Below are 144,179 nucleotides of genomic sequence, written 5' to 3'. Positions count from 1 at the left end.
CTCACGGGTTGGGGAGCGATCCTGAGGGTCGCTCATCTCAAGGTCTGTGGGAAGACCATCATCGTTCCTGGCATATCAATCGCCTAGAGATGTTAGCTGTCTTCCGGGCTCTGAGGAGCTTTATCACAGGTCTCAGGGGACACCATGTGTAGTACATACGGACAACACGTCGGTAGTCGCCTATATCAAGGGGGTTTGCGCTGGCACGCCATATCCTCTTGTGGTCCCAGGGGAAGTTGCTGTCACTCAAGGCAGCCTACATCCCCGGGGTCCAAAATATAGGAGCAGACACTCTGTCGAGACAGGGGCTGAGGCCCGGGGAATGGTGGCTCCACCCCCGAGGTGGTGGAGCTGATATGGAATTTATAAGTGGGTCTGTTTGCGTCTCGAGAGACGTCTCACTGTCCACTTTGGTTCTCCCTCACGCATCCAGCTCCTTTGGACTGGATGCTATGGTGCAGACGTGGCCGAGGCTACGTCTGTACGCTTTTCCCCCAGTTGCTCTGCTCCCGGGAGTTCTGGAGAGAGTTCGCAGGGACCGGGTTTGCCTGCTTCTTATAGCCCCGCGCTGGCCGGGCAGAGTATGGTTTCCCGATCTTGTGTCGCTCCTCGACGGGCCTCCTCTGGAGCTACCCGTCAGGAGGGACCTTCTGTCCCAGGCGGAGGGCTCGATATTTCACCCCCGCCCAGAACTGTGGAACCTGTGGGCTTGGCCTCTGAGGGGGCCCAGCTCATAGAGTCAGGTCTCTCAACTGAGGTTGTTGAGACCATTCTACAGTCCAGAGCTCCCTCCACGAGGAAACTTTATGCCCTGAACTGGAGAGTATTCACCTCTTTGTGTAGTGACCGTCGGTTGGATCCAGTCAACTGCCCAATTGGTACAGTTCTGGAGTTCCTGCAGGACCGGTTCACTGCAGGTCTGACCCCGTCCACCTTAAAGGTTTATGTGGCGGCCTTAGGTGCTTACCACATTCTTTTGGGTGGAATGTCTGTGGGGAAAGACCCCTTTGGTATCTCGTTTCCCTCGTGGCACTTGGAGGTCCTCCTCCCTTTCGAAATCGGACCAGGAGGCTAATAATTTGCTTGCCCTGTTCGGGCGTTAGACGCGTATGTCCACAGAGCTGCCCTGTGGCGTAAAAGTGACATTTGCTCCCCTAACAAGGGAGGTCCAGTGTCTAAGCAAAGAATGAGCAGTGGGTGGTTGAGACTATCTCACTTGCTTATGAGGTGGCTGGACAGCCTTCTCCTTTGGCTGTCCGGTCGCACTCTACGAGGAGTATGGCGGCCTCTAAGGCCCTTATATCAGGAGTTTCGTTACAGGACGTTTGTGATGCGGCAGGCTGGTCCTCACCGCACACTTTCGTCAGGTTCTACTCTCTGGATCTAGACTCTGCTCCAGGGTCTCATGTTTTGTCATCCTAGTGCTGCTCTATTAGATTACACACAGGACAGACATTCGTAGCTATGGAGGCGTTGGTATAGACGTTCCCCATAGCGTCATTCTCGACGCAACGGGAGTTCCCTTGAAAGGGAACGCCTCGGTTACGACTGTAACCTCGGTTCCCTGAAGAGGGAACGAGCGTTGCGTCGCCTTGCCATATCTCCTTCATGCCTGTCAGCTCGACTTCAGACTTTTACGAAGCTTTCGTTTTCTGTTTCGGGCCGGCTTTTATAGCTTCCTGGTACGTGACGTCACCCGCCTCTGACGTTCCGCCACACCATTGGACTGATTTTACATGTGCTTCAAGACGTCATCACGCAAAGCGTTCCCCATAGCGTCATTCTCGACGCAACGCTCGTTCCCTCTTCAGGGAACCGAGGTTACAGTCGTAACCGAGGCGTTTTCTTTGTACATATGACAATGTTATCAAAACCATCTCTATTTACACATATCCAGGAAAATGACTAAACACGCTGTATTATGCATACAAGGCCAGTAGTTGGCGTTGTAACTTTGTAAAGAAAGACTACATGCCTGCGCACATACACAGGGCACTTGCACCGAACGCACATGCCTATAGACTGAACATGTAATACGCATGTGCATGCCATTGTCAATGTTTTCACAGATTCACGTAACACGTTTTTATACTTTACACGAGACGATAGCGGTATCGTTTTTCAAAAAATTAATAGTTAATTAATAATAAAGTTTTTTTTTTTTTTTTTTTTTTTTTTTACTTAAGGTTGAGCCACTGTAGTCACTTGGACTATTTTAACGATGTCTTTACTAAATCTTCTGGGATGGCAGATATCGATTACATAGAAGCCTATGAAGAAGTGAGCCAGCTCTCATATTTTATCAAAAATATCTTAATTTGTGTACCGAAGATGAACGGAAGTCTCACGGGGTTGGAACAACATGAGGGTGAGTAATTACTGACAGAATTTTTATTTTTGGGTGAACTAACCCTTTAACCTTTTAGCTCCACTCATTGGGCATTTCATTAACAAACTGCTGTGATACACCAAAGGTCATAAAACATTGCTAGATTCATAATCATCTGTTTTGTATAAAACTGAACACGCTTTAAGCACCACTGACCGGACGTTTCACTTTGAAAGTGTAGCAAAACATGCAATAAGCAACATGATTTAATTTTGCAGATATGCTGCTAGAGGATTTTTTCTAAAAGGGTTAATTAAATGTTGTTAGTGGTCATGGATAACTACTTGATTGCTCTACACATCATAACCACGTACACTATCTGACAAATTTACATTAAATGACAAAGGTTTATCATATGACTTCACCTCACAGAAAAAGTAAAAATCCATCAATCTTATAAAAACATCTCTATTATAGCATAAAAGTGTGTTTGTTCCTTGAGGGATGATTACTTCCTTAGCATCTATAAATTAAACTTATTACACAACTCAGATCATAACATTCATGTTTCATTAATTATATCACTAATCATTTATTTCATTGTATGTGCAGTTAGCAGCAGCAAAATATTCTGTGATCGAATTTAAAATGCCTTGCAAGCTGATTTACTTGATTTATAACTACCAGGGAAAGCTAAAGAAACCTGTTGCTTGAGCACTCAAAGGTAGAAGAAAACACTTATATTATTTCAGCCTGTAAAATGACTCAATGTCACACTGACCTTTAATAAATACACAGCATCTGCAGGAAGTTGAATATTTCTGTTTGTTACTGTACCACTCGAGGGCCGGGTTCCAGGGCAGGACCGCTGTTTGTTTAACTTTAAACAAGAATTATGTGTCAAAGATGTTTTCTGGCAAAAACCCCTCTGAGCGTCAGTCAGTCTCACATAGAGCTGAGGAATTGGTAAAATACTAGGGTTGGCATAATATCATTCATTTAAAAGGTGAAGTGCACTAGTTCTGCACTACAAGCAGCAATCACTATGTAAAGATTCTTCAAAATTATCTTTTTATGCTCGGAATGTAATGAAGTTGAGTAAATTATAATTGGTTTGTTCATTTAAATGAAGAACCCATTAGAGAAATAGCAAACCAAGTCTTATCTGGTGTTTTGTAGCATATGTTTTGATGTATTTACCTATAACAGGGGTGCCCAATCCTGCTCCTGCCGATTGACTGTCCTACACAGTTCATCTCATCTCATATCAAACACACCTGCCTTTAATTTTCAAGTGATCCTGAAGACGTTAATTGGTTGCTTCAGGTGTGTTTGATTAGGGTTGGAGATGAACTGTGCAGGACAGTCGTTCGGCAGGAGCAGGATTGGGCACCCCTGACCTATAACAACACTTTTAAAGGTGCAGTGTGTAATTTTTAGCGGCTTCTAGTGGTGAGATTTGCGAATTGCAAACAGCCAGTCACTCACTGCCTCTCCTTCCCTTTGCAAACTCGAAGGAGAAGCTACGGTGGCCGACGTAGGATCGGAAGATGTCGTCGTCTGAGTCTGAGTCAGCAGAGAGTAGCAAGTAGCCTACCCTCCCTTCCGGCATAAAGGAAAGTCAAAGTAGTCACAAACAAAGTTAAGTTTTACTGATACTTCATTCAATGTGTAATGTCGCCAAGTTAGATAAATGCTTTTATATATTGCAGAACAGAATGCAGAAAAAGAGAAACATTATCTTAAAATAATTTCGCCACCTGAGGTTATAACTATAGCTCCCATACAAGGGCGCAATAATAGCAAGATAGCGTTAGCTTCGCATTTCCCAGTGAGCATAAACAACGGCGGCGTCGCAAACAAATTTAGTCAAAGTTGTTAATAGCCTATAAATAAACATTCAAATTCATAACAAACAGTGAGTGAAAACAATCATTCACACACATTGTCGCCCTACTGTGAATTTGCTTGATCATTTACAATAGAGATTGATCGCTAGCTGCTAGAAACATATATGTTGTATTCACCAAAGTTAACGCTGACTGCATAGTTCTAGCTAATTAAATCCTTGTGTTGGTTTGCCGAACATGAACGTCAGTTTAGAAAGAAAAATGGATTTACCTGTTCTGCAAAAACAGAGCAACCTGAATGTTGGATCGGAAGCCCTTCTGCCGGCGGAGTTCTCGCCACCTTTAAAAGGTTTGTCCGATGTAAATTTGGTACTTCGTGCGTTCCTTATCCTTGTCCCTCTTCTTTGCAATTTGTTCATCGGAACGTCGTCTCTTTGGTCGTGCTTCGGCCATAATTCAAACTTCCCTCTTCATGTTTCTCTCTCCTCCACACACCCCCTTCATGTGTACGCGCACTAACCCCCCAAACCCCACCCTCAAATACTTCTTGTCGGTGATTGGCTGGAACACTGTTTGTTGTGTTTCATGGTGCGGGTGAGCCCAGTTTGTTTTTGTTGCCGTTTGTGCAGCCTGTGGTGTCTACAGAGACCGCATTTTTTTACAATGTGTTCAGGGGACAGGTAGCTAGCGGATAGTGAGGAGATGTTTGCTATATGTGACAAAAAATGTTTTGGCCTAAAAAACGTGTGGCATCGCTTAGAGCACCTTTAAGTAAGGTCTTTACACCACTGAAAACATAGTTATGGATCTTATATTGCATTTCTGTCAATAGATCCTCAGAAATATTACACATTGCACCTTTAAATGGAGATTTCAGTTGCCATCATCCTATTGTGCAGTGACTGGAAAGAGCTTTGCTACTGCATGAGCCGTCTAAAGACATGATGACTGTCCAGGAACACTGCTGGTTTAAGGGCAAATCCTTACAGTTACGCTCCACTGGCTTGACTGTGACTCACAGCAGAAGGACTCAGCACCATTGAAAAAGACCCAGATGTTTTTGCACAGTGTTGGGGGTGATGTGTTTTATACTGTAAGCAACATGCTTGACAATCATATGGACTAGAACTAAAAATAAAAAATCAGAATTGAGTTACTCTTGTGACTAGCTCTAAATAATGCTGTCTGTGGTCATGTACGTTTATGTAATACCCTCTTTCTCTTTAGGTTAGTTGCTAATGACATTATACATTGCATACACTCTGCATCAAATGCTTCAGTCAAATTGATTTTTTTTTTTTTTTTTTTTGGACTGAATGCTAATTCTAGCAAACTCGATTTCATGCTTTGCTGGACAACAGAAGCATATATCTTAAATATACACTGAACAAAATTATAAATGCAACACTTGTTTTTGCCCCCATTTCTGACTGTAAAGCTGTATACAGTAAATGTCCTCCATCACTGATTCCTCACAAATATTATGCTACACACTTAAAATAGAGGTAACAATTAAACCAATGGTGTCATATGAGAAATTTCTTAGGGATAATTTCCAGAGATAGTAAATTAATTGTCATCATTCACTCATTCTCAGGTTGTTCCAAACCTTATTTCTAATGTGAAACACAAAAGAAGATATTTTGAGAAATGTCTTTTGTGTGTGTGTGTGTGTGTGTGTGTGTGTCAGGGCCGTGCACAGACATTTTAAGGGGCAGTGTCCCATACCAAAAAAGGGGCACTATTTAGTTTTTTTTGGGGGGTTAGCACACTACAAAGTGTGCCAACAACATAAAATTTAGTTATTTGTATTAGATCTGATCAAGAGTACAATAATTTGATTAGACAAGCAGCTAATTCTAGAACATGGATATGTTGTACACAGGGCTGGACTGGGGCAAAAAAAAAAAAAAAAAAAACGGCCCTGGCATTTTGGCCCAGACTGGCCCACTATATGATCATAAACAGCACCCATCTTTGCACGCCCTTAAATATATGCATTCCAACTCCTATTCCTTAAAACCACTAATCCCATGTAATGAGTGAGTATATGAACGAGTGAGAGTTAACAGATGAAATAGTAAAAATTTGACATTTATTAATACAGTGATGAATCCTAAAACAAGCTGTAAGCTGCACTGGCATAGCAATACCAGTGTTTCTCACAGGATTTTTGGTAAAACTGTGGTGGGTGAACCTCGGTCCTTCTAGGGGGGTTTGGGGGCATGCCCCCCATGTAAGACAATTTTGTGCATTTTAATGTTAAATTCATCAATCTAGTGCACTTTGAGAGTTCAAAATTAAAAGCTCCAACCCATATTCAGTGTGCAAATTAAACAAAGAAAAATTCAAACCTCTTTTAGTTACAGTGTCTATTTACATTACACCTACTACATAATAATAGTTATAATATTAATCAAATGACAGTAATAGCCATATTTTGTAAAACAATAAAGGAAACTTTCATAATTAGTTTTGTACCAATTTCTATACTTGAAAGAGATAAGCATATGCTCTTTTATTTTGACGGAAACTGCATCAAGCTTTTATTTTGACGAAAAACATGGTTTACATAAAATTTCTAAGTGAATTGCGGTAATCGTCAAATATGCAGATGTGGAAATGATCTGTAACTGGGTTATGGATTCCTACACTCATGACATAGCCGAAGTGTTTTGAAAGTAGTTCTGCTTACCGCAGGCTCTACACTTTCTCATCTCTCTCCTGATCCTCCTCACTATCATCATCATCATCACAGGAGCTGATGAAGGGCAGAAAACATACACTACCATTCAAAAGTTTGGGGTCAGAAAGATTTTTAATGTTTTTAAAAGAAGTATCTTCTGCTCACCAAGGCTGCATTTATTTGATTAAAAATGCAAACAAAAACAGTAATATTCTGAAATATTATTCCAATTTAAAACAGCTGTTTTCTATGTGAATATACAGTAATGCTGTTCTTCTGAACTTTCTATTCATCAAATAATTTTGAAAAAAAATTGTACACAACTGTTGTGTAACGAAACGAAATGTCAACATTGATAATAATAATGAATGTTTCTTGAGCATCAAATCATCATATTAGAATGATTTCTGAAGGATCATGTGACACTGAAGACTGGAGTAATGATGCTGAACATTCAGCTTGTATCACAGGAATAAATTACAATTTAAAATTAAAATAGAAAACAGTCATTTTAAATTGTCATAATATTCCACAATATTACTGTTTGTTTTTTATCAAATAATTTAGCCTTGGTGAGCAGAGGATAGGCTACTTTTAAAAACATTAAAAAATCTTACTGACCCCAAACTTTTGAACGGTAGTGTATATTTTGACACATTTTACAGTATCTGCTTCAAGGGCCTGTTTTTATTTTTTCAAGCTGTTTTTCTGCACATTCCTTGTGTTTCCATCTCGCTGACTATTTTGACAGATACACACTGACACTGCTGCACGCTCGCTCACTCGTTTAAAGTTGTGATTGGGCTAGCCCAGTGTCATTCAAGAAAAGAACCAATGGGCCGATGATCTACGTGTTTCATGGACTGGTCTGTCAGAAGAAGAAAAAAAAAACCTAACGCTGACTTTTTCTGACCGATGCATTACACCGGCACAAACCCAGCACCGCCAATTAAGCAAAACAAAACAAAACGAATGGGCCGCCGATGTACAAATTTTATGGGCTGTTAAAAAGAAAAAGAAAAAATAATAGGCCTAATAATAAAACTAATGTATGAGTATGAGATGTATTGGCCCAAAAAGCACGTCGGCCCACCGGGAAAGTGCGCGGTATGCCCGATGGCCAGTCCAGCCCTGCTTGATAAATCAAAGAAAGAGCCAGAAGCCAGACGACCAAGAGCAAAACATTACCAACATAAATACAACAAAAACAAATGACTAATTTCGCAGATTCAACCACTGTCTTGCATAGCCTACCTGTTAATGCGACAGCTTTCGTGAACTGTGAGTGATGCTGCGGAGTGAGCGGGAAAACCTGGAGCGGATTAGCGGAATCAGCGGAATGCTTTGAGCGGAGCGGTGGGGGTGGGGAAGAGGGGCACCTCAGTCGATGAGGGCAGAGGGGCAGTGGCTCTAGCCACCGGGCCACCCCCCTGTGCACGGCCCTGGTGTGTGTGTGTGTGTGTGTGTGTGTGTGTGTGTGTGTGTGCGTACGTGTGTGTGTCCATTCAACGGAAGTCAATGTAGTATAAAATCTCAAAAGGACCAGACAAACAGACAGATAATCCGAGCTATTTTCTGTGTACGAGACTCATTTAATTAATAGCTGCTATGGGTAAATAACTAGAAGAATAACAAAGTGCAGAAAAATGGTAAAACTATATCCACTACAAACCAGTGTTTATAATTACGACAACAGGCTATATTAAAATAATATGGAAATAAATGCCAGTTTGCAATATAAAGCAGAATAACAAGCTGTTTTGAACCTGTAACGGATGACAGACAGGATGTATATGCAACAACGCTCTTTATTGAAAACACACAGATGGTCAGAAACACAGCACACAGATGATCGCTAACTCAGCGGGACAGGTGGGCGGACACAAACGCTGATGGTGTGGTGACGCAGGGACCTCGGTGGGCAACAGGTGCTGGTGCAGTGATCCAGTGGTAATCCCTCGTGAAGTGCTAGATGAATCCGTGAAGAGTGCAGAAATCCAGGAAGACACGACGACGACAGGAAGATCCAAACGGCACGGGGAACACAGGAACAAGCACGGGAAACACACCAGGAAAACCACAACGATCTGACAACATGAGACACCAGTTACTGAGCTTATATAGGGACATACAATTGAAACCAGCTGGCGCTACTGATCACTGATAATCAGTGACCACGCCCACAGACACACACACACACACAACAGCACGTTAGACGAGAGAGAGACAGTGAATTCATGAACCGTGACAGTACCCCCTCCCCTAGGAACGCCTCCTGGCGTTCCCCGACGGACTTACCTGTCGATTGTAATCATCGATAAGGGAGTGATCCAGAATGTCTCTAGCAGGAACCCAACTTCTCTCCTCCGGACCGTAACCTTCCCAGTCCACCAGGTACTGAAATCCGCGTCCCCTCCTTCTCGAGTCCAGAATACGGTTAACCGAATAAGTTGGTTCCCCATCTACGAGACGCGGCGGGGGGGGAACCGGGACTGGCGGATTAATGCGTGCCCAAAACACAGGTTTAATCTTTGACACATGAAAGGCGGGATGAATTCTCCTGTACGCAGGAGGAAGTTTGAGTCGGACTGTCACCGGACTAATGATCTTGGTGACAGGAAACGGGCCGATGAATTTGGGAGCAAGTTTATTAGAAACGGAACGGAGAGGAATGTTCTTGGTTGAAAGCCACACTTTTTGACCAACGACGTATACGGGAGGCTTCGACCGGTGGCGATCGGCCTTAGCCTTGGTGCGCGCCCCCACTTGGAGAAGAGTCTCACGGGCTCTAGTCCAAGTGTGGCGACACCTCTGGACGAAGGCGTGAGCGGAGGGGACCGCGACTTCGGATTCCGTACTAGCAAAAACTGGTGGCTGGTAACCTAAACTACATTCAAACGGAGTAAGGCCCGTGGATGACACTGGTAATGAATTGTGGGCGTACTCCACCATAGAGAGTTGTTGGCTCCAGGAGGAAGGATTCTTGGAAACCAAACATCGCAACACTCTCTCCAGATCTTGGTTGGCTCTCTCCGTTTGACCATTGCTCTGAGGATGAAACCCCGAAGAGAGACTGACAGTCGCCCCCAGTAACTTACAAAATTCTTGCCAAAATTTGGACACAAATTGGGGACCCCTGTCGGAAACCACGTCCATCGGGAGGCCATGTAAGCGAAAGACGTGATCTATGACAGTTACCGCTGTTTCCTTGGCTGAGGGTAATTTGGGCAAGGGAATAAAATGAGCCGCCTTCGAGAACCGGTCCACGACAGTCAAAACGACCGTCTTGCCCTGGGAGGGCGGGAGGGCGGTAATAAAATCTAGCGCAATGTGGGACCAGGGTCTCGAAGGGACAGACAGCGGTTGGAGTAACCCATCCGGGGGTCGATTGGAAGTCTTACCAGTGGCACAAACTGAGCAAGCCAAAACAAAACTGCGGATGTCGCGAGCCATTAATGGCCACCAGAATCGTTGCCTAACCAAAAAACTGGTGCGATTTACCCCTGGATGACATGCTATGCTGGAACAATGCCCCCACTGAATGACGTCGGACCGACACCCCTCTGGCACAAACAAACAATTCGGTGGGCAATCGGGCGGAGGCGTTACCCCTTCTAAGGCCTTCATGACCTTCGATTCGACCTCCCATCTGAGAGTGGAGACCACTAATGTCTCGGGTAAAATACACTCGGGAGTAGACGGGCGTTCGGATTGGTCAAAAATACGAGATAAGGAATCGGGTTTGATGTTTTTGGAACCCGGGCGGTACAAAAGAGAAAAATCAAAACGTCCGAAAAAAAGTGCCCACCGAGCCTGCCTAGAGTTGAGTCTTTTGGCGGTTCTGATATATTCTAGGTTCTTATGATCGGTCCATACGATAAAAGGTACCCCTGACCCTTCTAACCAGTGACGCCACTCTTCCAGCGCTAACTTGACTGCCAACAATTCTCTATTACCAATGTCATAGTTACGTTCGGCAGGTGATAAACGATGAGACAAAAACGCGCAAGGATGCATCTTGTCGTCTGTGGAAGAACGTTGGGAAAGAACTGCTCCTACCCCCACCTCTGACGCGTCGACCTCCACCACGAACTGACGTGATGGATCAGGGGCAACGAGGATGGGAGCCGAAACGAAGCGGCTTTTCAGTTTGGCGAATACAGCTTCCGCTGTATCGGACCACCTGAACGTCGTTCTGGGGGAGGTCAAGGCAGTCAGAGGCGCGGCTAGTTGGCTGAAATTGCGAATAAAACGCCGATAAAAATTGGCAAACCCCAGAAACCTCTGCAGGGCCTTACGGGAATCTGGACTTGGCCAATCTATCACAGCCTTAACCTTGTCAGGATCCATACGCATTCCCTCAGACGAGACGATGTGCCCTAGAAAAGGAACAGACTGTGCATGAAAAACGCATTTCTCCGCCTTGACAAAAAGCCCATTCTCTAGCAACCTCTGAAGCACTCGTCTGACGTGCTGAACGTGTTCCTGGAGAGAAGATGAAAAAATCAATATGTCATCCAGGTAGACATATATGAACTGGTCAACCATATCTCTCAGCACGTCATTGACGAGTGCCTGGAAGACCGCTGGGGAGTTGGACAGCCCGAAGGGCATGACCAAGTATTCAAAGTGCCCCCTGGGGGTATTGAACGCGGTCTTCCATTCATCACCCTTCCTTATGCGAACCAAATGATAAGCGTTACGTAAATCCAATTTTGTGAAGATGGATGCTCCCTGTAACCGCTCGAAGGCTGAAGACATCAGCGGCAAAGGATAAGTATTCTTTACCGTGATGTTGTTCAACCCTCGGTAATCAATGCACGGTCGCAGAGATCCATCCTTCTTCCCCACAAAAAAGAACCCCGCCCCCGCTGGAGATGAGGAAGGTCTAATGAATTTGGATGCTAGAGAATCAGAAATATATTTCTCCATAGCCTCCCTTTCTGGAACAGAAAGTGAATATAACTTGCCCTTAGGCGGAGACTCACCTGGCACTAAGTCTATGGCACAGTCATAGGGACGATGTGGAGGGAGAGAAGCAGCACGAGACTTACTGAACACTTCTCTCAGGTCCTGGTACTCCCCGGGCACGTTAGACAAATTCACCGCCTCCTCCTGGAAAACAGACACAGGTACAGACGAACACGCAGACACAAGACATGACTCATGACATGTATTACTCCACATAGAAACAGAATTGTGACCCCAATCGACTCTGGGATTATGTAATGTGAGCCAAGGATGTCCGAGTACGATGGGTGCGAGAGGTGAGTTCATGAGGTGGAATGATATTGTCTCTGTGTGGTTGCCAGAAGAGATGAGAGTGATGGGTTCAGTAATGTGTGAAATGTCAGGAAGTGGTTGTCCATTAAGAGCCTTGACAGAGATCTTGTACGGAAGAGGGGAAATCGGAATGCGAAGATGATGAGCCAGTTCTGAGTCCATAAAATTACCTTCTGCCCCCGAATCCAGTAAAGCCTTGGTGTCGTGAGTGTGGGTTGCCCACCTTAGTCTTACCGGAAGGAGAGTAGCTGATGATGGTGATGATGAGGTCTTCTTGGCGGAGATCCCACCCGATAGTAGCCTCGTTGTTACTACCGGGCTTGATCTTTTAACGGGCACGAGTGGATGAAGTGACCCGCCTTCCCGCAGTACAGGCACAGTCCTTGGGACCTCCGCCGTTCTCTCTCCTCCCGGGAAAGCCGAGCTCTACCTACCTGCATGGGCTCGGGATCACACACGGGACTGACCGTGTCCAGGTTCTCCAAACGCGGGTTCTCCATACCGCGAAACGGAGGGTTCTGTTGGAAGCGACCCATTCTGCTCAATCGAGCATCCACTCGCAACGCCAGCTCAATGAGTCCATTTAGACTGCGTGGAAGGTCCAGCATGTAGATTTCCCTCTGGACACGGTCAGCCAACCCATGCAGGAAATGATCCCACTGCGCCTCCTCGTTCCATCGGCACTCTGCAGCCAGGGTGCGGAACCGGATGGAATATTCCGACACCGAGCCGTTACCTTGGCGGAGATCGGCGAGTAGTCTGGCCGCCTCCCTACCCGCCACCGCACGATCGAAGACCCTCTTCATCTCCTCGGAGAGTGCCTGGAACGAGGCGCAGCATGGATCTTGATTCTCCCACACTGCCGTTCCCCAGAGAGCCGCCTTGCCGGACAACAGTGTCAGCACGAATGCCACCTTCGACTGTTCTTGACTGAACGTCAGTGGCTGTAATGAAAAGTGCATAGAACATCGGGTCAAAAATGCTCTGCAAAACTCCGGGTCACCTGAATATCCCTCTGGTGTCGGTAGTCTCGGTTCGCGCTGCTGGGACGGCTCTGGTGGATTGGGCTGAACGGGCAGTGTGGGCGGCGCAGTGGGAACTCTTAGCTGTTGGAGTTGTTGGGTGAGCTCGGACACCTGCGTCACAAGCGCTTGGACCGCCCGACCTGTGTTGGAGATGCTCTCTTCCTGGGTGTCCATTCTCGCGATGCTTCGAGTCGCAAACTCGTCCCAATTCGTGGCGCCTGCTACATCCATGGTAGGTTCAGATCGTTCTGTAACGGATGACAGACAGGATGTATATGCAACAACGCTCTTTATTGAAAACACACAGATGGTCAGAAACACAGCACACAGATGATCGCTAACTCAGCGGGACAGGTGGGCGGACACAAACGCTGATGGTGTGGTGACGCAGGGACCTCGGTGGGCAACAGGTGCTGGTGCAGTGATCCAGTGGTAATCCCTCGTGAAGTGCTAGATGAATCCGTGAAGAGTGCAGAAATCCAGGAAGACACGACGACGACAGGAAGATCCAAACGGCACGGGGAACACAGGAACAAGCACGGGAAACACACCAGGAAAACCACAACGATCTGACAACATGAGACACCAGTTACTGAGCTTATATAGGGACATACAATTGAAACCAGCTGGCGCTACTGATCACTGATAATCAGTGACCACGCCCACAGACACACACACACACACAACAGCACGTTAGACGAGAGAGAGACAGTGAATTCATGAACCGTGACAGAACCTAAAATAACTTGGAAGTGGCTGACGCCATGCACATTCAGTGCACAATTTACTGCACTTACATAGGTGGATATATAAGGTGGATTTAATAGGTGAAAAACAGAATGTGAAAAGAGCAGAATGTCCAAATTCATTTGTGAAAAGAAGGACTTACTACTTCCGTCGAGTTTCTGAAGTGTGTGTCTGATGGACACTTTAATATCCCATGATGCCACTGGAGTGGTTTTGTGAATAATGGTGAATCATTGCCAGATATGGTCTAATTATTTAGAGATAGCAGGGTCTGTTGCTCTGTTGGAGAAAGAATAACGGACAACTTTTGATCACATTAAAGCCTTGACGTAACTGCATTTGTTTCAGAGTTGTGCAACAGTTAAATTACTGGTTGCGGATTCCTTAGAAATGAATGAGAAGTGCCATAAACAGAATCCTTCCTGTCTAAGGTTACGTTTACACGACAACGATGTACTAAAAACTGTTGTTTTTTTGTTTTGTTTTTATACAGAACTCCGGATCAAAACACAGGCAAAAAAGGAATAGAAACAAGTGATAAAATCATTGTTTATGCACGTTGTAGTCTTTGGGAAAAAAAAGACAATTAGAAAAAAAAAAGTGTTCAAAATGTTGCATGACACTTATTCCCACTTGAATGTGGGATTCAAGTGTTGATTAAAAAAAATAAGGTCTCATTTACTAATAGAATTGTAATCAAAAGTATTCAACCCCCATTGCAAATCAGGTTTATTGGCAAAATGTACAGACTTTCAGTTTGCAATGACCAAATCAAACAAAAGTAATTGAAATAACTTAACATAACAAATGTTTCAAGTGGTTTCCCTAAATTCAACTGAAAATGAATATTCAGTCTCAAAAGTATTCAACCCCCTGAATAGAATCTCTCACAACAGCACAAATCTGTAAACCAGATGTTGTCTCAAGCACACATATCAAGGGGCTTTATTAGTTGCACCAGGTGTGCTTGAGCTAGAACACATGAAATATATGAACTGGCTAGGTTTGTTGAGTGTTTTTTGACTACAAGTTAAAAATATGGCTAAGTCAAAAGAATAGTCCAAAAAGTTAAGAGAAGATATCATCACCCTTCAGAAACAAGCAACGGGATACAAAAAGATAGCAAAGGCACTAAATGTTTCTAGAGACACAGTTGGAAGCATAGTTCATAAGTTTAAAGTTAAAAGAACAGTGGGTTAAAGTACCTGGACGAGGCAGAAAACGAAGCTATCAACGGCTGCAACCAGATTTCTGAGCAGGCAGGTTCAGAAAAACCCTTGAGTGACTTAAAAAGACATTTGCATCCTCTGGCACTGGAAACATGCAGCGTGTGGAAGGCAAAATTGATTCATTGAAGTATCAGGAAATCCTAGGAGAAAACGTCATACTGTCAGTGAGGAAGCTGAAGCTTGGGCGTCATTGGTCCTCCTAACAGGACAATGATCTGAAGTATACCTCAAATTCCACCAAGGCTTGATTGCAAAAGAAGTCCTGGAAGATTCTACAGTGGCCATAAGTCACTTGACTTAAACCCTATAGAAAATCTCTGGTGGGATTTGAAGAAGGCGGTTGCGGCACGCAAACCCAAGAATATTACTGAACTGGAGGCCATTGCTCATGAGGAATGGGATAAGATTCCTCATAAACACTGCCAGAAGCTGGTGTCTGGTTATATGTCTCGTTTGCAGCAGGTCATAACAACAAAAGGGTGTTCTACTAAGTGCTAAAGATGCTTGCCATGAAGGGATAATTTTGAGATTGCAGAAGTCAATAAAAGTTGCATTTTCAGTTGAATTTGGGGAAACATTTGTTGTGTTGAGCTATTACAATTACTTTTGTTTGATTTGCTCATTGCCAATAAACTTGATTTGCAGTTGGGGTTGATCTATTTAGATTACAACTGTAGTGCATACACTATTCATATTTATACACACATTTGAACTTCTCATGAAAACGTTCTGCCTAATTTACACATGTACTGTAAGAACACGTGTGCACTGCACGCACATGAATTTGTTCTTAAATGGGTCATGAACTGAGAAATAAGATTTTCCTTGAGCTTTTTACATATAAGGGGTGATCATTGTAGCAAATTTTCTCTAAAGAAATGTTCTAAACGTAATAAGGTAGTGAAAGACCGCCTCTGCAGAAGAAAATCAACGCCTACTTCATCGCCGCAAATTTGGCCCTACCCACTGGCGTGTTGAGATGATGAGAGGACAGCTATACAGGATGGACCACAAAAAACAAAACTTCCAAAAGATCCTAATACTAGGAATGTGGTTATTTTTATTTATTTTCTCAACAATGTGAATGTCTCAGTTGAGCATTATTTATTTGTATGTGGTACATTTCACTGTGGATTATTTGGCAAAACAGTTGCAATTTTGGCACAGGCTTTGCAAACAGACTTTTACGATATGGACTCGACAGTAATGCCACGACATGTAATTAACTGTTAATTCTAATGCCAGTGATTTCTGATATGTAATGAATCATGTACAGTCAGATGATCTTTGTCTATGTGCCAGTAAATCAAACCAGTGAGTGATTTAACAGTCTAAAGTGAACGGTCTTCACATTGTTTCTCCTAAAGTAGGATGATCTGTTATTAAAACTGTGATTAAATTAGATATAGAACGTGATCAAATTGCTCCCTTTTCAATTGCTGGAGCTGTCAATCAAACAGTGCGTGTTTATCAGTGACTGGGTTCTGGACTCGTGCCAAAACTCCCAGAATAATCAACTAATCTCTTATTTACATTGTGTTTGCACTGTTAGTTATGATGGAAGCATCCGTTAGTGTGCAGAAATCAAGTTGCAATGACAAGATCACATTCATACGCTCAACATGTCTGTGATCGGGTACAATGCTCATCACTGCAACCTTTCATCCTGCCGTAGATCAACACTTTCAAAACTTAAATCACATGCATCAACACTTTACTCGATTAGTTAACCTTGAGAGCGGTAATAAAAGTTTAAGCGTGCTAAAAGTTTTTGAGATAATTCCACTTTATTATCCACATTATTTCATATGCAAAGATTTCAGCCAATCACAGCAGTGGGCGTTTACACTGAAGTCTCACAGCAGACGTGTCTCTTCAAACAGAGCAGTGAAATCATTGAATTTTGATGTAAAAATCATCCTAACATTATAAATGCACCACAGGAAACATTATAAAACAATACAGTTCATAACCCCTTTAACCTCTTTCTAATGTTGATGAATTCAGAGGATTCTAAATGAGCGACCACATGCCCGAGGTAAGTAATTTGCATAAAACACGCCCCAAACCATGTCCATATAAGGTCATTCCACACACCCTTTTCTTTCATAATTCTCTGCAAAAATCTGTCTCTACAGACGGGCAGCAAGATCCTCGAACAATGCCAAGAGTGCCATCCTCAAAACAAGTTCAAACGCATTAAACACATTTTATACAGACATTACAGACTTACAGACCTCCGATTAGCCAGCTGTACATACGTGTGGTGTACGCAGTATGGCAGATAGCTATAATGAAACTTAATAAACTGAATTATTAGCACTAAACAATCACTATCCAATTTCAAATGAAACCCTGTATGAAGGCTATATCATTCATTTCAAAGGTCTTGTAAGAACATATGTTTAGGTTGTTCTGGATCCGAGGTGCGCTGGTACTGGGAAGAGAAATATGCCCTTCCTGGTTATATTCAGCAATTCAAGGTCAGAGCCCAGGCAGTGAGTCTGAACGGTTCATTTAGAGATGGGAATTGAATTGTGAAGGCGTAGCTGCTGGCAGCATGCAGGAGACTGAGGAGGAGGACAGCTAAGGGTCGTCTGCGCGGGAAGTGAAAACACATTGTCCCAACAGAGACCTTATGGGACATAGAAAGCCAGATTTCTCATTTCAAATGATGCACTGCTTTGAACTTAGGGCTGCCTATCTATTCGAAAGTTGAATCGAATGAAATGCCTATTAATTACTCAAAATAATCACAAATAGTACATAAAAACACCTTAGCATGCCATGTTTTCCTTTGCATTTGCAAATTGTTTCTTTATGCTAATTCCAATTTCAAATGAATTTCAATGTGATAATGTACACAGGTCAGCCAATTAGCCAAGTGATCTTGTGAAATCCATTTAGCACTTGATAAACAAGTGTGTGGGTGTATGTATGTACTTGGCTGTAAGAACCATAGACACCTTTCTTCCTTCTGACATCAACCGCGCTGTTCATCTTCAGACAGAGAAATACTGGATGACAGCTCTCTCAGACTCGGAAGCATGTGCATTATTGAACACTTTCCAATTAGAATTCTCAAAGCACTTCTTAAAGGTCTTAGCAGCATGTATGAACTGAGAATTTACTCCATTCGGGGAAAATAAATGACTTGTGTGAGATTTTGTAGGCTGCTAGCACAAATGGCAGGTTTGCTGCCGTGATTAGGGATCTCGAAAAAAAAATATTTAGGAAGCCAGCTAAATATACCGCCCCTGAGACACTTCTCATGGTCTAGCTAACCAAGTGTGAAATAGCTTTGGCTAAGTAAGGAGAGGGAACCATTAATATTGATAAAAACGGGTGAGGTGCTCTCAAGGTGGAATGGAAGTTCTAACTAAAGAAAATGATTAATGTCACCTTCAGTTGAGGTTAGAGAAATACATTTATTAAGGTTTTGTAAAGTTTGGGTTCACATACACACACAATTTCTCACTCACTCTCTCTCTCGCTCTCTCCCTGTATATTTATGTGGCCCTAAAAGGTATTTAGACATAAAAAGCCATTCAAAATCCATTTTACTTCTGTAATAAACATTTCCAGGGGCTGAAAAGGTAAACAGATTTGTGATGTGTGGCAGATTATTATAGTTAGATGAAATATAACACAGACAAAATAAAATAAAATAAATGTGTATGTATGTTTTTTTTTTATGTATAACATGTATGTTTTGGGGATTTCAGTAGATGTTAGAGTTTCAATTTTATTTAAAGTAATGACTATTATTCAGCAACGACTCATTAAAAAGTGATAGAAAATGCTTTTATAATGTTACAAAATATTTATTTTGCAATTAAATTATGTTCTTTTGAACATTCATCCATTAAAGAATCCTAAAACTGTATCACAGTTTTAACAAAAATATTAAGCAGCACAATTGTTTTCAAAATGTATAATAATAATTTGTTTCTTGATCACCAAATCAGCATATTAGAAGGATTTCTGAAGGATCATGTGACACTAAAGACTGGATTAACAATGCTGAAAATTCAGCTTTGACATCACGTGAATAAATTACATTTTAATACTCAAATAGAAGAGAGTTATTTTAAATTGTAATAACATTTCACAATATTACTGTATTTTTGATCAAATAAATTCAGTCTTTGTGTTGAATCCCCAAATCGACACCAAACATTTGAACGGTAGCATAAAAATTGAATGACTGATTGATGTTTGACCAATGCATGTAAATGTATATCAATGGCTGTAAGACCATGGATTGCATTTGGATTCACATGGATTGTATATACAGTACAGGTACTGTATATGTGCATGCATGAAACCAGCTTTAGTCCACTCATCAGCATGTTTGAGATGACTGGCTTCTGGGATATTGTATTATGACTGGAAATGTACCATAGGGCATTGGTGAATATGTTGTGACAGTCTAACAAAGTCCAGTCCTTTGAATGTGATGCATGTCCACATCCAGGAGGAGGTTTCATCTGTACTTCAGCCTGGGGTTAAAAGCTCAAATAAACACAAAGTCCTGTGTGGTCTGCAGAAAACATGGCCATGGCAGGGCCAGCAGCTTTGGTTGTTGCTTCAGTGGCAAAGATGTGTTACTTTTAAGGAGTAATTTCCCTGGTTTCACAGACCCTTAAGATACTCCCAGATCAAAATGCATGTTTGACTGAAAGCAACTTGCACTGACAAATCTTGAAATATGTCAGTGCCATTGTTTTGTCTCAAGATGCACAGCAGTAATGCTTTTATCTAAGGAATGTTTATAAAAGCTATATAAATGTCCTAATTGAACTAAGGACTAATCCTGGCTTAATCTAAGCACTGTTTGTGAAACCAGGCCATTAAGTATTGGCATGTTTGACATGTTTCAATATCCTATATCATTATCAGTAATCATGAGCTGTACTTGGAAACCTTGTTTGTCTAAATTCTTAAAACCGTGGAATCAGCACAACCAGGGATATTGTCATGTTGCCAAGAACTGTATGTATATATATATATATATATATATATATATATATATATATATATATATATATATATATATATATATATATATATATTAGGGTGCATCAAAAAACACAATTCTTGAATTTTGATATGGCTGGGTGCTAAAAGTGTTCCAATATAGTTAGAAACAACACATGCAAAATATTTTTCCTGTACATGATGATTTAGGGGTGCCACCGCACATCTGTTTTTGTTGGATAAAGTGGTTAACAGTGCTCAATGGAGATCATGGAGATCTGAGGTAAACAATACTACAGCTCAAGAAAACTGAGGTGATCTTTCTGTTTGAGGTGATCTTTCTGTGTTGGGTATGTATTATTACATATTACTATCATATCTGTAGTTGTGTCTTTGTATACTTTGTATACTCATAAGTCATTTAAGTCATATTTATAGGTATTACATCTAGCTAACGTTAGCTAGCAACCGTTTGCTATCTATGTTAGCTAAGCTATTAAGCTTAACATCAACAGTATTCTAGAGTGGACAATGTCATATTCAGAGTATACAGTGGGGAGAACAAGTATTTGATACACTGCCGATGTTGCAGGTTTTCCTACTTAAGAGGTCTGTAATTTTTTATCATAGGTACTCTTCAACTGTGAGAGATGGAATCTAAAACAAAAATCCAGAAAATCACGTATGATTTTTAAAAAATTAATTAGCATTTTATTACATGACATAAGTATTTGATCACCTACCAACCAGTAAGAATTCCGGCTCTCACAGACCTGTTAGTTTTTCTTTAAGAAGCCCTCCTGTTCTCCACTCATTACCTGTATTAACTGCACCTGTTTGAACTCGTTACCTGTATAAAAGACACCTGTCCACACACTCAATCAAACAGACTCCAACCTCTCCAGAATGGCTAAGACCAGAGAGCTGTGTAAGGACATCGGGGATAAAACTATAGACCTGCACAAGGCTGAGACGGGCTACAGGACAATAGGCAAGCAGCTTGGTGAGAAGGCAACAACTGTAGGCGCAATTATTAGAAAATGGAAGAAGTTCAAGATGACGGTCAATCTCCCTCGGTCTGGGGCACCATGCAAGATCTCACCTCGTGGGGCATCAATGATCATGAGGAAGGTAAGGGATCAGCCCAGAACTACACGACAGGACCTGGTCAATGACCAGAAGAGAGCTGGAACCACAGTCTCAAATAAAACCATTAGTAAAACACTACGCCTTCGTGGATTAAAATCCTGTAGGGCACGCAAGGTCCCGCTGCTCAAGCCAGCGCATGTCCAGGCCCGTCTGAAGTTTGCCAATGACCATCTGGATGATCCAGAGGAGGAATGGGAGAAGGTCATGTGGTCTGATGAGACAAAAATAGAGCTTTTTGGTCTAAACTCCACTCGCCGTGTTTGGAGGAAGAAGAAGGATGAGTACAACCCCAAGAACACCATCACAACCGTGAAGCATGGGGGTGGTAGCATCATGCTTTGGGGATGCTTTTCTGCAAAGGGGACAGGACGACTGCACCGTACTGAGGGGAGGATGGATGGGGCCATGTATCGCGAGATCTTGGCCAACAACCTCCTTCCCTCAGTAAGAGCATTGAAGATGGGTCGTGGCTGGGTCTTCCAGCATGACAACGACCCGAAAGACACAGCCAGGGCAACTAAGGAGTGGCTCCATAAGAAGCATCTCAAGGTCCTGGAGTGGCCTAGCCAGTCTCCAGACCTGAACCCAATACAAAATCTTTGGAGGGAGCTGAAAGTCCGTATTGCCCAGCGACAACCCCGAAACCTGAAGGATCTGGAGAAGGTCCGTATGGAGGAGTGGGCCAAAACCCCTGCTGCAGTGTGTGCAAACCTGGTCAAGAACTGCAGGAAACGTATGATCTCTGTAACTGCAAACAAAGGTTTCTGGACCAAAAATTAAGTTCTGCTTTTCTGATGTATCAAATACTTATGTCATGCAATAAAATGCAAATTAATTACTTAAAAATCATACAATGTGATTTTCTGGATTTTTGCTTTTTGCCTCTACATGCTTTGTAAGAGGGAAAACCTTAAAAATCTGCAGTGTATCAAATACTTGTTCTCCCCACTGTAGATGTCTCATGTGTATTGAGAGTAGCATTGTAGTTGTTACAGTAAATTAACAGGGTAAGGCCACGTGAACATGTCCCATTGACCTCCATTCATTTTGTCTATATAGGACAAATGAATGGACAATCTTGAAAGTTGAATTCTGAGAAATGCCCAAGTTGCCCAAAGCGCAAACAAACAACTTTTACTTTGATAACCCTATAGAACATGTTACTGTATAAAAGGTCACTGTACTCAACATTTCCAGGTCAACCTTTTGGGAATTAGACAAAAAATTGCACATTTTTCGTAATTTCGCCAAAGTTCATGTGTTAGGTGGCACCCCTAAATCTCAATGAAATTCCTCAAAACTTTGCAAAAGTCATTTTTATGTTAATTGGAACAAAATGCAATGCCAGCCAAATTGATATTTTGAAATTAAAATTTCCCATTCAAATTTGATGCACCCTAATATATATATATATATATATATATATATATATATATATATATATATATATAAATAATTATAAAACTAATAATAGATGTTTTGAAGCCCAACTTTGAAGACAAATTCCCATGGAAAAATCAGTGTTATTGTTGTTAACAACTAAGCTCCTTTCACACAGAGATTCCGGAAAATATACGGATAAAGTGATCCGGGATTTGACCCAGGTTCGTTTGATTTTGGTTCATTCACACTGCCAGTGATTTTCCGGAATCAGAGAGTGCGTTCACACGCAACCTGTAAAAATCCCGTAAAGACACGTGACATCGATGTGACTTGTAATGTCTCAGCAACATCTTAAGTTTGCTTATGAGCTGCGATTTTTTTTACCACGCTTGTGCATTTTTTTTTCTCTGATTCGATCATAAACTAGCGCATTACGTACCATTTCAATAGCTGGCGAACGATCCAGCTTCAGCGTCATCACTATGACACGCCACTATTACGGCTTTTGTTCACACAGTGCACGTTCCGCGACTGAACACGGCAATGTTACTAGGTCCCCAACCCGGCATCGATGCCGGCATCAATCCCGGGTCGTGTTTGCGTTCACACTCTGAAGGTGTTCTGGCAATTTCAATTTAGGGGCTCTACTAACATAACTAAACGGAAAGATTTTTGTTAATTGAAATACAAATTAAACCGCTAATTTTCATGACTCCATGACCTTTGTGAAAAAAAAAAGACTTTAATACTTTTAAAAATAGCTAACGATATACTTAAGTGCACACTTAATGTGATTTTTTGGGCCTGAAAATGTAACTGAAAATGTATTATTACATTTACATTTAAAGCAAGTAGTACATTTAAGTAGTACATTGTTATGTGTAATTGAATAGTTATTATGTTGTATTTTGAGTTTAAAGTGTACTGCAGAACGTACATTACTGACTCGCATTTCTGGTAAACTAAAATATACTTGACATTTATATTGAAACTTGTATGTTGTATTTCATGTATTTACTGTACCTGTCAAGAGTTTGGAAACATTACTATTTTTGTGTCTCTTTTGCGTATTTCTGTGGAAGCAATAATACCATTCAAACATTTGTGGTAAGGTTAAAAACAAGTGAGAAATTAATACAAAAAGGATGCATTAAATCGATCTGAAGAGACAGTGAAGACGTATAATGTTACAAAAAATATATTTGATTTTATCCTGCTCATTGAACTTTCTATTCATCAAAGAATCCTAAAAAAAAGAACACAATTTCCACAAAAATATGAAGCAGCACAATTTTTTTCAACACTGGTAATAATAATATGTCACAGGTCGGGGTGGGCCGAGCCAGACTGCGCCCACCCCTGGAGACCGGGCACCGCCTCGAGGAGCGTGTCAAGGGACCAGACAAAGACAGAGGATAAAGGAATAACAATTTCTTTATTGAGTAAAAACAGGTAAATTTGAAAAGTCCTAATTAAAATCTCTTCTTTCTCCAGAAGCAATTCGATGGGCCCCCTGGACCGGGGCGGGATGGACGTTCGTGGACACCCTGCGGCTCGTCGGGGAGGAATCAGAGGAGGACGCACACCACTCAGGTAAGCCGCTGGGTAAGTACCCTTTACAAGGCTCTCAAGGAAGTCTTGGCTACACGGACCCCATTCGGACTGGAACCAGGTAGGTATTCGCAGTGAGGATGGAACGAACGCCGGAGGCTGCCCAGAGGTAGGTATCCAGAGGACGGGGATCCTCGACTCAGACGGGTCACAAGGACGCAGGTGGCGAGCGGGCCGGGCCAGGAGGGGACCATGAACAGCAGACAACACTTTAATCGAGACACATGCCGTAGTTACTCTCCTTCCTTCTGAACAGTAGCAATGCTTTGCAACACGGGCACGGAGGGCCACCCGGCAAGAGAACACTTCACTTTGGCTGTGCCCTGCAACGATACGACAGGGTTCAATGGTTCAACAAGATGCGACGTTCAACAGTGATACCTTCTCTCCTTCTGAACAGATGGAGGCTTCCAGTGGGGACAGGTGGGGACCACCAGGCGGAGAAGATGCTTTGAGGGAGGCACTCCACTTGACTGCACACTGTAACCAGGTAACAGGATTTAACTTCCCAACAGCATATGGAACGTTCAATTGAAATACCTTCTCTCTTCTAAACAGGGCGGAGGCTTTCACTAGGGCATGCGGGGACCACCAGGCGGAGGGGACACTTGAGCGGGACACTCCACTTCGGCTGTGCACTGTAACCAGGTAACAGGGTTTAACCATTCAACAGCGTATCAAACGTTCATTTCAAATACCTCTTCCTTTTCCGAACAGGACAGCGACTTTCGATAAGGTCGTGTGGAGACCACCAGACAGGAAGGATGCTTTAAGCAAGATGCTCCAATTCAGCGATGCGCTGTAACAATGCAACGTGGGTTTGACCATTCAGCAGTAATGAAACATTCAGCTGTAATACCTTCTCTCGTTCCCACCAGACAGCGGCTTTCAATAAGGACGTGTGGAGACCACCAGACAGGAAGGATGCTTTAAGCAAGATGCTCCAATTCAGCGATGCGCTGTAACAATGCAACGTGGGTTTGACCATTCAGCAGTAATGAAACATTCAGCTGTAATACCTTCTCTCGTTCCAACCGGACAGCGGCTTTTGATAAGGACGTGTGGAGACCACCAGACAGGAAGGATACTCAAGCAAGACGCTCCAGTTCAGCTGTCCGCTGCAACAATGTAACAGGAATCAATGGATCAACAGCATTAATAGAGCGAGGCTGCCTCGAATGGTAAGTTGGGCGCTTACTGTGACAAACCCTGTTCAGGAACAGCGGGTGAAAGACTATAGAGGAGTGCACAGCAGACTATTAATACTTCTCCACACGATAAACTTCACTCCATAACACAAACCGTGTGAATCGTCACTTCAGGCACTGCATTCCACTCGCACACCGTGCATTCGGGCCAGCACTCACCCACCGGTCTTTCTCCCACCGGATCGACTCTCGTCTCTCACACGGCTCAACTTCTCCAGAGACAGCCAGAACGGATGTAGCAATCGTCACATTCAGTGAAGGGAGAACAAAGGTTGAAGACAGATCATTAATTCACTCGGTGTAATAATCCACTCGTGCCACACGCTTTCCAAACGCTCCACACCACTTCAATGTCAGTGCATATAAACCACGGATCAAATACTCATCACTTTGCGTCTCTTCCACAGCTGACGATATCCCCTTGAATTTTCGTTGACAAAACTTCCCTCTCTCCTTTCCATTCCTCGGCTTCAACCTTCGCCCCGCTGCACAGTCCAGCTTCAAATATAAGCAACCCGCCGTCAAACACAGTATCTCACGGGAGGACAAACCACACTCACGGGAGGACAAACCACACTCACGGGAGGACAAACCACACTCACGGGAGGAGAACCACCCTGACCGTCTGTTTCCTCTCTTTTTTTAAAGCCCCATCTTAATGCGCGTTCCTCTCACAACACTCTCTGTAATTCTCCTCACCTGCTGTCAATCAGGCAATTGGCCTCGCTGCCATGGCAACAGATTTCGCAATAAATATTTCACAATATTACTGTTTTTACTGTATTTTAAATTATATAAATACATTCTTGGTGAGCAGAAGAGACTTCTTTCAAAAATATATATAAAAAATGTAATGTTGACAGGTACTGTAAATATATTTGTAATTACACATTTTGTAATGATGAAGTCGCAATTTAAGTACATTTAAAATATATTAAGTTGAAATGTAATATCAAATAACACAGTACAGTAACAATTATAACATGTCCTTCAGTATGTTAGATAATACGTCAGAATGGTACAGTTAAAGCATGACAAAATATTATTGAAACTTTATATGCTTTATAAAACTTTTAATTTGACCTTTACAAAGTGCACTTTTTAAAAGTGTACTTAAGTGTGTTAAGACACATAGAACTCTTTTAGTACACTTAAGAGGCCTTGTATTTCTTTACTTGCAGATAATAATAAATATGTACTTTTAATAAAATTTGAACTGCACTAGTGCAAATTCAATACAATTAACCACACATCTTTTTCACAAAGGAACCTACATTAAAGAACAGTGGATTTGTTCATTATAATAAAAATTAATTATTGTTTGTTTTTTTATACATGTTTGCAATTGTAAATTTATACATTTACAACCTGCAATAAACACCTTAAAGTCCACAGTACTTAATAGAAATAACAATAGAAATAGAAAAAAAAACTAAATTACAAATTGAAAATATAGAAGAAATACAAACTAAATAAAAAAAATCAAAATGAAATTATGATGCCATCTGATGTTCATTATTGGTGTCTTGTCTTCTATTAGACTCTATTAGACAGTCAGCTGTGATTTGTGTGCTTCTATTCACAGGCTCTTTTATTGTGAGCACATGTTGTGTACAGCCAGTTCAAGGTTGTTGTGTATAGCTGTTTGTAGCATAGGCAGTAAAAATGTGTTCATGCAGTGCAAGCGAAACAGCCTTACTGTTTCCAGCATGTCCTTCCTTCTGTCAAGGCTGAAACACATTAATGAGGCACAGAACACATACAGACTTCATCATTATGAGCTTCAGGAAGAAGAGGAGGAGGGGTTTCACACACTCCCTCCCTTCATTTTCTCTCCATTATGGGAGATATTTGAGAGATTACATCTGTCACTTATTTGGGAGCTAATTGGGCAAATAAACATGTTTCCCATACAGTACATCTGCATCATCCTAATCAGGCCTCAAGTGAATACCTTGTGCATGCTCTCTGCAATGCATTATGGGAGGAAAGAGATTGTGCCTTGTGTCAGTGTTTCATTTGTTTGCTGCGTTATATTGCACATGCAGTGCTGTGGGGGAGGATGATGAATTTGCACGGGTTTTCACACTGTTAAATACTGTATCGTGTTAGTCTATTGGCCAAGGCTGCAGAGAGTCGCTGGATGACAATAAACACAGAACAGAGACCCTGACGAAAACATTTTCAACCTTGTCTCGTAATATGATTTTAGCTGGAACAAAATTGTTTTCTTTCTGTCTTTTTCTTTAATAGTCTTTTGTTCACTTTCCAACATATTTCCATTGCTATGGTTTCCCTCAGAATTAAAAATAAAAAAGGTCATTTCAACTTTTTATCTCACAATTATGAGTATTTTTACCCAAGTTTTAAACTCGCAATTGCGAGAAATAAAGTGTGAGATATAAACTGACAATTAAAAAGGGTATTTTTTTATTATTTATTATTATTATTTTTTTATACTTTTTTTTCCACACAATTTTGGGTTTATACCTCACAATTCTGAGGGGAAAAAAAGTCAGAATTTGCGAGATATAAACTAAAAAAAAAAAAAAAAAAAATTATATATATATATATATATATATATATATATATATATATATATATATATATATATATATATATATATATATTTATACTTTTTGTTATTCCGTGACAGAAACAAGTGTAATAACTGATTTTCCTGCTAAGACAAAAGCTGAGATAAAATGCACCCTGAACAGAAGATCGCAAAGAAAGAGCACAGGACATTGTCTTATCTTATCTTATTGTCTTATCATTGTCTTAACTTATCTCCTTGTTTATATATGCATCCCCCTCTCCCTCCTGCCTCCTCCCTTCCTTTCCCCCTGATTCAAGTCACTAAAAGTTCACTGAAAATGTCTAAAATGTCTATATATCACATATGATGTATCTTGTGAATCTATTGTTTTTCCTTTTCATGTTTGGTATCATTTTAAATGTCTCAGTGCGATTGGTAAAATTGTCTTAATTTTTTATGTAATACCAATTGTCATTGGTATTATGAGAAAGATTGAAAACTTAGGAGAATCCTGTTCTCCTCTTTGGGTGGTGTCTCTTCGAGATATCTGATAATTCTCTCCTCTTCCCCGAAACCAGGTTTTACCCCCTGAGGTACATGAATTGACCCAAAACAACTCTTTTGTTGTTCTGGTCTGGGTATTTAAGGGTAAGTGGCAGAGCAGTCTTTGGGAACCTGTAACCAGGAAAACCCCCATGCGGTGCTGTGCCAGTGTCTTCCCGAGACTTACACTCGGAACACACTGACACCGCTGCGTGTCTCAGTCAGGAATGCATTTCTTACACTTGGAGTAATATCAGATCTGTGTCCAGGATAGGTCAAACTAAAGGCGCATATGAACGGAGCAGTCGGCACGTCATTTGAAGACCTTTTGATTTCTGTCTATCACTGACTTGGCAAGTTGAAATGAAGTGTCTAAATAAACTACACTTTTTTGTATAAGTGAGCAGTAGGCAACCAACAAAAGAGGTATTAGCAAACTCTACACCCTCTGACCAAGATCAGACTGGCAAGACTGTGTCCGTGAGATCCACGTAAACCCGGGGCGTGTGACTGTGCGGCATCGGGGCCCTTAATGAATGAATAATTGAAAGTATGGATACATGATCTAAATTTGATTATCATTTGAAATTGGAGTCAGATTAAGCGTAGAGCTAAAGTAATACTAAAACTAAATTCTAATAAATAAAGTGAACTTCACTGGAGCGCTGAAAAGACACACACGCATTATACCTTCACCCACAACGTTGGATTCCTTCGTTGGGACAATGGGTGGTCTTTACACAAGCTTCCATACTTGTCACAGTTAAAACTACACTGGAAAAAAAAATCCTGTTGTTTTTACAGTAGAAAAAAAAAACTTTTAAACTGTGGTTTCCAGAATAATTCTGTAAAAATACAGTAAAAATACTACCTGAACATTTTACAATTTAAAACTTTAATTTAACATCATTTTAAACTGGTAAATCCAACAGCTGAATCTGCTGAATGTCTGCTTACTATTAACCAATTAATGTTTTTTTTGTTTTGTTTTTTTTACTGTAGGAGTATTTACAGCGTATGGTAGTTTACCTCAGTTGATAGGCAGAATATACAGTAGAAGGGAGATACATTTCACACTTGTTTCACATCAGGCCAACCTGTCTTCAGGTCTGTGACAAATAAGACAGCAGAACTATAGACCACAATGCAACATGATTGTGATGTCACAGCAGATCACGCTTAATTTACCCCCTATCCCACACAACTTCAGTGTATGATAGTGGAGTTATTTTGACATTTAATTGCATAATACTTGTAGTTATACCTTAAGCTTTCTTTTACACATTTATAGTTTATTGTTTTTTAGTTTGTGTCATTTTTATTCATATCAAAGTGAAACTCCCTTGTTCAATAAACTCCTAAAATACAGTATGTCACAGAAAATGACAACAATGTATTTCACCAAATAAAAACTGTCATTATTTGTACACTGACATTGCAGTAATCAGATAATAATGCTCAATGAAGATACACAAACAAAAATTGTAAATACAATCCAAGCATTCTGTCTCGTCACAATCCCTCGCACAGCATCCACTGCCGAGTTGGCCGCATTCCAGCCACGTGTGAGCCGATGCAGTTATTTTAATCGATTTAAAGTACATCAAACAAACACGTAGAATTCACATGTCTTTTGACATTGTAGTAAAGTACGTGGCATATGCAAAACCTACAGAGCAAACAGAAAGGCTGCCCATCTTGCTCATTGACAGCAAACTGATTCTTCCATTCTTCCAGGGTACTCGCCTACCCTCGCGGCTGATTTTATGACTCTTCTCTTTTGCATGTGTTCCTTTATTGGTATGTTCCTCTTTTTTTTTTTTTTTTTTTCTCCTCTAATATCAAATTTGTCCATTTTAATCCCTAAATTTACAAAAATAATGTTTTACTACTGATACTATTGGAAATTCTGCCAAAGCGTGTGCTTGTAAGTGTTTGTTAACTGCGCAATTGCATGGTAGCATATATGAAAATAATATATGATCAACCAAAATTATTTTATAGGACAAAAAAACATTATGTGTATATTTGTTTAATCGATTGTATTTAAAAATAAATTGTAAAACTGGAATTTTGTTTTTTAAATGTGGTCGGCATATCGTGGGTCGCATTTGCATTCGTGACGGGGCGCATGTGGTTAAAGAACGTGACATACACGTCTCCCGGAAATCCTGTAGAATTTAGCCAAATGACAACTTCTAAACTCCTGAAGTGGTTCCCATTTTGTGTGCCATATGCATCAGATGTCCAGCCAACTGTCTGTGGGTGAAACATCTGAGGCTGAGACTAGGGCTTAGGGGGTGTTCCATTTAAACACACTGCAAGGTTTCACCAGTAGTGGGCACTCGTGCAACGGATGTAATGATGTACTTTCAGATGAACAAGATGAAGGGAAGTTAGCCAGGGAAGGGCATAAAAAATTGGGCTGTGTCCAAATTTGCATACCCTCTTGAGTAGGTACTTATTCGAAATAAGAAATGACTTCACGACCACTAAAAAAGTACATTCTACATAGTATGAATGTGTGTAGTCAGTATGAATGTAATCCGGATGTACTACATTCACCATGTTGTCATTATCATGTGACCTACCAGCGTCAGTTGTGTCGCTTCACTGTCGTTCACAAATCCTCTCCCGTGGCCTCATGAGATAGTCAAGTGTCCAAAGTTTTCAAATATGAAAAAGCAGTTTTATTTAGTTTTTTCCCTAAAAATAATCATAAAAAGATTACGTTTTTCATTTTTAGTATTTCAAACTGTTAGCGTTTTTCTTTTGAATAATTTGCAAGGATGCATCATGCAAGTCCAGGACCATACAGTATATACAGTAAATGTCCATTTTTCTTTTTCTTTTTATTGTTTTAAATACAATGGGCTTCATTCACCAACCGTTCTTACAAAGAAATGTGTTCTTAAACCCCACTTACGCGCTTTTTATGACGATTCTGACATTCACTAATGTTTTCTTATCTTGGATTTGTTCTTAGCTATATAAGAACTAAATCTACGCACACTCAAGAGCACACTTACGCACATTTGAGTGATGACAGTTTGCTCCAAATAATTGGTTACTGCATTGTATTTAATTCTACAGTCGTTTACAATGATAGTATTTTATTAATGTATTTCTGATCATTTGTTGAAAAAAAAAAAAAATCATAGTATGCAAAGAAACACTAACACTGCAATTTACATCAGCAATTAAGATGATTAAATCAAATATTGTTTGGCATTTACCTGTTGCAGTAGAATTTCTGTTTCAGAATTTCTCAAGTTCTTTTTTCGCTTGGTGATCGGTGGACCACCACCGTCTGTGCATCTTTTGGACATTCTCCAACTTTTCTTGCACACAGCCCTGAAGTGTCATGTCCTTATATGGGAATTTGCAGGGCTTTTTCTTATGCTAATTAGAAACGACAACACATCAATCCTAAGAACACAGGTGCGAACAATTCTGTTGTTTAAGAACATGTCATAAATCTGACGTAGACTTTTCTTAGGAAGTTTAATAAGTATAAAGTTAAGACAATTCTTAGGAAGATTGGTAAATGAGGCCCATTATTATTACTTCAATGTGTACAAGGCAACATGCCTGTGTAGGCTTAAGATTTATAATCAAAGCCAATGGAAGGCAAGCCAGGAACATTTAGTAAAAAAAAAAGCATAACGGCAAATGCTAACTGTCACGTGTGGGTTCAGGAAGACAGAAGAATCAAGTTCAAACACAACGTTTAATGATAAATATCCACAAGGCAAGCAAACAAGCAGGGTAACACATAGGGTAACGGTGATCGGACAGAGAATGAATGTGAGGGACCAACTTATAGCAAACAAATTAGGATGATTAACAGAACACAGCTGACACATATGAACTAATGAGGAGCAGGAAAACGGAACAAAGGAACACATGATGAAAACAAACTAAAAGTCCATGATAATGAAACTAACTGAACATAATGTGACATATCGCACTGTGGCAGAACAACAGAGGGAGGGCCGGAGGGGGCTTTAAAGGACGTGGTGAAGGTGAAGGGATGGTGAGAGGCAGACAACAATAAAGGATGGTGATGGCTGGACGATGATCCCCTGACGGCAATGACGGTGGTTGGCCGATGGCACAGAAGAGGTCGAAGGCGAGAGGCGGAACCGTAGGATCCTCTGGGACAGGCGCTGCTAGCGATTGCATGATCTGCGGTTTGACGTCCTGGCAGGGCATCCCCAGAGATGGCGCAGGGCTGCAGACATCTAGTAGCGATGGGGCTGGAGGACTGGCTGAGCATTGTGGTGACGGAGAGAGGAGACTTGCTAAACCCATAGTCACAATGACACGGTCTATGCAGGTTAATGAAAATAAAAGCCAGTCCAGTCCAAAAAACAGTGGTTCTTCCGAAAAAAACTAGCAGAATATTGTCCAGACAATTCTCTTGGTCCACAAAGGATTCAGGTACCAGGTGGGAACCGACAAGTCTCCATAAAAATCCATCAGCCAGTCCTCCCGTTCTGTTCCCTCGATCCCTGGTGTCATGGACACACCCCTGGTCAGATTAACACTAAGACTCCACCGCCTGGCTAGCTCTGGCCTCTTATCCTCATGCTCATTCGTTGCAGCGGGTGGTTTTGCTCGGTCTGTGGGGGGCTCTCGTGACTTCTCCATGGTCGTTTGGGTCGCAGTTTGCTCTGGGTCTGGCTGGGTTCCGAATCGGGACATGACACTCTCCAGACACCGAATGACGCTTTCCCTCCAGTCCAGCCCTGTGGGGTCTGGGAGGTCGATATGCTGGTGAAACGTTGCCCCGATCCGGAATAGGGTCTTTAGGGTCTCGTCATCCAGGCAGCTGGTGATGGCCAAACAAAGAAAATCCTTGACAAAAGAAAAAAAGGTATTGCTCTCCTGTACCACGACGACAAACTTAGCCCGTTCATCCATTTTGGGCGATCCAATCATCTGTCACGTGTGGGTTCAGGAAGACAGAATAATCAAGTTCCAACACAACATTTAATGATAAATATCCACGAGGAAGGCAAACGAGCAGGGTAACACACACATAGGGTAACAGTGATCAGACAGAGAATGAATGTGAGTGACCAACAAATTAGGATGATTAATAGAACACAGCTGACACATATTAACTAATAATGAGGAGCAGGAAAACTGAACAAAGGAACACGTGATGCACATGAAAACAAACTAAAAGTCCATGATAATGAAACTAACTGAACATAATGTGACACTAACGCTGTGGCTTTTGCGGCACGCAGGGAAGGAGACCAGAGGTCAATGGAGAAGTGGCTTCACTACTGCTTTTGTGAGGAAATGGCTTATCATTTAGAGGGGGGGTGAAATGCTATTTCATGCATACTGAGTTTTTTACACTGTTAAAGAGTTGGATTCCCATGCTAAACATGGACAAAGTTTCCAAAATTAAATTGTACGTTTGAAGGAGTATTTCTGTTCCAAAAATGCTCCTTCCGGTTTGTCACAAGTTTCGGAAAGTTTTTTTTCGAGTATGGGTATGTGTGACGTCAGATGTAGCGGAATTTCCTAAGGGCACTTCTCCGCGGGCCCGCGCGTACTCGTAGACCAGAGCAAGAGAGCGAAAGCAGTTCGCCATCAAAGCGCCCTGCTCGGCTTTAGGGAAGTCAATGTCACCAAAGAAGTGTGTTTTTGGTTGGCAGGACAAGACAACCCTGCACAGATTCCCAAAGAACCCAGCGTTAAGGGAACAGTGGATAGAGTTTGTTTTTTCGAAGCATCAACGGAGGTTGTGCAAGACTGTTTGTTCCCTGCATTTCGACGATGATTGTTTTATAAACAAAGCCCAGATCGACGGATTTGCAGATCGTCTAATGCTTAAGGATCGAGCAGTCACAATGATAAAGGTTCGCGGTCATGCGTTGGAACGGTGAGTAAAACTGTTGAACAAATGTCTCTGTGTGTTGTTAGCTCGGCGCGTTAGCACAGCTAAGCTTCGCCCACACGGCCCGCCCCCAGCCGCTCGTTTTTTTCCGGAAAGACTCAGTACAGCCTATCTTTCTTTTATAAATATAATAAAACTAAAGACTTTTTGGAGATATGAAGGATGCAATACTACTCTATAGGTACTCAAGATTAACAGGAGATTGAGTGAAAATGAGCATTTCACCCCCCCCCCTTTAATGAATCTACTACTGCCTCTCTGCTAATCTTCAACATGTTTTACTCTAAACAATGCTTTTGTTGAGAACGATATGTAGATTTTACTATGATAAAAAGGTTATTTTGTAAGGCAAGGCAGAGAAGAGAATGTCACGACAGTTAGGACTCATTTACGGCATTACAATAGCATTTAATAGTAATATTGAGTGATATTGTATATTGTCTAAAAAAGTAAAAAATACAGATGTTTCTTTCTTTGGCTTTCGGGTTTTACCAGTTATGATAAGACTTGAATTGTAATGGCTATTATAACTGCATGTTTGCACATGATGCTGAGATGCATTTTAATGAATAAAGAGAAAATGAATAAATTATAAATATTGTGTTATATTGTATGTTGTTTAATGAAAATCGCTGCCAGGTTAGTATGTATTGTAATGATTTATGACTGCTGTGTACCTAATTATGATGATATAAAGCTTTTTAATGAATGAAGGTAAAAACAAAATAGGATTGTTTACACAAGAAACTGATTAACGAAAACTGTAACTGACTGCCATTACACGATTACACTCGTTTAAAGTCTGTGTAGAGAGAATGGTGTCGTCTTAGCGGCCTCTAATTTAATAACAAATGATCGTTGCTACGGAAGCGAATCAATCAAAACTAACTTTAGCTGGAAAATAACTTTATTTAAGAACCGCTATAAAGCCAAAACAATCTCTGTTACCATAAATTATACGTTTATCTCTGTAAAGCTGCTTTGAAACAATCTACATTGTTAAAAGCGCTATATAAATGAAGATGACTTGACTTGACTTGATTGGCTGAGGTCCCTTATGTGATCCAAGTTAGCCGTTACGCTTTCTCCAATGTTAAAACCCCAGACCCCCTCATCTCCCCAATAAGACAATCTCTGTTAAAATCATCTACTCTCCCCTATCCAATCCGACTCCTCGTGCCTCCCACCCTTTTCCTAAACAGTTTTAATCAGCTGCCCCATTGATTAATGTTTTGCCAACCCCCCAAAAATGTAAACAGTTATTACTAATCAAGCAGACCCCCGGTAAACAGCAATATCACAGCCATGGCCTGGAGGAAACACTGTACTGAGATTAATGCAGAAAGAAGAAAGTGAGGGGGAAAATATTACCAAAAAAGCAATGATGGAGCTCATCTGTTGCTGCAAAGGGAACAAGACACAATAAATGTTTTTTTATTTTTTTTTTATTTTTTTTATTTGCCTGGATTTTATTTGTTTGCCTCTGGCTGTAATAAGGATACTGTCAGGTGCATGAAAAGCAGGCTTAATTGACAGGCTGTGGTGAGCTTTGAAACAATTGCTTCTGACATGTTTGAAGATTTATTGTGTGTGCTTTTTCATTTCTACTGATGCTTACAATAAAGATAGACGAGTATCACTGCACCAACATAACAAACAGCAAGAGCATCTTTAGGTACACCTAATGTGCTTATAGACTGCATATCCTTATAATGAGCCACATTGTGTGTAATCAAATTTACAAAAATTATCCTTGTTTGGCAGTCTCTTCACGCCATTTTTGTGTTGGAATGGCACATTTGTGAAGATACAGGAGAGAGTTTTGACCTAAGATCAGCACCATTGTCCTGGCAGGTCACACAACGAAATGTACATTCTGCTTAGTAAAATGAACAAGGTAGATGCTGATAAACAGCTCCTACTCCATCATTGACAATTTCTATTTTGGTTGATGATAAATGGTTAGGTTAGGGTATGGGTTAAATAGGGTAAAATATGAATAATAAAGTATGTAAAATAATAATAATAGTTATAATAATAATACAATTGAAAATCATACCCCAACATGCCGCAATGACAAAGTTATACTTCTACATTTAATTTCATAATAATGCCATTTGTGTATTGGGTAGAGTCAACTATTGTTTGTTCTACATATTTTTTATTAGGTGAACTCTGCTAAGAGTTAGATAGAGTGGTAGATACTGTAAGACAACCAACTTAACCTCAATTCAATTAAAATGTATTCTAGTTTAAATTTATATTAAATACAATTAGGTGCTTTATGCCTTTGAAATATTGTTACATATTGTTACATGTACTGACTAGCATAAATATACTTTCATTTCATTACTGTTTCATTATTTAGGGGTCCAAGCACTGAAAGTTAGATCTCTTCAGATTTTCATATCTCTTTTAGCCATAATGGCTAAAATATTAATTCAGATTTTATTTCCATCTATAAAATCTTTCTGCTGTTTCTGATTTTCAGAACAAAATGCTGTCAAACTCCTTCTAGGCCATTCATCCGATCTTCGCCAAACTTTTCACCAAGCAGCTTTGGACTATGCTGGCAAAAATGATAAAAAAAAAATAAAAATTGAAAGCATTTCAAAGATATAAGTGAATGACTTTGTATGGCGTTGTGCATTTTCCAGAATTGAACCTTATCTGCCAAACGCAATGTCCCAACTTGGCGAAAGTTGATACACACAGATAACATGGCATTCTGAAGACACACACCAAATATTGCCAAATTTTGTTCAAAGGTGAGGTACAACTGAAAATGTTTGTAACTCCATAGCTGTACGAACAGTCAAGTCAAGTCACCTTTATTTATATAGCGCTTTTTACAATACAGATTGCATCAAAGCAGCTTCACAGTGATAACATGAAAATAATACAAAAAAGTTTGTTTCTAGAAGAAAATTACATCATTGTCCACCTTAAGTAAGGCAGATCAATAATATTGTTGAATATTAAATGTCCCCATCTAAGCAAGCCAAAAGCCTAGGCAACAGGAACCAAAACTCCATCAGGTGACAGAATGGAGAAAAAAAAACCTTGGGATAACCCAGGCTCAAAACCCAGATGGGTTTGTTGAGGATCAGTGCTGATGGATGTCGCGTCGATGAGGCCTTCACAGGGCTGATGGGGCTGGCACTTCAGGGATGCTTTAAAAGGTCAAGTTTAAAAGGGCTATAATTGCATATCTGAATGGCTGACCATTACAAAATGAAACTTAGAAGGTCTCAAGATTAGATTGTGTACTAAATTTGGTAAGAATCAATAACAAGGTGGCACTTTTATCCTATAACTATAATTTTTCTGTGTCCCTAAATCATTTGATCATATACAGTACGTGTCCATTATCACATGAACATTTTGTGTTTAAAATAATGCATAGAAAAATACTTTCATAAAGAGACACTTTAAAGACTTATTATATTTGAAAAGAGACATGAAAATTGTATCACTGTATTGTCTACATACAGTCCCAGTAATCACCTTGCATCTCTGTGTAAATATAGTTGTTGCAATTTAGTATTTTTCAAATATATTAACTTTAAATGCTACATCAAATAACACATAATTTTTAATTATTTTACATGTACTTCAGTATGTTAGTCAACATCAAAATACATGTACTTCTTAAAAGCATGACACGAGATTAATTAAACAATTATCTAAAATGTGCTTTCTTTGTGAAAAAGAGTGTGCATGAATGTGTACTTTCCTTAAGTACACTTAAGTGGCCTTTTTATTTAGTTAATATTATATTGTCTGCAAGTGCAGTTTTATTTTTTTTTTAAATAAGACTAAAAGTTTGAGTGCAAATTCAATAAAAAGCACACTTCTTTTTTCAAGGGAACCTGGTCATCAACATACGTTATTATTTAATGCTTTATATACCTTAAATAACCTTTATATAACCTTATCTCAAACCTTTATTGAGATATAAGGACCACGCTACTTGACCAGTCAAGTTTTGTTAGTGTCCAGCACCAAACCAGTCTAAACCAGAATGATTTTTTTTTAATGTATGCTGGTTTAAGCTTGTCTTTCGCTGTCACAAAGAACCTCTGAATCTCTTTGTCTTCCACCCAGAAGAGAAAAACTTGGCCTTGGCCCTGTTGGATTCGATTCAGCTGCTGTTTTCTATGGCAAGCACATCTTTATAATTTAAGATCCTGCAAGGTTAACAGATCCACACACATGAGCCACAGTCTAGTCTCTTTCAATTGGATGTATTGATTTATTTGAAGCACCACTAGCGTCTTGGCTTCAACAAATACTCAACTGGCATTTTCTGAGAGCGCACTCATGAAATATTAACTTGTTCAGGAGCTTGTTCAGAAATGTCACATATAGTCTATTGTTATCATCAACATTGTGCGATCACATTCAAACATTATTGATTCCACTCTGATTTATCAAAATGTATTAATGAACAAATAATGCTAATGCTAAATCTGTCATCATACATTGTTTTCAACAGGGTTGTTTATGATAAGGTACGCTGAATAATCACTTAGCCATTTTTATCTGCTGTGCTACTGTTAAGGTTTTCCTAGAACTGGCATTTTATTCTTAGTAATCATTATGAATTGCTACCCTTATGTTTTTTTTTTTCTTTTCTTTTTTTTTCGCATCATAGATTGAATGATGGTAATCTTCATGGCCACTTTGTTGTGAAGTAATGTTGCAATGGGATCTTTTGAAATTGTGGCATGTGTCTCCACCTAGCAGGTCACCCTTTACCACACGGGCAATCAAAGACCCTATCGGAATCAGGCCTGACATCCAAACCGTGTCCTTGCACTGCAATCAGAGTCTCAGATAAACACTTATGTGCCACATGACAGACTTTGTGTGAGGCATTTTCATAATCACCCACTGCAGAGTACACACAAGAAGCAATCAGCCTGGCCGAGCACCTGACACAGCATGGAGCTCTCATCAGCTGAGCCCGCTTCGGCCGTGGAGAACCAGATGGACTGGTACTCCTGTTGCACTGGGAAAACAGATTTATCCAACCTCTGGAGAAGGTCTCCTCTGCTTTATTACATGGATATTTTAGAATTCTCAAATTAGCTTGTACCTCAAGCATAACTCTGCATAAATTATTTTGTCAGAGTCAGAGTACACCGGGTAGTTCTAGGAACTTAGTTCTAGGAACTAGCCACTAGGGTGGTTCCCTGAGAACTAATGGTTCCCTTAGGAACATATTAGTGGTCGAATTCGCACTGCCAGTGGGAACTCTGAAGTAAATTAAGCCGTGCTTTTTGTTGTGACTTTTATTTTGACAGTGTGGCGGACCTTTATTTTGATGGCACTGAGAATGCTTGGTCCCCTCAAAGTTGCATTTGATTTTCTCCTAAGCGTAAAGATTCAGAGGCCCATCTTTCACTGTTTTCCAAGTTTGTAGAGATAGTTTCTGGAGTAAATATATAGGCTATATAATCGGTGTGTTTACACAGTCTTTTAAAAAATCGTGGGTGCTGGTGTTTCGCGTGCATCTGGCCAATCAACGTACACTAACGTCACAGATAGTTCCTATTGTTCTGGTTAGACCGTACTCTCAAGTAGGAGCGAAATTAGTTCCTCCAAAAGGAGTTCCTAGAACTAAAAACGTTCTTTCCAGCGGTGCGAACACACCAAAATCCGTGTAGTTCCGCCAATAGTTCTAGGAACTATGAAAAGGTTCCTCAGGTGCAAAAGCCCCTGAACTCTGAGTTGTTCACAGTCTTTGAAAGGACACACACTTTTTGATTCATTCTGATGCACCTGAGAGTGTGACCTCTGTAGCAACCAAACATTTACACAAAACATGTAGAGTGTCAGTTTGATTCACTTCTCGCGAGAGAGTTAACAAAAATCCACTTCTCTGCTAAAGACTCAGATTGTAAAAACATGCCTTTGTTTTATCCAAAACAGATGAATGTGAATTTGGAAGCAGTTTGTTACGTTGGTAGTTGTACATATCGCAGCAGTTCTGAATCGAAATGTCCGGAGAGTATAAGACTAAAAAGTAAATGTTCTGTTGGGTTTGAAAATAATGTAGCACCTACACTAAACCCTAAACATACCCAGGAACTAGTAAAGCAATCCATTACTTTAAACTTACAAAAGAATATCTGAGTTACTTTTTCAAATAAATGACAGAAGTTACTTTGTTTATCCATTTATTGACGGACAGCTCTCCTGTCCCAGTGTTGAGATGAATAAATGCGCAGGCATTGTGTGTGCTGTGTGAAAATGATGGTTATTGTAGATTTAGAATAAATGTGAGCAGTCATTTATTTACTCATCTCACAGATTCAATGTTACTCAAAAACTAAAAACAGTGAAATGCAATCTCAGAATATATATATATATATATATATATATATATATATATATATATTGTAATTAAAAAACAAACAAACAAGCCCATAAAAGTAACACAAAAGTAATGTAACACATTACTTTCCATAAAGAGTGACTAAGTAATGTAATTAGTTACTCTTTTAGGGTGTAACACAATATTGAAATGTTTGAAAATGTATTAATCAATAATCTACCCATGTAATCATATTTTTGTGTGAAAATGAATAAAAGATGCTGCTGTTTGCTGCCTCTAGTGTTCATTTTAGCTGGAAACCTGCATTGAACTTATTGAAGAAAATAAGGGTCTTAAAATAAGGGAAAATAAGAGACAAAATTCTAGGGCACAATTGTATATATCCATTCACAACGTATTCTGGGATTGCCTAGTCATTCATGAAATGTATTGTTAAATCAAGTGAACAATGCTTATTAGAGTGTTGTGTTGTTAACTTTGCAACATTGTTGAGTGTTATTGCATAGGTAGAGTGTTCCAAATCACTCACCTATCAGGTTTCATTTTGGTTAGGATTCTGCCTTAGAAGTCAGCCGCCTATCTAGACAGCAAAGCATGAAACTAGATTTGGAACACAGTTGTTGTTCTTGTAGCCTAACAAGTAAAGTATGGCACTAGCAACTCCAAGGTTATTTGATTAAATAAATAAATAAACTGATACTATTTATTCTCCTGCCTTAAATAAATGTGTCTGGAATGAGGGTTGTGAAGAAGGATGAAGAAATGCTTAATAAAATGATGGACAGTCAAAAATCGATTATAAATAAAATAGCAAGACCTTGAAAGCACTGATTCAGTAAAATGTCTGTTTAAAATAATCTGACAGATTCTCTACAAGAGCCAACACTTGATTGCTGGAATGCTACCACGAGAGCACCACGTTTTTCAGCGTGCAGTCGAATTAGCCTTTAATAAATCTGCAGACATTTCTGTGTGCCTGGAGCTGTTCTGTTGATGAGGCTCAAATGGGACTCAGTTGGCAGATACAGCAAGATTCTGAAGAGACAGATGACATTTTTTTCCCAACCCACAATAATGAGATTCCTGCTGTGCTCTGACCCTTCAAGACTGAATCAGAGACATCAGCTTCCTGTTGTTACGGAACAGGGACCCGGAGACAGAAGAGCAGGTAAAATTTATTTAGCAGCAGTGGGCAGACAAACAGGTAAATGGCAAACACAAGGTAGAGGAGAGCACATGACACAGATGCTGGAGAGGATCGCTTGGAGAGGAATGCTGGGGATGAAGACTGGAGAGAACACCGGTAAAGACACGGGAGGTATGGGTTCAAATGTTCCACACACTCAGGAGAAACAAGACTGGACAATGAGGGAACACAAGGTGAGTGGTTTTATGGTGAAGTTAATGAGGGAGATTGCTGACAGGTGCAGGTGATTGTGAAGGAGGTGCAGGTGTGGGCCAAGGAGGATGCTGGGAAATGTAGTGAAGGAGGTGGTGACTGTGACACGTTCAATCAGAAACAATTTAACTGGATTTAACTGGGAACTCCAAATGATCGTAAAATGCTCCAACTATATATATATATATATATATATATATATATATATATATATATATATATATATATATATATATATATATATATATATATATATATATATATATATATATATATATATATATATATATATATATATATATATATATATATATATATATATATATATATATATATATATATATATATATAGTTGGAGCATTTTACGATCATTTGGAGTTCCCAGTTAAATCCAGTATACAGTATATAGTTGATTCTATAGTTGATTATATATAGTGATTCTATAGTAGGAGATACATTTTAAGTTAAAGGGTAACTCTCGCCAAAATTGAACCTAGGCTCTTTTTGTTAATCTACCCAAGTCAAACTTTCGTTTAAAAGCATAATTAGAAAGGAAACGCCACTTTTAAAATTGACCGTATTTTCGTTTTAGGTCAAAATGCCTTTTGAATGGGAGTGCATGGGGCACTTCTATGATGGCATCAAAATCGCTATTTTTAAAACACTAAGAAGGCTCGACACAACATAAAAGCTTGAAGTGTCACCAGGGGCTCTACACATGACCTTGAGCATTGACTACATTGTTTGTGTACACAAAGTTTGCTAAAAAGAAAGGTTTTGTAGGACTCACTATATCAGTTAGTGTTTCCGGTGGCTGAAATTTTGTCAGTCAAAAGTAGTCGATCTCCGAATGCAACGTAACATGAGGAGAGTAAAGATGGAAAGCTCCTAAAGTTTGTTTCCATGTAAATTCACGGATAATTTTATTTTTATCTGAGTTATCATGCTTTTCATTGAAATTACAAGTTCATGACATTTCCTCATATTGAGTCGGTTCATTATGTTGCATTCGTAGATCGACTACTTTTGACTGACAAAATTCCAGCCACCGGAAACACTAACTGATAAAGTGAGTCGGACAAAACCATTCTTTTTTAGTAAACTTTGTGTTCAACTTCTCAATGCTCGAGCCCCTGGTGATACTTTTATATTGTGTCGAGCCTTCTTAGTGTTTTAAAAATAGCGATTATGATGCCATCATAGAAGTGCCCCATGCACTCCCATTCAAAAGGCATTTTGACCTAAAACGAAAATACGGTCAATCTTAAAAGTGGCGTTTCCATTTTAATTATGCTTTTACACGAAAGTTTGACTCGGGTAGATTAACAAAAAAGAGCCCATAGGTTCAATTTTGGCGAGAGTTACCCTTTAAGAAAAAAACTATTCACTAAATAGAAATTATTTTTAGTATCTTACTAAAAACATAGGTGATATCAGCTAAATTTGGCCACTTTTTGGTAAATCGTTTGGGACAATAATACAATACCATATATGCCTTTTCCATGTTTTTTTTATGATTAATAATGACTGTTTTTGATACTTTTGTGTTGAAATTATGTAATAAAATATAATTATTTATGCCCTACAGTTCTTGAAACATCAGCTGTGCCAACTTTTTTAGCATGAGCAGTTTCAGGTAAATGGGCCAGCTGTTTCAGGTACAATGGGCCAGTCAAACTGCAAAGGGAAATAGTAATTTATCATCAAATTTATTTTTAAAACACAATTGCTTATACAGCCACATAACATTTAAACTACATTAAACAAACATTCATATGTGCCATTATAAAAAAACAAAAAAACAAACATTTTGGGTGCAAACCCACATATCCAAATGTGCAATTAAAAAAGTCCATTTTGGAACAGCATAGATCAGTGAACTGATGTCAGTGGTGTGTGTGTGTGTGTGTGTGTGTGTGTGTGTGTGTGTGTGCGTGTGTGTGTACACCACATTTATAACGAAATGTGCAAATTACAAAAATTCCCATTCAAAATTGATAACTGATATGTGTGTGATGAAAACATTTTTCAAACACAGTCTTTGCAAATGAAACCATCATCATCACAGATACCATTCTCTTCACGGGACCATGTCTATGTTCCCACAGCCCAATGTTCCCACAGCCTTATGTATCCCCATTTCTCCCAGTTTGGTAGTCACTTACACTAACTCTAACCCTAACCCTTACACAAGCCTAACATACCTAAACCTACCCCTTACAGGAGGGAGACTTGTCTGGGATGTTATTGGGCTATCCCTGTACCAGTGCATGCACTTTTTCTCAAATTATACTAATGGTTTAGTTCAAACCTTACATTTTGAATGCTCGCTAACAAAGATGCCGAAGACCACAGCCACTAGCGTACCTCTTGAGGTCAGGGGAGTGAGGTTTACACACACAGATCTTAACTGACTTACGCCTTACACTCACCCCCTAAACCTCACTCCCATCTGGGTCACCAAATGTAACCAGTCCTATTTGATCCGAGTGGGATTCGAACTGGGGTCTCCAGCGCGGGAGGCGGGCATGCTAGCAAGGACACGAAAGACCATAGCCTCTTTGAGATTGAATCAAAAAGTGTAAAATGATGAAAATAATTACACAGGTAAGTAAAATAACATGATACATATGAGTTGGAGTGAAAATATAGATATAAAAGCAATAATTACAATAAAGATTAAATAAGATTTTCAGAAAGTCAGAAGAAACCTACCTCTCACATGCAGTTGCAATGCAAAAGGGAAGAGGAGGAGACAGAACAGGAAGTTATGTAGATTTGTGACACCACAACTATTAAAGGGAAAAGCACTTATTTCGATCAGGCAGCCACATATGTAAATGCATAATTTTGTGTGAATTCTACTTAATGTACATATATTTAACTGTAGAATTTGTAGTATAATGTCACTTTCACAGTAGCTAAATTTCCTACATCCTAAATGACTTATAAAATAAAGGAATAACCCGTCATGTTATCTTGTATTCGGATGCCTGGGGCCTCATTGTATATCCATTGCGTACGCACAAAACAGGCCCTGAAAGTTGTGATTTATAAAAACAAAACCTGCACTCAAACTCTGACCCATGCGTACAAACGTTTTGGAGACGGAGCAGTTTGGCGACACCAATGGAGTTAAATGAATGCTTTAGCGTAAGTTCTGTTAGGAAGACTCGATCGTTGCGTCACTTATTACCTTCACATCTAACCAATCATGTGCTAATACTTGCAGTATAAAAGATTGGTACATGTCTGAGTTTGCAGATGCTGATGCTGCCAATTACCTCCTTCCTCCCCACCTCCACCAAGATGTTCCCTTCCCCTCCATCCTCCCCACCACCACCAGGATGGTGCCTTAATACCTCCCGGGGGTTGGCCAGTGGAAAAGACTGAGAAAAACTTTCTCTGAAATGTACTTTATGCTATTTGATTTATTTATTCAAAAACAAGGCAAGAATAGGCTACTAAATGATTTTTATCAATGTAATGTGACGCACATCCGTATCTCATATTTTCCTAATGTCTTGTACTTGTACATCTGCATACAAATGATATGCAGATGAGGATATGCATAGTAAAACTAGGCGTTGTAACTTAAAACTTGTAAGCTCCATATATGGTTATTTCTGAGAGGAGATGCATGTGTGCACAATCTTCTGACTGGAATTTATAAAGGGAATTTTGTGCAGGTGTCTGAATATTTTTTTTGGCATAGGCCTTCTGGCTTTCGGCGCACATACACTTTAAGTAAGGATCCTACGCAAAGTTTTGTGAATGAGACCCCTGGTGTTCGTGAGAGACGGTTCTGGCAGGGAATTAAACTAAATCATTTTGATGACAGACTTTGGCCCAGGCATTTCAAAATGCTGCTGTGTAAAGAAATTGGTCCAATGGTTTGTCCAGTAATCCAATCACATCCACCGTTTAGGCAAAGTCACATGAGTTTGAGCATTGAGGGATTCATTCGGAAAAAGTGTTACCATCGTATAGTTTATGCACGTCTCCTTATCGGATAAAAAATGTATCTGCCTCAATTGGGCGCATACGTTTTTATGTGCGTTTTTAGAATTTATGCATAACTTACCATTTCCATCCAGTGTTTTTTTATGCAATATCCCTAAATGTGCATGCATAAAAAGAGGTGGATGGAAATAATAGCTTTTTATCCACCTTTACAAAAAATGACAGTTCTAACCAATGTGGTTCAGATAACGGATATGCAACAAAGATCTTACTCTTTCAGGAAACAGTTGTGACTTCAAGCTTAAGTCAAGTTCAAGTCAAGCTTAGTTTACAACAATACATCATAATACTGAAGTTAAGTAGCGAGTTACATCTTTGTTCATCGCACACCAGAGCAATGATTTGAATGATTCACACATCCTACTAATAATGGCTTTATCATAGTTGTCCCTGCATGTTAAAGTAGCATAAACTTAACTTTATGACTTAGACACCAACAAATCACTACAGGTAGTTTGCATGAACAAAATCCTATTGCAGTTTTGTAAGCATGAATGATACATAATTCATGTCAAATTTTACTTAAAAACCCCTGTTGACTTCGATGCAGAGCATCAAACAGAGCAGAATTATTTTTCTCAGTGGAGTTTGTTTATCTCAGAGCTCCACTGATCAAATCTGATCAAATCAAACTGATGGAATGATTAGTTAGCCAGAATTTTTCCTTTGATATTTCAAACAGCCAGCCAGCCCCTTTCATTTCTCTGCGATGAATGACGACATTAAAGAGAAACCGACAGAGTTAGTTATCAAGCACCTACCTTGAAGGGAGACATCTGTTGAGTTTATTTAGTAGGCATAAAATATGAGCAAAGCCCTCTGTGTCACATACTCAGAGGGAGATCAAGGTTTTGAGCTCAGCTGCTCAGAGCTCAGAGCACAGGCACTGAAATCTGGTTTATTGTTGCAATGCCTCAAAAGACAACAGATGTCAATGGTGGGATAAATTTAAACAAGAGCTAGAATAGTTCAGTTTGCATACACAACACTCTCGAAAGTAACACTGCCTTTACTCTCCTTCTACTCTCTGTTTATAATGCCAAATTGGATCCATGGGATGGGGTGGGGGGTTTCCACGTGAATCAGTTAAATTATTCTTTTTTGGTCATGAAACATCATAAATTCAAGAAAAGTCATTTTCAAATGGGTTAAAAATGCAGTTCAACTAATGGCATTTAATATAAATGTGATCAGCCTGAAATGTACTGTATACTATACTACATTTTCATTTACGCAATTGCAAATAACATACATTAAAGTATAACCCATAACAATCAGTTTGCAGGATAAATTACGATGTTTCACGTAAATGAATGAATGAACCATTTCTTTTCATTCTTAAATATTGTTCAGTATTATCTACCCCCTTTATTTTATAGCATGTGTACCCCCAACAAGAAGGGAAAACAAATTAATAAATAAATAATCCATACAATAATCCAACCAACATAGGGGGTCAAGACAAACATATTGTTATAAATACTAATTAATTAAATTTAATTTAATTTAATTTAATTCAATACTAAATACCAGTCACATGACCTAAATACAAACTTTTCAAATGTTAGCAAAAAAAAAAAAGTTGGTTATTGTGTTCAGGTATTGTTGTTCCATTAGCTTAGAAATATGCTAACATTAAACTCTTTTGGAATCAGCAGTGAGCATCAAGTGAGATTCAGGTGAGGACCGTACTTGTGTGATGCACATGACCATTTCAACCATCTCAGTTATGGTGTTTCACACTTGTTAGAATGAAGGTTTCTGCCTAGGCGTCTGACAGTGAGGCAGCACACTATGTTTTGGAACAGAGCTTATGTCTCCCCCTAATGTCATTTCTTTATAAAACCCTCATGCCATGTCTTTATCTTTGGGTTGTTTGTTACATTTTAGTGGTCTGGCACCAGAGTGTAGATAAACGTCGTAAACAGATCTTTACGAATGAATAAATTCACCTCCACTGGCATTGTGCCACTGGCAGACGTTAATAAACTGATTCATGGTGTAATGCACTCTCTCTCGGGTGAGGCCGTAGCCCTTTTATGCTGGCTGTTTATGTGCGCTGTTATTTCATAGAGTCAGCTGAAAAGGGCTATCCGCAGGCAGATGATAAATTATGTTTTTCACACTCTAATTTATAGAGGTGGGCCTGTGTTGCTTGAGCAATTTTTATTTTCCATTTCCAGTAGCGCAGAGGGTTAGCAAAGAGAGTCCTGAGAAGACTTCAGCCTTCACGGCCATCACTCCTGTTAGTGCCGCGAGGAAGAGTAAGATTCTAATTTCTGATCCTGAGGAGAGTTTTGCCGTAGCAAAGAGAGAGTTACAGAAATTGCCAGAGTTTAAGGGAAAATAATGCACCCTTTGCCACAGTCAAGAATGTATTCCATCATAGTGAAGGCTGGTAATGATAAATTATTGCCTTCAAGCTTCAGGCTTTGTGTATGTGTTTTTGTGTTTAGGGGTGTAAATGATATATGGTTTCGAAAATCCTGAGTAAAATGAAACAGACTTTATTAACAAAAGTCAAAATTGAATATATACTGTATTTTTCTTTACTTTCTCTTTGAAGCTCCCACAAATATTTTACAAGTAGGCTATTTCAGAATTCAGAATATGTGTTTATTAATATTACATATCTACAAAAAAAACGATTAGGAAATTCCCATTAGCTTTTGTTTTTACCTTGCTGTAGCTCAAACAATATAGCATGGAACTAGGAATGCCAAGGTCATGGGTTCGATTTTCAGGGAATGCAAAAACTGATCAAATGTAAATGTGTATACTGAATGTAAGTCACTTTGAATAAAAGTGCCGAATGCATAAACGTGTATCTGTTTGTCATGATGTCGTTTATTGCCCCAACCATCTCTCTGTAGTCACATTTAGCAACTGCCTTTTTCAAGACATTTAAAACCTTAAAAAAGTCACATCTTTATGTAATTTATGTAATAGAATTAAACATGAGAATATATATTGAACTTAGGGTTAGGTAAAACTTGATAAAAGTGTGTGGAGAGGACCAACCTGCCGCCACACAAATATCTTCCAAAAGTACTTAAGATGACGCCCAGAGGTCAAGGGAGCTTCCGCACCTCATAAGCCAAAGAAATAGCATCTCTCACCCAATGAGAGATCCTGTGCTTAGAGGCGGCGAGGGATCGCTGATCCTGCAGGGATTAACTTGACCGGTCTCAAATCGAGCTGGACACCCAAGAAAATGGTCTGCTGAGAAGGTGTTAAGACGCTCTTCTGCATTCAGCCTGAGACCAAGAGACCGGAGGTGGTGGAGAAGGACATCCCTGTGACAACACACTAACTTTTTGGATTGAGCTAGAATGAGGCAGTTGTCTAGGTCATTTAGTACACGGATGCCTCAAAAGGGTCAGAGCTGCATCCATGCACTTGGAGAACGTCTGCGGAGCCGAAGCCAGACCAAATGGAAGGACCCGATATTGTTATGCCTTTCCCCCAAAGGCAATCCTGAGGAACCTCCTGTGCCATGGAATTACCTGGGTAATGAAGGGCCTCAGATGCTTCATTGGTCACAGAGCGACAGGGAGAGCGGACAAATCTTTTTCAAAGCAAGCAAGCCTCGCGCTGAGAGTTTCAAGCTTGAAATTCTCCAAAAACTTGCAGCTAGAAGCGCCATGAATAGCATTGCATGCATGTGACAGGCCAAGGCATTTCACACACTTACCGTGCGGATCGTTGCTTGCAATGTAGCGAGAGCACTGCGGCTGGGAACGATGCTGATCCACTGTGCTCCACCGAGAGGAGAACGAAGCAAGTTCAATCTCCTATGCAGTCGCTGAAGCACAAAAAGAGAATATCCAACAGAAAAACGCTTACCTAGCATGGGCCGGATAAAGAAAATGAAGAAAATCTGATGAGCAGATGGTGCGTTCACTGTATTAATAGTGAATGGCGTTGCACCACTAAGGAGGCGCCTGCGTCATCAGCCAATGAACTGGTGTTATTCTATACTGGTTCAAACAATCAGCACCACCCAAGGTTGTTTTCCATTGCGTCATCGCTGTTGAGTGAACCTGTGAAAGAGAACAGTTACTCATGTGCAAAAGTGAGTGGGCGCTAACAATAATGTTAGCGAATCGTAACAGTGGCCATTTCAGAAAAACGGATCATTTCAGACAGAAGGTCAGAATGAAGGTTTCCATATATACAACACGCACACGCTCACACACACACACACACACACACACACACACACACACACACACACACACACACACACACACACACACACACACACACACACATATATTATGTATATATCACATATACATAATACATAATATGACGCTATACTACAGGGCCGTTGAATGCTTGAATCTGATTGGTTGACGAACGTTCTAAGGTGTGCATTATTTTCAGGGAAACGCACAGCTAAAGTAGTTCCTGGCAGGTCTTGACCGCATTACAGTTCCATATCACTTCGCGTAGTCAACTGTAATAACGGAAAATAGGATACAATTCATAACAAGAAAAAAACATTTAGCCCCATGCGCTTGATCTGCAATTTTCACAATCAATGGAAACACGCAGTTTAATTTGAATAAATAAAGTATATTCCTATATAATCAATAGAAAATTAAACTGAATATAGGCTAAATAAATGGATAGTCCTGCAGCACGGTGTCAGGGTTTTACAGAGGATGCAGACAAGATGGTAAGGTTAATAGTTTATTTTCAGGGAGTGTGGAGATGCAGACAGATGGTGAGTAACAGAAACACAGAATAACAGTGGATGCTTAGCTGGTTGGTAATGTCCTTGTCTTTCTTTCTCTTTGCAGATGATGTCGGGCTGAAGGCAGAACAGGATGGCAGGCAGGACGGATTGGAGAGGATGAAATGACAGGTAGGAATCCAGGTAAGTGTTCGGAAGTCTGTGGGTCATGTGAACATCGACGAGACCAGACAAGGAGTGAAGGGAGAGTGCTGAATATAAAGGGTGGTTAATGAGGGAGTGCAGGTGATGATGATTGGTGATTGGGTGAGTGAGTGCAGGTGTGCGCCATGGAGGATTCTGGGGAATGAAGTGCACACACAGATGAAGGCTGAAGAACGTGACCGTGACATTACTCCCCCCTCCCGTAAGGCGCGTCCCGCGCCGAAGAAGGCAGCATACGGGAGGGGGGGTGGGCACCCTGGAGTCCGTGACGGGAAGGTGGAGCAGGTTCAGGAGTACGGACTCCAGGATGGTGGCAGGACAGACAGAGGAGGTGATCAGGACGGTGCAGGCTGAGCAGGGAACCAAGGTGAAGCAGACTGATCAGGGGACCATGGTGATACAGGCTGAGCAGGGGACCATGGCGGTAAGGACCTTTCTGGTGGCCATGGCGGTGCGGACCCTTCGGGTGGCCATGGCGGAGAGGACTCTTCGGGTGGCCATGGCGGTGAGGACCCTTCGGGTGGCCATGGCGGAGAAGAACCTTCGGGTGGCCATGGCGGAGAAGACCCTTCGGGTGGCCACGGCGGTGAGGACCCTTCAGGTGGCCATGGCGGAGACGACTGATAGCCCCCCCCCCAAAATTCCTTTGGGGAAATATCAGGCTTTAACACTGGACTGGAAGAGGCAGGGGGCGAAAGCGGCTCTGGGCTGGACAGGACCAGTGATGAAGGCGGCTCTGGACTGGACAGGACCAGCGGCGAAGAGGACTCTGAGCTGGACAAGACCAGCGGCGAAGAGGGCTTGGAGCTGGACTGGTCCAGCGGCGAGGAGGGCTCTGAGCTGGACAGGACCAGCGGCGAGGAGGGCTCTGAGCTGGGCGGAACCAGCGGCGAAGAGGGCTGTGAGCTGGGCGGAACCAGCGGCGAAGAGGGCTCTGAGCTGGGCAGCGATGAGGGCTCTGAGCTGGGCAGCGATGAGGGCTCGGTGCTGGGCAGCGATGAGGGCTCGGTGCTGGGCAGCGATGAGGGCTCGGTGCTGGGCAGCGATGAGGGCTCGGTGCTGGGCAGCGATGAGGGCTCGGTGCTGGGCAGCGATGAGGGCTCGGTGCTGGGCAGCGATGAGGGCTCGGTGCTGGGCAGCGATGAGGGCTCTGTGCTGGGCAGCGATGAGGGCTCTGTGCTGGGCAGCGATGAGGGCTCTGTGCTGGGCAGCGATGAGGGCTCTGTGCTGGGCAGCGATGAGGGCTCTGTGCTGGGCAGCGATGAGGGCTCTGTGCTGGGCAGCGATGAGGGCTCTGTGCTGGGCAGGACCAGCTGTGAGGAGGGCGTTGAGCTGGACTGGACCAGCTGTGAGGAGGGCGTTGAGCTGGACAGGACCAGCTGTGAGGAGGGCGTTGAGCTGGACAGGACCCGCTGTGAGGAGGGCGTTGAGCTGGACAGGACCCGCGGTGAAGAGGGCGTTGAGCTGGACAGGACCCGCGGTGAAGAGGGCGTTGAGCTGGACAGGACCAGCTGTGAAGAGGGTGTTGAGCTGAATGGGACCAACAGTGAAGGCCCTGTGCAGGGCAGGACCAGCGGTGAAGGCTCGGTGCTGGGCAGGACCAGCGGTGAAGAGGGCTCTGTACTGGACGGAACCAGCGGTGAAGGGGGCTCAGTGCTGGACGGGACCAGCGGTGAAGAGGGCTCTGTGCTGGACGGGACCAGCGGTGAAGAGGGCTCTGTGCTGGACGGGACCAGCGGTGAAGAGGGCTCTGTGCTGGACGGGACCAGCGGTGAAGGCTCTGTGCTAGGCTCTGTGCTGGACGGGACCAGCGGTGAAAAGGGCTCTGTGCTGGACGGGACCAGCGGTGAAGAGGGCTCTGTGCTGGACGGGACCAGCGGTGAAAAGGGCTCTGTGCTGGACGGGACCAGCGGTGAAGAGGGCTCTGTGCTGGACGGGACCAGCGGCGAAGAAGGCTCTGTGCTGGACGGGACCAGCGATGAGGGCTTTGAGCTGGACGGGACCAGCGATGAGGGCTTTGAGCTGGACGGGACCAGCGATGAGGGCTTTGAGCTGGACGGGACCAGCGATGAGGGCTTTGAGCTGGACGGGACCAGCGATGAGGGCTTTGAGCTGGACGGGACCAGCGATGAGGGCTTTGAGCTGGACGGGACCAGCGATGAGGGCTTTGAGCTGGACGGGACCAGCGATGAGGGCTTTGAGCTGGACGGGACCAGCGATGAAGAGGGATTTGAGCTGGACGGGACCAGCGATGAAGAGGGATTTGAGCTGGACGGAACCAGCGATGAGGGCTTTGTGCTGGACGGGACCAGCGATGAGGGCTTTGAAAACTCTGGCTCTGGCTCGGGGAGAACGACGCTCACTGGCTCTGGCGGGCAGGCGACTGGCTCTGGCTCTGGCGGGCAGGCGACTGGCTCTGGCGGGCAGGCGACTGGCTCTGGCTCTGGCGGGCAGGCGACTGGCTCTGGCTCTGGCGGGCAGGCGACTGGCTCTGGCTCTGGCTCTGGCGGGCAGGCGACTGGCTCTGGCTCTGGCGGGCAGGCGACTGGCTCTGGCGGGCAGGCGACTGGCTCTGGCTCTGGCGGGCAGGCGACGCTGACAGTCACAGGCGCGGCGGGCATGACGCTCATAGACTCAGGGGCGGCGGGCACGACGCCTACTGCCTTGGTCTCGGCAGCTCTGGCGTGAAGTGCGGGCTCGGCTGGACTGGCGTGAAGTGCAGGCTCGGCTGGACTGGCGTCAAATGCAGGCTCGCTAGTGCTGGTGACTGAATTCCGGATGATGATGGGTGGCGTGGTGAAGATGGCTGGAGATGGTGGTTGAGTGGCGATGTCCTCAACCTCACCTACGGTGAACCTTGAGCCACTCAACCACAACACATGATCTAGATACTGGGCAAATGAGCCTGGGATTGCCTCCGCTGGAGCTTGCTGGTACAGATGGTTATCCAGTCCGCCCCAAAATACTGTTTTTAGGACATCATCTGTCCAGCTTACCCCAACAGAAAGCTCCAGAAAGCCGGCGACATATTCCTCGATTGAGCAGCCATCTTGAAAACAATGAATCAGACGATCAGCTGGGGTTAGGGTGAAGTGAGCAACTTCCATGCTTCGTGTGGTCTGGTCTTCTGTCAGGGTTTTACAGAGGATGCAGACAAGATGGTAAGGTTAATAGTTTATTTTCAGGGAGTGTGGAGATGCAGACAGATGGTGAGTAACAGAAACACAGAATAACAGTGGATGCTTAGCTGGTTGGTAATGTCCTTGTCTTTCTTTCTCTTTGCAGATGATGTCGGGCTGAAGGCAGAACAGGATGGCAGGCAGGACGGATTGGAGAGGATGAAATGACAGGTAGGAATCCAGGTAAGTGTTCGGAAGTCTGTGGGTCATGTGAACATCGACGAGACCAGACAAGGAGTGAAGGGAGAGTGCTGAATATAAAGGGTGGTTAATGAGGGAGTGCAGGTGATGATGATTGGTGATTGGGTGAGTGAGTGCAGGTGTGCGCCATGGAGGATTCTGGGGAATGAAGTGCACACACAGATGAAGGCTGAAGAACGTGACCGTGACACACGGATTTTTATTGCAGATAATATAACAAATAAATAATTATTGATAGGCCTTACTTGTTAAAAGGCTTTTTTTTTCATTTATTTGGCTAGTCTACTGTCATCTGTCAATAATAGAAAAAAAAGAATGAACGAATTAATTAAAACAAATTGAATTAATAAATAAATAATAATATTGACGCACATGCTTTTCTGTCTCATTATTGCAACATCTCTCTCTAATAACTGCATAAAGCCGAGCCGAGGACACACTTTAAATGAGAACTCCAGTCAATTTTAACATTGAGCGCATAAATTTGGAGTGGTGTCAATACAGAGAGCAACGACAAAAATCGGTGTTGCCTACACCATGTTATCCTCTTTTTAAAATTTGCACCCTGTTGACTTCAATGGGGCAAGTTTTAAACCTGCTTTTAGCCTCTTAACATCCTTGTCAATACAAGTGCACAGCCATGTGAGTGATTCCTTCAGAGTGATCACGGGTGAATCTGACTGCAGTAGATGTGAAAGATATTAATAAAAATTATGTTATTTCAGCCAGCGCACATACCTGTATTTTCTTCCTGTTTTCGGTCGAAGTCCATAGTAATCGATTGGCGAGTTCACGTGAGTGATCATAGGTAACTAAACCTATGCGTGTGAACACGACAAAAAAAACGCACAAATGGTTTTAATGGGGGGGGGGGTATTAACATGCCTAAGACTTTTGCACAGTACTGTACAGTATGTATATGTGTGTGTGTGTGGAATTTTTGTAGGACTCATTCCTGGAGTAGGCTACTGTATAAACAGAAATGCATAGTACAGGTAATGCAGTTAATTTTTTATTTAACAACTTTTATAGTTCCCAGTATTGTGTAAATACCGATATAGATGTATATTTGTAATTAACATTTCTTGTCTTTCAGTGTTATTTTGTTTACTTATGTATAGTTCTCCTATTCCATGTGGGACTGGGATGCACATCAAGTTTACCTTGCTTAACGTTTCAGTCAATCAAATGTTTTGAACAGAAAACATTAGGGAAAATGTAAATCCCTGAAAAGCTGAAAATCCCTGAAATCAATTGCTAGCACATTAATTAACCTTGCCCTGATACGCAGATGCTGGGTTCACCTGAATAGCATGCTTGGCTGTGGACCCATCTGTCACAGACTGTTTCTGGAAGGGCTGGACAACAACTTGGTGACTTCCAACATTTGCCTCCATCTTAGTCAAACATGCTGCTTCTTCTCAAGTGTGCACGTACTCTATGAGATGAGTCAACATGACGTTACTAAACGCACTGCAGAGTTGTTTGGTTTTGGTGTTTACATCACAGATGAGCACACACTTTTAGCCAATCAAGAGCTATAGCAGACAGACGTGATGATTCATGAGTGATAAGAAATCAGATTTTGAATTTGTAGCTGTATATTCAAGTGATCGTTGTGCCAAAGTGGCATAAAGATACAGTAAGTTGAATCTTCAGTAAAGAGTGGGAGAGTGACCCAAGTCTCAACATGGATTACACCTGTGGTGGGAGATGACTCGAAGGCTCTTTGTAAATAGCTGTAATTACAAGAGCACAGTTGAATAACTTAATTGCAATCGAATATGTGAGAACTTCTGTCCATCGTCATGTGCACACTGGCCTGACCAGGACCTCTGCAACTTTTAAACCGTCCAGACTGCACTCTGGTATACTCGTCCCCGACAGCTGAAAGAGGTTTGAATCAACGATTAATCATTTTGACTGTGAAAAGTTAGGCATTATGTTCTACAATATGTACTTCAAGAAAGGCATACTAGTTCTGTTTGAAGTTAAAGTGCAACAATGCTATTATTGTCATTCTTTTTTTGAACGCGCATGACACATTTTCGTCTTTTATGGTGTGTGTGAGGCTTAAATGCTTCCAATTCTTGACTGCAGCCATGCTGTTTGCAAATATTTGACACTTTAATAATTTCTACCTGTTTGGGTATTTTATTTGTTTATTTCATTTTTGTGCATGCTAACTTTGAGTTTACCTTGACTTTACCATTCATAATGTGATACAAGAGTTGTTTCTTTGTTATAGTCTATCTCCTGTTTGGAATGTGCTGGTTTATAAGGACAGCTTGAACAGACATTTCTTTCTTTTTCTCCATTTGTCTCTGTCACACCTAGGCACAAATGACAGCAGTAAAATTCTATCTACTTTCCACCAGCTAACCTGTTGCCCTTTGTTTTGCACTTCTGAAGGGCAAAAATAATGATTTCTGATTTGGTATGCATTTTCCCCTCTCTCCCCCATGCGCCGTCTCTACTTGTGGAGTGAGACAAGAGGATTTCAGGCTTATTAGAAGTCTTCGCTGTGCTCTGCCGGTACTGTAGATTTTATGAAAAGAACTGAGAGAAGGTGAAATAGATGTGGCACTGGAAAAACAAGTCGGTACGTTCAAACAAACACCACAGTAATAAATATCTGTTGAATAATTACATCTGCACTGCTAGTGTGCTGGGGTTTTCAGGAAGCAAACGCTATCGAATTTCATTTGAGCTGAAGTTTGTATGCCTTCCTTGACCACAATTCCTTCCTATTATATGAGATATTTTAAGTTTATATTACAGTTTTTCTCGATTGCTTAAACACATTTCTTGAAACTATGCCTTGTATTCTCAAATCTGTAAACACAAATCCATAACATCTGACCCAATTCCCCAAACATCCTATTTTCAGGTCAAAATGAAGCTCTACACTCTTGCTGAAAAAACAAACTTTGCCCTTAGACAGGACACACAAGCCCTCAAAATCACACACACTGCAACATAGTCTAACATACTGGTGCAACAAATTCAAAACAACATTTCCAAAACTGGTAAGTTATGTTGCTTGTGGTCCCCCCCTCACAAACCTTTTCACATGATGGACACAAAAGACACATGGATACATTGGCACATTTTTATTCATTCATGTACTACACAGTAGTACATAACAAAACATAACATTCCCCCCCCCCCCCCCTGTTTAACTTTTTTTTTTTACTGTATTCTCTCCTCTAATTTTTTTTTTTTAATATTTACTTACAGTAAGATGTGTTTGACCATCATATGACAGTAAAAGAGCACACACAAATCTTATTCTAATATGGAATTGTATGTATCTTAGACATGATGAACACATCTAAGAATGTTCCACATGTGGTTGAAATATCATCATTTGCCCAGAAAGATAACATTCTGGGAGTCAAGGCTATAAAGGAGAAAGGATGCCCTCCCTTCACTGTCACACTCTGTAGACACTCTGTGTGACTGTACGACTGCTGGCCTTTTCTTGCTAGACAATACACCTCATCAAAGACTATTGGAAATGTTTGTCTTTTATTCAGTGATAGAATTTTGTTTGCCACCACACCTCCCTGAAGGTTCTCGAGGCGATGGTAAAGCGACTCAAATTTGGCCTTACTCGTAGCCCAGCCTCCCTCATAGTCATACCATTGATAAAGACATGGGCAACTAGAGTGGCTTGAATTTCATCTGAGACTGCTTGTCTCCTTCCCTTGCCCTTCGTCATCCTCCTCCTCCTCCTTATCCCTCCTCGATCTCTTCCTTCATGTCTTTCTGGATCCATTGTTCCAAATCTCAATAAACTGATTTGGGCCCTTTTATCTATCTATTGAAAGATCTGATTGGTGTGTGTTCAATTTTGACTCTTAGTGTTTCCACCTGGGTAATTGTGTGCTAACTGAGCTGAAGCTGTGCTGACTTGAGTGAATGATATTGAATGTTAGTGCTTTATACATGACAACATGGTTTAGGCAATGAGAAATGAAGGGATTTGTGTGTAGAGTTTTGCAGTGACAGTTCAACAAATCTGACTCATGTGTCAAAACAGGGAATAGTGTTTATAGTTTAGTGAAATGGGTGTGCTTTTTGATAAATGACATTATGGTTTTGAAATTTTAGTTCAAAAGCCTGGTTATAGTGTTTAAGCAATCAAGAAAAACTGTAAAAAGGAAAATGTAATGTGACTTACAATTGATCAGTTAACGTTTCCTGGGAATCAAACCCAGGACTCGTGGCCAATGACCCAATTCTCATTATAAATGAAGCCACAGGAACATGAAGGTGAATTCAGGTTATTTGGGACACCTTTCCTTTGTCATCTCAATGGAATAGTATTTCTATTTTTATTTGTATTTTTTATTTTTATTTTTTGGTTACACTTTCTATACTCCACTTTAGGCTTGTAACTCTCATTAGAGTATTAGAAGACTGTTAGGTTAGGGTTAGTTTAATAAGTTGACATGTACTTGCAAAGTAAGGCTGCACAATAATGGTTAAACTGATAACCACAATTATGTTGCTCAAATTATAATCATGTTTATTAATCACGATTAACATTCAGATATTCCAGAGAAAGAGAAGTTAACACACACCATATTTGCTTTTGTTATATAATTATCAAAAGTGGTAAAGTTATAAAGGCCGTTTTACATTTCACTTTACCTAATAGCCCTGTAGGTGGCACATGGACTTAATTTAACCAGCTATGATAATTTCATCAAATAATAATACAAATAAATAATAATAAAAATAAAAAAAAAACAGTGGCTCCTAATCTTAATTCTAATAATTCCAAACTTTACATTTTTACTCTCTATTGTAGCAATGGTTGCATAAGTGCATTTATTAATCAACTATCTCAAACAATATGGTTGAGATTCATGTTTGGATTTATTACAGTTTGTCAGCTCACTCGCAGATTTAGTAGCAGCAATTAGCAGATGCAGCCTTGTGAAGAACACTTTCATTCGAGATGAATTTCACAATGGACATCGCTAAACTTAAACATATCCATTGGTGTAAAACATTGGATAGAAAATGTATCATTTTAAGAAAAGCTCAGTTTAAGGGATTTACACCCTTGAGATCTGGCAACCCCATTCAGGAAAGATAGTGGAGGCTCGTTACCAGTGCAACATAATGGAAATGTAAAATTGTCAAAACGTTTACAGGACAGGCCAATATCACAACTATTATTTTTAATTAATCGAGAAAAGTATATATCGTTATCACGATTAAAGGCACAATATGTAACTTTTTTGCTTTAAAAGAGCAAAAATCACTATATATATGTTATATATTTGTTTTTTGTTGTGTACTTACATTATCCCGACTGTTTCCAACAACTTTCAAACCAGGAGAAATTTTTATTTAATTCAAAGACACGGCACGTTTCTTTATTTCCGTTTTGTCGCAGTCAATGGCGTCATATCCGCGTTGTCCCTGGTTTCCGCTCGTACTGCCATGGTAACCAGAGCCCTCTGATAGTAACCAAGGCGACAGACGTGGACAATGTAGTTCGCAATGTCTATTTGCACGCTGTTGTTGTTTCGTTCAAACATTATGGACCATGGCAAGAAGACTTTGGATAAAAAAGGAGAACTAAAACGAGAATCAATTCAGCGTGGTGTTTTTGAGATGCCGAGAGCTCCCATAGACAGTATATAAACGAGAGCTCCACGTCCGAGACTTCGACCGCTCCTACATGTTACTTTATTAAACAGGTGAGCACATTTACATAAAACTAATCAATGTTATATAGTTCAACAACGATAAAATGTTTGAATGTGATCTGTATGTTATTCTAATATTGATCTAGCTTACTGCTAGTCTCATACAGACAAACTAACACATACATTTCAACAAATTCAAATGCAGTTTAGTGTGATAGTGTAATGTTAGACCAAGTGAAACAGCGCTGCGTTACCTCACAAGTTTAATTTGTCTAATAAACTGACCTGTGAGTTGTAATTCTGCACTCGCGTGTAGTTCGGTAGAATGAAATGTCAATATTCCTTTTATATCTGCGGGACTCGCATCGCGTGTGGAGCTGATAGCTGTCTCTTAGCAATCCCGACCTGCTTCATATCACAGTCATGATAAAAACATTGATGTATTTACTCATCCATAAACATTATTAGATTGGTCGGCTTGACGTTGACGACAAGATCCATAATTCTTAGCAAGTTTTGCGTCATCAAACTACGCCTTTGTTATTGTAAGAGGTTAGCGACCCCTAGCGGCGAAAAAAAATGACATACTGTTATTCAGCCTTGCAATGTTACTCATAGTCAGTAGAATGTCTAAATTGGACTATTGAAATAGTGTGCTTTTTTTTTACTTATTTTTTTTTTAACCTGTTTTGAAAGCCTCATACCAATTTTACTTGTCTACTTTTTAATGTAATGTCTCTGGGCACTAGTTCTCCATTCTGAAAACAAACACATTTGTGTTACAGCTCATCTTACCAAATTGAAAATCTCAATTACGGACATATGAACAAAATCCCACAGTGGCAATCTGTTACTGTTCAGCCTGAACAAGTTTATCACTGCTATTTGTGTACTTGATGGCAATGAAAATGTGGTATATTTGAACTGCCTTGTCTTGTCATCTTGACAGCTTTTGTGCTTGTGCGTTTGTGTTTTTTTGCCTCACAGAGATTAATTGTCCCTGTGTCGCTGGCTGACAACAGTGTTTATGAGAGGGGAGGCCAGAGAAGTGGGACGTCAGTATTTCATGTACACATTCTCTCTTAAACTATACTTTTTATTTCCCTCTTCCTCACCTGCACATTTTCTTTTCCGCTTGCAGGTCCTTCTTAAAATGACTAGCAGAGGTTCTTGTGATTATTGACACATACAACAATCAAGTTGCTACAAAGTCCCTTAAACAAAATTTTCATTGAGTTGATCCAATCAAGCTGGTTAAATTTAGCAAAACCAGTGATTTGTTCTTCCTCAAAAATGCTTATTGTATCAACCTTGGTAACATGTTTTGGGTATACTGATATAAACATGCACTCACACTCCCAGAAGCTGCATCAAGCCAGCCAATCAGATTACAGCTTGCCGGATCAAGAAAAGTTTTTTTTTTTTAGAAAAATCGCTGGAACAATGATTTTAAGACTTCACACCACTTATAAGCCATTATACTGAACACTTAAAGAAATTAGTGCAGTCAAATGTACATAAAAAGAGATGATTAATATGTCTTATAAAAATGGATAGTTCTCATCTGATGAGCCACATTTAAATGTTGTAAAACAGCCAATATTTTACCAATAGGAAACTCATTTATTTATTTATTTTTTCTAAGTGTAATTAGTTATTAGATGCTATTTGCTCTTAGTTCAAATAGTGGCAGATACTATTTGCACCTCAGTGTATTGTGCAATAATATAAACATATTCAGTGTATTTATTAAAATCATAAATGGATGCTGCCTTGAGACATTATAGGTGTCAAAGTCACCTGTTAGTCACCTTCTGCACTACATGTCCCATCATCCTCTCCGGCTTACACCTGCACTCACTCCTCCATTACCCGCACATGCCAGCAATCATCATCACTCACCATGTTCAGCTGTTATCACCTTGTCTTCCTTATTCATCTGTGTATTTAAGTTCCTCTCTGTTCTGTGTTCACTGTCGGTTATTGTTTGTGTTTGATGCACACTGTTTCGTATGTTGGCTAGTAATCGTGTTCGGAATAAATCCTCGTTGTCTTCATCGTCCTTTGGGAACCAAGCGTTACAATAGGCGGTCCCACTTTATATTAAGTGGCTTTAAGTACTATGTACTTACATTGGAATTAATAATTTGATACAATGGACTTATTGTGTACATGCATGTTTTTACATTGTACTTATATTTTGAAAATACCTGCATGTAATTACAGCTGTTATTAATTTATGTAATTACATTTGTAATTACACTGTTGACCCTTCCCTTACACCTAAACCCACCCATACCACCACACCTGTCCCTAACCTTACCCGTATCACACCTCAATAGCAGCACAAGTGTTTTACAATACAACCTGAACACAATAAGTATTGTACTTATTTTTCGATTTAAGTACATAGTACTTAAAGCCACTTAATATAAAGTGGGACTCAATAGGCTACATCCCTGTCCCTAAAGCCCATCCCTACACCTACTCCTAACCCTACCTGTTAACATTTTTTTCCCACTATTAAATACCCATTTGACACTTTATTTCCACTATTTGAATATTTTCTTAATGTTTATATAAAATAAACACTTTTCCCAGCTGATATGCGATGCGAAACTTAATTTTATGCAAATGAAGAGTGACTTGCGGGAGCAACAACCAATAGGAGTTAAGTCAGTGGTCCGTGACTACATTCTTTAGTGTTGTGGCAAGATGGAGAAGTGAATTTTAGCGGTCAACAACTTTCCTGTAATTTAAGATATTTCTCTGTGTACATACGGTGGTAGCCTACTCGCTGTGCTGAGTCTGAGCCTGAATGGAGATAGACGATTTTGCAACAGATAAATGCATTTTATCAAAGAGCACTTGCTGTTTTTCGTTCATATTTAATATTAAGCATTTTATGTACTGATTCCATGTAGTCTGAAAAGAAAACTGATTCATTGTCTACAACGTGGAATAACATCCATGATTGTCATTCACACATTAAGAGGCAACAAGCAGTAGGAACTTCCAGTAGTTACCTGACCACCAGCCACTGGCAACATGCGGCGATAAAGTCGTTGGTAGCATAAAAACATTACAATTACGGATGATAAAGTATAATAACACATTAAGCTAAACTATTTTGCCTAAAACAATAGTAATGTAAAATGTTTCTGAACAGCATACCATACATTCTAACGTAGGCTACTCTAACTGAATGTGATTAACATTACCAGCTGACCAAACAACACTCTAAAAGTACAGAACTTAATTGTTGTATTCCCATAAGACACTACATTTGTTTAGAGACAAAACTTTCTAAAATTTCACTGTAATTTAAAGAGATAGTTAAACCAAAAATGAAATTCTGTCACCGCTTCCATTCTGTTCCAAACCTATGCATTTTCTATATGCGTTTCAAGCCAAATATTTGATGGTCATTTGTTTGTGAATTGGACGCTGGTTGTGCTGTGTTGTTGTTGCTTGCACCACAGTAGGACAAATTTGCTTTTTACTTTATAATGAACTTTACCTAACCTTATACCAAACTTAAGACACAATTTCCTCATATTTTAGCAATCATGCCGTGTGATCCAATTTAGTGATTCTCAATGCGCTTATTACATTGTTGAGGTTTTTTTTTTTTTTTTTTTTTTAATGAACCTGTTAAAGCAGGTTAGTTAAAACTGACTGAAACAATTCATGATTCAGTCTGAATCACAGCTCACTTATGCACAGAGTCGTTTGGACAGGTAATTCTGAAGTGGATATTTATCTACATATTATCAATGCCTGCATTCTTTGTGCCAGCGACTTTTGAACGACTTTTTCCAGGTAAAGACTTATACCATGGTACTATGTGCATAAAGTGATCATTCAGTACCATACCATGGTGCACTGAATAACCATAAATTACCATCCAATACCATCACTATTATGGCACACCCACAGAAGGAACATATGAACAAAACAAAACAAGGGCTATTTTTTTAAAGTTAAGTTTGAGAAACTTGAAATGCTGTTATGTGAATAGATGTGCTTAGGGTCAATGATAAGGTGAAAATTAGTTTAAGTTACATAAATTTAACTTCTGAAGTCATCTGTAGCACATTGGTGCATTAGTGGTAGTAAAAATGGTTTTGTGTGGGAAGCTTTTGCTGTTTTTGTTTGTTTTTTTTAAAGAAAAATGGGGAAAAAGAAAGACATTTCCCCAGGGCTTATGATTTGAGTCCACACTGCAGCCTATTCTGGCCTCAGGCCGTCTGCCTGACATGTAATCCACAGTTTGTTTTATTTATATATCCCATTTAGGGGTTATCTGAGATGTAGTGGCAGTAGTGGCAGTGTCAAAACTCTGCATGTCTTTCAAAGATTTGATGTTACTAATCCAATGCCAAATCCAGTGATAATTTCATACTCAAATGAAAGCACATGTTGTATCCTTATGGTACTGTACCTTTTTTTTAACAGAATTTTATTGCCAGATGGTCTGATTAAAACCACCTGTGTGGTATACTATAGGACGTTGTTTAAATACAGCCAATCAGATTGAATATTTATCGATAGAGGAAGTGCTTTCCAGTTTTGTCTGCAATGCACCTTCAACATTCCCAGGTTTGGTACACAAAAGTAAAGGTGCATTCACGCCATGTCGGAATTACCATAATTCCGAGTTGCAAAGCATTCACGTCCTCGTAGAATGTGTTATTACAATTTGCAGATTCATTTTGGTGTTGATAGTGTAGCCTTAGGGATGTATAATTCCAAATCTAAGGACATGAACAGCTCCAAGTAGAATGTCGTGGGTTGTCATCTTGAAATTACGGTAATTACGAGATGGTGTTAATGTAACAAAAAGCAGTTTTGACTGGAGGTACAGGTATAGCCAGTATAAAACAAGTCCATAACACTTTAGATTAATGCTGCTCGTCATTAATGAAAAACTACAAGGAACAAATGAGTAATGCAATATTAACATTAACTACCATTAACTAACAAGAAATTCTGATTAACGATTTAGTAAGTTTCATTTACATGTACATTTAATCATTTAGCAGACTCTCACATCGCTTAAGCTCATCCAACATGAAGTATTTGAGTTGAGATAACATGGTTCCATTGTGTGGAACCACTGTCCATGATTAAATCATTTTCAGCCAAAGAGTTATTGTTTGTGTCTATTTAATAGACACACAGAGTTAGAATAGCATACTAACAACCTAAACATAGCTTTTATTTTAATACATATGTTAGATGTTGGCAGTCTAAAGATGGTACTGACTGCATCACTAGCACACCCTTTGGAGTTGCTTTTAAAACAACCTGAATTCTTGTTAACAGGTCCTCCACCGAAGCCCATGCTCAGCACTTTACCACAATGGTAACTCACTCATAAACACCTACATATCAGAAAGGCATTTAAAATACCAACAAAATAGAACATTAAACATTAACAAGTCTCCCTAATTTTTATGTCAAAAGTAGATTTTTGACTTTGTAGAAAAAAAAGTAGATTTTTGACTTCTGCACCTGGTCAAGCTCTTTTTTCAAAATGCATTGAAAAAAAAATGTGAGTGTGTGTCACCACATTTCATATAAACGACCCTTGTTAGGGCAGACATTTAAATCTTCATAAATTAAAATAAAGGCATGAAGGATCAGAGTAGTGTTTATTCAGTAGCGTGTGTACCCATTTAAAACCCTGTAGTACTTTAATTTTCACAACATGTCTTCCAGAGTTGTTTGTCAGCAGGATTTTGTTGGGAAAAATTTTCAGGGGTTTATCAGCTGAATGTTCTTTTGACACAACTTACCCAATATTCAAACAGAATATGCTCCCACCAGTCCTGAGATCTCTCTCGCACACAATAACTGAAGCATATGCACAGGCTGCAATGATGGCACTTTTCGTCCTCCTCCGCCTCAAAATCATGGTGATGTTTGGCGAACTTTGCATAGGCCTATATATCGCGGAGCTAGCATCAAGCATATTTCACGTTCATCCATCTGTGCAAGATAATTTAACCCTTTAAGATAGTATGTTTCAGATAGTCTGGCAACTGTAAACACATGAATCGGATACAGTTGAAAGAACGTGTAAACAGATGGTAAATTGGACATCAATACCTGCAGTGTAAACAAGGCCATATTTTCAGAGTAATAACAATTTAAAATAATTATTAGGCTATAATTTTTACCACTCTCTGCGCCTCCCCTGGCATGCTCTGGCGCCCCCCTGGGGAGGCACGCCCCACACTTTGAAACCCCTGTTCTAGAGCTTAAATTGAATTGAATTGTCATTAATAAAATGTAATTTGGCATCAGCCTAACACCGTGTCCTCACCAGACGCGATGCGATAAGATTCTAGGGACAAGCAATCTGCCTGTCCAAACCAGAAGCGACACAACTACGAGATGCGTCAAAATCAATCAAAACCCACAGCCAATCAGAGTGGGCAGGCGGGCTCTTGCAGCAAGTGCACAGCACCAGAGGATCTTGATGGCACTCACAAGAAAATGGAGAAGTACATAATAAAATTCACAAATATTACACCATTTAAACATTATTAAAAAATCCATAGGCTGAGTTACTAAAACAATCTTTGTCAAAGAATACACTTGTTTGTTCACAGTTTGAACGTTCTTGTTTCCATTTGTTTAATTTCAAGATCTGAGGTGAATTATCCATTGTTGCTTATAGCCTACAGCTACAAAGCTGGGAGCACTAAATGATATTCAAAGTCACATTACACGCTTTTAACATTAAGTAAAGCACATAAACAGTACCTGAGATTATCATCACCACACTTTTTATTTGTTGTTCCAGCCGCAACGTCGCAGAAAAATAGAAACTGTTTCTAAAATAGAATTGTCGTGTGTCGCCGTCACGGCTGGTTAGGACAAAATCTTTATCACAATTTTATCGCGTGTCGCGGCGCGTGTAGTTAGGACACATTGAATCAGAATCTCTGATTCTGTTCTTTTCTCTGCCATTTAAGCGTGACATATATAGACATATATATTTATGCTGATGGCATTTATGCTGATGTAGCCCTGACATATGTCCTACCTTGTGTGTCTTGAAATCATCAGCTGACTCTTCCTTTGAAATAGTAATAGACAAGGCAAACTTCAAGTAAGTGCTAGTGGAAATATAACTTTTGTATCCATATTAAGAAAGTATACTATAGCTATAATATTCAAGACTTCACTGGTATTCTTTTGAAGCAATACAAAATGACTCTGAATCAGACATTTAAGTTGAAATTGAATTCTGCCAATACAGTCTGAATCAAAAATGGTGGCACACTTCATTACATCAAACATCATTGGTCCTTGGAAGTCATGATGTAATTCATGTGGTGCAAGAAACAATATGGTTTGATGTTAGTAGAGGTCTGTGTTATTTTTCGTCTGGGCTCTCTATGCATGAGTTGATCAATATTTAGATTTAAATTTCAGTCTAAAAAAATATTGTATTACTTCCGAATACTTTTTTTGCTATTTGTGCTGCAAGACATCTCTGGTCATCATTACAAAAATAGCAATACATTCAAAACTGAAAATGTACTATGTACAAACAATGTATTTAAATAATTGTTCATAACATGTGACAATTTACATCTGTACATCACTAAAGCCGATCAGTTTGATCAATGTGAATTCTACTTCGTTTTAGGCTAGTATTGCATCATCGTGTTGACATTAATATCACACCACCCCTCGCTGGCTTTACTCTGAAAAGATTGATTTCGAAAGCATGAAAACAACCTGTTAGTATGGGTTTCAAATTAGAAAACGTGAGAAATGTCTGAAATGTTAGCAAAACAGCCATCCTCGAGCCACTTTGTTCACCGAGACTTCGGCTGCTTTAGTAAACTTAATGTAATAAGCATCACATGGATATACTAGATACAATTGACGAAGCAGATCATATAACGATTAACAAAAAGTTTAAACATTGTAATATAGCGAATGGGTGGGTTTGCATTAAGTAACATGTTGTTTCTGTGGTGTGAATGATGGTTAGAGAGATGTGGAAGATGGCACAAGATGGAGAGATGTGGAAGATGATTGAAACATGTTCTTTCAAAATGAAAACATTGAGTTAAGCCAAAGAGTAACCGTTTCAAGTCAGTTTAAAGGGATAGTTCACTTTGAAATTAAATTTTGGTATGTTTTAGCTTACCTCAAGGGCATCCAAGATGTAGGTGTCTTTTTTTCCGCAGTAGTTTCAATTTTGATATTTTTAGGTCAAACCGTTCTTGTCTGTCAGTCGTATAATGCAGGTCTATGGTCACTGTCTCAAAGAGCATGCACAGAGTCCAAATTAAAACAATTCCCCATCGTCCAAATTAAACAATTCCCCATCGTAAGTACACATTGATTGGCCTAACCAAACAGTATTTATATCATTTTTACCTCTTATACACAGCCACGTCCAAGTGATCTGAGGGCACGCGCGCATCCTGGTGTGTGACGTGTGCGCAGACTGGTGCATAGATATATACACTAGATAAATACTGTTCATTTTCTCACACAAACCGCTCGTTTCGTGTCTTAGGCCATCAATGTGTACTTACGATGGGGAATAGTTTTAATTTGGACTGTGCATGCTCTTTGAGACAGTGACCATAGACCTGCATTATACGACTGACAGACAAGAACGGTTTGACCTAAAAATATCAAAATTGAAGGTGCCCTTGAGGTAAGCTAAAACATACCAAAATTTAATTTCAAAGTGAACTATCCGTTTAACACGATGCAATCGTGTTTGAACATGAAACCTGATACAATGGTGTTGACAAAGTGAACAGCATCAAAACATTTTTGAGACTCCAAGGTTCCTGGCTGTCCTGGATGGAGTTATGGTTGACGAACCTAGCTGAATGGAGAAGTTGTTGTGTAGTGCTGAGTTGGCCGGGACAACAAGTAGCTCTGTCTTTGCAAGGTTTAGTTGAAGGTGGTGGTCCTTCATCCAGCAAGAAATGTCTGTCAGGCAGGCTGAGATGCGAGCAGCTACCGTCGGATCATCTGGTTGGAATGAGAGGTAGAGCTGTGTGTCGTCAGCATAACAGTGACAGGAAAAAACATGTTTCTGAATGACAGATCCTAGTGATGACATGTAGATGGAGAAGATAAGTGGTCCAAACACTGAGCCCTGAGGCACCCCAGTAGCTAGATGTTGCCCACTTACATTTACTGTCACCTCCTGTTGCTTGACTGCTTCTTTCTGATGAATACTACAAACACAGTTTATATGGCGTAAGCTGCCTTAGGTCACGCCTCACTACTGAAACTGTTTACCAACGTGAACAAACGCAAACAAACGAGACTTCACCAACGTGACTATAGCACGTGAGCACAGTAAACAAACAGTGTTTCCTAGCAACTACAATGATGCTAAAATCAAACGAGACAAAGATACAAACACACTTACAGTTACTGTCACCTCCTGTTGCTCCTGTGTGGGATAACAAATTTAAGAATCTGTTTAAGATCTGCTGATCTTATGTCCTTACATAATATAACATGAAAAACTAAGGTAGAGTACATTGAATTTAGCATTTAAGGTTATGATGATGATATCAGCTGTTAAGCAAAGTTTCCAGCAAGAGATTCCTGCCAGTCCTGTTCTCTCTATTGTACGTTAAACGAGTCAGATTACTGAGGCTCTCACCCTTTGTCTTTAATGGCTCTTGGAGCCCCTGTCCCAGTCTTTGAATAGTTATGCTGATTGGATTAGGATTGGTAACACTCTAGAGTCTGGGGTGGGTTCCTATATCTGTATACTTCATTTGCATGCTTTGTTTAAGGTTGCCACCCAGATGCTTTGTCTCCATTTCTAAGCACTGCCCTCTAAATATATATAAACTACAATGTACATTGCTTTAGTTTGATTTGATGACTGCAGCTACCGACAGCTTGTGTTCTCAATAAAGAATCCTGCTGAAGATATAACCAAGTCTCCTGGTCTTCGCTTCTGAGTTTCCTACAACTGCTTCTTCCTAAGTAACACCAAGTAATAGAGTTTAGCCAAATGTGGTAGTTCACTATTAGCTAATCAATAACTGCTATTTTTTTTCATACATCCTAGAGGACTACTAAAAATGACTATATTTAGGTTCATAATTAACATGAATAATGCAAGATATATAATTAAATAATAAAGTAAAGATCATGGTAACCCACTCAAGTGTTACTACATCCTTCAGAAGGAACTATTCATTATTTGTATTATTTGTAATAACTATTCATTATTTAACTATTCATATTTTTCACACACAAGGATACTGTGTAACGGTGTTGGCCGCTCTAAAATGAATAAATAATTTTAAAGAAAAACTTGGGGCGCCAGACAGGATTAAACCTGTCAAAATTGAAATTAACCCAGGATTATAAGGTACCAAAACCTTAAAAAACTTCAAAAGCTTACAATGACTTCAGTCGATATTAAGGAGTTTTCATGCTTTTCACTTTAGAATACTGATCCAAATAATTAGTAATTCCTTCTGAAAGATTTGGTAACACTTGAGTTATTACTAGTCGGTTACCATGATCTTTACTTTAGAATTAATTATACATTATGAATTACACACATTAATGAACCTATATTGTAGTTCTTAGTAGTCGTCCTTATAGTAGTTATTGATTAGCCAATAGTGAATTACTGTACCTCATTCAACTGAGCGCTATTCCTTACTAATCCGTTAATCAGAGTTTTTTAGCTTGTTCCTGTGTAGTATTTATTAATGACAGAATAGTATTCTAAAATGTGTGACAAAAAATCCACTCTTGCTTTTCCACAACTAGTTGGAGATATGCAATTTAAATTTAACAACAGCATCCAAAAACAGTCAAACGTTTTGTAAACCCACCATATCCCTTTTTTTTTTTTTTTTTTTTTTTTTTTTGTGATGCATCAAAGCAATTGACAGGTCTTTTTTCTGTTCTAAGCTCCAATACATGCATCCTTTTTCTTTTTCTTTCACAGTTGTCACTGTATACTGTGTGTGTTTCCCACTTTCTTGGTACTTTTAAAATCACCCTTCCATGACATCACTATCTACAATGCTTTGCATGTGATCAAAGTGGCCCATGACTTCTGTGTTGAGAGGTGCACTGAAACCCTGACTCGAGACATATGCAATAGTATAGGCTAATTAAATATATTACTTAGCATAATATATTGGTAATGTATAAATGTGTTATATATTTAACATCATTGTGCCTTTAACTATTGTTTTAATTTTATAAAACAAGTAAGCCTTTTGAGGTTGTGTTCTACATTGATTGTATCTAGGTTAGGGCAGTTTTTGCTTCGTTGTTTACATAACATTTCTTCACCATGGTAAAATAACTCTAAAATATGGCCATGCGTGGCTTATTGCTTTAATTTATTATATAATAGTATCTCTTCGAAGTTCTTACTCATATATAGCAGTCGTGTGGTCAGCTTTGGAAAGTGACTCCGGTATCAGGGTCCTTGGAGAGGTTATTATAGTGAAAACCCCAAGCTGTCACATTTATCTGACACAAAAAGCAGGACCAGAGGCATTAGGTGCTGTGTGCATCTGTGTGCTGTCTCTCTGGGCTGTAATGTGAAGAGATTAGTGAGTTCTCCAATGATTTCCTGATATTCTTCCACATTTTCGGTTGTATGACCAGACACCTTTGGCTCTGGACACTTTGCCTCCATAGAGTTAACCTTGAAAAAAATCCTTGACTTTCCATTAGACCAGAAAAAGCCTCATAGCAGAAGTCATCCATGGTCATCAATCCTGTGTTCCTGGTCAAAAACAAAGTGAGGTTATTTTTCACACACAAGGATACGGTGTAACGGTGTTGGCCGCCCTAAAATAAATAAATAATTTTAAAGAAAAACTTGGGGCGCCAGACAGGATTAAACCTGTCAAAATTGAAATTAACCCAGGATAGCAAAAAGTAACCACATGTTACACAACAAATCACAGGAATAATCCCAGAAAAATTCAGTTCACAAGGTATGTATTCTCTAATTATATAATGTCCACAATAATAATAATAATAATAATAACACAAACTCCTTTAAAAAAGGAGAAAAAAAAACAATTAAAAAAATAAAGTTAAATAAATAAAGTAGTAGATCAACTCTGTCTTTGAAATCCGTGCAGAAAATGTGCCACACTAATCCACATTTGCAGATTCATGTCCACATTCATTGACAAATTGTCCATAAAAAAGAAAAGAGATAAAAGTAAGCATGTGATAAACATTTCATTCATTTCATTGTAAATCAACAACATCAAACAATAATTTTTACGGGCAGCAACAATTACGAAAAAACATAAGCACACAGAATGTGCGAATGTGAAAGATGTGTGTGTGTGTAATGGCGGCGCAGACGACCAAGTTTGCAGGTATGAAGGCAGCTAGAGAGTATCGCGGGTCATCGTCAGACACCAAGATAGGCGGATAAGCAGCTTTGACATGTCCTCAGAACAGCTCAAAAACAGTCGGTCTAACTTCTCGAACTTCACGACGCACCAGACATCAAACACGGGAAGCATCAGATTGACAAGCGGCCGTCTTTCCATGACAATCAATCACTCTCACTACTGGCAAACCTTGCATGCAAACTAACGGATGACGCGTCGTTTCCAGGTACGACACACTTCCCAATATCCAACTTCCTTCCATCGTTAATTGAAACACTCCACCCATTCACGCAAAGGGAAAGTTAAAGTAAAACAAACAATGTTGTGGCACAGATTTTCTCCACTGCCACAACTGTTACGTCACTGCTCTGACACGGTTGGGTTGAAGATCCAAATGCAGCTTTATTGGGACAATCCAGGATCGTAATCCATATAAAGGGACAAACACATGGGCAAACAATCCAAACAAAACAAGGTCCAAGAAACAGGGTAAATCAGAACAATGGTAAGAGAATCAAAAAAGGAAACCAGGATGTCACTCAAAATTTCAATGTAACACAAATACAAGACTTCGCAGAAGTCTAACCAGATAATGAAACACAGCTTAATGTAATCACACATTATGAGAACAGACATTGGATACTAGGAAATGAAGTTCATGGTGATATAGCACAGGAGATGGAAGAAGTGCCCTCTGGTGGCGATCATGAGCACTCCGGATGTGACAGAGACACACATCTTCCATTAATTGAACGTGCCAGTGCTGAGCTTTTGTTACTTGACAATAGCCTCTTTTCCACCGCTGGGCCAACCTGGTCTTGCTGCCGATCCGACCCAGCTGGTACGGATATTTCATTTTCCACTGTAAGGCTGATAACAGAGCTCTTTGGAATGCAATTCAAATGCATCAGTCATTGCCTTGGTAATGCAAGAGTTTACAGACGATATGAGACACGAACATCTTCGCTCAAATGCTGTGCCTGGCAAGCTATAGAGAAACTGGCAGCCAGACAAGAGACAAGTGAACAATCCTGAGTGAACAATAATCATGCCATGCCAAGCTCAAGTGGGAATATAATGGTTCCATCCTTAAATTCTTAGAACCATTGAGCCCAACAGGGGAAAAGCAGCTAATGTACAAGTTTGTTTTGCTTGTTGACAGGGATTGCTTTTCTGCCTTTTTTCACCATGTTCAGTTCAGTTCTTTTAGTAGCATTTTAGATTTTATTTTGGGTAGATTACACCAGACGTGAGCGTTGCAATGCAACAATAGAACCCATTATAATCAGTATTTCTGTCTATACTAGATGAGAAGTTGCGCAACGAGTCCCCAACAATAAACTGATGTCTCATTGTATTTATTACGTACACTGTGCGTGAGCCACTTCTGACACAAAGGACTAATGGATTTGCAACAGGTGCTTAGACGGATAGGATAGACGGCCTCAAATTGTTTTGGTGCGATGCGACACATAAACGGACGTGGCCCGTCTGAACAGTTGAACAGAGTGGCAAAACATTCTGTAACGTGACTGGTGCTAGTTACGGGAACTGCAAAAAAAAAAAAAAAAAAAAAAAACAGAGTAAATCAAACAATTATCTTCTTAAATTGGCAGTTGGACTTGACAGAGGTCCTTAAAACTTACTAAAGAATTAGTGGTCAATGGACATTTTATGTACCTGATTTCAACACAGAGGAAACACACAAAGCAAAGCCTGAGCCCTTTATCTGCTAGATTAGATGCCACTGACCCCAAAATATGATCATCCTTGTGTGAGGGACCCTCATACTAAAATTTAAAAGGCATCTGTCTTTTACCTGATTTATACACTGAAAAATATTATAAATCGAAAATTAGTTTCTTTCAAGTTACATTGTTCTACTAAAGTAATGTAGCCTACTATTAAATATATATTTAAGTTTATTTATTTATATTAATCAATTGTAATATATTTTAATCTCCTTTAATATATTTTATATATCAATAACTGTGATGTGATGCATCAGTGATGTCATGTGCATATCGTCTATAATTTCATGAACCTGAATATCACTGGTATATCACAAAATTTTCATCTGAATTTGTTCAGTCCAGTTGAGTCGCACCTTCTGCAGATTATTCTGTCATCATCTATTCATCACCATATTGCTGAACTTGACCTTTTTTCCCATGGAACACAGAGTCCAACCTAATCAAACATACCAGAACAAGATAATCCCAAACTTTCTGACAGGTCGATTGGAGCTAAACTCTGCAGGACAGTGGACCTTGAGGGCCATACAGATACTACATTTGGTTTAAACCTTACTTTGCAGCCATTAAAAAAGTAAGTTCTATATATAACTTACAATCTCATCAGAATCAGAATCTAACCAGAAGTAGTATGTCATCTGGGTACTTTTCACCTACTATGAATTCAGACATACTGTACTACTCTTTTCACATAGCCTACTGTTTGTTTTATTTTTATTTTACCTACTTTTATTTTATTTTTATAGGCATATTCAGACAGAGCCTAAATGTGTGTGTGTGTGTGTGTGTGTGTGTGTGTGTGTGTGTGTACATAGTTGACTGTACATATATTATTTTGTTTCTTTTTCTATATTAATGTATTGTCTGCCAGAAGAAAAACAAATGAGCAAGCGCTCATAATTAAAGTCATTAAGAAAAATAGCTTAAGTACCTCAAATTTATTGGAAACCAATCTGCAATGAGCTTATGTTCTTGTGCCAAATATCATCTTTCAGGCTAATAAAATAACTAGAACATGGGATTTCTTAAAGAATAAAAATACAGTTCCATAATCATTAAATTATGATGAAATATTAACCATTTTTCACTCAGTTAACCATCACAGCTAGTTTTATTATTAACAAGTAAGTGTACATTTTACTCATTTTTCTAGGTTGTTGTGAGTAGTTATGTCGGTATCTAAGGTGTTCAGAGTAGATTGTAGCACATTGCTATGCGGTTGCTTGGATGTTTGTGTGTGTGAGTGTGTGTGTGTGTGTGTGTGTGTGTGTGTGTGTGTGTGTGTGTGTGTGTGTGTGTGTGTGTGTGTGTGTGTGTGTGTGTGTGTGTGTGTGTGTGTGTGTGTGTGTGTGTGTGTGTGTGTGTGTGTGTGTGTGTGTGTGTGTGTGTGTGTGTGTGTGTGTGTGTGTGTGAGTGAGTGAGTGGTTACATGGTCATTTTTAGATGGATACTATGGTGGCTGCTATGTGACGTAGCCCATGTTGTTTGTTCAAACTCCTGACCCCAAGTAAAAGCCAGTAGTTTTAGTTGCGTTATCAAACATGACTAATAATGTTTCTGCGAAGTTGGGGACAAGTTACCAAAGTTTTCATTGAAAGCTCTTTGGTTCCTCCTTGTGGTACAAAGTGGTGCAAAAATCTGTTGTTTCTGAAAAACATTTATTTGACAGTGTTTAGCATTTTTAGCCATAGTTTATTTATTTTATATTTCTTTATTTCTTTATTATTTTAGATTATGTGGTTCATGGTTCTAATTCTGATTTACTGGTCCTATTTCTGCACTTATCCTCAAGGGGGCAGAATGTGGATGGGGATATGGATTGTGTGTGTCTAGTGAGGTTTACCCTGTAGATATAGTGACACCTTGTGGATGATTGCTTAGGTCTGAGGGATTAAGGCAGGGTGGTTCAGAGTTTTATTGCAGCCTCCAAACGTATTAGTGCACTGCACTGTACGGACAACTTCTCTGCATCTCTTAACCTTGCTGATTTTTAGTCTTAGCTGGTCTGCCTGGTCAGATGATCTGCTGGTTTTAGAGGTTTGGCTGCTTATCAGCTGGTCAGGATTGGAGATCAGCTAACACCAGAAAAACACCTTTCACCATACATGGTCAATATGTTTGTGTAATTGCATATTTAATGTGATTTTCTTTTAATTTGAATTATGTCTGATATTTTTTTTTATTATTATTTTTTTTAGGTGGCACAAACCTATTGCATAGGGACTGATTTCATGTGTTTTTCTTAATACAGTAGAATATTTCACCTGACACAGTCAAACAGTATCATCTCTGGTTCTGGTTATGATTTGTGCTTGAATAATATCCAGTCAAGATAAATGCACAGACTTCTACAACACTTGATCTGGACTCCCATGCATTAGTGGAATTCATTCCACTATTATTCCACTTCTAGTGCATTAGTGCAATCCCCACGAACTGTAAATGCTGAGAATTAAAGTGGTTGAGGTGCGGTACATTGATTACTTCAAAACTCTTCTTCAGAAAAAGCAAAAATCCAATTGTACAGTATAACTGTCCATTGTTTCACTGAAAATGTCATATGAGGTCAAAAAGCATTACATCTAAACAGCCACATAATATCAGACAAGTTACTGTATTATAAAGACACTTACTGATTATAACCCCCAGTCAGCTCTGATGTGTATATGTTTCATTTTTGCAGATGTTAACAATGTGTCTGGTGATTTTGTAAGGGATACCTAACACAACCTTTAATAACATGCTAACAAAAGATAGAAAAAATACAGGGGGAAATGGTTGTCCTATTAAATTATGACGTTATACATAATGTCCAAAGATCCTATTGCACCAAGACTGGAAGGAAACAAAGTAATTTACTTTTCAACTAATGTGCTCAAAAAGCTCAGAAATGTCAAAAGAATGTTACGCTCAGTCTGAGATTTGAACTATAATGTAAGCTCATTAATTCTAATGGGCTTTGCAGCCATTCCTTCTTTACAGAATCAGTTCCACTTGGTCAGCACTGTCATGTGAAACTGAACACCAGTCATGAAATACATTACAATTCCTCTCAGCTTTCATTCAGGCTTTCTGAATAGCCCACAACACTGTTCTTAGAGCAGACACACTGGAACCCCACAGGCTGGCAGTGGGGGGATTCAAGCCTGCTGGCTGACTGGAAGAGTAATATGTTGTCTGCTTCTCACACCCAGGTCTATTTCATGCATTCGGACCTTCCTAGCTGAGTCGTGTTATTTTGGCTAGAGAAAGATTTGTAAATTCTACTTGCTCATTCACAGTTTGGACTGAGAAAACCAAAGCCCCACCATTTCCAGGGGGCTCAACTTGAGGCAGTTAGCAATTACTTAGCAATTCCCTTGCAATCACTTACCGACCACACACAACACCTTGGCAATGACCTAAAAACAACACTGTACACCTTAGCAATGTCTTCACAAACACCTGGAACAGTGGCAGCCACCTTACATATATTGTCTATGTTTTGCTTTGTTTTTTCCCTTATTTCCTCATTATGGCTAAATATGTCCCATGATGTTTCCCATTAAACAAACCTTGCACCTTCAATTAGCTCTGATATGATTGTGTTCTTCTATATTAGCTCATTTGTAAAGCCAAACTTAATTTTTCTTTAAAAAATGTGTTAACGGGAATTATGTGATGTGAATTTCCATTTTCATTCTGTGATATGAATTCCATTTATCTGAATTTCTGAACCTAATTTCACATGACTCAGTCTGAAGTTTGTAAGCCCTTGGACTCAAATTCAGCGGATCTGTGAATTGAATTGAGAAATGTAATGTTTAATCAAATGTTTATATTGTTTTTAGTCATCTCTGTATCTTTATTTGAATGATCCTTTCAGTCCTTGTATGCTCAACGAATCTTTATTGTACATCATGTCGGCAAGTCTGTTCACTACTAACTTTGTAAACCAATCTGTGACTTATTTACAGCTGATCGTAAGTTGATCACAGGGCGGTCAGAACTTGCGGCTTTTCTGCTCAGTTATTTGACAACAGAGAACATTTTGGATTGATCTGCCCAAGTCCTCTTTGGCTAATTTAAAACACTGGTATAAATGGGAAGGACATGCATATTTAACATCAACCTGTACCTCTACTAAATGCTACCTGTCTGCCATTTAGAAGGTATGCAACATTAACTTACAGTAATGACACTCATTTCTCATAAAACGTCCGGCAATTTCCAGGAACCTACAATATAACTTGATGTAGTAAATATGGAAAGAAATGCTTTTAAGTAATGATTGCACAGCTGAGAGGGAGAGAGCAGTTTGATCCATTAAACATCACTTAGTGTGGTTAGTGCTGTGTTTTGTTGAAGAAATTCCAGATGCACAAGGTAATGACATCATGGAATGTGAGCAGGTCTGAAAGAGCAAAAGAAATTAGAGAGCTGCCAAGAATGTGCTCTGACAAGAGTCAGAGTCCACTGCTTACATGTCCACTAGGACTAACAACCCACCTTCAGAGGCAGCCATTAGTCCCAATAGCACAGTGTTTGGCAGGAACAAGAGAACTGGGAAAGGAATAAATGAAGGAGAGTGAGCTGTTTAAAACCCCGGGTAAGAAACAGCAAATCCTGTGGCTAAGAATATCTCTGGGATGTTTGAAGTTATTGGATTTTTATTGGTTTTCAGGGAAAAGGGGATTTTAAGAAACAACTTCAGAAAGAGATGGTGCTTCAGAACAGCCAAACGGATTTAGCTGCTTCGTCTCCATTCACTTTGTCTGTTCTGAAGTGGCGACCTATTGTTGTTTAGTCTAACTGCGTTTCTCCAGCTCATTTTCCTCCCCATGTGGCTGCTTTCCTGGAAGACCTTGCCGGTTGCCATTAGCTATTGTGCTCTTTGAAATCCTAAAACAGCAGAGGACCAGCCCAGTGAATCTGTTCTTACTGTAATGATGGGGCTAAAATAAGATGCTTCCAACTGGACTGACAGAGAGTTGGAGGGGACAAAGAGTAAGAATACAGGATGTCATGGTTATTGTGGTAAATGCCTTTGTTGTTAAATCGGTGCATAATGCAATATGGTTCATGCTATGCATCCATCACCAGGATTGTAAATTTATACAAAGAGAAAGGGAGAGAGGAATGGGAAAGGCACAGAGCCCAAAAGTAAATTAGACTTGCCACAAGACAGAACCTCAGTCTTCTGTCCAGGATCCACAGTGGCAACGGTTTCTAGAGGCACGCAAGCAAGTCTTGAAAGAGAGACAAGAAGAAAAGTGACATCTAGGACCAGTGTTTATGAATGTCTGGTCAGAATCTTTGGAGATTCTGATGTTAAAGTTACTGGGTTAAAGCACATCTCCAGGTCTTTGTGGTCTTGGAGTAAAGCTGTACTAGGTACTAGTCTGCCGTGCAAAGGCAAAAGACCGTAACTTCGTTTTTGGTCGAAAATGAGTTATTTATATTTTTGGCACATTCAAGACCTCCTTTATCATGTGGATAAGTATCTTGAATCAATTCTGTTGTTTTTTTCGAAAAAATAATGAGTTGTCTTAACAGTAACTTCCAAAAGCCCATGAGAAACCAAGGCAGAACACCGTAACATCAGTTACCGCTCTTTGGCTTTGTTTTGGAACGCTCAAATTGAGTTATGGTGCTCTGCCTTTGTTTTGCAGCGCGTCAATATGAAGTTACTGTGCCGGTGTTCTATCAAATAATGCGACCTACCAGATTGTACGGTTATCAGTCCCTCTAACTTCTGATGTCCTCGGAGCTTTGTTCTGCACAAATGCGGTCAGAAAATTTAGTATGATCTGAACCCGCGCTCCATCGACAAACGTGCGATATCGATCGCGAAGGATTATGCAGAGTTGACAGAAAAACGTTACACATTGCCGTATCAGATTCAGATGAATACAACCAATTAAAGCCCCGCCTCACTCAGTTCGGGTACTGGACCTGGTTGAAACACTCATGCATCTAGCTGGCAGAGTGCCAAAACTTCACTGACACCTTCAGCCCCACCCTAAACGCGGTCGAGCCAACGCTGGACTAATATTTCTATGGAGGTATTTTGTCATGTCAAATGTATTAATAATGCCATCAGAATACAGCCAAAGCACAGGATAGCAATAAGTAGATGGCTATAAATAATTGTAAATCATACAAAATAAATGCCATGATCACTAGATTTTATACAGGTGTTACTATAATGATTTTGTTAATGGTGATCAGCAACCAAATATTGATAATGTGGGAGTTACTGCCTTTTGCCTTGGCATGACTTCTCACTTTTTGCTGACAATACAAAGGCAGAGTACAGTAACTTTAAAATAGTGGTCAAAAGTCAAGTTTGAGCTCAAGATTTTTTTATGTATATAATTTTCATTACTAAAACATCTATTTGCCAGATTTCCAGTGTCTTACCTATAATTAATTTGGCGGGACAGCTAAAAATCTTTAAAGCCATTTTTCTCAGTTCCACACTCTAGCGACTTAAGGTCTTTTGCCTTTGTAGGGCAGTAGTGTTTCCACAGGAGGAAACAAAGGGTGATGGGTTCATGCTGCACCAAATGTACTCCTCTTTCCCAGACTTTGCTTCTGCATGCAGCTGGGGACTTGGGGAAGTGCTAAATGCAAATGAAACAAACACGGGGCCAAAAGAAGTATGTGATTACCATATTCAACTAGAGATGCACAGAATTCACGGAACTTGGCTAAGTCTGGAATACGGCCGCATGATTGGCTCTAATTGAATGGGTTATTCACTGTCATGGATTGTCAGCTTTGATATAAACCACAGCAGCAAAGAACTCAGTCTGTCTGTGTGAGATGTACTCTCTCTAACATAGTGAGAGAATTCATCATCCTTTCTAATCATGGAGACCCGTGATTAGCATACCATATTTAGGTTTGACTCAATGTTAGGTTTGTACTAAATCTGATATGCCTGAAGGTTGTAATGTAATTGTACTTCTATGAGGTTTTCTTGGCTAGATCTAACCATTTGATGATATACTATCAATTGAGTCCATATGGTGCTTTTTAATTACTGATGCTGAATGTTTGATTAATTCCAACAATTATTCTAGCAGTTCCTTAACTTTCTGTACGTTTGAAGTATTTCCTATTTCTTCTTGCCAGAGAATTCAACAGCCATCTCATTTACTAAATTTGAAAAGAACTTATTCCTGTGAGACATTTATCTTAAGCCAAGCTAACATTACAAGACTGAAGCTTGTCGCCTATTCGTGTTTTTAGTCTGCAACAAAAATCCCCGGGTTGTAGCTAACTCTCAGCATGTGCCCAACCCAGACGGTCTTCCAGTCTAGTATAAGCAGTTGTGAGACGTGCTGTGACTAGTCACAGATGCTACAACAGATTTCAGACTGTTTTGAAATTTGTCCGACTAGTCAGGTGCACTTTCTCTACTACTGAGAAACAACAATGAGCAACAACCAATGAAATTAGAGGACAGCAAACAAATGGGAGAGAAAATAACCCCCCCCCCCCCCCCAAAAAAAGCCAAAAAAATACCCCATCGTATTGCCCCAATCATTGAATAATCATATATACAGTTGGTGAGGACAGTGACCCCATAAAAGGCCCTTTTTTCACTCGACATCAGGTAACTTCTGTTCTCACTCGAAGTGGGGTATGCTTACTTTTGCCAGCGTAGTGAAATGCTAGTAGGGGTGTAAGAAAAAATCGATACACTTGAGTATCGCGATATTTTATTTTACAATACTGTATCGATTTTCAAAAACGCAATATCGATTTTTTTTTTTTTTTTACAAATATTCATGTAAGACCGTAAGACAGTGGTTCACGTTTATGTTGTTTAAATCCTTACCACTAGATAGCTATGCTTAGACGCACCACTAGTGTCCTCGCCAGGCTCGCCTATAACGGTGCGTGTCCACTGGACATTTTAGGATTGACAGCGGACCGGAGAAAACGTTGAGAGCGAGAGCGTCAAAAAGTTGGGCAGTTCCTTTGCAAATATCAAGCGAAAAACGCAGTCGGCAGCCAATTGCTGTGAGGTTCGGGATGTGACGTCTGTCTTGAGAGTTTAAACATATGCAAATTGTGCAGGAGTTTATGCTGGATTTAGTGCGTAAATCATTTTGTTTACAAATTAGACGTTATGCAGTTGTTATATAGCCTATATGTTAAATATTTCATTTTGGATGTGTTTATTGTGATTAGGCTATATTGGCTGGTTTTATAAAAGTTTATACAACTGAAAGGATATCTTTGCTTGGTGCATTTGGAAACAAAGCTTGTCTATTTCTAAATGTAATCGCGTGCATCGTTCACAACAAATGCGAATAGAGCATCTGGCGCGAGTGATTTCAATGTTAAGTCAATGCAAAGACGCGTTTACGTGCGTCTAGAGGTCCTGCGGCACGAGGCGTTTAGCGCGGCGCGGTTCGCCTCATTCACGCGTCCAGTTCTTTTAAAATCTTTTATCACATAAAACTTGATTTCAATATGACACATTCATTTTGTTCACTTTCATCCACTTTCATTTGTTTTCGTCCAGTTCACGTTGTTGTTTTGTATTGTGACAGGGGCTATGTAGCCTACCTATTTTCTTTTATTATGGCCTACTTGAGCATATAAAAATTTGCTCACTAAGAACCTGTGAACCACAATCCCAAACTGGCAGTTTGATTTTCTGTGTACTGAATTGTTTACCTAAAGTAAACTTCTTTGACTTTTATGCACATCATGTCTTTTTTAAAATATTTTTAATATATTTTACTTTAAAAAAATCCCAATATATCGCCTTATGCACAGTATCAAAATATATTGCAATATATTGAATCGTGACCCATGTATCGTGATACGTATCGTATCGCCAGATTCTTGCCAATACACAGCCCTAAATGGTAGCGCCACCAGCATGGAGGGTTACAATTTATTTTGATGATCCACTTTAGACAGTCTACTAACTATAAGTAACTTTGCAGCTACAGTATGTCAACTAACTCTGGTTGGAGTATTAGAAGACTGTAATAGACTGTTAGGTTAGGGTTGGGGTTAGTAGAATAAGTTGACGTACATTAGTTACAAAGTTACTTAAAGTCAGTAGAATGTATGTTGGGGGACCATCACAATTAAGTGTTGGCAGATATTAAGCAGACATTCTATTAATATTCCAATGACTGCTAGTTGACATGAAGTTGCAAAGTTTCATATACTGTAGTTAGTAGAATGTCTAAAATGGACCATCAAAATAAAGTGTTACCGCATGGAGCTCTCCCAGCCCCTTGTACTACCTGCCACAAATTCGACCAGTGGATTACAGCATCTATTCTCATCTAAATTTGAGGCAAGTTGTTTGGCATCACAAACGATTACCGATCAGGAAGATTTGTCGCTTACAGTCGTCGGAGGAGTTGTAAATAGAGCAAGCAAGTCGGACTCTTTATGCTTACCGTAGTGATGCTCACACAGTGTTTGCTGTCTTTATTGTAGATAATGTGGATTAGATGCCATATGTGTCTAATATGCAGACGTTTCAAATGTTTACATGTACAGTACAGAAACAGCGTGTTTAAAACAGCCTCTGTATGTATAAGAATAAAGTTCAACATAAGCCTATACAATTTCAATACCTTCAATAACTTTAAATGACTTGTTTTTTTTTTTAAACTTAAGTAACTTAATTTTTATCAGTTTTATTTTGTGAAACAATATAATATTACAGTTTTTCTCGATTGCTTAAACACATTTCTTGAAACTATGCCTCATATTCTCAAAACTATAAACACAAATCCATAACATCTCACCCAATTCCCCAAACATAATATTTTCAGGTCAAAATGAAGCTCTACACTCAAAACCATTCACTCTTGCTGAAAAACCAAACTTTGCTCTCAGACAGGACACACAAGCCCTCAAAATCACACACACTACAACATAGTCTAACACACTGGTGCAATAAATTCAAAACAACATTTACAAAACTGGTAAGTTATGTTGCTTGTGGTTCCCCCCTCACAAACCTTTTCACATGATGAACACAAAAGACACAACCAGTGGATACATTGTCACATTTTTATTCATACACAGAAAACACACACACACAAAAACATTTTTTTTTCTGTTTTACTCTTTTTTTATTCTTTTTTTTTTACTCTCTCCTCTATTTTTTTTATATATATATATTTACTTACAGTAAGATGTGTGTGACCAACATATGACAGTAAAAGAGCACACACAATCCATATTGTAATATGGAATTCGAATTGTATTGGAATGGTAAAGAGTGTTGGGACGTAACAGGAGGGCCTCCACTCAAGGATACAATATGATGGACACGTCTAAGAATGTTCCACATATGGTTGAAATACCTAGAAAGATAACATTCTGGGAGTCAAGACTATAAAGGAGAAAGGATGCCCTCCCTTCACTGTCACACTCTGCAGCCACACTGTCTGACTGTATGACTGCTGGCCTTTTCTTGCAAGAAAATAAACCTCATCAAAGACTATTGGAAGTGTTTGTCTCTTATTCAGTGATAGAATTTTGTTTGCCACCACACCTCCCTGAAGGTTCTCGAGGTGACGGTAAAGCGACTCAAATTTGGCCTTACTCTTAGCCCAGCCTCCCTCATAGTCATACCATTGATAAAGACACGGGCAACTAGAGTGGCTTGAATTTCATCTGAGACTGCTTGTCTTCTTGTCCTTGCCCTTCCTCCTCCTCATTCTTATCCCTCTTCCTTCATGTCTTTCTGGATCCTGGATTTCTGTAACGCAATAAACTGATTTGGGCCCTTTTGTCTATCTATTGAAGGTTCTGATTGATGTGTGTTCAATTTTGACTCTTAGTGTTTCCACTTGGGTAATTGTGTGCTAACTGAGCTGAAGCTGTGCTGACTTGAGTGAACAATATTGAATGCTAGTGCTTTATACATGACAACATGGTCTAAGCAATGAGAAATGAAGGGATTTGTGTTTAGAGTTTTGCAGTGACAGTTCAACCAATCTGACTCATGTGTCAAAACAGGGAATAGTGTTTATAGTTTAGTGAAATGGGTGTGCTTTTTGATAAATGGCGTTATGGTTTTGAAAATTTAATTCAAAAGCCTGGTTATAGTGTTTAAGCAATCGAGAAAAACTGTAATATTACACAAAAATAGTTTTTTACTATTATAAAACATGGTTTCGAGAGGATTAGCAGAACTGAAGGTGTCATAATAAACAAAATGGATGTCATTGTTGTCCTTTTTAATTTAATACCTCATAGTGCATAAAACAAAACAAAAATATTAGTCATAACAATAAACAATAAGAAACAAAGAAAAAGGGACAACACGAAAGAAAAAGTAGGCTATATGTACATGTATATTCAAATTAAAAGGAGGAATTTGAGTCATTGTATATGTCCATAATCCTAACGGCTTTCAAAAAAATAAAAAATAATAAATAAATAAACACAAATTCAAAATATTCTTGAATTGTATAATATTAGGTTTTCTCTCAGACCACTTACATTTATGCATGTGAAACTTACCATGAAATATGAGAAGATTTCATATATAAATATGGCTCTTGTTTATGTATTTTTCCCGTAGTAAAAATAGCATCACCGTTGTTGTACAACTCCATTCAATTACATTATAAATTGATGTTGTTGCTATAGCCTACTTTCCATCTAAGGCAGTTGCTGATTATTAAAGCTAGGGAAGGCAATGTTTTTCATAAACTCTGTTTGTTATACTTGTTGAAACTCTTTTCACATCCTGATAGCAAACAATAATTGAAGCAGTCTAAATATATAAAACAATACATTTATAAAAGGAAAGGTAAACGCATGCAAAGGTCAAATTAAAGTACTGATTCACTGCTCTGTGGAAAGGCAGAAGTTAATTGACGCCATTGTGAAAAGGGCCTATTTAATGTTCCCAACCCTGTTCCTGGAAGCACACCAACAGTACAGATTTTGAACATCTCCCTTATCTAACCCATCTATTTCAGGTCCTAGAGTCTCTGCTAACAAGCAAGTGAATTTAATAATGTGTGTTAGTTTAGGAAGAGTTCAAAAAACTGGAGTGCCTCTAAGAACAGGGTTGGGAAACACGGCCATGATTAATGCGCCTATAGTTCATGAATAGTTGTGTTAGGTGCACATTAACACTAAACAATAAACTTTAAATCTGCACATGATGACGACTTTCAGTCTTATACTGTGTGCCTTGGTTTTATACCTCAAAGAAGGGGCAGTTTGTGTGAGGTTTGGGAATGTTGTGTTTTGGGAAGATGTGTTGTCATATGGAGACATAGGTGCAGGACATGTAATTGTCTGGGATGTATAGTTTGTGGGTATGTTTGATGTGTACGTGTGAAGAGTACTCATTTTGGACGGCTCCTGCGTGGGCAGCAATAATCAGTAATAAACACTGAGCAGACAGCCGTGACACAATATCAGCACAAATACAAGATGACAGCACTGCAAGCAAACATGACAGGGATGCGCCCAACACATGCAGATTTTTCCCACTGCTGTGCGCAACTAAAAATGATTTATCAGACAGATATAAGATGAACAAGTTTACTTTGCTGATATCCCTGAGACTTCCACATACATACCTCAAAGAACCTGCATACATCTGTTTGAAAACAGCTGTCTTGATTATTTTGGTCCCCGTAAAGTTTTTCCCACCGCACTGTTTGTTGAATTACTGAGGACTAGATTTTTGTTTGGTCTGGTCATGATTTGTAGCTGCTTGCACACATGTGATCCGGTTGATAGACACTGGCCAAATCGGGCAGAAATGAGTGCTGAGGTTCACTTTGTGGAGTTACGGCCCTGTTGACTCAGGCCGTCGGATTTGATAGAGGAGTGTTTCGGTTCGCTGCTCAAGCTTGAAAAACACATTACATCCACCCCGAAGTCTTCCTCTTCCTCATCGTCTGGCAGTTCAGAAAGAGAAACACTATTGTGAAAGAAAAAAAAAACAGACTTCATTGGGTCCATTCATCCCATAAAACCACATAAAGTATGTGTCTTTGTCAGAACAGACTGTTTGACACACAAACCTGACTGATTCTCTATGTACTCAGTGTCTGGCCATGGTTGGCACACTGTGCTGACAGATTGGACCTGTAGGCATCCTGTAGGCATTTATGATTATGATCACACAAACACGCATGTGATCTCTTCCACTTTCCAGAAACACCTCAATGTCAACATCATAAACCCTTGCCAACGGCCCTGTTAACCTCAGCTAGACTCATAAATCCACTGGAGAGAGGGTAGGCATTAAAGAAAGAAAGAAAGACCGCCTTGGAGACAGTGCCACGCACCCTTGCTCATGAAACTGTTTGTGGGTAAAGATCTCCTTTTGTGTCTTTTCCATAAGTTGAAGGATAAATGTCTGGGAGTGTTCGAATTTTAGATTGTTTTTCCAGAGTGTTGCTGTGTAATTTGACTAAATGGGCTTTGCCCTGCATTTAAAACAATCCAGTAAAGATTCTCATTGCTGGAAAGTAAACAAGCTGATGCACTCAAAAGCATACAATCAACCCTAATTACTGTTTATGAGAAAGGATATACCACTCACCTGAAAAAGTAGTAATGGCTGGGTGTTAGCGTCAAATGAATGGTCTTAACTATGAGGGCAGTAGGCATTTTTATCACATATTCTGCACACTGTGGTGTCTGTGTTTAGCTCTACGGCCTGTGAGTGGTCTGAAATGGACCTACAGGGCCCCAGTAGCAGCTGCCCACATTCACTGCCCACTAAATAAAAAGAATGAGAGGCCTTTTATGGGGTGTTGGCTGTGTTGCCCAGAGGCTGAATGTCCTTTAAACCATCTGGAAGTCAGTGTGATGTCACACCCTTGGACTCTGAAAAATATGATAATGCCACATGAGCAAAATAACACAGCAAAAGGAGAAAATGTAGAAAATGTTTTTGTTCATATGCATTACAAATGATACTTGGTTGAAAAAAGATACAATAGCTGTGAAATTCTGAAGTTATGTTTAAAAAATGAGCAGCATTTTTTCTTCTTCTTTTTTTTTTAAACAATGTAGATTCACTTCCAAACGAAGCTTTCTCAAATTGTAGGTAGTAAAATTATTACTTTCTAAGACAACTCATTATTGCCATAATTTGAAGCAACATTGCATGTACAGTATATATAATGAATAAGTCAATCATATCATGTGACATGTTGCAATGTTCCCAGCAAATGTCAACATTTTTAATCAAGATTCAAAAAATCTGATATGTAATTTTATTTGTATTATTATGTATTTCTAAGTAGGCTATCAGTAGGAAAAGTTAAATACAATAAATCTAACTAGTTTTTGAGTGTTATTTTTGGACAGAATTTTTAGAGTAGCCTATCAACTTGTTAGCTTAGCCACATGCTAACATATCATCAGTTACAATAAGGTTCTGTTTTTATTTGGATGCATGTAGGCAATAGACACTGAATCAGCTCTCCTGGATTTTCAGAGTTAGTATAAGTATGTAAGCTTCTTTAAAAAAAAAAAAAAAACTTTCTCTCTGATGTGAAAATTGTGTTTACCAGTGGGGAACCTCATGATTTTCAAACATTTTTAATTGGGGGCATGCCAATTTAAGAATAATGGCAGAATCAAACTGCTATTTTTCCTTTTTAATTAACTGGTAAGTTTTAATTGTGAATGTTGACAGTACAATTAGTTTGTACACATTATGTGTACTGTTGAAGAATAGCAGTAGCACTTGCCAGCTAATGTTAGATCATTTTTTGAGGCAGCATGAGAAGCCTATATATTATTCACCTAATGTGCTATTTTCTTTTCTTTTCTTTTCTTTTCTTTTCTTTTCTTTTCTTTTCTTTTCTTTTCTTTTCTTTTCTTTTCTTTTCTTTTCTTTTCTTTTCTTTTTTTTCTTTTCTTTCTTTCTTTTCTTTATTTATTTATTTTAAAGAAAGAAATCCATTGTGAATGATTCCTTCAGAGTGATCACGGGTGAATCTGACTGCAATAGATGTGGAAGATATTAATAAAAATGATGTTATTTCAGCCAGCACACATACCTGTATTTTCTTCCTGTTTTCGGTCGAAGTCCACAGTAGTCGATTGTCGAGTTCACGCGCGTGATCATAGGTACTAAACCTATGCGTGTGAACTCGACAATCGATTACTACGGACTTCGACCGAAAACAGGATGCAAATACAGGTATGAGCGCTGGCTGAAATATCATCACTTTTATTAATATCTTTCACATCTACTGCAGTCAGATTCACCCGTGTTCACTCTGAAGGAATCACTCACATTAGCTGTGCACTTGTAATGACACATCAAGGATGTTAAGAGGCTTAAAGCAGGTTTAAAACTTGCCCCATTGAAGTCAACAGGGTGCAAATTTTAAAAAGAGGATAACACGGTGTAGGCAACACCGATTTTTGTTGTTGTTCTCTGTACTGACAGCACTCCAAATGTACAAAAAAATGAGCTCAATGTTAAAATTGACCGGAGTTCTCCTTTAACATACACTGTTATATTAATAGGATAGCACCTCCTCAAGATTTGTCTTCTCTTGACTTTGTTTCTCATCATTTTCTCCATCAGTACTTTTCCATGTGTCAAAATATGGACTGAGTCACTAATTCATCTTTTCCCCACCAAGCTTTCCATGCCAGTCCAGCTGTGGTGAAATTCCTCTAACTGAAGAAAGAGTGAAGGCCGAATCACACTCATCAGTCCCACATTGCATTAGAGGGGGAGTTAAGTGAATGCAAGGCTCATTTAAAGGGTGAGCATTTCTTAAAACATCTGAAATGTCTACATTGCTGCTCTCACATGCCTGATGTCATGACTCAGTTTCAGTATTTGATTTTTCTTTCCAAACCAGGAAGATCTGAATGTTCTCATCCACTGTTTTTTTTTTTTTTTAAATGAACTAACTAATGAACTAAACAAACCCAGTCATGGTCAGATAATTCATTTAATTTCTGAAAATAGCATATGAAAAAATGAAGGTTGGATTTCTGGTATAGGATTGTTTCTGTCTTTAAGAACACTTATTTTTTTTTTCTTTAAGGACAATTAACTTGTTTCTGTCTTTAAGAACACCTCTTAACAAGACCAGCTTTGACCAGCACACATTCCATGTCAAACAGGTGTACCAGCAATGCCTGGCTGGTGAATGCCTAGCAAAGCTCTACCAAAATATTCATCAACTTATACAATAAACTTCCAATAATGTGATTTGTTAATCATAAATGCATTCAGAAAATGATACAGTTTTGAGTTGGCCTTGAGTTATGGAAATTACATGATTGACTTTATACACAGTACATGCCTTTGTAAAAGTTGTACTGTTGGTCTGTCCCCTCAGCCTAATGTGTATCCACGAAAAACAAATCAATATGGCATGCAAAATGCACAGCCTCAAACAGAGAGAAAAGAGGTACATTTTCAGCTCTTCAGATCCCAATAGGCTGTTCCCATTCACCAAGGTAACCCGTTACCACCCCCTGCCTTGAATTCATACATTTATAACGATGGATAAGTCAAGTCCCACCCTATAGCTTTTTGCATTCGAAAAGCACTCAGAAATATGTCACAATAAAGAAATCAAGTCGACCATAAATTTCACTACTTAACTTCGTTTTCTGAGCAAGATGCTGATTACGAGGTGACATGAAATCAAAAATCAAAATGGCTAGATGCAATAGAGGTTAAATTTAAAATGTAAATTTTTTATAAGTTAAAAAAATATTTCCTTAATGAATTACAGTATTGTTTAATTGGACTCTTTTGGCCATTTGGACTGAGACTTAAGTTTAAATCGGCCCATTTTGGACTCAGGTTTGACTTAGACTCGATTGGTTAAAGACTCGGTGGACTCGAACCCAACACTAAATATTGGTAAGAATCCTGGTGGTTATACCAGAATACAGCATATGATTTAGACTAGTATGCAAAATATGCTAGTCATTTTAGTAGGCTATGAAGAATTTTTTTCTTCTAAATAGTAGTATGAATAGCTGTGCTGTAAACTGCAGAATATTTTCAATACCTAATCTCCAGCCTAGGCAAACACTATTTAGTCTGCTGTGTTGAATGGTTGGAACTGGTTTGTGAGCATTCTGCCAACTGCTAAACAAGAAACTCCACCTTGATGCCTTAGAAAACAAGGTGGTTTCACTCTGTGATAACTCTGAGACCCGGATTTACCTCCACTCCACCCCATAATAAATGTGTGAAAGTGTAATTAGAGAAAAAGAGAGGGTACTTGTGTGTCTGGATTTTTTTCTTAGACATAAACAGATGGGTGGCCAAGTTCCTTATGTGGTCAGGCCTGCACTGTGTAATCATTGCCGGTCAGTGGGCACTGCACTTGAAGGGACACATCAATTGACTTACGCCAGGTTCAGAATACACATTATGTTTGTCTGTTACGGTAGTCATTGTGTCAGATTATGCAATTTTGACTCCTTAATTCTTGTCATGTCGTGGACAAGAAACATGTCAGACTACTCATTGCTTCCTGACCAATCATTGCTTGCCGTATTTAATGAAGTATGTGATGTCACAGACAAGGCGGTACTAGGGACTGACTTCTGGAAAGAAGACCGTAAACAAACAATGGCTACCGAAGCAGCATGTTAGCATAATGCTAAATCCAGTTGCTAAAGAGAAGAAGACCCATTGATTTGCAATTGTTTTTAAGTGTTTAAATTATTTGTATAGTGTATATATGTCACAGTGTCTGGTTGTGTTCCACGTGTATCCACTAGATGTCCTCCTTTTCCCCACGGTGTCATGCACATGAACTTCATCTCCCACAATTCCTGTCTGTGTATCACACCCAGGTGTTAGTAATTGTAATCACCAGCTGTCTCTCGTTTTCCCCTCATCATGCATGTATTTAATGCCCTGTTTGTCTTGTGTTCTTTGTGGATCAATGTTGTATGTCACGCCGCTTCTGTTCTTGTGTTTTCCTGCCTTGCCTGTTTATTGTTTTGTATTGATTTCCTGGATATTGAACCCTGCCTGTCTTGACTTCGTTTTTGGATTACCCTATTAAAACTCATCTTGCTGCATTTTGGATCCCGTCTGCTTTCATCCTTGTGCGGTTCGTGACAGATTGATCCACCTCAAGAAGATCCAAGCAGTATGAGTTCCTGTCGCCATTTCTCCACTGCAAGAGGTGAGCGGAGACAACCACCACCAGAACCGTCTTTCAGTGAGTCCCAACCCAGGATGAACATTTTTGAGTGTTTTGCTCTGTGGGCTCGGAAGACAGACGAAAGGTTCATCGTCAAACCCCCTGAGCCTCAGCCCACAGAGAGTTTTGTGTCGGACCACGCCCCCCGCCATGAAGAGTCCTTCAAGGGGACCCGCTTGGCCAAGTTCCGTGGAACTCGGGGTGGTCGTAGAGGAGGCGGGGAGGGTCGGGAGGAGGTCCAGTCCCATCACTCGGTCTGGCCACCTTTCGATGCCGAAATTCCTCCGCCACGGGCTCCACCCAGTCAAGAGTCGTCCACTCGCCATCAGAGACGGCAGAGGAGGAGGAAGTTTCCCGGTCCTGACCTCGATCCCGAGACAGTGTCCGTGATCCCGAAGCCCGTTCAGCCGGTGGTCATCCCAAGGCCCGTGCAACCAGCCAAGGTTCCGAAGCCCGTGCACGTGCAGCCGGCTGTCATGTCCTTCTCAGAGAATGCATCGCCGCTGCCCAGCCCAGAGAATGCATCGCCGCTGCCCAGCCCAGAGAATGCATCGCCGCTGCCCAGCCCAGAGAATGCATCGCCGCTGCCCAGCCCAGAGAATGCATCGCCGCTGCCCAGCCCAGAGAATGCATCGCCGCTGCCCAGCCCAGAGAATGCATCGCCGCTGCCCAGCCCAGAGAATGCATCGCCGCTGCCCAGCCCAGAGAATGCATCGCCGCTGCCCAGCCCAGAGAATGCATCGCCGCTGCCTAGCCCAGAGCTCCATACGCCATTAATTCCGTCCAGACCTGAACCTGCACCTCATCATCGAAGATGGCGGAGGAGGAGGAAGACCTCCGGCCTCCCCAATGACCCGGAGGCCGTCCCCGAGCAGCCCGCCATCGTCCCGGAGGCCGTCCCCAAGCAGCCCGCCGTTGTCCCGGAAGTCGTCCCCGAGCTGCTCGTCCTGCCGGCTCCACCCACGCCTGCCGAGCCTGTGTCTTCGGACAAGATGGCCGCCGCCGAGCCTGTTCACGTCACGCCTGCCGAGCCTGTGTCTTCGGACAAGAAGGCCGCCGCCGAGCCTGTTCACGTCACACCTGCCGAGCCTGTGTCCCCTGACAAGATGGCCGCCGTCGAGCCTGTGTCTGTTCCTGAGCCTGAGCCGGTGGTGTCTGTTCCTGAGCCTGAGCCGGTGGCGTCTGTTCCTGAGCCCTCAGTGACCGCGACACTGGCCATTATGGCCACAGCCATGTGGTGTGTGTGGGCTACGCACACACTTGGGCCGGTGGTGTCTGTTCCTGGGCCGGTGGTGTCTGTTCCTGGGCCGGTGGTGCCAGTTCCAGTGCCTGGGCCGGTGGTGCCAGTTCCAGTGCCTGGGCCGGTGGTGCCAGTTCCAGTGCCTGTTCCGGTGGTGCCAGTTCCAGTGCCTGTTCCGGTGGTGCCAGTTCCAGTGCCTGTTCCGGTGGTGCCAGTTCCAGTGCCTGTTCCGGTGGTGCCAGTTCCAGTGCCTGTTCCGGTGGTGCCAGTTCCAGTGCCTGTTCCGGTGGTGCCAGTTCCAGTGCCTGTTCCGGTGGTGCCAGTTCCAGTGCCTGTTCCGGTGGTGCCAGTTCCAGTGCCTGTTCCGGTGGTGCCAGTTCCAGTGCCTGTTCCGGTGGTGCCAGTTCCAGTGCCAGTTCCGGTGGTGCCAGTTCCAGTGCCGGAGCCGGTGATGCCAGTTCCTGTGCCTGAGCCGGTGGTGTCTGTTCCAGTTCCTGAGCCGGTGTCTGTTTCTGTGCCCTGGCCGCCCGAGGGAAAGTCTCCGCCCTGGCCGCCCGAGGGAAAGTCTCCGCCCTGGCCGCCCGAGGGAAAGTCTCCGCCCTGGCCGCCCGAGGGAAAGTCTCCGCCCTGGCCGCCCGAGGGAAAGTCTCCGCCCTGGCCGCCCGAGGGAAAGTCTCCGCCCTGGCCGCCCGAGGGAAAGTCTCCGCCCTGGCCGCCAGATGAACTTTTCGCGTTGCCCCGACCGCCTGATGAACTCTTCGCGTTGCCCCGACCGCCTGATGAACTCTTCCCCTTGCCTCGACCGCCTGATGAACTGTTCCCCTTGCCTCGACCGCTTGATGAACTATTTGTTTCCCCGTTCTACGGTCCATGTTTCCCTGGTCCTCATGGAGTCTGTTGCCCCTGGTGTCTGTTTCCCCGCACGGACCTGGCCCCCCATCCCTCCCCCTGGTCCTCCACCGGGCCACCTCCCTCCTGAGCTTTTGTTTTGTTCCTTGTCCTGTCTTGTAGTGTCTGGGAGCCACTCCGTTGAAGGGGGGTAATGTCACAGTGTCTGGTTGTGTTCCACGTGTATCCACTAGATGTCCTCCTTTTCCCCACGGTGTCATGCACATGAACTTCATCTCCCACAATTCCTGTCTGTGTATCACACCCAGGTGTTAGTAATTGTAATCACCAGCTGTCTCTCGTTTTCCCCTCATCATGCATGTATTTAATGCCGTTTGTCTTGTGTTCTTTGTGGATCAATGTTGTATGTCACGCCGCTTCTGTTCTTGTGTTTTCCTGCCTTGCCTGTTTATTGTTTTGTATTGATTTCCTGGATATTGAACCCTGCCTGTCTTGACTTCGTTTTTGGATTACCCTATTAAAACTCATCTTGCTGCATTTTGGATCCCGTCTGCTTTCATCCTTGTGCGGTTCGTGACAATATATTTATTTAGTGTATATTTGTTGTTTCAATCTGTAAGTTGTGACTGTAACTGCTGTCCATTCTTGGCCAGGACTCTCCTGTGAAAGAGATTTTTAATCTCAGAGAGATTTTCCTGGTTAAATAAAGGTAAAAAAAAAAAAAATAAATAAATAAATAAAGCTCCTCCGCTATCGTTCACCAGCATTTATCTTTTTTCACTCTGTCATGGTAGTCCCTCGAGGAAGCAACAAAAAGGCAGGATTATTGTTGCAATAGCTCCACAAACATTCCCTCCATTGCATATTTCCTCCAGGCTGCACCAGTACAATTGTCTCTCTTACATTTGATGTTTCAAAGTTGTGTACAGAACAATTGGAACAGTTTGGGTCTTTAAGCTGTCATGTAAGATATATACCAAACCACTTTGAAAACAGACTTTGCTCAGACACAGAATGAGCAAAACAGCATTTTAGACATGCTGTGCAATGAGAAGTTAAGTTATACCATCCCATCGCAAAGTTACATATCTTTTTTGAAGTGCATCAGGAAATTGATTTGGTAAATTTGTTTCCATTGTAGTTTATACTCATGTTTTCTTAATGGATAAAAAGTTTATCCGACTCAATTGAGTGCTTACATTTTTTATCCGCATTTTTAGAATTTATGCTTATCCTTAGAGTTTCCATAGGTGGATGGAAACATTGCTATTGTCATTTACGTCAAACGGATTGTGCCAAATACGGACTGATATCATGTAGTAGTTGGAACCCGGCATTACACGTTCAACAACGACTCTTTACAAACCATGATTTCCTGTCTTTGACCTTAAATGGACACCTTGAATGCAAAATTTGTTAATAGCTGTTTCAAATAGCTGTCTTTACAAATTAAACATTGGGTAAGCTATTCATAGTCTGATTTCCTGAACAGTGGAACTAACTACCTCTTTTTCCGAAGAATGGAAGATGCGGTAAATGTTTAGGAGACCTTTTTGAAACCTTTTGAAGCTACTCTATCAGTATTTTTGGAATTACATTTGGTGTTGCAAAAATTACACAAAACGGTTTTAATGCTTACCAACATGTAACATGTAGGACCCTCTCGTTGAATGTGCAGAGTATCAGAAAAATAAATAAATAAAGTAAAGTGGCCTGATCTGACTTCACACTTCCTGTTCACTTTCACATTTTACACTGATCGTCTTGACTACAGATTTCCCTCTCAGCTCTGTTTGATAAGTTATCCTCAGCAAACCTGTAAGTTTATTAACCTTGCAAGTTTCCTGCGCCGCTGCCCTGCATCAATGTCATCTTTCAGAGCCATGAGCAGGGAGAAAGCGGCCACAAAGGGGTCTTTCTGTAGCTTGCTGCTGCGCTCGTGTCTCTGACCTACATGCCTCCCTCCTTCGCTGCATTTCTCAGCAGCTTTTCAAACCCGCAGACACAGACGGAAACACTGAACAAGTCAGGGATCTCTTCCCAGCAAGCCCCAACCAACAGAAGAAAGATGAAGGAAAGGAAAAAGATCTCACACTTCAGCATTAGTGGGCATATCCGCTACCTTCCATCTCCATGGCAACTTTCAAACTTTATTCTGTGGTCTACACCGAAAGTGCATTCACATTGACAAGACTTGCAGGTACAAAGAATCATCAACTCATTTGCTTTCAATGACAGTTGAAGTCACATGAGTTACAGAAACTGGGTTGCAGTTAACATGACTGGGTTGTTTTCTACTTACATTTTATTTATTTTTTATTGGACAGGAAAGTATAGAGCAGGGTTCCTCAAATCCGGCCACTGTCCTGCAGAGTTAGCTCAAACCCTGATCAAATTCAACTACCTGTGATTTGCTAGTGATCCTGAAGACTTTGATTAACTTGCTCAAGTGTGTTTGATCAGGGTTGGAGCTAAACTCTGCAGGGAACTGGCCCTCCAGGGCAAGATTTGAGGAACCGTGGTATAGAGGATAGACAGGAAGTACACGGTGGAGAGAGGGGAAAAGGATCGGCAAAGAACATCGAGCAGGGAATCGAACTCGAGTCGCTGGAGGTGCAGTTGCGTTATATGTCGGAGCGCTGCCCACGAGGCTATCGGCATGACTTTGACTGGTTGATTATATTGAAATTATGTTTTATTAACAAAGTTCAGGTGGAAAACTTTCAAATGATCTATCCAGTCAGCATGAAATGAGGCCAATATATATTCGTAGCTGACTCACCTATGTACCTTGACAATTTTCTGCATCCCTCAGCCACCCTGACTACTCACTCTTAGCTGGTTTCCTATCCCAGGCAGGGATACAAGGGGGTACTCTGGGTTCGGGCCAGAATACTAAGCTCAGAGCCCCTCCTTGGACAGCATGCCAAAGACGCATACACTTTACTCAATCTGATTATTTGTATGTATGTTTGTAAGTATGAATTTGTGAAGTGACAGTTTTGTGCCACTCACTTATACCATTCAGACAATAATAATGTAAAGATTTTAATCCTCTACGGCACACATTTTGATGGCACATGATAAAAATTATTCCACATTATTTCTTGGGTCATTTGGGAACATTTTATTGATTTCTTGATAATTCCACCTCCCCCGACCCCAAAATATTTTTTCGTTGCCAACATTGTGCAACAATTCATAGAGAAATCATAGAGAAAATTATCATAATAGAATGCTAAGAGAGCAATACAAAAATATTTTTTTCCCGCCCCAAAATGTAAAGAAATAATTAAGTAAAAAGGGAAAAACTCTTCAAACACATTGATATATTTGATACAGACATGGGTTTGTATCATGTACTGTAGTATGTCATGTCATATCATGTACATCATGTATCCTAATCATCCCCATATACACTATATTGCCAAAAGTATTGGGACACCCTTCCAAATAATTGAACTCAGGTGTTCCAATCACTTCCATCGCCACAGTTGTATCAAATCAAGCAGCTAGGCATGAAAACATTTGTGAAAGATCAGAAGCCACCTGTGCAATAAGTCCATTGGTGAAATTTCCTCAATACTAAATATTCTACAGTCAACTGTTAGTGGTACTGTATTATAACAAAGTGGAAGCAATTGGGAGCAACAGAAACTCAGCCACGAAGTGGTAGGCCACGTAAAATCTTAGAGTGGGGCCAGCATATGCTGAGGCTCACAGTGCGCAGAAGTCGCCATCTTTCTGCAGAGTCAATAGCTACAGACCTCCAAACTTCATGTGGCCTTCAGATTAGCTAAAGAACAGTGCGTGTAGAGCTTCATGGAATGGGTTTTCATGGCCAAGCAGCTGCATCCAAGCCTTGGGGCTTGGCCCCTTAGTTCCAGTGAAAGGAACTCTTAATGCTTCAGCATACCAAGACGTTTTGGACAATTTCATGCTACCAACTTTTTTTTAGAACAGTTTGTACATGGCCCCTTTCTGTTCTAAACATGACTGCGCCCCAGTCCTGACCGTAACCCGACAGAACACCTTTGGGATGAATTAGAGCTCAGACTGCGAGCCATCTATCACTCTTTCTCTTCTCCACCAATAAGCTGGTGTGTGGTGGGTGTTCTGGCACAGTATGGCTGCCGTCGCATCATCCAGGTGGATGCTGCACATTGGTAGTGGTTGAGGAGATCCCCCCCCCCCTTTCTATGTAAAACGCTTTGAGTACCCAGAAAAGCGCTATATACATGTAACAAAATATTATTATTATTAATAATTACAATTATTATATAATTATGTAATAAAAAAATGTAAAAAATAAAATAAAATAAGAAATTTGTGAATGTAATTTAAAAATAAATAAATAAATAAATAAAACCTGCCAAAAGGCTTCTCTACACCTTCATACACACAGACATTATTTTTTATGCACAGTTCAAGTCATTTTAAATAAGATTCCTAGAGCAAATACTCTTGTCTTCTTCTCACACCATGTGCTAATGTGATCATGTGTCAGAAAAGGAGGTAAGCATAAGCATACCCCCCCCCCAACCTTATTAGAATGTTCTTTGATACTTTTTCAAACATTATAATTGGTTGCAATCATTTAAAGAAACATGTACTGAACATAGGACTTAAAAAAACTCTCCATTGCCTGAGGGCAACATTGTGCGAAGGATAAGCTCATCTCTGATTCCACTTAAAATGATCCAGCTGCATGGAAGGAGGAACCAGTTTCAACTCCCCCGCACAATCCTTAAATTGTTGCGGTAAATTGTATCTCATTTATCATACTAAAAGACAAGTTCAAGTATGTGTATCTGACACTGACCATGTACTGTAACATCGATTGCAACAGTCTGGAGATGCATGAACACTGTCAACACATTCATTTCTCAGCTGCGATGACTGACTCTATAGAGACACGCATGGTTTGACAAGCCCAGTGGCATATGATGTATATGATGCGCAAGTGTTCACATACACATACTGTATTACATTAGTATGACATGTGGAATGTGCATGTTTCAAGATGTCAAGATTTGAACCATCACTGAACTATGGACTATGACGCTATTTTCTTCTAGAAACAAACTTTGTTGCTGTTATCGCTGTAAAGCTGCTTTGCTAATCTGCTAATATGTATTGTAAAACGCACTATATAAATAAAGGTGACATGTCATAACATATTTTCTTAAATTAATGGTGCAAAAAGAAATCATACTTTTTTAAAGCTGCATTTTATTTTACAAGGTCAGTGTCTAAATTATCGTAATGTTCCCAATCTTTATCTTGTTTTGATCATATTTTTAGTGCAAAAATCTTTTTCTATTAACAAATTTCAACACAAAGCATGTATTGTCAAATATAAAAAGCTTTTTCTCTTTAAAAAACATTTTTATTATTTCAACAATTTCAAAATAAGTTAAGAGTTTGACCTGGCTGAGACATTTAAAAGGAACAAGAAAGTAAAACATTTGACATGTCTGAGATATTCTCAGTTCAGAAAATAAGGCATATTTTACCTTGTTTTTACAGTAAAAAAACAAAAACACCTTCAGCAAAACTTAAAAAAAAAAAAAACACTTAACCAGAATTAATTTCAAATCCTGTCGTTTCTTGTTGTGCAAACATACAAAATTATATGTATTTTGTTGACAGCATATTCATAGTTTCATAGTCATGTAACCTTGTCATGTAAGTAATGTAACATTACCTTCATGTCTTTAAAAACATGGAGCTACAACTGCTACATGGAAGAACTATTGAAGTCATGTTATTTCATTGCCAGTAACAGCTCTACAATCTATATTATTTTACAGTAATCTAGATTATTTTACAGTACATGGAGCTCACCTTCCTTTGTACCAATTATAAAAAAAAAAAAATAATAATAATTTGACCATTTTATTTGATTTTACTGATCGTAGGAAGCTGACAGTGTAATAACTGCTGCCTTGAAATCATGTTATGAGTATTGTTCATTTGCACACGTTTTTATTTTTTTGAGTTGGGGGCGTGTCAGTTTGAGAATAATGGTGGAAGCTAATTAATATTTATCGTAAAGTTGTAACTCCCAATATTGATGGTACAATTTAGTTTTTTGACATTCAATGTAATGTGCTGTTGATGTAGAATAGCACTAAAGTTTGCTAGCAAATAAGGGTGAATGGGAACTTTCCAGGAGGACTTGAAGACAGCTATTATGAACGAGTGCCAATGCTAAACACCCAGAACCAAAGCTGTTTAAATGAAGAGTTACTGAGCTCACCTGATTTCTTTGTAAAAGTTATAGTAGAAAAAATATGATCAAATATCTAAAGTAATTTTGAGTACTGACCGAGGTTTATATGTATGAAGTCTGCCGGAGTGAGTACAGTATGTGTGTGTTTGTGTGCACCCACTTTATTAAACTTCTGATGAACAGCGTTTTCTCTTTCGACAGTAGTAAATGTTTCAAAAGACAGCAAACACAAACAGTCACACAACACATAAACCAAGAATAAATCAGTAAAAACAAACAGCTGACACTACACAAACATATCAAGGCTAGTAAATTTCTAGTGTAGAACTGCTAGAACTACCAGGGAGTCTAAGGATCTATGAAGGACACTGCTATGTAGCGTGTGCCGTTGGTCGTAGGTAGTCCTTCGTGAAGGTGGGTGAGTCTACCTGGATGCATGAAGCTCCAGCCTTTTCTAGGAGACTCTATGGAACAGTTATATCTGTGAAATCGGCAACCTCCACCCTGAAATAGAAGGAAAAGTGTCATAAGTTTAACTACATGTGATTGAAGTATTTCAAATCTATTTTAGGAAAAGTAAGGCCAGTATATCACAAGCTTGCCTGGAAATCTAAGCCCTTGTTGTTGAGAGCAACATTAATGGTGAAAGTTGAGGAATCGTGATGTGGCCTCAGATAGGCTTGTCTGTTTGGAGTGTACTTCACCACAAAGTTCATAATCGCATAGCCCTGAAAGACATAAAAAGATAGGAGACGCAATCAAAACCCAATTCAGATTTGCTTGACAACGATGTACTAAAAACATTTTTTCTTTTGCGTTTTTCTCGTACAGACGACAATGTTGTCAATCTGTCCTTTTAATGGATGACCTACAAAGAACTCAGACTCATGGTGCAACCGGAGTTCACATTCCATGAGTCAAATCAACCAGAGACCTAATAACACTCGCCCACTCAACAGAGCACAGAGCCTTCCCGAAAGAACAGCGAGAGAGGGAAAGCTGAAAATTACAGAGAGAAAAAGATGACTTGACTCATTCCATGAATCACGTCAACCAAAGTCCTAACAAAGCTCATCTAGCAAGCTGTGTTTTAGCTGGCTGCTGTTATAAGCTTTCGGAAATCATGCAGATGTGTAATGTACAAAAAAGATCCATGTGGCTGACAAAAAAAAAAAACTTTAAATTGCTCAAATTATATAAAATGCCCTATTTATAACTAACAAGCAGCAGCTCAATGGTTGCATTAGAGTGTGAAGTCATGAGTCAAATCATCTAGACTTAACGGATGAATTTCAAGAAGCCTGTCAAGTAATTGTCTGGCTCATATTTCACCCCACAAAGAACAAAAATGCTGCAAGAACCAGTTATGAGTTCAAAACCAATAGTTTCCAATTAAAATGGTGGAACATCTAGTGTGGAATTTAAAAATACTGTGTGCGTTTCAAAAAGAAAAAAACGCACAGAAAATGCAAACACTGAAATGCAAATTTGCAATAATTCAACAAATAAAACAAATTTCACCATCCTTACTAGTGTAAGGATACAGCTGGCTTTAAGTCTTTGGCAAGTGTTTTGTTTTAAGCACGCCACCTGTGTTTGGTTTAAATTTGTAATTTCAGATAATAATACAGAAATACCTTTATAACTAAAACATGCATTACTGTAATGACAGTGATTAACTGTAATAAAAAAGTCACAACACACAAAAAAATGTTAATGTTAATATCTTAATGTTTGTAATTGCCTTAAATCTTAAAATATTTTGATTTGGGGGTGAAAAATAGCCATGATTTTTCTATAAGCTTCACAGATGTCTTTTTTATATACGTTATGTAGGCTATTAACATTATGCAACATCATGCAGTTGTCATGTAAATACATGTATGGCACCTTTGAGCAACTGCATACTGTCTGTGTAAATAAACATGCCATATCAGATACAGCTTTTTTTCCACCTTCGAAGACTTTTGTTGATTTGGGGAAACTGTCTATAGTATTCTGGTTGAAGTAATTGATTAAATAAAAGACGACACAGATACATTTCATAGGGCAATCATACAAATTACCTTTACAAAGTAAAAAAAAAAAAGGCCCCTTAATTGAAAAGGTGATTTTTGACACTGGTTTCAACCTAATAAACATAGGAAGACATAATACCTTACAAAAAGATGAAGTAGAGGTAGAAGAGACATTCTGATTTAACAGCTGATTATGACTCAGTCCAGACCCAGAGAGACTGGCTCACCTTGGTGTAATAGCCAGAGAAAACCTTGAGAGTGACGGGGGAGATGAATTCTCTGATAAAGTGCAGCCATTCCTTATCGAAATCGATCTGTTTCATATGAATGTCATCTGTCGGGACACTCTCATAGCCTCCAGTGATACGCTTGTCCTGCAAAGAGAAAACACAATGACTGGGCAAACAGTCAATGATAAAAAACGCACAATTGCACTGCTGTGTAAAGTCTATTTTAAAGTTAATTTACACTGGAGAAAAAATCCCCAAAATAAGGATTAAATATGTGCATGAGTAGATATTCACACATTTTCTTCTGCTAAGAATTTTCTTTTGTATTTACACATTTTTAAGTAATTTGCATTCAAGGGTGATCCCTGTACAAAGTGTGCAGACTGTTTTAAGGCCGGCGGGTTTATCTGACCTGGTGACTTCCACCAGACCATGATCCATACTTTTCCATCTCCTCCACCAGCTCATCGCAGGCTTTCTCCGAGAACACGGGGAACCAGAAAACATCTGGGCATGGCTGCAGAAAGATAAACAGGTGATTAATATCTTCTTTTTTTTATGTAAAAAAAAAAAGTATGAAAAGTATTTTATGTAGTGATACTGTAGCTCCCAGCCCAGTCCACAATCCAGAGGAAACCCAAACCAACATGGGACGAATATGCAAACTCCACACAGAAAGGCTGGGACTCAAACTAGCTTGGATATTTTTTTACAATGTAAATCACCAGATCCTGCCATAAACGTTGTCATAACTGGGCATCTTGGAAACTGCTGGTATGAATCCTATCTCTTCTGTATTTGGAGAAGTTGCCATCAAGTAACCACAGTGGACTCTGGGTTCGGCTTTGCCTTATCTTCTTCTCAATATACACAAAGTTGTTTAGACTTATCATTAATGCCATGGATTTTCATAACACTTCTATGCCAGAAACACAGTTCTAATTCTCATTCTTGCCTTTGGCAGCCCAAATCTCGGCTCAACCTAACAAACACAAAGCCTCTTGTCTTCAGCATCATAGTTCAGCTAGGCCCATTATAGAAAACAACATCCAGGTCAGACTTTGGAATGAATTTGAAAGAATTTGGAGGGAGTGTTTGATGACCAGTTTAGCTTCACGCACCATTGCAAAGGCTGTCCAGACATGCAGATTTACACTTGTGCCCCTCCAGTTCGAACCCGGGCCCGTCCACATGGCAGGCGGGCACGCTCTAACGGGGAGGCTAAAGACCGCAGTCTCTAGTTTAATTCGCTAGAGCGCCTCTTGAGACTAAGGGAGTGAGGTTTACACGCACAGCTCTTACTCGCCTACATCTGTTACACACTGTACTTCATCAAGAAGATCAGGTCTTATCTAGTTCTTATCTAAACAATGTGCACCTCTAGACTGGAATATTGCAATGCTCAGCTAGCTGCCTTCTTGCATGGACACTTAAACTGCAGATGTGCTTCATTTGGTCTTCAAAAGAGTCTGTGCTAAACACTACTTGCTTTGCTTCACTGATTGCCAGTTGCTGGTTCTGCATTTGTGGCCTCCTTATTACATCCAATTTTGCAAATCTTTCCAATAATCTGGTCGATAAGAGAGTGAATGAAGTCTCTTTCCGGAATATTAAGTTTCAATGTACATCCACGGTGGAATGATCTTTCCCACTCTACCCAAACAGTATCTACTAAATTAATAAATACCTGCTCCAAGAGGTTGTCAGTAAAAATTCGACTGTAGTTGGGATGGATGTATTTCTCTCTCCAGTCCTGTGTAAAAGAAAGAGAATTAGTACTTGGCCCATTCACTGACCTGCATTGCAAACATTGATAAGCTTCTCAGCATTCATTCGGCAGCCTGACTAAAACCGAGATGGAGGTCAACACAGACTTATGTTTACCCTGTCTTCACTCCACTTCATTACTGATGACAAATGAACCACTAAATGAGAACTTCTGGGTTTGTAACAGACAATTTGTATACAGAAAACATTCAATCACAAATTGTGTAGTCACTCACCAGAGGGTTTTCAAATATTTGCCAAAGGTCATTGTTATAATGGGATGTGTTATAGTTGGCAGTCGAAATAAGCCTTCCAAACTCATGACGATTTGTAACATACATGAAAACTCCCTGTAGCGGACAAAGGAAATGCAGTTAGATACTACAAATTATATTTATAATGGAAAAAGTCAAACATCCACAATTCAAAGAAAAAATACACATGTACTGTACATGTAAAATGAGCAATAAACAAAACCCTAATAATTTAAAGTCAATGATAAAAGATATCACAACAAAGCATCATCATCTGTTATAAATAATGTGTGATCAATAAAAATGGAGGACAGATGTTGGGAACGGCTTTGAGAGGGAATGGAACGGGAACACAGGGAAAAGTGCAACTCCAGGAATCAACATTCCTGTTTACAATACTACAAGCAGGGACAAGGTATCTTGCATCTAAATGTGGGGAGATCCAGGCTTACTCTCAGTCTAGGTTTTTCCAAATCATTTTGCACCAATCTCAAAAATATTAGCATAATTGTTGAATCCAATACAAAAATACAAAAGTAAGTACCTAGGCTGAGATAAGTCTTGAAGCTTATGAGGGTAAGTTTCATGTTATTGGTATTGGTGTGCTTGGGAGAGGGTTGCTTTTGGATATAGAGGTCACTGCAGGGAAAACTATAATGCAGGATATCTATTAGATTCTTCATTGGCTTTTCCACCACTTAACTCAGAAGGGGTGTTTAATTTTATGGTTCTGTGTATATGTATATATATATAATCTGGTGCTTTGTCCAGGTTAACCCCATCAAAACGCAGAGGTAGCTTATCAAAACAATGGCGTCAATTTCCCAAAGGGTTCCGCTGGTTAGCTGAACACCCTTGTCAGGGTAAGATGTATTCTAAAATGGCGTTATGTTTAAATCAAATGTATGAATGCCTACTAGGACATGCACATACATGTATGGAATAGGAAAAAAAAAACCATGAAACAACCACACTGAGCATAAAATGGGGGTTTATGGTTTTTCCACATGCATAGTAATTTATCTCAAATCTGATTTACACTTTCCTTTTGATTACATGTTCTGTAATCTGACAACAATGCTTGTGATCTTGAGATTACATATATGTACCTCAAGCAAGCAAATATTAAATGTTAGTGGGCCTTTTACTTCCAAAAATATGCATTTATTACTTCATTTAGTATTTTAGTACGGCTGGAATATAACTTTCTAAACATTTGGAAAAGTGACGCCTTGCTTTATAACATTTGAATCTTAAATTATATAAGATAGAATAATCAAAACAAGAGGAACCTTTGGGGGTCTGAGCATATGGAATCTTTCCGGAGAAGGAGATTCTCTTTCTCTGTGTACTGTCTAAAACGAAGGAAAAGCACCATGTAAATTATATAATGAGACATAAACCGTTTGAGTAACAGAGAGAGATTAAGAAATTTGCATATTAGGGAAGAATGTCCTTTTAGGACAGTTGAGGTGCCTGTGTTTTAGTTGGCTGGTTTTCTGTTTAGAAAAGAGTTGTGCACTGCCTTAAGGTGCCCTAAGCAGTAGACAGGAAGTATTTTAGTTAGAAAAACAGCAGAGTTAGTTATTAGTGGTGTAGGACGTTTAAGGAGAGGCAAAAACACACAGCCAGACATTCCCATTGCATTGGTTCAATGTCATGTTACTTGTGAAAAAGGGAGAGAGGAAAAGGATGATGAACACTTTGAATGCATCACAGAGGCTGCCATAAACGGACAGAGAGGTCATGCCTTCACAACAGCACATTGATATACTTTGAATACTTGCTAGTTACATCTTGGTCACAGAAGTGCAGCAGATGTTTAAAAGCAATGAGAAATCAGGCTAAAATGTCATATGCAAACTAATACAGAACAATGGCTGTTTAAGAGGTTAAGCTTTATTATCCACCTTTCTACAGTACATCCCCCCTTACTCCAACTTAAATTCTATCGACAGAATCTGTAACATGCTGTCAGTTACCAAAGACAATGAACTGATCCCTTAGTTTGTAAAAAAACAAAGATCTTATTAGCAGTAATGAATGTACAATGGAAGTATATGGGGAAATGTATTCTAGAACTGGATTTAGCACTGGATTAACTAGTTATATGTTACTAACATAATTCATGTGGGTGGAGTTTGAATGTAAGTAAACAGTATTTGTAAGCAGTAAACAGTGTAATGTAAACATAATTTATGTGTGTGTCATGTTTCCGTGATAACAGACTCTAAATGTTCAAGACTAAACTTGAAATATTGGCCATAACTTTGCACAGAAAAGTTAGTTATCAATTATATCACTCATGATAACACAAAAATGTTGTGACTACTTTCGAAATGGTATGTATTTTAACAGTTTTCCATTGTAAGTGCATTACTTTAAATGTGTGTTTTATTTCTTATTAATAAACAGCATGTCATTTATGCTGTTGATAGAGCTTAACTTAAACATTAACCCCCAGTTTCACAGACCAGGTTTAAGCTAGTCCGAGACTAAAATGCATGTTTGAGCGTTTTAAATGAGCGCAACTTATACTGATATTTCTTAAAATATGTCAGTGCCATTGTTTTGTCACAAGATGCACAACAGTAATGCTTTTTTCTAATACACGTTTATAAAAGCTATTTAAATGTCCTAATTGATCTAAGGCCAAATCTTGGCTTAGTCTAAGCCCTGTCTGTGAAACCGGCATTTTTTTTATATTAATTGCACAGATACAAATTATATTAAATTGACATTGCATACCTAAATACTTGAAACCCCAGACTATCATTACATAAATGATGTAATTGCTGCTGATCTAGATTAAATTTTTTTATTATAATTGTACAGCTTTGTGTTCCAGCGGTCATACCAAGTCTCTGGCATTCCTACACATGGCCATGTCAGGGTCCAGTCTCTCCAGCACAAAGACATTCCTCTCTTTGAATTCATTCCTCAGAGTCTGGCCCTTAATGAGGTAGATGTGGGCCATGAAGGGGATGTTCCACAAACCACTATTTACACAAGAAAAGACAAAAGATTTGATTTATATATTCCACAAAAATATTAAGCAGCACAACTGTTTTCAACATTGACAACAATAACAAATGTTTCTTGAGCACAAAATCAAAATATTACAATGGTTTTTGAAGAGGCATGTGACACTCAAGACTGGAGTAGTGATGCTGAAAATTCAGATTTGCATCACAAGAAATAAATTACATTTTAAAATGTATTTAAAAAACAACAACAGTTATTTAAATGTGTAATAATGTGTCATAATACTACAGTATGTACTGTATTTTTATCAAATAAGAGACTGTTAAAAAACATTAAAATTGCAATTATTAACTTTTGATGTGTGTGCGCATGCATGCATGTGTGTGTGTGTGTGTGGTTCTGGGAAACCCTACAGTACATAATGGGACAAAATGTCCCCACAAAGACAATGATTTTGGGTATTGTGATCTTTCTGGGGACCCGAAATCCTTGTTTTTGTGGGGAAATGTTTTGGTCCCAATGAGCAAAAACAGCTTAGAAAACTTTCTGCATTTTAACATTAAAACCATCTCTGTATGATTTATGTGACGGTTAGGTTTAAGGTATAGAATATAGTTTCTACAGTATAAAAATCATTATGTCTATGGAGTCCCCACAAAGATACTGAAATGCGTGTGTGTGCATATGTAAATTATTTATTGGCCAATGAGAATAGACACCATGTTTGGTATTAAATAGTCATATTTTTAATAGATAGATTAAAATAGATTGACTTTGTTAAAGAAGTGGTCTGGTGAGAAATGTACATGCTAAAAAGCAATCTGAGTTTTAATAGATTCCTCTTTTTGATTCGGAGAAGGATAATTATGCATTTTCTTAATTGTCTAATAAGATTATATACACTGACATTTTAGATCTCAATAGTTTCTGAATCACATTCTCTCAAGTCACTCACACACGCTTTCCTTGCACGATGTCAATGTAGTCTTCAGATCTTGCATAATAACCATCTAGGCTCAGGGCTCCCCAAAAGTTGGACCACAGTTTTCCGTGACGGGTGACAAGAGGGCCAATTATTTTTCTGAGGTGGAGAAAGATAAATGACACAAAAATCAGCATCAGCTCATAAATGTGCAATATACTGTAGGTCTACTAAGAAGGCCTACAAGAAAATCTGATGCTGAAAGATGACCTCAAAACAGGTGTAGATTTGATGTACTGAATTTTTGCAAGATGACACTATAGCATATTGCTTTAACATAGCACAAGTAAGTGGTTAAAGGGGTGGTTCGGGATTTTTGACATCGGACCTCATTTTTAAGTCAGCCTGGTTGTTATTCATCAGTGGAGACTTTTTTTTTTTTTTTTAAATTATCCAGTCCTTATATTTGGATAGTTAGCCGATGCTAGGCTAGCGCGAGTCAAGGGTAGATGTTAGCCAGCCATTAAAAACCGTTTTACCCACTCAACAGTGCACCAAACGCAAATCAATTATAACACTAGACTATCGATGCAAATGTCCGTTGAGAGAATAATGTTAGAAATCAAACTTACCTTTCATCACATTGCATTAGTTATAATTTGTTCCCTGTAATCATAAGCCTTGTCTACAGCTGCAGCGGAGTGATATTGATTACCTATAGGCAACCGAGTGAGCCGGTACACACATGTACTGCACACACTGTAGTGCGCTTCTTTTCTGTGTTTACTTTTTGCCGCATTACTAACTGGAGCAAAGTAAAATTCCGCAGCTGCTGAGAAACTAGTTCCTTTGGGATCATTGAGATGAAAGGTAAGTTTGATTTCTAACATTATTCTCTCAACGTACATTTGCATCGATAGTCTAGTGTTATAATTGATTTGCGTTTGGTGCACTGTGGAGTGGGTAAAACGTTTTTTAATGGCTGGCTAACATCTACCCTTGACTCGCGCTAGCCTAGCATCGGCTAACTATCCAAATATAAGGACTGGATAATTTTTTTTTAAAAATGTCTCCACTGATGAATAACAACCAGGCTGACTTAAAAATGAGGTCCGATGTCAAAAATCCCGAACCACCCCTTTAAGATGATTCAAGTGAGAACATTTTCACCATCATGTGAGGTTGTGAAGAGTGCATCCTTTTATTCAGGAACACGAGAGCAGTTGTATATGGTATCGTTTCTATAATCATGAGAGTGACCCTGAAGTAACACAGTCAAGCCTTCACATCTAGTGTGACCTTAAACAAGCATACAGAATTTCACTTTACTGAGGTAAACATGTCATTCAAAACACATTAGTGGAAATTATAATGTTGGTCAACGATGTGAAAGCAAGCAAGTAAAATTCCACATTTCTACGGTCACCAGTTACGATTTCACTCCACAAGCCAGAAGCCAGCTGAGAGAGTTCCCAAGACCTCTCAAAATATCCAAAAAGGGCTTCCTCTATAGTCATGCGAAAGAGCGCTTAGGTTGTCACGTTAAATGTGACTGAGTTCAGGCTTGTTTTTTAGTTAGAGTCAAGTGCCATTTTAAGAGTTCATGCGATATAGAGCAGACTGTTCCTATGCGCCATGGGAAAACAGGAAGCCACCCATGCTTATTTTTAAACCGTAAGGGATTTGCATTCAGTCGGCTGTAATGTTCCTGTGGTTTTAGCACTTGAGGGATTCAAGTCCTTTCCCTCAGACAAAACGGTTACTGTGGAAGATTCCAGAGTATTGAAATGCTTAGCATCAAAGTGAAGCTATACCTGTTTTGCTCGATGAGGAGTTTCAGGGTCTGTCGGTTGGTGAGCATCACATCTGCATCAATGCTGAAGTAATAATCACAAGAAAGATCCTTTCGGCACAAATCCCTGTAAGAAAGCAATGAGGGTGTCTTTATTAATATTGGAAACATTCTGTGCACTGTTGATTCTCTCAACCTCTTTACATGCAAAGATCACCATTCTTATTTAACTTTTTCCCCATCAGCATTTTAAAAAAAATGTTGCCAGGCACCGGCAGCCCTTTTTTTGTACCAAAATTCCATGGCCCTCAGAATATTTTTTGTATGAATATCTGAACATGCAATATTTCAAAAGAAAGAACAGACCCTCTGCTTTTAAACAAAAGAAAATAATTTGATTCTGAGATTCTGTACTCTTTAAGATATGCAAAAGCGTGTCTACCGAATATCAGTGGAAACACGGAGAGCCGGAAAATTCCGTCAATGGTGGGGAAATAGTTAATCTTGAAACTATGTATCATTAGAAAGGTTTAGGACTGTAGTTTCAATATTTGACCACTATTTGTGATTAAAAAACGGTTATAGTGAAAAATGTCATAATTTCTGTCAGTAGTGCAAAATCAACTTGCAAAATCAATCAGTTTTTGATATTTCATATACAATAACAAGGCACATTCGCATCTGCTCTGGTTTATTTGTGATCACACGGGTCCGCTTCACAACATCCATTAGTGCTGTCACATGTTTACTTGATATTTCAGGAAGAAAGATTGAATTGATAGCAGATGGAACATTTTGCTGAAGTCTTCTGTCTTTTAGTTTAGTTTTTTTTTCTCTCAGAATTTTGAAAAACTGCTCATATTTGCGAGAAATATCAATATCAAGTCTGCGAAAAAGTCAAAGTCAGAGATCTGAATGTAAACACAAACATTTCTCAACAAATTCATCCAAAACCAAATTGTATGAGCCCTTTTGTCCCACAGTACAAGGTATTTTAGAATAATATCTGAGTCAAAGTTGATAATTACATTAAGCAAATGACAATCCAAGTCTATTTTAGTAATGTTCATTTGAGTATTTATTTATATATTACTCTATGTTCAGCTCTGAAGCACAATAATAGGTGTCTGAAACGTTTTTTAATGTCTGCTCTGATGTCTTATGCAAACCAGCATTTTTCAAACCTACTAATTAAGACAAACAACGTGAGTGATATCACCATGACAGCAGCCACTAATGCCAAACACAGACATGCAGAGAAAATAGCATCAGGAACAGCTAAGATAATCAACATATGTATTTACACATCCCACTGAGTAGTCCTAAAACACATTTGAGGGTATATGATTACATAAATTCAGTGAAATGGATGTTAGTTATTGGGATTGTCTGTGCAAATCTCAAACTGAAATTTAATATCTGAGTTTTGGGGTTTCCTGAATATGAACATTAGTAGTAGTGACACTTAAACAAGCAGCAATAATTACATTGGAACCAGCTGGTTATAAGTAATTGTGAAAAAGGCTCAGGGAAGTTGATTGAGAAAATATCATGACATTTATACTTTTATTAAGTGTGTTAATTGCTTTTGGGGTCACAATATGAAAGCGATCATGTACATGCAGATTGAAAGGGTTCTGGAACCGAGCTAGGAATCTTGGAGACAGCAGTGCTAAACTGAGAGCAAATAGAAGGGTTCACAGGAGTGTCTTCTGTGTTTTGTTGGTACATTGCTAAAGGAGGGGCAGATTTACTGCTTTGTGGCGAGTCGGAAGTTGTTCCTGTGTTTTTTATTTGTAAGGAGCTGAAAGTGTGCTGACATGTGGCAAAGGTTTGTATTTATCTTTGATCAGGAGTTAGAGCTTAAATTGCTCAGATTTGCATTGTAATTTACTTAGTTATTTGCATATTTTCAAGACTCACTCTTAAATTAAAGGGACGCTTACATTCCCATGTTCCTTGCTTCTCCTTGAGTTAAACTCTCCTCTGGGCCAACAACCTTAAAACTGCGGAATACATCCTTGTTCTCTTCCCAAAACTTCTGTATGTGCTTCTCATGGTAAACCTCCTGAAGAACAAGACATGGAACAAGAACGGTCAAAGACAGACTCTAAAATCCAAAAGGTCAAATGCCTTTCATTGCTTTGTCAGCCAGACACTCACACTGTTATGAACAAAGAGATTCAGTTTATCTTTGGGATAATCTAGATTCAGGATCCGTCCGAGGAACTCTGGCAGGAATGGAGTTGGCTGCTCGATGTATACCCCAACAGTCACTTGTGGAAATTCCTGTTTAGATAAAGAAAAAAGTCTAGTCAAACATTAATACTTGTTCATGCAGTTATTCACAATGTTTTCACTAAGGGTGGGCGGTATAACCAAAAAATATCACAGCAGGAGTCATTTTATTGCACAGTGATTATGTATTGCAACATAAATATTTTACTGGGAAATTCAACTAAAGATTGTTTATTTTTTAATAACCATGTTCCTCCAACCATTCTCCTTGGGCCAAAGGATGGATAGCCAATCCATCACAGGGCTAACACACAGAGGAATACTTAATAACCATGTGGTAATGCTTATTTTTTTTAATAAACCAGTGAACTAAATATTTGAAAAACAAAAGATAGTTAATCTAATTTGATTATTTTGTCTCTTTATTTCATTGATGCAAAAGAAGATGAGGTTATTCATAAAAAAAAAAAAAAAAAAAGTCTACTATCAGTGCAAAAACAGTGCAAAATAAAATAAATAAGATTTCCCTTACCCTGGCTTGTTTTTGCTCTTTCACATTCCTTTATGTTCCTCTCTTCACATGTAAATAATGAAAAGCTGTCCTGTCCATCACACTTATTATGGTATAGCAAAATAATATACAGTACCATCATACCATCCAGCCCTATTTCTCACATAGAAAGAAGCGCTGCTGGAGGTCTTCGAGAAAGTAAAAGCTTCTTTCCCATGACATTGAGCTTAAGGTTACATGGATCGGTCACCATTACTTTTGTGGTTCTTGACCAGTCTACACAGCTCACTAGATGAAACGGGAGCTGAGTGGCACCATGTAATTTCCCAGTTCCGACCTTGGCTATGGGTTCCTGAAGGGAGTGTCCTAGAATCGAGCCAAATGTCTTTAAATTGTTACCGACAGCAGAGCAGGGAATAAACAGGAGACACAGGGGATTCTGCGGAGTCTAGACCAGGACAGTTTCCTTTAAAAGACCCTTTCAACCTCTGCATAAGCAGTGTGAGAATTTGAACTCTCGTCCGTTATTCAACAACCAGCCCAAAACCACTGAGCAAATGAGAGTGGTACGACCTGGCCACTTCCACGACAAACAACAGACTTTGGGCTGGGCCTCATCTCATCAGCCTTTCCAGTGTGTGTTTAGCAATAAATCAAATGTATCTGATAGACATACACTATATTGCCAAAAGTTTTGGGACGTCTGCCTTTACATGCACATGAACTTTAATGACATCCCATTCTTAATAGGTTAATATGGAGTTTGCCCACCCTTTGCAGCTATAACAGCTTCAACTCTTCTGGGAAGGCTTTCCACAAGGTTTAGGAGTGTGTTTATGGAATTTTTCGGCCATTCTTCTAGAAGCGCATTTGTGAGATCAGGCACTGATGTTGGACGAGAAGGCCTGGCTCGCAGTCTCCGTTCTAATTCATCCCAAAGGTGTTCTGTTGGGTTGAGGTCTGGACTCTGTGCAGGCCAGTCAAGTTCCTCCACACCAAACTCACTCATCCAATCGTGCTTTGTGCACTGGTGCGCAGTCATGTTGGTACAGGATGGGGGCCATCCCCAAACTGTTCCCACAAGGTTGGGAGCATGAAATTGTCCTTAATGTCTTGGTGTGCTGAAGCATTGAGAGAGAGAAAAACAACCCTACACCATAGCCCCCCCTCCACCAAACTTTACACCACTGCATCCGACGCTTTACATTGCACTTGGTGATGTAAGGCTTGGATGCAACTGCTTGGCCATGGAAACCCATTCCATGAAGCTCTACACGCACTGTTCTTTAGCTAATCTGAAGGCCACATAAAGTTTGGAGGTCTGTAGCTATTGACTCTGCAGAAAGATGGCGACTTCTGCGCACTGTGCTCCTCAGCATGTGCTGACCCCGCTCTGTGATTTTACATGGCATCCCACTTCTTGGCTGAGTTTCTGTTGTTCCCACTTTGTTAGAATACCACTAACAGTTGACCGTGGAATATTTAGTAGTGAGTAAATTTCCCGAATGCACAGGTGGCAACATTTCACAGTACCACGCTTTAACACTGAGCTCCTCAGAGCGACTTCCACAGTATTTATTTTTCCATAATATGGAAGTCAATGGTGCCCCACAACTGTTTAGCTACCCATATTCTTCAAAATATCTTCTTTTGTGTTCAACAGAAGAAAGGAATTCATACAGGTTTGGAACAACTTGAGGGTGAGTAGATGACAGAATTTTCTTTTTTTTTTCAATGTTAATTACAATTCCATCGAATTTACAATGTTAATTGTAAGTTGATGTTAGCGCAGGTCCATTAAATAATATTAACAGATACAACTTTAGATTTTAATAATGTATAAATAAGATTTATACATGCTATTTTCATTGCGAGTTCATGTAAACTGATGTAGTTGGCTTATGTTAACAAATGGAACCTTATTGTAAAGTGATACTACTCAAATATACATCACAATGCAGAAAGAAATATCTGTTGCTGATTCTGTTTCATTGTGACTTTGATAATGTTCTAAAAACATTAGCAGTGTGTTAGGAAATGCTGATAAACAAAAAAGTTCAGCTCCAACATTGTGGTGAATTTTGCACAGGCAAGTACTAAAGCAGAAATGAGTTATTTCTGAATCAGTAACTCAAGCTTAATGTATAGAACTCAAAGTCCTTTTTGCCAACCTTAGCTGAACCCTACGACACATTATCAGGACAACCGCTGTAAGTTGCCCTGTGGATAAAACCCCACATTGAGCTGCCCGCTAAAGAGAGGTCTGGTTGGCAGCAACACCCCAGTAAGTGAAACCGTTCTAAAACCAAAAGCCATTTCCTGCACCACAGCAGTGTACAACTTCCTCTTCCTCAAGTGGCTCCTCATGGGCATTTGCAATCTTTTTAGGAGTGTTTAAAGGAACATAGGGTGCTTAGGATGCATGTTATTGTTGGAAACAACACAGAATTTCCATGCCTCAATTTTTTACCTTATCTCAAAGTGAAAAAAAAAAAAAAAAAAAAAAAAAAAAACCTAATCACTTAATATATACAAACATGTATTAATAGTGTTGGAAATGTTTTATTGTTTTAAATGGCAGTTTTAGGACATAACTTTCTGGTGCTGAGAGGAAAAGGAACAAAAACAGCCACTGTGGCTTTCACTGGATGACTCACTTTAAGCTGAGACAAATCCACCATGTCTTGGTCACAGATGGTACAGCCTCGCTCATAGTTCCACACATTGGGGATGTAGTTGGCTAAGTAATTCAAGTATATCTGTGGGGAAAAAAAGTCATTTTAGTTTAGTTATTCATTTTAAAATACATTTCAAAATATATATAAACAAATATTTTAAAATATTTATTCTACATGGTCCAGATGATTTAAGCTCCAGAATAGGAAATGTCCACCCATATTCCAGCCCAGCCTGTAGTAGTTAAATCCAATTTTGGTTAGGACAAAAACCCAAAAATGAATCCTGCTGTCAAATTGTCATGAACTACTGTAACTAGAACTATAATTATTGCTGGACTGTTGCTTTAGATGTATCACACAACACACATTAAAGAACAAGTTTTGTATCTCAGCTGGGAATTTACAGGACATCATCGCAGGGAGGGAAAACTTCCATCTGGTGGTCATTTTGTATTTAAACAGTGTGATTGATCAAGCAGATTAACTGTGTTGAAAGGAATAATGTTCTCGTTCTTGTGTGTTGGCTCGTTGGGAAACGCCTCTTTATCTTAGTTTAGGATAATGAAATTAACTTGTTACCATAAACAGGTTGCCTCAAATTTTGCTGAAAGAGTAAACCTTAAATATTTATTTTTGATCGGTGAGATAAAGGCGTGCATTTTCCAGGGACCCACCCCTCTGTGAAGCCCATGGGACCCCAAATCAAATATTATTTACACTGACAAAAATGTATCACTGCTGTATATTTGTAACGCAGACACAGACGACTACTGTCATGAACATTAGAAGTAAGGGAATCTGTCAAGATACAATGATAACATGTTTCTATGTAAAACGACTTGCCTTTATACAGTATACAATTGGATATTTGCTAAGTGATATTCAACCTTAATTTAAAACTGTCCATGTGCCAAAGATTTGAGTTTTTGTTCGCTGGAACACAAGCCCATATTCCTTGGTAATTTGTTCACTGACTGCTGGATACAGATTTTGGCAGGACAACTGCACACTCTTGTCATGCTGTTTTCGATTACAGGAAGTTAGAACGCAATTGTAAGGAGGGGATCTTCAATTCAACCCAGCCTCAAACACATTACAGATGGTATCCAGATGCAGTCTCTTATTCGTCCCATGTTACATAGTTTTAGTTAATTTAACATTTATTGTTGACTGCTAAGACAGACAACCCCTTGGAGACCAGGTCATGACCTCTAGGTCAAAAGGTCAATTGTTTAAACATTACTGACAGAAAAGAGATATTGCTCACTAATTCCAAATGAAAAAAGGCTATAAACCAAGCCGTTGACTTCATGTTCTGGTTGTAAGCTACTACTGTGTATCCTTAAGCCTTGTTACTTTTATTGGACCTTGTTTCAGTATTTACGAGAACATCTGTATTCCCCAGGGCATTTTTAAGACACTGGAGATCAGAGAGATCATCAGGGACAGACACAGGGCAGCTTGAATGAATCAAAGAGCATAAGGGTGAGCTCTGGATGGATGATTATTCATTAGAAACAGCACAGATGGTTGGATATTAGAATATGACTCCACACAGTGCTGTGTTTATTTAATCTGTCACTGAGATGCAGATGGAAAAGCTCTATGGGCTTGAGATTACATTATCACCCAGGCATCCTGCTAAAATGTCAAACTCTACTGCTAGGCTGAGAGAGTTGGGCAATGACTGTGATATTCCGGTCAAAGGACTGTCTAGTATTTAGTCACTAACTGTACAATTACAGTCAGGGGCATCACTTTGAAAATAAGTCATGTTGTGTTTTACTAGAAAATATTATTAGTTTCGAGGAAGATGAAATGAATGAAAGCATGAATGAAATGAATGAAAGCAACTGCAGAAGGTGCAACTTAAATGGTCAGACAAATTTAGAAAAGCGAATATGTAAGTTCTGCCACTGGCTAACACTTGGTTTGACCTACATAATCAATGACAACTAATAAGACATTGTGTTTTGGAAGTTAATTTGCTTTGAGTGACACAGCTTGAATGACACTTCTAGTGTCAATTGAAAACCTCATTAAACGCAAGTGTTCAATATCTGTTAGAATATGTGCATGAAGACATAACACTAAGACAACAGAAAACTGCAGGTATTTTGATCCAGGTCTACTTTCTGCACTGTTTGCATTATTCATTGACGCTTACCTTGGTGTTCACATTTCCATGGATAACCGCTGGCAGACTGTTGTAGACAGTATTCCTCACTCGCACTCGCTCCGTTCCAAACTTCAGGAGAACTTCATCTAAATTTAAAAAATGGATCTTTACATTTTTACATTCAGTAAGTCCATGGATTTCAGTGTTTTATTGCTCAGCAGGCAACAATTGTAAGTCTGGGCACTGAGACTTGATATTGCACAACTCTTCTCAAATAGGCCACATAATTTCAGGTGTCTGTAGAACAAAAGGTGTGGGTGCTTTCACACTGGCAGTTCTACAAATTCACACTTACAAATAATCAGATCAGCGTAAAGGTATATGCGTTTTTGGTGTGCTGTCCGGGGGAGGGCTCCAAGCTCGGAATTTGGCCCGAACCCAGAGTCCTCCCCCCGTATTTTTGGTTAAGAAAGTAACCATGCTGAAAATTGTCGAGGAGCATAGGTAAGTCGACTGTGTATAAAGTATAGCCCTCCACTCATTTGCTGATTGGGCAGACATGTTGATTACTGATTGTTGACAGCAGGTTGGAATGACGTGATGATTGGAATGATGTGATGATTGGAATGATGTGATGATTGGAATGATGTGATGATTGGAAAGACGTGATGATTGGATAGATCATTTGAATTCTGCAGATGACGATGTCTTTAGTTCAATAAAACACATGTAAGGGATGATAGTGTTGATGGTTTACCTTGGATACGAGAGTGAGCCTGCAGTGTAATTGAGCAGAGTGAATGCAGTCATGGCGGCAAATGAATGGCTATCCGTTATCTCCTCTAAAGATTCCATTTGCAAGCAGTAGAAAGCCACCTTCATGCGACACACATACAGTAAACCCAAGTGTCGTTTACTTTGCTGCGCATAATAGCACCAAATGAATAAAAAAAACAATATATTGTTCTGTATTCTTTCATGCAGCCAGCACGTTTGTGATGACGTACAGTAAAATGAACGCAAGTGCACCAGGGTTCGATGGAATCAAGTTGAGTTTGAAACCAGACCAACGCTGCAGGGGGCGCCGGGAACAATCGAGCTCGGATCCGGACCACAGCAAGCGTGCCCAGTGTGAAAGCACCCTTAGTGATGCTTGCCTTAATTACTTGATTACCGAGAACTAATACTGAGACCAAAATTGTTTTGATGCAAAATCTAAATCAAACTTTGGCAACCCTTTATTCACCAGTATGATGCAATATATGAAAAAAATGACTTGTGTTTAATAGCAAGTTTTACAAAGCATCTTGGATTGACTCACCAACTGCTCCATTCAAATTCTGGAAAATCTCGCACTTGTGGTCCAAGGTCATATTAAGCCTTTCCTAAAATAAAGAAGAGAACACACTTGAGTTTGTGTAAAAGTGACGGTGTGACCTTTGTCCTCGTGTAAACTGTTTATAGTTTTGTATTTTTAACCAGTTTGTTTTCTTTTGAATGGTATGATATGGGTGTAAGCACTTTATAAGTGCATGTGGTCAAGTTACAAGCACATTTGTGTTCTCGCAGAGTGCCTTAAGGCTTGTTTCTTCACTGACCCTCTGAAGTGGATCCACGTAGATCTTCGTGTAGAACAGCTGATCATCATCGTTATCATGAAGGTCCCACTGGTTCATAATCTTCTGTATGAATGGAGCATAGCCAATAAAGCCTGTGAAAGACATCACATTGGTTGTTTTATGGACTGTCTGTGTTGTAAAAAAAAAGTGTAAAGCGTTTACATTATGGGATGTCTGGATACAACGATTCCAATTTCAATTATGCCTTTTCTGAGAATCTTAAATCTCACTCCCAATTCTGGTGCGGTTCCTCAAACCCTCAAAACAGTGGGAAGTCTGGCAGAGGTATCTGACCAACAAGCAACAAGTGTTGTGTGGCCACGTCTAACCTCAGAAGTCACAGACTTTCTACATCTACTCAGGACGGAGGGCTCTGATCAGCATATGTGCTGGCTCTCTGTGTTTCTATAGTAACCTGCGTACGGATTTCTCATCATTTTCTTAAAGCTCTAACCACAGTTGAAAATTGTAGAGCTTGGTTCTCACATTGGCCTCTGTGCAGTTTTAGATACCACCATTCCGCAGGAATTAGGAACTATTTTAAGTAACCGCCCTAGACATTTTTAATTCCTAATAACCTTTTTCTATTGCCTACATTAATAGGCTGATCTGAAAACCATTTAAAACACATAAAATTGATGTTTCCAGTGGCTTTAGTAGGAATCTGTACAAATCTGTTTAGAAGGCACCATCACACCTCAAATGATTTTACTGGACATCGAGACTTGAGATCTTTCAATGAATCACCAATCCGCTAGAATCTAGAAGAAGATAAACAAGGCAAGTTTTCAAGCAAATATGATTTACATGTCAGTTCATTCACTAAATTAGCAGATATCCTTAGTCTGTAGGCGGTCACCTCAGATGTGGTGACATGAATCTTGTTTTATTACAGTGCAATAAAAAGTAAAACCCTTGACATAATGCCCAGGTTCGAAAGCAATAGCTGAAGCCAGATGTAATGCATCATGACATGTGGTTTTAATTTAGAATCCAGAATGTTTTTTTTCCCACAGATCAAATCAACTCTACCTTCAAGAAGCTTGAATTTGGGCAACACAAGGGATGATCAGAAAGAGACAAGCTGTGCAATGCAGTCTTTCTTATTTCCACAAATGCACTGGTCAACATGACATTTCTGGTCCAACTGAAACAAAACGGTAGTCACCACAATCTACGGAGCAGCTGAAGGGATAAAACCAACCTTCAATTTTGGATGTACAGGCAATCAAACAGGAAGTCCAACACAAACAAACTTGTCCTGTTAATGACACAGGCTCAACGCCCTGACAGGACACTACACAAGACGAAGTGACCACTGCAGTCAAAGCAGTAATTGGCCAGATGAAAATAGAAAGAATCAGGACTACAAAGTTTAGACGAGCAATGACCACAGGGTTTTTTGAGTACAGAGGGGTTGACGTTACTGTTCTTCAATGGACAATCTGAGAAAGATGGATGGATGCACACGTACACACACTCAAATGAATGCACCATTCATGAAGACCCCTGTATGAATAGTCCACTATGGACTCAGGAAATTCCACAGGGTGAGTTGCCGCTTGGCAGTTTACACAGAAAACACTTTCTCTATCATATTACACAGATAAAAAAGTTCCACTGTTTGTACTTCACTCTCTATAATCACCCTCCTTGCATTGTTCTAAATCCTACCAGACCAAACAAACCCACACAGCAAACTGCACTGTGATGATACGGCTGAATGGCAGCTGGCCATGACCTCATGTGCATAAAGTCTTCCAGTGATATGCTGCCTGAGTTGAATTCTTGAAGACTGACCTCCCAAACACACAAGCAAAACATGCAAACATGTGTATAAATAACATGGGATGTTGAAGAATGTAAACCATAAGGTATTATAAGCTGTGAAGAACCAATAGAACGTTTACAGACTAAACAGTTGTACAAATCAATTGTGCACAATCTTAACGTGAACGTGCTCTTAAACCAGATTCAGGTAGCCTGTTATAAACAGTACATGTCAACCGTTTAACCAACTGTCTCAGCAAAGTTGTCTTTATCTATTGCTGAAACAAAACCTATTTCACACTGGTCTTTATAGCGCCCCTTGTGGTAACAGTGTGTTTGACACATGTTGGATGATGCATGAAAGCTAAAAATGTTTGTTCATATACTTGAATGGTTTGTTTTAGTCCTTACATTTGCAAAATGCAAAAAGTGTTTACAAAATGCTGATTAGTGAAAGTGAATATCTATAACACAACAAGACCATCGGTCAGGTTTTGACATAAACATATAAGATGTGTACACAATGAATAAGTTACCAGATTGGCAGTAAAGGTGCTTACATGCAAAATTTAAGGTAACAGCCAAAAATGTGTGCTAATCAGATTTTGACCAGTTATATACACAAGACAAGTCTGTTTATTTATACCAAAATTGGTACAAGTACATTTATGAATTTAAAAATATCATGTAAATGCAGCAGATTTCTCATTGTGATACCAAGAATTATGTCTGAAACACTATATTCAAGTTAACAGAAGTGTTTCTAGCTTGCATGTGTGGTTTCCATGTGTTTATGCCTTTCCATTAAAAAATAATATTGATTAAGGCATTTACATTACTTTGCATGACCTTTATTTGGTTATTTAGCATAATCAGTATAAAATAGCACAGGTAAATGCCCTCGTGCTGTTTTGATAGAATATAAGTGATGTAGAAATCCAATTGAACCAAACTGAAATCTCAGTAATTGAGGAATTCTTGAGGAATCTCAATAATACAATGGCTTTGGGCTCATCTGATAAACCATTATGAGTAACTATGAAGCAACTTTCCTATTTTCAAATCCTATAGATATTTGCCATTCCCATGTTTACACACCTCCAGAGTTAAGAAAGCGTTTCCCACTCCGGACAGAAGGATACTTCTCTGCCAGTCGAGAATCTGGCCAGATGATTCCCTCAGCAGCGAACGCCAGCTTATGATTGGTCTGCTGGAACTTCCTGAGAATCTCCTCAGGTCCACCAGCAAAGATGAGGTCATAACTAAAGAGGGGAAATAAGTAAATTGTTATGTTCACTAAGCGTCCCAACGGATCAGTGATCTTCACATTTAAGACATTATCAAGCAGTTGCACAAATTATGTTTGCTAATCCACGTCCAGTTAATTTAATATGCTGTGTCTATTTTCACTGAACTGCTGGAAGGGAGTGGAGGGCATTTCTTAGGCATTTTGGTCTTCTATTTCAGACACTATTAATATGCCTGGTAACGTTAGTAACTATAAATGTCATCAGAGGAAGTAAACTGTGAGGGAGGCACCATGGTTTCCTCTCGTCTGGGGAACACCTGTGCACACAAATCATTTCCCTTTTTTCTATCATGACTTAAAATTCATCTCTGGAATATGTGACACAGCTTTAATGTGGCAAAATGGTCTCAACTACACCTGTAAAGGAAATAATACTGTAACATATATTTCAGAGGAACCCAGAACTCTGATTTGCTAGCTACTTTCCTAAATGTTTAGCTTATACACAATGCTAGCTATTCACGAACGTGCGGCCCTGAATGTTATTCTGAACTTTTCTGAACTCTGAGCTGTTTAGGAGACCTAGAAATATGTGTAATTCCAGATATGGGTGTGTATAAATAGCTGCTTCAGAGTTCAGAGAGTTCTACAATAAGGACTTGATTCGATTTGAGGTGATTTATATAAATGACCCCTTGATAAAACGGCACTGCATGTGGCAGGTAAGCATGAAGTTAACTTCAGACACTAATCTTTTACTGCTTTGTGATCATAATAATCACTCACAATTCTGTAGAACACACCCAGACCTGCACAGCAAAAAAAAAAAAAACCTCGCCACACTTTCATTATGAATTGACATGCTGTAATTTCCCTTGAACGATGAAGTTAAATACCGTGCAATTTATTATGGTTGATTTGCATAAATTGAGCAAAATGCCACAATTTCTGCAAGAGCCTTGGTTTTAAAGGTAGGTCTACAGAATTGTTGAACAAATTCCCGACTGTTTTGCCTTCACACAGTCTTGATGTTTCCCATTGAACTGGAAATGATACTGTAAGATTTCTCTTACTGAGGTGGGTTAAAAAGGATATGCATTTACACTTATGACACATTTGTTATAGTTGATGAAAAACTACTATATATTTAGCCAGTTACTTTGCCTTTATCTAGACTATATATTTTTCTGGCCGTAATTTACTTTAAATTACAGGTAAGTACGAAGTAAATAATTATGGTAAGTATTGAGGCAAAGTAGTAAGTATTTTATGGCAGATTAGAGTCTATTCACAGCTAGTACCCACATAGAGAAATGGATATTGGAACCTTTTCTGTCTCTGGAATGTGGACCAGTATTTTTACTGTTTAGTAAATCTGATACCATTTATGGGCCTTTCACACATGAATTGTTAACAAAGTTTATTAATCCTTAACACTTAATCTTGGGCTGTCTTGCTTCATGTTTCAGATTGTTCATATTTTACCCAGTAATAGTTGCCATGCAATGCAGTTTAGGCTTGTCAAAGGCTTCATAATGTAGAGTCTAAAGCGTTGCTAAACCCACTTTCAAAATTTAATTTCATATTTTGTTTTTCCATGGTTAAACATGTATTTAACTAGTAAAAAATAAAAATAAAATTAACCCAGGATTTAGTGTGGTATTTTAACAATACAACAGCTGTACATCTTTGCTAAGCATCTTTGCTAAGTTGTTAATGTTCAAGTTCATGATGTAACATTGGTTTCACTTTTGATAGTCCACTTTAGACATTCTACAAACTATAAGTAACTTTGCAACTACATATCAACTAACTAACATGTCATGAGAATATTAGTAGGCTGTTAGGTTAAGGATACAGATAGTAGAATAAGGCAGAGTTCACACTGCACGGTTTTCAAAGTAGTCACAGTTATTTTCACACTGCACGACTATCTGGGGTAACATTCAGTTGCTGCTGTGTGTGTGCACATTGCACGATGGATCGGCGACAGGTGGTTTCACATTGCATGACTTTGCAAAAGAAAGAATCGCCGACAACTTCTGTCTGGTCCGCAAAATTACGTTACACAACCAAACAAAGATCTTCTTTGAGTTCTCGCGGGAGACTGAAATTGTTATTAAAAATGATAGCCCACAAGAAGCTTGTGATCTAAACTGTCTGTGCGCTGATTTGCACCGAAAAGGAGAAAAAAAAAAACAGATTATGCAGGAGGAAATGGTTGGGGAGACGCGGGGAGCAAGGATTGTGTGTTCTGCAATGAGAGTTGGGGGTAAATAAATAATTTTGTGTAAAATGTACTGCTGTTGCTGCTGGTCAAGCAAATGTTTTTGCTTTGTTTCTGTTTGATATAATTGTAAATATATCTATTAAAATACTGATATTCTGGCCTATAACTCCTCCCCGAACATCCCGCTGCCCTGTATCTTGCTCTCTCATTGACTGTAGGTAATCACCGATGTAGTTTTCAGTCAGAACACATTCACACAGCAAGATTTTTAATTGCTGACAGGTCTAGATATTTAGCATGCTTTAACGTCTTTGATAATTCACACTGCGTGATAGTCACTCGCGTGAACGAGCACCGATTTGCCAATGATTTCGGGCATTTGTCGGCAATCTCTCAAAACCTGTAGGTGAGTGAAAATCGGGGCTAAAATCGTGCAGTGTGAACTCAGCATTAGTTGACATGCACTTGCAAAATTACAGGTAGTTGACCTTAGTTACAAGGTCACTAATAGTTAGTAAAATGTCTTAAGTGGACTATCAATATAAAGTGTATAGCCTGATAGCCAGACAATCTGAAAAGTTCTCAAAACCTGTACAAGCCCATCAAACTACTAAAAGAAACCAGCTCCATAGCCAGATAAATATCATCCAACTGTCTTTTTTTTCAACAGGCAATTGACAAGCACACCTACCTGTCCACAAACAAGACCACTAAGTCCTCTTGGTCAGCCAGAGACTCCATGGCTTCCTTCAGCAGTCGAACCTTTTGACCTCCACCAATGGACCGACCGACATCCCCTCCTTTCCACACCTCTCCCATCCCCAACACCTGCATTCAGCATGTGTCAGTTCAAACAGCAGCTCAGTCAACATACTACCATCACACCTCCATCTACCTGCATGTTGTGAATGAGTTTAAAAATTAAGCACCCAGGTGAGAAGCAGTGGTCTCGCATTGGGGCATTTTGTGTGTGTGTTTTTTTTTTTTTTTTTTTGTGTGATATAAATGATGTGTGAAATAAATCTTACCTTCACATTGAAGTTGAAGTAGTTTGCTGACTGCATGAAACGGTGGAAGCCATCCGTCTCCTCTGTTGCAACAGTAAGTACAAGCAGTTTTTCTGGCAAAAGATAATCAAGAGAAAAAAATAAATAAATTAGAAATAAAGAGGTTCCAGGGCTGTATTCCTTGAAAACCTGAATATATTTAGGATTGATGAGGTTTTCCAAAACCCTGCCATTCACTAAAAAGACTCCTTATATATATATATATATATATATATATATATATATATATATATATTACACACATATATGTTGATTTTTGCCTACAGTATGAAGTAGAGGGTATCTTGTTACTCCAAACCAAACTACAACCAAACCTCAAACCTATGTCAACACTCGCAAGACTGATTCCCAAAGTTCATCCCCTCCTCCTGTGAGGATAAATGTAGAGTAAAGTAAAAAATCACCATGATTTGAAATAGTTTTGGCAGGACGTGTTCCATAATGTGTACAAGTGTTACATCTGATGGTGGTAACAGTGGTGCTGACGGTTAGCTGCAGAAGAGGGTCTTAAGTTTCTTAAGCACCCACTACATTTCCAGCAGGTACAGGCCCTCTTGTAGAGCACTGTGGGAAAATAAATTCCAGACTGGGGTGTGAAGGGCTGGGTAACTTCAATCGTCCGTCATCTCTTGGTTTGGAAAACAGCCCCAGAGAAATCTTAAGCAAACTTAAGAGTAAGGAACAGGATATATGTACGTCATCTGTAACTCTGTAACACAGTGTAGGTTTTACAACTGTACTGATTCAAACAAATGACAAGCATGTATAGAATAAAACCTCAATTGTTCTTGTACATGATTGTGTGGCCTTTGGAAAACTGCTTCAGTGCTTTGATTTACACTTAAAAGTCATATCCAGATACATTAGAGTGTTTTGTCACATGGTATTTGCGGTTCAGGTGATTGGCTTAAAAAACAGGTATACTGTACTGCCCATGAGCAAAGGTGGCACAATACTTGTCTTTGTTGAATTAACTGGATTAGAAGAAATTATTTGGGTTACCATATAGTGTCTTCACAAGTCACTTTCACTTTTTGACCACTAAGAAAAACTGCATTTAAAATGCTTTCTCTACAGTAGGAACTACGTTGGAGGGTTTCTAAATACACTGAACATTTAAATGGGTGGGTTTCTAAATACCCAGTCTGCCACATCTGTGGCATTGTGCTGTGTGATAAAACTGCACATTTTAGAGAGGCCTTTTATTGTGGCCAGCCTAAGGCACACCTGTGCAATAATCATGCTGTCTAATCAGCATCTTAATATGCCACACCTGTGAGGTGGATGGATTATCTCAGCTCACTAACACAGATTTAGACAGATTTGTGAACAATATTTGAGAGAAATAGGCCTTTTGTGTACATAGAAAAAAGTCTTAGATCTTTGAGTTCAGCTCATGAAAAATGGGGGCAAAAACAAAAGTGTTGCGTTTATAATTGTGTTCAGTGTGTCTCTGGTGAAAATCAAGTTGAATGAGAAGTCACAACTGGTCAGTGCCTGTGCCTCATTCATTTTGGAATGGGTCACATTATTATACATTCAGCAATAAAATAAAAGTTATGGCAGGAGCAACAGGATTTCTCACCTCGTAAAATGGCTCAACTGTGCAATTTCAGAATAGTGTTAGTACTCCATATGTGCTGAGCAAAGCATGGAAATGTAACATTTACTACAGTATGTTTTATACATTCCTATACATTCTTGTATTCCTTCTCTGATGACGTCAGTTTGACGGCTATAAGGCCATCGGCCACATCCTTAAACACTCGCCTCCAACCAAGATGGCGAGGAGGTGAACTTAAATCAAGCCTCAATCTCTATTTCTTCTCATTTAATATTAAGTTTCACTACAAAGTCAGAATACTGAATTAAATTCTATTACAACACCTGGTTCATACTGACATTAAAAATCCAATGATTTCCACACGTTAAGAATATATCTTACTGAAAATAATCTACTCCTGAGCCCTTCTGAAAATTTCATGGTTAGATGTTTAAAACGGCCCATCTATTGAAGTTGGAACAACAATGCCTACACGATGAATGTGCAGTATTTTGTCCTACAGTTTTTTCTTCATCTTACCAAAGAATCTTAGAGAGTTTTTTTTTTTTTTTTTTTTGCTTTTTTGGCGTCCATTCTAGGGCTCTTAGCTCTTATCACTATTACATAGACATGCTGGCAATATGATCAGTCACATGGCTTTATGGCTCAATTGATCCAAAACTGAGAAAAGATGGCATCCTCCAGGTCACATATTTCCAGTGGGTCATGTACCATCCCAGTAACTGCCATTGAAATGAATGGAAATGACAACATATAGCTCTCTACAGGTCTATTAGATCTATTAGACTATTTGTTTCAGCTGTAGATTTAGGGTGTGATATTTTCAGTAGATTTTACCATATTAAAGCCACTGAGAGAAAATTCCACTGAATTTCCTCCACAGTCAGAACTCAGAAGTTAGAAAAAGATCACAGCTTCCATGGAAGCATAAATAAAGTAAAAGTCAATGTATAAGAAAAGAGCCAAAATATTCTGAAGAACACAATACGCTTGCTAGGGACTTCTCAAGAAAAGGCTAAAAGCCCAGGAGACCGTCATAAAACAAGCTTCAATGCTTTTTTTTTGTTTGAACTGAACTATGATCCCTCTGATTCCTTTCTAAGTTCCAGACTGAAATGCCTGGTTCCTCTCACATACATAAGCTATGCTGTTCTATAAGATGCAGTAAATGTTTAATCTGGATGCTTAGACGGTAATGTTATATCCATCGTAAGGCCACTAGAGTAATAATGGTCACGCCATGTGCACATAGCATCCTGTAAACGTACAGGTCTCATTGAGCTTCATTGTCTGAGAAAGCCCCTTTCTAAGAGCAGCTTGAGTTTAAAGTAACAGCTGGGGAATTCTATACAATGAAATTGCCTGGACAGCTGTTTTTGTTCAGTGGTTACGTCAGCCTTAAACATGGGTCATGTTAAAGAAAATCGTAAGGGTCTTTAATCATTGTACACTCCCATGAGCAAGAAAAAAACCTCTTTAGCTCAGTTGTTTCTCCTGGACAGCAACAAGATTAAATAGAAATAGTGACCAAATGGTGACATGCATTTGAGGTTTTAGGGTGCTGCAGCATCTCCTCAGGTTCAGAAAAGATATGCTTTGATTTGCCAATATGCCAAGTCTTCTATCAACATCTCAATATGAACTCAGCCTACATTTCGTATCAAATTCTTCCAAGATAAAATAACCTTAGCTATTATGGCCACATTCATTTTCATGTGGGATTTGTAAATCATGGATAAATCAATGATTGCTTGTTTAACCAAGATATACTGAGCTATGTATCTTGTTTGGAATCGACATCTAAATGTCATTATTTTCAGAATACGCCAACATTTTTCATTCACGTATACTTCATGCTTTGCCAATATAGAATGTATTACACCACTGGGACTGTGCCGGCATGCATCTTTCAATGTTTTCTCCTTGTCCTTAAAATAAATTTTCACAATAATCCATTTCTGTGTATAATCAATCACAGCACGATATATATCTGACTCTATTTCATTCTGGCTATGCAGATCTGAAAAGTTACACCAGGAAATAATTTGGAGGCTATTTCCCAGCATGTCTCAAAACATTTACATAACAGATGAGGGTGGGCGATCGGGGGTGGATTGTTACAATGTCTGTAGTCTTCTCCAAAGGCCAACAAATAAACACCAATTGCTTTGACCCACAAGTGACCTAACCTTCCTATGATCCTTTTAAGACAACATCATTAAAAAAATGACCGCAGTACCCGACAATGCGCACACTAGCCACTGTCTTTCAGCGTGCCATGCAAGAGTGATTGAGGGCTGGATCACAAGCCCAGCTCACCAAACTTATAGACAATCAGTTGTCATGGCTATAAATATACAGTACACACAACAAGTATGTGATGACGCACAACTTGTGCTGTAATGGTCGAACAGCACCGTCTGCAATGATATGAAAATAAACAGGTGACTTAAACACTCCACTCAGCTCAAATACAAGATTTCACAGGAAGATTTGTCTTCTGTCTTGTATCATTTCTATTGCTGTTGTTAAGGTGTTTAGAGTAATTGATTTTACAATTACAATTACAATGAGGGTTCTAGGTGGTTGATTGGGTACTGTAAGGTCAAGGATGGGCAACTTTGGTCCTGGAAGGCCACTGTCCTTCAGAGTTTTGCTCCAATAATGATAAAACTCACCTGCCTGTAGCTTTCTAGTAATCCTTAAGATGTTGATTAACTTGTTCGGGTGTGTTTGATTAGGGTTGGAGCTAAACTCTACAGGACAGTGGCCCTCAAGGACCAAAGTTGTCCATTCCTGTGCTAGGTGGTTGCTAGGTTCTTCAGTAAAAAGTGACCAGTTGGCTTAACTTAAAAAAGTGAGGAAACGCGTTACCTTAAAATTATGAATTAAATGTTTTCACACATAACTTTTTATTTTCAATTACGCATGACATTTATTTACTTAATAATTTTAAGGCAATGGGTTTCCTTTTTTAAGTTAAGTCACTAATCACTTTTTACAGTGTGGGTGGTTGACAGGATGTTTCTTAGTTGTTGCTAGGTTGTTCTGGATGGTTGCTTACTGGCCAGGCAAAAACGGAAAGTTTGATCAATTAGAAAAGCAATAGCATCATTAATCAAATGATTTGAGGTATTGGTTGTGACAGTTTGAGAAGCGTTTTCCACCTACATTTAATACTTAAGGTGTTTCACATTAACCGTTGTTCAGCACATTTTCATGATCGAAATCAAGTAATTTCAACAGGGAATTCACTGTGTGACGTACATTTTTACAGATTTCGCATAAAGGCAGGGCCACACCAAGCTGATGGTCAGCTGTCGGGCAACGTCTGGCCGTGTTTTAATGTCTGTCTGCTTCGTTTTTTGCTGTGTTCCGCAACGCTGGCACTAGTCAGATGTCATTGTTTTGTTTTGTTTTTTGGGGTGTGCGATTCAGCATACTGAATCGGCATCAGGCTGTCTGTTCAGCTTAGCGAACGAGCCAGTGCAGGAGAATAAAAGCAAAAGTGATGAAAATGAGCATGTGCTAGTTGACAGTTGCCTTTAGTCCTTTTGGTGACCAACAGAAAGCTGCCTGGTTCGAAAAATGTGATTTCTGTGTGAGCTGTGCTCCCTGCATCACTTTAATAGACAATGGACAAACCTTAAGCTTAGCTTTTGAAAAACCAAGTATGAGCAAAAGTAATAGTGAGGCTTATTAAAATAATTTTCCGCTCAACTAAATGTGATTTCTAACTTGTGAGATAATAAGATGTGCTGTTTCTCTTATTTCTTTCTCAAAAGCCACTTATGAAATGGTAAATAATGAATAATGAAGTGATATTAATCTTGACATGTCTGCCATATGGAGCTTCACGGGAAGATGAAGATGTGCTTAGTGGTTCTAAAGTATCTTCTCAAAGACAGAATCCTAGCCACCACATAGTGTAATCACTTAAAGCAGCTGCAATAATGCACTCGATCGAGATGTATTTTCCATGATTCTTTTAGCCTACATGTAAAACAGTAAGAATTGCAAAACCAGAATAATCATATTATGGGAGTGTGCACCTTGTAGGGGCAATAATGTCTGTTAATGGAGCCCACAGATAGTGCGTAATGTAGTGCAGGCAGACATTCGGTGCAGACAGAGAGGTCACTGTCCAACACTCCAAAGAATTTCATTTTCCGCTCCTTGATGTAGGAACACTGTTTTTAGAGCAAAAAAAAAAAAAAACTGCGGAAAAAGCTGTGTGGGCTTTTAAAAGATGGCTATTTTGAATGTAGTACATAGTCTGGGCTGACTTGAGGAGACAGTGTTTGACAGATCAGTGTGAACTGCTGAGGTCCAGAGGAATGCTGCTTGAGACAGGCTAGCTGTTTCATTTCTCAGTGTGGTGCTTTAAAAGTTTTCCTGCTCACACAGTCCAGGGCTGTCTGTGTAAACTTTCACAATGCACTGGAAGGGCACCATAATACGCTCAGAACTTCTACCACAAAGAACAATTAAGTCTCAGTGGGAGAGTCAGAGTCCAAGATAAAGCAAAAGAATGCCCCTTAAAGTAAGCATTTCTCAACAAAATGACTGGAAACTAGAGAACACACTTTGTTTTCTCTGTGGCCCTCTCAGCTTATCTTCCAAGTATTGCTTGAGGCTCTGGAGACGGGTGTATGTTTAAGTAAGCTCTCAGTCTACAATAACATGACCTTTCACACCTTTTCGGTCAGCTCTCTGGTGGCCCGGCATACATCAGGTGGGTAAATCATATGGGGCAATGAACTAAGAATGAATTGTGTTATTGCCCATCTGGTAAGCTGGTTCTGATTGCTTGTTTGTGAAATATAACGCAGATTTATCTGGAACTGTGCGTTATCACTCCAGGCACTTGAATGGGCTCTTTAAAATGCTGAAAGTTCTTGACTAAACAGCGCGTCTGCATTAATTCTGGTAATGGTGCTCTTCTCCATCATTTCATCATCATTTGATGAATTACTGACGCCATGAATGATGGTGAGGTGGTGCAACGCTATCGGAGCAGAGTTTTGGCGAATTTGGCCATATTTTACAGGCCTTATTCTAAAAGCAAATGAATAATGATGCAAATGATGTAGAAAAAATGAATATCACTATTCAGAAATGCAAAACAAAAGAGAGCCTATTTTATAAATTAATACTAATATTTACTTGCACTCCAGAGTCAACATTATTCTTCTCAAGAGGGTGCAATAATGGTGGGCTCAAGAGTTGAGCATTTAGAATTCTAAAAGAACAGTAGTCGATTGTATCCCAACTAAGACGATGTAGTACTGGACTGAGTACTGAGTCCTTACAATTGTTGCACTATAAATGGGTTTTTGTAAAGTAAATTATAATGTTATCATGAAAGATAAAGTTTTTCAGCCCATCAACTGCAATAATTCTGCAGTCTGATTGCATCTATTCAAAGCAACACAACCATTCGCATGCCATAAATGCAACATCATATTTTATTTATAATATTTTATTTTATTTCATAGTTGTTCTTATCTCTATTCCGTCACAATGTGAAGAAAACTGGCCAGCCAATAATATTTGCACTTTTGGCACATTCAAATTCAAATACTATATATATTTTTTTTTATTATTATAATTTGAATCAAAATTATTAAAACTTTATATAAAATAGAAAAATACAATCTAATTCAAAATATTAAAAAAATATATAATAAAATAACACTGGTTGCACACTGATCAGAAGCTACTAATGCAGTATTTGTTAAACCTATTGGTCTCCTAAAGCAACAGGATGAAATCATTTTGTTTAGGAATCTAATAAAGAATGAAACTGAAAAAGTCATTTTATTTTTTGTATTTTTGCTCAGAATTTATTTCTGCTATAAAATTCTTAGAATTACTAACATCAGCTAAATCTATTTCTATACATGAAGCCAGTTTTAATAAGAACACTGTGTTACGGCAGCAAATCAAATGGAGGCTAACAGAGGTGATCTCACTTCAGGCAGTTCTGGGAAACATAGAAACACTACTGAGTCATACAGTATAACTGACCTCATTAGGCAGTCTGATCCCTCAACAGCCAGACTTTACCACAACACCCATTCATTTATTCATTCATCGTAAGTATGTCACTATGTTTCTCCAACAGACCAACACTTCCGAACTGATGTAGGGAGCACCCTGTTCTGCCCGCTTAACATGAGCATGTTAGTTCAAACTCAACCAAAATCACCAGAATCAACTGCCAGAACATACACACAAATGTCTAGAGGTCAGACTTACGCCTCATTACACTGCAAGAAAAAAACGGAATCGGATCGGAAGAATTTGAATGTAAGCACAGGTAGCTGTGACTCAACAACAAGATACTTATCTATAAACACAGATATGCTGATATTCCAAAATGCTCTAAATCTCTGTCTGTAGCCAGGTGACTGCCAAATGTGTTATCACTTAGGGACCAGAAACCAAATTTGAAGGCTGGGTGCAAAACAAACTAGTGGAAACTGATGGTGGGGTGATTGTAGACAGACATTATTTCAGCTGTTCGCAACTTATATAGAAAAACTTTCTCTCTTGGGGCCTGGAAATTTCCTTGATTGTTTAAACATGCCCCCGTGTCTATAACCCGAGAGTCTTGTAGTACACTGGCAGATGGGGTTGTGCTTCAAATGCGCCCCTTCCAAAGCAGCTGTAATTGCCTCTGGAATGGAACATTGCATGACATCAGAAGCATCTGGTTTAACATGGGCTTGCCCACAATATTTCGGTTGGGGCTTTAACTTACCAGTAACTCTTATTTATTTTTTCCTTGGCTGGAAAAACAATCACAAACATGAAGAACAGAGAAAAAGGAGGAGGATATTTGGTTAACATCACCAAATTTGCGCCTGCCGTGATCTAAAGCTCGTAATTACTGTGATCACTTCCTGTGCTGAGCTGAGTTGAGCGTTGCCATGGAGTTGCTGTTGGCCAGAGCATTTAAACAAGCCAAACAGAGGAACAGCTTCTGTTTGATTCTGGAAACCCTCGTAACCTAGAGATTGAAGACCGCACACAGTTATAGAGTTGGATAAGGATATGAACAACGAAGGCAAGCATCACTGCTCATTCTTAGAGTTCCACTGTAAGCATACACTTGGTATTCAAAACTGTCATAACTGAAGTATACTTTGGCCTTTTCTGTGGATGTCTGTTCAGTGCTGCTCAAAATTCAATCAATCTATTTAAACAATTTGGTACACTTTTGTTAACCCAACTAGTCTAGTCACATTGACAGCATCCAAACTGCATTTGAAAAATATAGTTGTAAACCAAGACAGACGTCACTACCTGCACCTCACTGCGACTAGCTGTCGTACAGCTCCTCATTTTGCATAAAGTCCCGCTTTTCTCAACTTTTGGACTAAACCATTCCTAATGTTTTCTACGTTAAAAAACCCCACAATCCAACATGTGAGTACATGTATTTGTCCCGAACTTTAGCCTCCTTGTTAGAGCGCCCGTCTCCCATGCAGACCTAGGTTCGAGTCCCGCTTAGAGTGGGCGGTTCAAACTGGAGGGGCTACAGGTGGTGCCATGACCCGGATGGGAGTGAGGTTTAGAGTAGTGAGTGTAACAGACGTACGTATGTATGCATGTAAACCTCACTACCCTAATCTCAAGAGGTGCTCTAGAGACTGCAGTCTTTAGCCTCCTTGTTAGAGCGCCTGTCTCCCATGTGGATGGGGCTGGGTTCGAGTCCTGCTTAGAGCTGGAGGGGCTACACAAGAGTACATTCGGTTTACTGCTTAGTGCTTAATACACTAAAGGATACTGTACTGTACCAACTACCTCAGAGGGGACGAAATGCCACAAGGTGGAACAAAGTGTAATTTGCACTACTGTCTGTTCATAATTAATGAAAATAAACCTAGCATTTCTTTTTCTGGTAGCACTTTAGTTTAGGGTCCAATTCTCACTATTAACTAGTTGCTAATTAGCATGTATATAAATAGGATATTGGCTTTTTATTAGCATTAGTACTATAAAAAAGCACATATTAGGTGCATATTACCAGCCCTGACCAAGTTGCTGCCCTAGGCAAGATTGTACCTGGTGCCCCTTGTATCACAGCCAATTCCACCACTGATCATTGTGTTCATAGACTCACACAGAAACTGCATAAATACTGGAGTATATGTGACCATTGGGTGATACAATTTTACATAAAATGTTGCTCTTTTAAGGTAAAAATAACTGACATTAACTCTAGCTAGATAGCTTTTTCAAAACAACCAACATCATCGTCTGACTACTATGCAATTAGATAAAATGTTTATTCAATACATCACATTACCCCTGTCTATCTCTCTTTTTCTTCCTCTTCTCTTCTTCTTCCCTAGGAACCAGAGGGCTTCTTGGTATCTATGGCAGGCTAATTATAATTTATCAAGTGAGTGTGGTCATCTGTCACAATCAGGTAATTGAAGTTTGTACTAGGTGTGTTCGACTTGAAGCAGCGCTGCGCAGACCGATTGGTGTATGACATCAAATTATCGTGAGAGTGATTAGAAAGCAGACGGCTCTATATGATTTCGAAAAAGCTCCCGCAGTACTTTGATGTCATACACCGATTGGTCTGCTCAGCGCCGTTTCAAGTCGAACACACCTACAAGCTTCAGCGTGGGCACCCCTATGGATGGGCGGCACCCTTAGCATTTGCCTATTTCGCCTATGCCACAGGCGTAAGCATGGGTGTAAGCATGCCACAATCATGGGTGTGCATGCTTTTAATTACGATTTAATGGATAAAGTGATTTTTAATGGTAAAATCCCACAGACTTCCATTGAAGGAGGCAACAAGCCTGCTCTAGTAACCAGAATAAAATAAACCCCACCGAAGAACATTCTCTGTGTTTTCATCTTAGAAAAATGGTTCTTGGCCAGATGAACTGTACACACTCCGTGCATTGTCAGAGAAAATGTCCAAAAATTGCAGCTTTAGGGGTATAGCAGCTTTTCACTGGGGCAGTACCCTTAAAAGGAAAACGTTGTACCTTATCTACCCCTAAAAGGTGCATTTTAGTACCTTAGAGTAGAAATATGTACCCTAAGGTACTACTATGAACTCTAAAGCATGATAATGAACAATTTCCTGTTGTACCCCTAAAGGTAAAAGTGTTGCATTTTTTTTTTCTTTTTCTGAGAGTTATTCTTGTCGAAATATTTACAATATAGTAATGTATTTTACTGTAATAGTCACTTTAACATGCTGCTGAAGGCTGATGTCTTATGTGTTGTCTACGGGAACAGAAATGCTGAAGTGTCCCTCAGAGCTCATAGTTCATCAAATAAAAGTCATAGGAAGATAAATGGTAATTTCTGCCAAATCTGAGCAGCTGCCTGCAAAACTTGATCAGAGAAAAAGTAAAAACCGAGACTAGAGGCCACAAGGTTGTGGCACAAAGTTAAAATTTGACGATAAAACTGTATTTCTGTTTATGTGTCTTTTGGCTCGGACAGTCATTTAACGGTTTGTCAAACACAGCAGACATCCATCTAAACTGCTTTTACAAAACCATTCTTCTTTAATCAAGAGTGTGGTTGACTGACACCATGTTGCACAAGACCAATTACAGGCTTGTGCTGCCAGGTCCAGCAGTCAACACTATAGACTAGCATATACTTCAGGCTATATGTTCTCTTTTACTGGGACTCGGAAGTTGTAAATCTCACGCTGCAGTTCAACTCACAGGGCAGTATTTCACTGTGAAGGGTTCACAGAGGGCTAAACGTGGGTGGACATTGAAAACTCACAGAAGGTGATAGTTCACCCACAGGCATTGTGTAGAGATGACGTTTCTGGGCTACGCAGGCTGACGGATGGGTTTTCAGACTGGGGTGATGTCATGCCTCAAACACTAGAGATTTCCTGTGTCGTTCACTCCCTTTCTGCAACATAAGCCATGTATTTTTCTTTCTATATCTTCCCCTGCATTTAGGATAGCATGCGTCATCTACATACCAGCAACTGTTAATGACTGTAGCTTAATTACTGTGTGCAAAGGTACGGAAAAAAAGTCAAATCAGGGGCAATTAAGAGACCAATTTAGATTTTAATCTGCTGTGCACCTTAAATTTGGAAATTTACAGCCGGATTTCTTGAGGTCGGTATGTGTCAGTGCAGTTGTTTAACCGACAGCTTACGAAACGTGGTACAGTTTAAAGTCAACATGGTCAAAATGTATTTTTTATTTTATTTTTATGCATGTCAGTTGTCTTATTTTGTGTGATTCATCTGTGGATGTCACAAAATCACATTTTGTCATCAAGCCCTCTTCTTTTTCAGCCCCTCCCCTCCAACTATCTGGCTTCCATGTGACCTCTTACAATCCTATAAATTTCTGATGGATAAAACCAAGTCCCACCCTACACTTTTTCTGGTTTCACTTATGTTTCTGATTGTGGAAGTAAAATCGGTAACAAATGGTGTTGTCCATAATGAATAATGCACGCTTATATATATATATATATATATATATATATAGTTAATATGAAATATCATCCACTATTCAACCAAATAGAGGAGCCTAAACAGGTACAAACACATTTGATAAGTCAAGAGAGCTGTCTCCGTCCCCTCTTAGACCAGCCTAAACTTGGTTCATTGTCTTGGCCTGGTCTGTTGGCTGATTTTAAAGAGAGTTGGGCTCTTTTTAGCAAATCAGACTGGGAGACAATCTTAAACAAGCTAAGACCAGCAAACAATCTTAGGTTTTTGTAAGCAGGGCTATTTGATTGATTATCAAGGAATATAATTTAAATGGAAAGACCAAAAGATCGAAGAACAGTTGGAGTAATAAAAGGAAATAAATTAAATATGTGAACTGGCAGTAGATTTCTTTTGCTAGAAAATGAAAAGAGTGGTGGAAAGGAAAAAAAAGCTAATTTTTCGCAATGACAAATGATATGGAAACAGCACTTTTGGCGGGTGACAAGGCTCATTGACTTGTACAGAAAAACCTTACAAAGGCTTCAAATGTGAAACAGAAGATTGACTCCTTGAAAACAGTACTTTAGTTGTGTTATACTAAACGGCAGATGTTACAAACGTTCTCAGCAGATAGCCTATACATACTCACATGAAATATTCACACCTTTGACTTCCATAAAACTGTGAAATCCCAGTCGTACAATACTCGAATGTGACATGTGGCTGCACTTTGGGGTATTTGTTCTTGGAAAGTTTTACCTAGTGACCTTTCTAGAAAGATGCTTTTTAGATGTGATGTTATTTAGTAAAGCTTGCAATAAAGTTCTGACACTACATTTGTCCAGAACTTGACCTACATGTCATTTGCATTGCCTATAACTGCATTAATAAAACCTAATTGACTTTAGTCTACAGGCCCAATCAAGCGTGCCGCATAAGCCCTGAAAAGTAAAGCCAAAACGTGTTATTCAACGGGACGTGAGACCAACTAAACAATTAAATTACACTTCAAATATCTTTTTTCCAAAGGTGGTTTCTTTCATTTGCTGTCGTTTTTATCACGCTGATGTAAGTTCAAGTGTCTGTTTCAAAAATAAGTTGATTTTTAGTTACGTGATGCGGTGGTCTAACGTCATGATTGATTTCTCTGAGCGAAGTAGTCACTGAAGCACCAACAGATATTTTTTCGGGATCTTCGGAGGACTAAGGAGATTGTATTTACTTTATTTTAACAAGGCTCTTGTCGGCTTTTAACAAGGCTTTAGTTCTCATCAATGGAAGAGAGCGAAGGGGCGTCGTCCATCTTTTTTACAGTCTATGGGCCCAATTAAGAGCATTTAATAAAATGATCCAGAGCACTGTCACAGTGGTGTTTGGTTTAGTTTGTTTTCATTGGGACTGTCACTGTCATTATTACTTCATTTGTATCACCTGTGTTTAGTCAATCATCGTTATCTGTATCACCTGTGTTTTGTTAATCATTGTCATCTGTGTTTGCTTTTAAGTTCCGTTTGTTCAGTCAGTCTTTGTCTGATCTCTGTTGTAAATAGTGTGTGTGGTTGTCTATTCTGCTGTCTTGTATTTTGATCATCATTAAACCTTCATCTTCTTCTGTCGTCCTGCAACCACCTGTAACAAGCACACAGGGTTGGTTTCTAAAATGTTTGACTTTTTTTTCGTTTTCTTTTTTTTTAACCAAAAAATTGCGCTCTTAAGCACACATCACTTTGTCTCAAAGCTGGGTTGATAGATGCGTTAGGCTTATCGCCTTCATGCAATATTAATGAAGCTCTAGGACAGCTAAGTTTAAAGATTGCCACATTTCTGTTGCATGGAAATGAATGAATGCCAAAATGAATGAAAACCGTATGGGGTCATATTTTTCTTTCTGACTAGGCTTGTTAGGAATCAACAGAGCGACTTTATATTCCTGTACAAGTAACTAAAAAGTGCACAGGCAACTGTGCACAAAACATAGAGACGTTTTAATTATTTAAACAGGTTTTTATGCTGTTAATGTTTTACTATTGCAAACAAATGACTGTACAACCTAATGGAATCCAGCAAGTAATTAAAAAACTTGTTTGAGCTTCAAAGAAATGCTTGACTCATTATTGTGTGCATTAACCGCTTTGCAATTTTATAACAGTGTAGTTATTGTACTAGACAACTACACTCTCAGCCTTGTAGTTTGAACAGCATAGTGTTATATCTCTCACACACACATTCCCTCACAACACAAATGTGTGAAAAAAGGTCTACCTGACATCCCTCACGTCCCAGCAAGAAGCAAGGTGTTCTGTAGTGGAGACTGGGGCTAGTTTTCAGACTTGTTTTTTTTCTCCAGTGAATATTTCTCATGGGGAGTTATTTTTGAAAATCATTTTCTGTATAGGCACAAACATTAAAATCTTGACTACAAGAAATGGCAGCCTTATTGGGGAATAGTGTCACATATGTGGGCTAAAACGAGGTTTTCCTGTTTTATGGGGACATTCCATAGACAATGTTTATTTTTTTATATACTGTACAAACTGTATATTATATCCCCTAAGCCTATACCATCACAGAAAGCTTTCTGCAGTCTTTTGTAAAAAAAAAAAAAAAAAAAAAAAAAAAACATCACTTAGTATGATTTATAAGCTGTTTTTGCTCATAGGGACCAAAAAAGGTTCCCACAAGGACAAGGATTTTGGAAATTGCCACCTTTGAGGGGACATTTTGTCCCAATAACGTAGGATTTACCAGGACCACACACACACACACACACACAGACACACATTGGTGACTTAAAATGTTCCCTTGTGACAACTTCACCATGTGACTATCTTTAAAGGGGCATAATCTATTGATCAGATGATAATCATTTAAGGTTGTCATTGGTAATTAGAGTTACCATATTGTTCAGATCATCATTTTTAAAGACGTTTAGAGGACGTTTAATTCTAGTTCTAATTCTAGTTGCGTCGCATTCAGTGTCACAGCAGAGCGCGCTCCCACTATAACGGGCTCGCTTACCTGTTGGAATATCCTTGTTCCTCTCCATGCTCAGGGAATAATGAACACAGGACATCAGCACCAAAACGAACGCGCAAAAGCACCGATAATGCTCCATCGTCGCTTCGGTGAAGTCCTCAGGGACAGCGCGGACGAGCAAGTTTGCGAAGTTTTGTTTAGCTCTGCTGCTGGTCAGCGCGCGGTGAGTCCGAGAAGTCCTGGGGTCAGTAGCTAATAAAATATCTCTCAAACATGTAAAGTCATTTCAATTGGAAAACAGTAGCAATACACGTGTTGATTAGTCCCTCAAGAACGAGCGAGTGTGATGGTGCCCTCGATGTTCCCCGGACAGGGTGACAGGAGCGTGTGTGATTGAACAAGTCCAGCTGTGTTTGAGCTCCCCTCCTCCCTGCAGTCCTCAAACACGAGCTCAAATAATGCCCCCCTGCACCGCCCAATTCACACCCAGAGTCACGCTGCGTCCACTGTAAAATAATACAAATAAAAAGAATGTTTAAAAAGAAAGAGCACACTAAAAGTGAAAACTTGCTCTTAGTCTTATTTTTTAAGTGCTAGTGTTGGAGCACTTTTTGACCACTTTGAAATTAGTTATAGATTAATAAAACGAAGTTAAAACTTTGAAAATGTAAAGAAATGACAAAATAGAAAACCTTGTGACGTGTTAAATGGATGCAACAAATTATGTTAGAATAAAATAATGGCATTTTTACAGAGTGCATATGGGTGATTCTATAATTGCAGGTACATTTTGTGTCCAAAGTCATTTTGTTTCTGCTCTTTTCAAATGGTTATATTTTAAATGATTTTATTAATACTCATTGTCATGGATCGCAAGACTTTAAATACCATAAAAATATAATATTTTCTGTAAAAAGTGTCTTATCTGAAAATCATGATTTCTTGTTGTCCGAATTAGTCAGTGCATTTTTCCCCATCGTGGGTAAAAAGTTTAAAATTGTCAATTCTGTTACCGTCAAACTCTGTTATCAAGGTAGAGTAACAATGTTGACGTAACAGAATTGACAGTTGACAAACAATACTATAGGGAAAACTGTTTTTTATGTGAAAAAAAAAAAACTGAATTATTAAGATTGAAGAATTTTTCCCTAACAGTTTTTTCCCTTAACTTTTTGAAATGTAAAATATCTCCAATTATAGAATCACACATTTGAGAAATAAACTGAATGGATAATGTCACAATGCCTGTGTTATGAAGGTGAAGGATGAACCCAATCGCAGACAGTTTGCAGGACACACAAGGTTTATTGGTGACAGAAAACAGGGAAAACAAAACCCACGAGGGGGCAAAACATAGGCAGGGCAAATAAAGAGTAACAAAAAACTAGACTATGACTAGACAATAAACAAACAGCAAATACAAGATCAGAACTTCACTTTACATGAATACTCTCAGGTAGATCACACAATGTTTGACAATGAACCGACCCCAGACAGCAGACATGAGGGGATTAAATAGGGAACAAATGATGAGGGCAACAGGTGATAATGGGGAAACAATAATGACTAAACAAGGAGGGCGGGGCTAGATGACGAGACAACACAAGCACATGGCACAGCAAAAGGCCATGTGTGTGCACATAAAACATGGGTCTGTCATGATCCTGCCTCAAGACCAGGGAAAATCAAAGACTAGATGGCAGAATCAGACTGTTTGTTTCTAAAATCGAAATAAGTTGAACAAAGCAAGATAGTAAGTAAAACGTACTTGGTAACTAGCATAACCTCGGTTCCCTGAGAGTAGGGAACGAGTATTGCATATCTATTCGCAGTGGCGTCAGGGCTCATTCCACAAGGGGCATGGCCTCTTCATGGGCTTGGTCCAATGGTGTACCAATTGAAGACATTTGTGCGGCAGCCGGCTGGTCTTCACCGTCCACATTTGTAAGATTTTATAACTTGGAAGTGCCAGCACTGCAGACACGAGTGCTTTCTATCTGAGAGGCTTTGGCCCCTGAAGGTGCCTCAGGCCACACAGCCCCAGGTGATAGTTCAGAGTGAAGTCGTCAGCCAATAGCACGGCATTTTAAAATGGGTTCCTACTGCGTATAAAGCTACGCAATACAAAGTGAACGGTCTCAAAAGGGAACGTACTCGGTTACTAAGATAACGAGTATTGTGTAGCCAGCCGTGCTATTAAGCTGCACTTCAGGTCTGTCGCTTCATTCGATTTAACCTGATTCCTATGGTGAAAATGGTCAGCTTATATAGTCAGCAGCCACGCCCATTATGGCACACTTCGGCGCGCGCAATGCGGGAAGCGTCCTGATTGGATCGCGCTTTCTCACCGCTTCGCCATAGGTTTGTGCAGTTCCCGCAGCCCAGCCAATCAGCAGACTAGACAGCTCTGCATTGTGCTGGCTGTGCAGCTGCACTGCGTTTTAAATTAAAGGCTTCAATATTCTTGAGAAAAGGAGATTTCCCACTGCGTATAGCTACGCAATACAAAGTGAACAAAATTGTTCATTGTTGAGTTAAAATTCTTGTGGAACAGCTTCATAAAGGAACTAAATAGCATCCCATTTCAAATGCCAAAAGTTTGGGTTACCATAGAATTTACAGTTAGCTTTATCTAAAAGGAAGTCCTCATCATCATACAGAAGCAAATGTATGTGTGTAGGCGGTGGGTTGGGCTTTACATTGTGAGCACCAAATGACCCCCAAATGACCATAAAACCGGAAATCACCTTCATTGTGGGGAGCAGCCAACAGCCCTCATGAGGAAAATGGCTTATAAACATATGATGCTTTAATGGAAATATAAAAGCTTTGGGGGTTAGATTTATAGTAATGGATAGAAAATATCAGTGGTTCAACTATGACAGAAAAAAT

General features: G+C 39.6%; 1 protein-coding gene across 2 annotated transcripts; it reads right to left on the bottom strand.

Annotated features, from left to right (window-relative positions):
• Nucleotides 1-99,831: 99,831 nt before the first annotated feature.
• Nucleotides 99,832-141,740, bottom strand: plod2 (procollagen-lysine, 2-oxoglutarate 5-dioxygenase 2). Of its 2 annotated transcripts, XM_081352204.1 has the most exons (20): nucleotides 141,330-141,740; nucleotides 126,256-126,347; nucleotides 125,919-126,055; nucleotides 122,847-123,010; nucleotides 119,958-120,070; nucleotides 119,681-119,744; nucleotides 118,408-118,505; nucleotides 116,220-116,321; nucleotides 112,977-113,102; nucleotides 112,760-112,881; nucleotides 110,836-110,940; nucleotides 109,055-109,180; nucleotides 107,972-108,113; nucleotides 106,407-106,469; nucleotides 105,097-105,210; nucleotides 104,781-104,846; nucleotides 103,506-103,610; nucleotides 103,091-103,237; nucleotides 101,448-101,573; nucleotides 99,832-101,349 (listed from the first exon to the last, which is right to left on the bottom strand). In XM_081352204.1, exons 1-20 carry the CDS (start codon nucleotides 141,424-141,426, stop codon nucleotides 101,194-101,196), a joined length of 2,265 nt encoding a protein of 754 aa, XP_081208330.1. In that variant the 5' UTR covers nucleotides 141,427-141,740; the 3' UTR covers nucleotides 99,832-101,193. The 2 variants fall into 2 exon arrangements, with proteins under 2 accessions (XP_081208330.1, XP_081208331.1); XM_081352205.1 differs by lacking the exon at nucleotides 106,407-106,469.
• Between the last annotated feature and the right edge of the window lie 2,439 nt (nucleotides 141,741-144,179).

The sequence above is a fragment of the Scardinius erythrophthalmus genome (genome assembly GCF_964197995.2).
Source record: "Scardinius erythrophthalmus genome assembly, chromosome: 22".
NCBI lineage: Eukaryota > Metazoa > Chordata > Actinopteri > Cypriniformes > Leuciscidae > Scardinius > Scardinius erythrophthalmus.
This window is presented reverse-complemented; position numbering and strand designations above follow the sequence as displayed.

Coding starts and splice junctions, on each gene's coding strand:
- plod2 (XM_081352204.1), bottom strand. CDS start 141,426: ATGGAGCATTATCGGTGCTTTTGCGCGTTCGTTTTGGTGCTGATGTCC. Junction 119,745..119,957: donor ACGTGGATCCACTTCAGAGG/GTCAGTGAAGAA, acceptor TCTTTATTTTAG/GAAAGGCTTAATATGACCTT. Junction 104,847..105,096: donor AAATATTTGAAAACCCTCTG/GTGAGTGACTAC, acceptor TCTTTTACACAG/GACTGGAGAGAGAAATACAT.